At 52.2% G+C, this 115,018-nt stretch overlaps 1 protein-coding gene and 4 long non-coding RNA genes across 12 annotated transcripts; 2 read left to right on the forward strand and 3 right to left on the reverse strand.

The window, feature by feature from the left end:
• Window positions 1-2,540: 2,540 nt before the first annotated feature.
• Window positions 2,541-16,781, reverse strand: Slc22a11 (solute carrier family 22 member 11). 7 transcript variants are annotated; one of them, XM_046445361.2, is made up of 10 exons: window positions 15,834-16,732; window positions 14,848-14,951; window positions 12,346-12,500; window positions 12,098-12,266; window positions 10,625-10,748; window positions 9,078-9,193; window positions 7,091-7,305; window positions 5,908-6,068; window positions 5,103-5,306; window positions 2,541-4,412 (listed from the first exon to the last, which is right to left on the reverse strand). In XM_046445361.2, the coding sequence occupies exons 1-10, from the start codon at window positions 16,224-16,226 to the stop codon at window positions 4,110-4,112; spliced, it is 1,944 nt and encodes a 647-aa protein (XP_046301317.1). In that variant the 5' UTR covers window positions 16,227-16,732; the 3' UTR covers window positions 2,541-4,109. The 7 variants fall into 7 exon arrangements, 5 of the variants coding, with proteins under 5 accessions (XP_046301317.1, XP_046301320.1, XP_046301319.1 ...); XM_046445364.2 differs by lacking the exon at window positions 15,834-16,732 and adding an exon at window positions 15,192-15,510; XM_046445363.2 differs by lacking the exon at window positions 15,834-16,732 and adding an exon at window positions 15,050-15,186.
• An 848-nt stretch (window positions 16,782-17,629) lies between these two features.
• On the forward strand, window positions 17,630-27,237 carry LOC124093132 (uncharacterized). Of its 2 annotated transcripts, XR_006851856.2 has the most exons (4): window positions 17,630-18,071; window positions 23,605-23,765; window positions 23,884-25,160; window positions 25,572-27,209. It is a non-coding gene; the product is annotated as an uncharacterized LOC124093132 (long non-coding RNA). The 2 variants fall into 2 exon arrangements; XR_006851855.2 differs by having other exon boundaries at window positions 23,605-25,160; window positions 25,572-27,237.
• A 15,568-nt stretch (window positions 27,238-42,805) lies between these two features.
• On the forward strand, window positions 42,806-47,283 carry LOC131424199 (uncharacterized). The gene is made up of 2 exons (XR_009226863.1): window positions 42,806-42,903; window positions 43,720-47,283. It is a non-coding gene; the product is annotated as an uncharacterized LOC131424199 (long non-coding RNA).
• On the reverse strand, window positions 43,123-53,782 carry LOC124093133 (uncharacterized). The gene is made up of 3 exons (XR_006851857.2): window positions 49,345-53,782; window positions 46,365-46,536; window positions 43,123-44,407 (listed from the first exon to the last, which is right to left on the reverse strand). It is a non-coding gene; the product is annotated as an uncharacterized LOC124093133 (long non-coding RNA).
• Window positions 53,783-77,686: 23,904 nt separating this feature from the next.
• LOC124093135 (uncharacterized) lies at window positions 77,687-92,986 on the reverse strand. The gene is made up of 5 exons (XR_009226864.1): window positions 90,601-92,986; window positions 89,856-90,003; window positions 89,191-89,523; window positions 87,630-88,917; window positions 77,687-82,239 (listed from the first exon to the last, which is right to left on the reverse strand). It is a non-coding gene; the product is annotated as an uncharacterized LOC124093135 (long non-coding RNA).
• Window positions 92,987-115,018: the final 22,032 nt, after the last annotated feature.

The following is a 115,018-nucleotide window of genomic DNA, read 5'->3' on the forward strand; positions in this document are numbered from 1 at the left end:
AACACTAAACACGCCTCTAACACTGATCGCTGAAGATCAGTTTTCGTTTCACCCAATTGTGTGTGAGCATAAAAACATATGCATAGAATTCCACCCTGTGGATGTGTCCACCTTTGTTTCTCTAGTCACCTGTTGATGGATACCTGTTGCTTCCAGGTCTCAGTCATTGCAAATAAAGTTGCTATGAACATTCAATACAAATTGTTGCTTGGGCCAAGCTCAGTTTATCCTCGTAAATATTCGGGAATGGGAATGACCGGGTCCTCTGCTGGTGAATGTTAAATCTTATTTTTCTTGTGTGCTGGGAATGGAACCAGGGCCTCACGCAGGCGAGGCGAGCCCCCTTCCACCCAGCCACAGCCCTGGAGGTTAAACCTTTAAGAAATGGCCTCTCTTTTTATCCAAGTGGCCATTCTACTTCACGGGGCCACAGTTGTTCCATGTTTTCTCCAATACTCGGTCTTTCCATTTTTCACCAGCTGGGTGGGTGCGAGCCGGTGTTGGCTGTGGTTGGATTTGCATTTTCCTAGCGATGTCGCGTCTTTTCCTGTGCCTATTGGCGGGCGCCCATACATCCTCTTTGGGAGGCATCTGCCCGGGACTTTTGCATGTTATAAAAATGGGATGGTTTTGTTGTTGAATTGGAAGTGTTCCTCCAGCTTCTTGAAGGGAAGTCCTTTGTCACAGAGTGTTCGGATGTGTCCCCCAGCTTGTGGCCTGCCATTTTATTTTTGAAACAATGTCTTTCGAAAAGCAGAGTTTCTACTTTTTAGGGAGTTCCATGGATCATTTTTTCCTCTCATGTTTTTTGTGTTGTATTTAAGAATGTTGGCCAAACCCAAGGTTGCTAAGATTTTCTCCAGTTTTCTTCTAAAAATTTTTATAATTTTAATATTTACACTTAAGTCTATGATAGGGTTAATTTTTTGCTATGGTGTGAATTAGCGCCGAGTCCCCCCTCCCTCCCCCCTTTACCTATGTGGCCACCCAGTGTTTGAGAATCATTTGTTGAAAAGATTATCCTTTCCTCATTTAATTGATTTGGACACAATTGGAAAGTCAGTTCACCATATGTGCATGACTCTGCTTCTGGTCTCTCTCTGTCACATGAATAAACCTTTCTGGTGCTGGGGATCCGACCCAGGGCCTCACCCTCGCTAGGTGAGCTCCATCACTGAGGTTTGTCCACAGCCCTTTCTTTCTTTTTAATTATTTTGGGCTAATCCAGATTCTTTGCATTTACATATAAATGTTAGAATGTGCCTGTCAATAGAAACAAAATAGTCTGCTGTCAATTTCGTTGGGATTTCTTTCTATCTATAAATTTTGGAGAATCGACATTTTGATCACACTGAGATTTTTAGTCCGGCTAGACAACTATGTCACCTGCAAATAAGGACAGTTTTGTCTCCTGTCGGATTTGTATGCCTTTTATTTCCATTTCTTGCCTTGCTGCTTTCACTAGGCCAGTGTTGAGCTGAGGTGGTGAGGTGGGGACTCCCTAGCCTCGTTCCTGATCGCACATTCAGTCTTATGGAAAGAAATATGAGGTTACCAGCTGGGTATGGTGGCCTGTGCCTGGAATTCCAGCTACTTGTGAGGCTGAGACAGGAGGATGGCAAGTTCAAGGCCAGCCTGTGCAACTTAGTGAGACACTGTCCCCCAGAAAAGGTGGACACTGGGATGTGGCTCAGTGGCAGAGCACTTGCCTGGCACATAGGAAGCCCTGGGTTCAATGCCCAGTACTACAAAAAAAAAAAAAAAGTGGTGCTACCTCTAGGGCAGCAGAGTGCCTTCCTTAGGGCCACAGATGTCCTTTCTAAGGGTGAGGAAGTTCCCTCTCATGCCTATTTGCTGAGTGTTGTGTATCAGGAATGGATTTTGAATTTTGTCAAATATTATTACTGCATCTATTGAACCTAAAAAGTTTGTTAGAATTTAATTTGTTAACCTTGATTTTCAAACGTCAAACCCACTTTGCATTCCTGAGTAAAGTCCACGTAGCCATAATGTCCTTTTTGCAGTATATTATTGGAGCCAACTTGCTCACTGTCAAGACATTGTGTGTCTTGGGCTGGAGGCGAGGCTCTGGGGTAGAGTGCTTGCCTTGCACCAGCGAGGTCCTTTCATCCCAGAACTGGAAAAAGAAAGAAAGACGGGGGGGGGGGGGGAGAGGATGACTGTGTCTGTGTCCATGGACGATATTGGTTCGCAGTTTTCTTGTCTTTTTCTGGTTTAGCATTAGGGTGATACAAGGCTAATGGGATGAGTTGGGAAGCGTTACCTCTTTTTCAATTTTCTGGAAGAATTTGTGTCGAGTTACTATTATTATTTTTTAAAAATGTTCTTATAGTTGTAGATGGACACCATGCCTTTATTTTATTTTATTTATTTTTATGTGATGCTGAGAATGAAACCCAGTGTCTCACATGTGCTAGGCAAGCACCCTGCCACTGAGCTACAACCCAGCCCCCAAGTGACTATTATTTTTTGCTGAAATGTTTGACAGAATTCACTAGGAAAAACATCCAGGATGGGAGTTTTTTTCCATGAGAAGGTTTTAATCATAAATGTAATTTCTTTAATAGATTCAGGGGTAACAAGGTTACATATTCCTCTGGAGTGAGTTTGGGGGTGAGTCTTTCAAGAAATCTGTGAGTTTCACTTAAGTGGTTGAATCTATTGGTAGAATATTTCCCATAATAGTCTCTCTTTGTTTTTTTAAATCAACTTGCATGCAAAAGGCCCTGAGTTCAATCCCCAATACCAAAAAATAAAAAATAAAAATAAAATAAAATAAATTCATTGTAATTAGTTGTTCATCACAGTAGAATGCATTTTGACACATTGTATACAAATGGAGCTCAACTTCTTCCTCTGGCTGAACTCGGTGCAGAGTCCCACCAGTGGTGCAATTACACATGTATATAGGGTAATAATAGTCTGTGATTATCATTGTAAAGTCTGTAGGATTTGCTTTCCCTTTTGTTGGTAGTAGACATCTTTTCTATCTCTTTCCTGATGAGCATAGCTAGAAGTTTAAACATTTTATTGATTTTCTCAAAGAGCCAACTTTAGGTTTCATTGACTTTATTATTTTTCTATTTCTCTGATTTCTCCTATTTGTTATTTTGTTTATTCTGCTTAATTTAGGTTGAATCAACTTTTTTTTTTCTTTTTCTAGTTTCTTAAAACTTGTGCTTTCTTCTTTGACTCATGGATTATTTAGAATTGTGTTACATAGTTTGAAGAGACTTTCTGGTCCCAAAACATCTTTCATCTGATTTAAAGTCTTTAAATTATACTGTGTGTGAGATCATGTTGGGGACCTTCAGGGGCTGCCCAAGGAGAGACCTGTTGTGTGTGGGGGGGACAAGTGACCTGCATTCTGAGTCACTGGAGGGTTTTAAGCAGAGAGGGGGTTTGAACTGTGTTTCTAAATAAGCATTGAGGCTACGTATGAGGACGGTGCGGATGTCAGGGACCAGTCGGGACCAGAGGCGATGGAGGCATGGATCAAGGTGGTCGCCACAGAGAAGGAGAAGTAGATGGATTTGGAGTGCGAGGAGGTAAGACTGATTGGTCTGTGTGCGTCGCATGTGAGAGAGGTCCCTCCTTATGCGGGGACCGAGTACTGTTCCTGTCACCTCTACCCCAGTGGGGGTTCCGTTCCCTGCCCACCAGCAAACAGGCCAATCACACCCACTTATAGGAACCAGGAGCAGCCCACCCTCTCCGCACAACAATGCCGGCCTCCCACAGTCCCGGCTGTCCTTGGTGCAGGACCTCTGTGTGCCGTATGGAGTCGTCTTCCCTGGACTGTGAAGGTGCGTGACTAATAAAGTGCTGTCAATCCAACTGACCCGTGTTTGGCCACCCCTGTGATCCCCGATGGATGGGTAAACAGTTCCTTATTCAGAGTGGCACAGCCCCTGTGTGGCAGGCGGCTGGTCCAGGGTGGCTGGGCTGGATTTCAGACCCCACCTGCCTCTTGGCTGGGTGCTGGTGCAGGACGCGACCTGCGCACCTGTCCCTGGCACCTCCTCTAGCAGGCTCATTTAGCCAGCTCCGGCCCATGCTGGGAGGGAGGCCCCAAAATCATTTCCCCTTCACAGATGAGGGCTCTGTAAGTGGTGGGGGTGAGGGTGGAAGCCCGTCTCCAGTCGGGGTGGCTGAGGAGGTGTGTGAAGTGTGGGCGTGGCAGGGAAGGGAGAGGACCCGCGGCGTTCATGGAGCTGACCGAGGCAGCCAGGCTGGGCGAGACCACCTGGCTTCCACCCTCGGATGGGAGAAGAGGCAACTCTGTCCCCCAAAGTTTTTTTACCAAAGGGCTCCACACGGCAGATTTCTAGAGCCAGGTGCTTTCTAGAGTGACCACTTCTTGCTGGTCGCCCCTGGCCACAGCTGATGCCCTAGAATAGAGAGGAGAGTGGGGGTGAAGCAGCCCGGAGGGCGGAGCTGGGGCCGGGTTAGGGAAGGGGAGCCTGCGACTTTAGGGCTTTTCCTGTGCTGTGTCCCCCAACCCAGGACAGTGCTCAAACAATAGGCAAGGGCCATCGCGAAGTAAGTCAAAGAATGAATCAAGGCCCTGCTTCCGTGGGGTGAGCTGCGGCACCTCCACTTGGCTTCTCGGCAGGCCCTGGGGGGGGTCTGGCTACAAGACTGAGTCGGGGAATGTTCCCCTCCTTCTATTCTCGGGAGGAAGGTATGCAGGTGGCAGGATCTGCTCCTGCAGGGTGGGGCAGGGGTGTGGAAAGCACTCACAGTGCGTCCCTCTGGCCTGGCCTTGGTGGGAACAGGGGACCAGGACCAGGGAAGACGCTGTGGGCCTTCTCGGGTGGGTTTTGGTGAGAGGTTCCGGAAGCTGCTTGGGCGCTCGCCCCAGGCTGGCTGGCGGCTGGGCCTGTCCCTAGCCATCGCCTTTCCTGCCTAAGGTGCAGCTGCAGCCGGGCCAGGACCCTGGGCTCCGTCACTTCATCCCTCCCACCTGCCTTTCTGCCCATCAGCGGGAGCAGCCTGTCATCGTCCCCGCAGGGTGGCTGTGGAGCTGAACCCCAGCCCGGCTCCATCCAGTCCCTCCCCGGGTGGCCGCGGGCACTCACTGACTCTCCAGGTCCTGGATGGTGTCGGGGAGGGACAGTCCCTGGGTCTCCGGGAGGGAGAACAGAAGCAGGCTGGACACGATGGGGATGGCGCCGTAGGAGATCGGGGGCAGCAGGGGCAGCGCCTGGTGGGCCATCCTGACCAGCGGGCCCACCATAGCTCCCAGGCGGCCTACCGACTGCAGGAAGCCATCCGCGGTCATCCTGTGGGGAAGGGGGCCCAGGGCCACGTCACGGCTGCCACTGCAGCAGCGGGGTGCCGGGGAAGGGCTGCAGAGTGGCGCTCCTCAAGGCTGCCCGAAATGCTGCCTCCTCCACGGGCCACCTGGATTTTCCCATCTGGCCCTTTAGGAGACTCTGCAGGGTCTGTCATTTCTTTAGGTGACCAGGGCTCACCTCAGCACTCCTGGGAGGCCACTGAGTTCAGGTTTCCCCACGACAGCCACAAACTCAGTAAATATTCATCCAAGCTCAGGAGAGGACGGGCAGACGGGAGAACGGGCGCAGCACAAGTGGCCCCACGAGCTGCTCCCGCCCTCTGCCAGGCGAGTCTGTCACCCCAAGCCTCAGTCTACCCAACTGTCAACCGTGGGCTGGTGCAGGCTCCAGAGGCCGGTCCTGCAGCCTCGGTCTGCCGAGGGGACCCGAGGATGGCAAGCCCCAGGCAGGAGGCCCCAGTCCGCCTGTCCTGGGAGGTCCTTCCCGGCCCTGGCTGTGGATCCCGGGGTCCCTCCCGGGGCCCTCCTGGGGTCCCTCTCTCGCCCTGCCCTAACCCTGACGGCCCTTCCAGGCACGCCCAGCCTACCGCAGCGGGGTTGGGAAGAGCTCCGTCCTGTAGACGGTGAGGCAGGTCAGGCTCATCCCAAAGCATCCTTTCCCCAGCACAGCGAAGGCCACGCGCAGGGTCTGCAGGTCTGCGCAGAGGAAGGGGGCAGTGGGTCTGCACGAGGGGCACCCCGAGAGCTGCTGGCGGAAGCAGGGGGCTGCGTTCTCCTGCCAGCCCCCGGCAGGGCTGATGCAGGGCCAGCCACCAGAGCCAGGTGGGGACAGTGCAGAATGAGGTAACCTGGCCGTGGGCTGGGCCTCTGGGGGCAGCTGGCTGTGTAGGAGAGGCCACCAGGCCCCTGGTAGGTCCTGGGTGTGCCGGGCCCCAGAAGCCATCTCACTGCCTTGGCCTGTCTGCAGGCACCAGGGGGCGGGTGGCACAGGCCTGGCAAGAAGGTCCCGGTCTGGCTCACTCTGCCAAGGGCCTCGACTTCCCCTCCCACCCCTGGTCACGAAGGGCCTCGAGGGCTGGGTGTGGCTCTGTGGCTAGCATGGGTGAGGCCCTGGGTTTGATCCCCAGCGCCTAAGGAAAAAAATAGGAAAATCTTCTAAACTGTCGGTGAGATCCCACGGAAAGGCTTGGTCTTTGGATGTGTTCTCAGTGCAGCCTGTCACTGGGCGCTCGGGCTCCTGCTGGGGCCTGCGGGGTGGGACACCGTCTCCCTCCTCCTCCATCAGACCCTCCTGGCTGCCGCGGGCATCCTCCGCCTCCCTCCCGGTTCTGGGGCTTCACAGCCTCATTCAGAAAGAAGAAAGGAAGACGGGCTCCCCAGATCCCTGCACACGCCTGACGTGCTGTCTAATGAGAGAAGAAATGCATGTGCACACACGCACACGCACGCGCACGGCTCGCACAACGCACACACCCACTGTGCTCGGTGCTCTCTCCGCCTCAGTGTGAGCAACAGCTCTACCCGCCCCCGTCTGTCTCGCTAGCTGAGTGACCTTGGGCACCAGCTTGGCCTCTCTGAACCTCAGGGGCAGGGCTGGCTGGGGGCACTGGATTCCTGAGCCACGGCAACAAAGGCGGCGATGTGTGACCGTCAGAGCTGGCGGACAGTGACTGTGGCCACAAACACGCTCCTCTCTGGGGCTGGGGGAGGGGAGGAGGCCAGATGGCCAGTGCGGTGGGGTGGGCAGGGAAGTGGGTCCCTGGGCCTCACCTTGTGGCACCAGCATGTTGGCCAGGATGGAGACGCCGGCCAGGGCCTGGGACCCCGCCAGCGTTATGCGGCGGCCAAAGAACCTGAGCGAGAGGATGGTGGTGGCCCGGCCCAGGAAGTCCACGGCTCCGAAGAGGGCCTGCAGGAGGAAGATGTCCCTGCCCAGGCTCTGCAGGTCCAGGACCAGCCCGTAGTAGGAGAACAGCAGGGAGAAGCTGCGGGCAGAGCCAGAGGTGGGTCCCGGCCCACAGAGGAGAGGGACCCCAGCCCCCGAGTCACCTCCCACCACCCACGAGGTCTGCCCATCAGAGCTTGCCACGGCCAGAGCGCGAAAAGCTTGTCCAGTGCGGGACGTGTCTCCCAGGGCCAGGCTTGCCCAGAAAGAGGCAGGGAGGCCACGGCCTCCAGTCCACACCCGGGCAGGGTGGCAACGGGCTGGGGCGGTACCTCCGGGGCTCCCTGGCCACTGACCAGCTGGATGACCTGACGCTGTCTTGGTTGGTCCCAAGGCCAGTCTCAGGGTCTCCATGGGTCCAGCTGTGCTGCCCCTTCAGTGCCCCCCAGCCCCTCTGGCTTGGTTTCTAGAAGCTAGTCACACGGACGGGTCTCCAGATGCTACATCCTTGAAGTCTTGAAAGACAGGACACTCACCCGGTGGGTCCCCAGGGGACTGTGCAGCCAAGGCTCCTTCAGGGCAGAGGGCCCGTTTCCCAGCCCTCGGGAGTGCTGTCCTCAGCTGGTGGCCGCGGCCCACAAGAGCCCCAGAGGCTGGAAGAGCCACCCAGCCCCAAGCTCCCCGAGACCCCTGCCTGCCTCCCTCCTCTCCGGTGGGCTCCTGGGGGCAGCCCCAGCCCTGGAGTCCCCAGGCATCTGAACCACAGAACCTGAGTTTCCACCCTCTGGAGGTGGGATTTAGATTTACACTCAGCCCCACGGTGAGGTGAAATTAACCCCAGCCCCTTTTAAAATCTGTCCCCATCCTCTTAGGATGGCCGCTGCCCTCAGCACTGCCTTCTGGCCACGACTACTGCGACCCAAAGCCGGCAGAGCTCAAGGTTTCTATGTAAGTGTCACTTGAGGCCAGCATGAATGGGGCCCAAAGTGGCCAGGACACTCAGGGATCTGGAATCTTCCTCGGTAACAGCTGGATTATCAGCTGAAACCCAAGAGGGTCTCGGCTCGCAGCCTCTGTCTGCATAACGGAGGAAACTGGCCGGAAAGGAGGGAGCCTGGAAGGTTTTCTGAGCAGGGGTGGAGGGGGTGGGGGTGGGGAGTGGCCCTGGATGTTGGCCTCCTCCTAATTTATCAGAAAAAATTAGGCTAAAAATAAAAGAGTTTAAAAAGCATTCGATCCTATTCTTTGTCCGAGGTGGTGAATATTTGCTGGAATAGCCCGTATGTAGTTATATACAGCACAAAATAAACTTTTTCCCTATTTTCAGTCTTATTTCAAAATAAAATTCTAATCAAACCTGATCTTCATTCTTAATAAGCTGTTGGACCTCACTTCAACGGAATTTAAGGGGCTTTTGCAGGTCCCAGGTGGCCCTGGGCCCCAGGCGGGGCCTCCCTGGAGTGGGGCCTGGTGGTGACAGAGCCCATGTGAGGGGAGGCCGCTCAGTTTGGGTTCTAGCGCCAGCTCCATCATCAACACAGGTCCCAATGCCTGTGTTACTGAGCCTGCTGGCCTCCACTTTCCCCCTCCGTGGAGTGGGGTGCCCTGAGGGGAGAGGCGATGCCCGCCCGGTCGCCCTCCGGGGGTGCAGCTGCTGGGATAAGTCTCCAAGGCCCACAGCAGCCTCGGTTGGTCCCTGGCTGCAGCCTGACCAGTGCTGGCTCCACAGCTGGCCAAACCCAAACCAGCCTCTGGGTCCCTTCCACCCTCCCTGCCTGCCAGGCCTCTGGCCTCCTGGGCACTCCTGTGAGGCCTGAGACACCAGCCCATGTCCTGGTCCTGTCTCTGGGAGAAGGGACCAGGACAGCGTACTTCACCATCAGCATGGCACAGGTCCTCCAGCGGAGCATTGGCACACGGAAGAGGTCCAGCACTGACCCATGGTCCTCTGCAGAGGCCATCTCTTCTTCCATGCTGGACATCAGCACCTCCAGGGAGAACAGGACACAGTGGTGTTGGGACAATGGCCCTGCCTGCCTCACGCCTAGAGTGGTGTCCAGGTGTGGGGAGGGGTGGGCAGATGGTCTTGGCTTCTGGACACTGGTGTGCCCAGTGCTAGGGTGCCATGGGGCAGAGAATTTTCCCTCTGGACCCCTGACGTTTCCCAAGGCCACTTTGCCTGAGCGGAGGAGGGGCCTCTGGCCCCTGTCCATCTCCGTCCCCTGGCTGGCTCCAGGGCAGGCTTGCTGTAGCCAAGCCACTCCTCAGTGCTCCCCGAGTGTCCACCCTGTCCTCCTGTGCCTCTGGTCCTGCCCACCCTGTCTTCATCTCAGCCCCACCATGACTTCCTCCTTGGAAGCCTGCTCGGTCCTCCCACCCCCAAGAGCTCAGGGTTCCTCTAGTCTCTGCAGCATGTCCCCATCTGACACCTGCTTTCTGGAAAGAGCTACCTTTAAATAAGCACAACCTGTTCCCCAAATACACTAAGAAGTGCCAGGAGGCAGGTGTGCAGCACATTCGGGCTGGCGGTGGGTGGTGCAGGTGATAATGAGGGTGTTTTGTTTTGGGTGATGATGGTGAGGATAGTGATGACGGTGGTGAAGGTGATGGTGGTGGTGGTAACAGTGGTTGTGATGGGGGTGATGATGATGGTGGTGGTGATGGTGATGTTGGTGTGATGGTGACAATGGTGATGGTAGTGATGGTGATAGTGGTGACAGTGGTGATGGTGGTGACAGTGGTGATGATGGTGATGGTGATGGTGATGGTGGTGATGGCGACAATGATAGTAATGGTGGTGATGATGGTGATGGTGGTGATGGTGACAATGGTGATGTAGTGATTGTAATGGTGGTGACAGTGGTGATGATGGTGATGGTGATGGTGGTGACAATGGTGATGGTGGTGATGGTGATGGTGATGGTGATAGTAATGGTGGTGATGATGGTGATGGTGGTGATGGTGGTGGTGGTGACAGTGGTGATGATGGTGATGGTGATGATGGTGACAATGGTGATGTAGTGATTGTAATGGTGGTGACAGTGGTGATGGTGGTGATGGTGGTGATGATGGTGATTGTGGTGATGATGGTAGTGATGATGATAATGGTGATGGTGGTGGTGATGGTGCTGGTGGTGATGGTGCTGGTGACAGTGGTGATGATGGCGATGGTGGTGATATTCATGGTGACGGTGGTGACGGTGACGGTGGTAATGGTGTTTGCATGGCTGTGGAGATGGGAATATGATGGTGTGGAGGTCGGTGTTTGTAGAGATGCTGACGGCTGTGCTGTTGGTGGAGTGGGTGGAGGCGTTGGGAAATGGTAGTGGGATGGTGCTGATAACACAGGGGGACACCTCAGTGGATGTCCTTTCCCAGGTCAAGTTTCACACTGTGGGTCACAAACAGCAGCATCTCACCTCTATGGTCAGTGTCTTTTTGGCCTCCTTGTGGCCGTTTATCCTGGCCACCTTCTTGAGTTCCTGAAGCGCCTGTTCTGGTTTGCCCCTGATAATCAGCCACCGGGCAGACTCTGGCAGCCACCTGTTGAGGAAGCAGGTGCTTTGGTTGGGACTTGACTGTCCCTGTCCCCACTGGGACTCCCTGGGTCATGGGGGGAGGGGCAGTGGGTGGCCGGGCCTCCAGCTGGATGGTACCAAAGACAGACAGGTTTTTCCTCTTGGGTGCTTCCAGTGCCAGGCCAGGAGGCTCAGAATTGGGTCCCCATGCCTGGCCACCCTCAGATGCCGAGAACCTTCCCACTTGAGCTGTGCGTCTGGCCAGGATGCCTGGGCAGGGGAGGTCCCCAGAGGTGGCCACCTGTCCAGTGATTTGGGGGCCACTTCTCTAATAGAATGGCCACGTGGTACTGAGCTCATTTTTGTTTAAGGCTCATTTAAAACATCCCCAGGCAGAACTGAGCGACTGCCCTTCCCCAACCTCAGGGACAGATGGGCTGGGAGAAGCATTTCCCTAGTGATTTGCCCCGTGCACCGGGGCTCGGGTGCAGGGTAGCTGAGAAGGACTTCTGGAGGAGTCTGACACCGTGGTTTCAAGAGGCAGCTTGCCAGGGTTCCGATCCAATAACTTCATCTTCCTTATTAGAAGACGTGTTGATACGCCCCTGGTGTTGTGAGCCACACCAGGTAGGCACCGGCCCCACGTGACCAAGGTGACCTAATCTGTACAATTATGGGATGGCCGCCTTCCTTCCTGTCAATCCTGTTTACAGAATACAAACTCCATGACAGTGGTGACTTTTTGTCTGTTTTGGTCTGATGTCTGGCCTGGAGCAGGAGCTCAGTAAATATTTGAGGGCGAGTGTCATCCTCTATCCGCCCACAGCAGGCTCATCAGTGCCTGGCTCTGCCGGGCTCCAGCTCAAGAGAACTTACGGTGACACTAATTTGTATTTGTTCTTCTGAGTCCCCTCCCCCAGTCCCCACACAAGCAGGTGTTCCCAGACCTCAGGGATTTCTGCAGCACCAAGAAGCACAGTGACAGGGATGTGTTTTCCTAGCCAATGTCGGTCCTCATGACTTGATGCCAAGTGATTGGAAGGACTGACCTGGTGTTGGGGACTGGTGTGAGCCAAGGAAGTCACGCCACCCGCAGCCCAGCCCAAAGGCAAAGTCTGCTCTGGGACTCTGGCGGGACTCCGAGCCGGTGGCCCCAGATCTTCCCATTTTCAAAAAAAAAGGTAGAAACATTATTTGTCTTTTTTGAAATGTCACCGGAAACTGCCTGGTGAGCAGGGAGGGCCCAGCTCATGTCATCGCCATCTAGGGCTCCCCACAGGTCAGGACCGCAGCTAGCCAGGGCAGTGGAGTGGGAGGAAGGGACTCCCTGCCACCCCGGGTCCCCCTCAGGAGGACACCCCACCCTGCACTGACCAGGATATCAGGGAGATGGCAAAGAAGGGCACGGACACGGCCAGCTGGAGGTCCCTCCAGTCCCGCAGGGCGAAGGCCAGGCCGGCCAGGGCCATCTGGCCCGTGCTGAAGGTGCATCCCAGTATCGTCATGGAAACAGCCCTCTTGTGGGTCGTGGTCCACTCCACCACTGGAAGGCGATGCAGACGCACAAGTGAGGGTGTGCCCTCCCCCCTACCCCAGGGCAGGGGCACCCCCAAGGGACTCACTCAGCGTTGACAACGTCAGGATGATGCCCGCTAGCCCGAAAGCGCTCAGGAACCTGAGGCTGCAGTAGATGAAGAAATTCGGGGAGAAGACGGTGCCGGTGCTGGCCACGGCCACCTGCAGACAGCACCAGCTCAGCATCGGCTTCCGCCCGAACCTGTTGGGGAGACAAGCAAGCAGGGCCTGGAGGACGAGGACGCGTGGCAAAGCGCTTGCCTTTGAGGGCCCCCCGAGGTCAAGGAGACTGGTGCAAAGCCTTCTGGAAGCTTCTGGAGCTGCTGGGAGTGCACACGGAGTACTGGTCTCCATACACCAGGTGCTGTGCCCTCAGGGGCAGTGCGGCCCGTGGTCAAGAACGTGGGCTTTGGTGTCAGATGCGCCTGGCTTTGAGTCCAGCGCTGCCCTTCCTGGGTGACCTGGGCACACACTGGGATGTTCATAATGACATGCCTCATGGGTTTGTTGTGAAAATCAAAACCCAAGCAAGGGAGCTGTAGGAGTAAGGAGGCCAAGTGCACATGGCCCTAGGCAAGCCAGCCCGGTCCTCACCTGCCCACGGGGACAGGAAGTCCCAGGAGACCAGGCCGACCCCCATCCTGGTGCCCGGGCTCACCGTGTCCTCCAGACCAGCCCAGCCCCAGATGCGACTCATTCAGTGCAATTGCAGTGCACACTGAGCAGGTGGAGCTGGGGGCAGACCTTGGCCTTGCGTGTCTGCACAGCACCCAGGAGCGTGGACACCAGGCCCAGACCAGGAGACCCACAGATCAATCCCAGCTTGGCTTCCAGTATAGATGGCCCCCAGGACACAGCAAGTCCTGGGATGGAGTCCCTGAGTGTGGAACCCGGACCACTTGCAGGCTGCCTGGGTCCTGCTGTGGTCAGGACAATATAGCACAGTAATGACAACTCTGCTGGGCTCCTTGGGGACAGGACGGCGCCTTGGTGGGTTGGGGTGTTGGGGGGGATAGTGCCTGAGCTTTTGTGCTGCCTCCTAGACCTCTAGATTCAGGGCCAATTAGGTATGGTCAGCAGTGGGCGCCTGGCCCAGCGGGTGCAGTGGAAGTGGCTGGACTAGCTTTGTGTCCACCTGGGGAGGGATGGATGGGCAGGGACAGGCTGAGCTCCCTGGTAGGTGGGTGGCAAACCAGGAGTGTGGATGTTCTGGAAGCTTAGAGAAGGAAGGTCATCCAGAGAGCTTTCCTCTCAGCCTCAGGTCTGAGCGTAAACGTGAACTGGTCAGAGGAGGCTCCAGTCCATCTGCAAATCTGCCCTGTCCTGGCCGGTTCTTTCCTGCCTGCTCTGTAGCTGCGGTACCTTTCCGTGGTGACTCACTTACTCATCTGTGTCCTGGACAAGCTGAGTGCTCCCCTCCCCGCCTCCTTCCCCACCCATTTCTCCTGGAGACCGAGTGTGTCCCTGTGCCTGGCAGGTGCTTGGCCCACGTGACATGTCCAGGGGAGGCCTTGGGACTGGAGGACCAAGGGGCAGAGGAGAGGCTGGTGGGGAGGTGAGGGCCGCTCGGTGGGGGAGGGGAGCGGCCGTGGGCAGCAGGCCTGTGGCTGGCTGACCTGAGGGTGGGGCAGTGGGACATGGGAGAGGGTTCACTCCGGGGAGCCTGGCCAAGGTCTAAGGGACACCTAGAGCAGCCTCTGGGTTGGAAGGGACGGCCAGGCAGCGGAGGCACTGAGGAGGCAGCAGGAGGAGACCTGGAGGGGCGGGGGTGACGAGCAGCTGTGAGGGACAGGGACCCCCATGCAGAGCTGGCCTCCCACTCACAGGAGCCAGGAGCATGTGGGCCCAGAACTGTCCCCGTGTTGCCTGAGGGAGGAGGGCTGAGGGGACACCCCATCTCAGGACATGCAAGACAATGCCATTGGGGGGTGTGAGGGGCAGGATCTGGTCACTTCAGAGGCAGGAGAGCAGCCCAACCAGGCCTGCAGGTCCCCCGGCTCTGGCCTTTGTCCACCTCTGCAGGCCTGTGTGACACAGGACATGGCCCTGACCACTGGGCAATGCAGCCCTGGACACAACTGATGCCCTCTGGCTTCTTCCTCTCTGTCAGTCTGCCCTGCGGGCCTGTGCTCCATGCCACTTCCTCTGGAAATCCCTCCACCCCCCATCTGAGTCCACCCTGTCCTGTCCCCATGGCCCCTGCCCATATTTCTGTTCCACTGCACGTCATGAGCCCGGAGTTCAGAAAACGAGGAGCCTGTTTCTCTCAGGAGGCCGTTGGCTCCCGGGGGCAGGGCGCACAGCCCCTGGCTCACAGTAGCTGCTCAGGGCAGCTGGGTGCCGCGGCCGAGGGTCGAGTCCCACCGTCCAGGCTACAGCACGGAGGCTCAGATGTCAGGTTCTCGGGAGTCTCTGTCCCTGCAGCTCAGGACACAGGGCAGATCTAGGGGCTCCATCTCCTAGGGAAGAGGGACTCTCATCTGGTACCTCTGTGCCTTTGGCCTCTGTGATTCTGTTTTGAGGGAGGCCAGAGGGGAGGAGAGACTCACCGGTGGGAAAGGAGGCCCCAGAAGAAGAAGCCCACCAGGATCCCAGCCATGTAGACGGACTGGCCCATGGGCTTCAGGCCCCGGGAGCTGCACACCAGGTCCCACTGGAAGAAGAGGAGGAGGCAACTGTCAGCCACCCACCATGGGTCCCTAGCTCCTGGTGGCAGGCCATGGCGTGGGAGACGGGTCTGCTGGCAGTGACCTCAATGCTCCAGGGTCACCCAGCTGCACAGCGGCACGGTCCTCACAGCTTTGCTTGCCAGGTAGAGGCCATCATAGGACCCTCCCCCCACGACCGAGGGGAGGTTGGGACCAGAGACAATCATGGGAACAGTGACTGCCACCTAAAAGCTGCAGCGGGAGGGTCTGCTCTGCCCATGTTCCTGGTTGAAATGCCGACGGGACACCCCCAGGGGCCTCCTCATCCACCAGTGACCCAGCCCAGGTCCAGACGGGGGTCACCACAGGCGGCCAGGAAATACGGATGGAGTGATAAAAATTCTTCGCTTGGCCAAACCTTGGTCATTTTCCTGAACCTTCTCCTAGGCCCACCTGGGAACTTCCTGTACTATCTGATTTTAGCAAAGAACCCGCCAAGTGAGTTTAGCAAGGACATCCCACTCTGAGTATCTGGCGGCTCTTCAGCCTCCTCCGCCCCCTCCAGTGCCGTCTGACGGCCTGGCCTGACTTGGCAGGAATCCTGCAAGGTCGGTTTAGCCACAACCCCCCTCAGCCACTGGTCCCCCCAGTTCCTCGCCTACACATCGCCCATTTATATTTGGACTGAGCCCAATCTCTGACCCTATCACAATGTCCTGGGTAAAGTCTTCCTTCGGGCACTTTAACAAATATCACCGAGTAACTCTTTAACATGAAAGAGTAGCACGTCCTGTATCATCAGCGACACAGGCCACTGGGTCCTCAGCTATGGGTGGGTGGCTGTCACGGGAGGCGAGCCGAGCAGGCTGATGTGGGGAGTCCCTTACCTTGGTCACAATGGTGGAGGTGAAGCTGCTGCGGTCATAGACCCAGCCGTCCACACACGGCTCTGTGGCGGCCTCGCTCCAGTTGGTGGCCGTGGCGTTGGGGTCCAGGAGCTGCCACTGTGGCTGGCGGAAGCGGAGACACTGGTGTGGCTGCTGGTTGGGGCCCCGTGGGATGGAGACAGCCAGGAGGGCTTCAAGGGAGAGGTTTGTGGGGGTCTCGGAGCCATTGTCCAGGGCACGGGCCCAGCAGCGGTGGTCCGGGACGGCAGCGGAGAAGTTCTCCATGAGCAGCTGGGAAGGCATCCAGATGGCCGGGAGCAGCAGGGTCAAGACCTGCAGGGCCTGGAAGAGGCCCATGCCCCCGGTCCCCTCCAGGAGCTGTTCAAATGCCATGGCAGAGCCGACCTTGGTGGTCAGTGGGCAGGTAAGGGCCTGACCTGCTGCTTGGGACCAGTTGCATATGCAAGATCCAGGTCCCTCGCCCTGACTAGGCCGGGGAGGGACAGTAGTCCTGTAACTAGCTGAGCCAGTCCGGAGAGGTCCTGGAATGGCTTTGAGGGAATTCCTCCTTATCCTGTCTCCAGCAGTGACCTCTCGGTTGTCTCAACACTCCACAGAGGGGACATCAGCAGAGATGTCCACAGTTCCCCAGCCACCTGGAACGTCTGCTCCAGCCGCCCAACAAGTCGGGCTCCGGGAGGGCTGAGCCGCCCTCCGGGTTCTCAGGCACCAAGAGGGAAAAGTCAAGTGGATTAATAATAATAATTTCTTTAAAAAGACGCACAGCTGTGGTGTTACTGAATTACAGTTGTGAGGGAATCTCTCCAGACTGCTGCCTCACAGGGTTGGTTAAAGTTTAACCTCAGCGTGGGCTCCAGGCTCCGGTGTGAGGAGAGGGGTGCAGCGTGCCCGCTGGTCGGATGAGCTCATTCTCTCGTCCTGACCCTTCCCGACCTTCTCGGTGGGGCCTCCCAGTCGGGAAATCACTGACCTGACCTGAACCCATCCCCACATCAGTTCAGGTGCTGAAGCCAACCGTGAGCCCAGGAAGCCCGGGCCTCCTGCACTGGGGAGGAGGCACTGGGCACAGGGTTGGCCGCCCAGCTGGCGGGAGGGCTCCGGCCTGGCCCTCTTCCTCTCCGTGTGCACCTCCTACCAGGTGGCACCGGGAGACCAGCTCACAGACGGGCTATTTGGGGAAGCTTCTATTCTGAGGTTCCAGATTGCTGCAGTTAGACTGCAGGTCCCCCCTGGTGGGGACCATACCTACCATTTCCTGGCATCTCTTGGCAGCCCCCTGTGGGCCAGAGCTGAGCAGGCACACGGGGAGGAAGTGACCTGTTGTCCAAAGCTAGCTTCTAGGAGGGTGAAGCTAGCCCTACACCATCGCCCCACCTGGGCTGTGCCTCTTAGTGACAGCCCAAGCAGGCTGTGTGCTCCTGCCTACGGTCCTCAGTCACTCTTTATGATGGCTCAGGAGAGAAATGGTGCTAAGTCCCTCAAGTAAGGAAACTGAGTCCCAGAAAAGACAGGCAACTGGCCCAGTGTCACCTAGCAGAGTCCAAATTCAAAACATTCTCCAAAGCCCAAACTCTCTCTGATGCCCCTGGACAGCCCCTGGGTGCCCTCCAGCCTGTCAAAGGACAAATCCCAGCCGTGAGTTGGAATACAGGATTTGGGTCAAAATTAGGGCCAGCACCCGCCCCCCCGTCACCTCCCAGGGTGTGAGAGGAAGGCAGCTGAGTCAGTTCCGGAGAGGTCTGAGGAGTGCTGAAAGTGTGGGTGGGTGTCTAGGCCCTGGACTTCTGAGAACCTCCCCAGAGGGCCTGGGGAACTCGGCCAAGATGGCGGCCAGCCAGGAAGCCAGGGCGTCCGGATCCTAGGCCTGAATTTCAAAGCCAGGTTCCTTCCTTACTCTGCCTCTCTGGGCTGGATCTCATTCTGAATTTTAAAATAGCAAAGGGAGAGGGAACCAAGTCAAACGAAAGCACAGGAGGTGGCAGGAGCGGAGCTAATTGGGCCTAGCCACCGCCTCGGCCATCCAAAGGCCAGGCCTCCCGTGCAAACACCTGTACTTCAGCCCTGCGTGGGGCAAACTCTGTCCTCGCTGGAGAAGCCTGGACCCTGGACGCAACCTGGGGACGCCTCTCTGCCTTCCGACTTCCTGCAATGGAGGGTGGCTGTGCCGGGGTTTGCACACCTGAGCTCGTATCCAGAACCACAGCCAAACATGCACGGGTGAGGCTGGGCCCAGTTCCATTTAAAAATAAGCCCCAGGGATTGAGCGGCCTGAGAGGTGGGTCTCACTTCCAGAATCTCTGGCCCGGGGGCTGCTGGAGTCAGGAATCCATTTCCCTTTCTCCTTGCTCTTCCATATGCTTTTAGCATTTTTTTCTTCTTTCCTGCCCTTTGCCAGTCACGGACACCCTAGGCTTTGCTTACAGCAGAAGGTCAATCCTCCCGGATTTGCCAGAAGGCTCCCGGAATCTCCAACTGACTTTCCCCTTCCAGGCCAAGGAATTTTTAATTTTTAATTTTTTTTTTTTTTGTCCCTGGGACTGCTGGGGGCAGGGCTTGGTGCAGCTGCTCCGCCACCTGGTGGTCCCACCTGGAACTGCAACATTTGTAAGAACGGGCTCATCCTGCCTGTGGGGCCCATCCCCTAGGGGTACACCTCTTGGGGGAGAAGCAGGCTTGGGGAAGAAGGTGGGTAGCTTCAGATTACAGTCACTAAGCCCCCCAGGTGTCTCATTAGATTAATTTGGGTAAAGTAAGCCCTTGTTACTCAGAACCAGAATTGCCACTGGGGTTGACTTCCTGGCTAAGGACTCCTTCAAATAAACCAAAACCCAGGCCGGCTGCCAAAGGACCTTAGGCAGTTCACTTCCCTTCTCTAGACTCTAGGGTCCTTGTCTCTAAGATGGAGGCCTCTGCTTCACCTAGTAAGATTAAAAAGAAAATGAATGAGACTCACAGTAAATATTAGTTATGAGCCAGGTGGGGTGGCACACACCTGTAATTCCAGAGGCCCAGGAGGCTGAGGCAGGAGGATCACAGGTTTGAAGCCAACCTCAGCAATTTAGTGAGACTGTAGGCAACCCAGTGAGGCCCTGTCTCAAAATATTTAAAAAAAAAAGGGCTGGGGATGTGATTCAGTTGTTAAGAGCCCCTGGGTTCAATCCTTGGTACAAAAAGAGAAAAAAATTAGTCATGATGGCCCACATCACCATCATCATCCTCACCATCATTACCATCTTCATCACCACCATCATCATCACCATCATCACCACCATTACCATCACCATCACCATCACTATCATCATCAACACCATCCCCATCTTACCATCACTACCACCATCACTATCACCACCATCTTCATCACCACCATCATCACCACCATTACCATCACCACAATCATCACCATCATCACCACCACCATCTCTATCACCAACATCTTCATCACCACTACCATCACCACTATCATCATCACCCCATCCTCACTATCACCATCACCACCACCACCATCATCACTACCATGACCACCAGCACCACCAGCACCACAATCATCACCATCATCGTCACCATCACCATCCCCGCCATCCCCACCAGCACCAGCTCCATTGTAATTGACTGATAGTTCTTCCTTTTTTTCTTTCCCAGTTGAAGCTACAATGTTTCAGATCCAACTGGGGTCCTGGGAGCCCTGGGTGGCCACTGGTCAGCAGGGAGGCTCCTCCCTGGGTGCACACTGCGGCTCTCTGGGGCTCAAGTTCCACTGCGTTTCCCAAGGGCCATGTAAAGGTGCCCAATGATCCATCAGAAAATCAAAGAAACAGTGGCCCTAAAATGTCAGATTTCCTTCATGTCTAGAAAGCAGGCTGTAGCCCACTGGTGGGGAGCTACTGAAGGGCCACCATAAGGGCAAGCTCAGGTATTCCCTCTTCAGTCCTCTGCCCCCACCTGAGGGCCACCGCTCTAGGGTTTTCCCAGTGACCAGAGGCCAAGGCCCTGCCTTCTTCCCGCACCACCCAGCCCAGCCCTCTCCTGCCCCAGCATGGACAGAGGAGAAACCACAAGCTCAGCTATAGAAGAGAGGGAGCTACTGCCCTGACCCCAACTGTCCCACTCCCCGGAGGGACCCATGTAAACACTTTTTAAAAAAAGTATTCAGAAATATGTTCACATAATCATTATAATTAGTTATTTTGATTAAGAAGTCGTACGCACACAGCAACAACCCGGTGCTCCGGAAGTGTGTAAACGACGAGTAAGACCCCTTTCCCAACTGCCCCTGGCCTTGCCACCTGGCAGGCATATTCTTCCAGAACAATCTTAATGAATTTTCAAACACAGGCTAAGCTTTTCAAAGTACTGAATAGATAGTAAATTCACACAGACCAAAATAGAAAAAAAGGTGTTCAATGAAAAGTCTGTCCACTCTAGCAGCCAAACTGTCCCCACTTGGCACACCAACCCCCAGGTGGCCATTTTTAGTTCTGTGCGTCCCTTCAGAGTTTCTTTCCAAAACTATGCCCAAGGGTCGATTCGTATTCTCATTTTACTTCTTTTTACACAAAAGGGAGTTTTCCACTCTGCATGTGCTTCCCACGCAATCTCCTAGGTGCTGTCCCAGAGCACCCCCTCTGTATGTTACAGCTGCGTTACTTAATGGGTCTCCTATTGGCGGCCACTTGGACTGTGCTAAAAAGCTTATTGTACAAGGAGGGGCAAACGGATAACTCTGCACTCACGCCATTTCAGATGTACGCTGGTACCTCTGTAGGATAAAGTTCCAGAAGGGGGCTCGTACCCTGGAAGGCTCCCCAGGGACATGTCCTTTAATACTGTCCCCTGCTCCCTACCAACGACCACTGTTACCGCACTTGTAGGGGTTTCCCTGGTATCACAGTTAAAACATGATACCCCAGAGCGGGGCATGGTGGCACATGCCTGTAATCCCAGCAGCTTGGGAGGCTGAGGCAGGAGGATCACCAGTTCGGGGCCAGCCTCAGCAATTTAGTGAGGCCCTGAGCAACTTAGTGAGACCCTGTCTCTAAATAAAATATTTTTAAAAGAGCTGGGGGTGTGGCACAGTGGTTAAGCCCTCTGGGTTCAATCCCCAGTGCCAAAAAGAAATGCTTCAGGGTAGCTTATTTTTGCCTTTGTCTTCAGAGTGGGGCATCTTTTAACATATTTAAGATGCATTTGTGGTTCTTTTCCTATGAACCATTTTTTTTTCACATTCTTTGCCTATTTTTCGCTTGTGACAAGCCCTTTATAGATTGGGGAGGTTGGTTCTCTGCCTGTGACATAAGTTTTAAATGTCTGTTTCCAATTTGTCTTTGACGTCGTGTTGTTGTTATTGTTCGTCTTTGGCATGCAGAATTCTTTTGTAATTGAATTTATCAACTTCTTCCGTTTTGGCTTTTGGATCTCGAGTCATAATTAGAAGGGCCTTCTCCTCCTCCTCCTCCTCCGGCGATGAGGGAATTCTTTCGTGGTTTGTTTTTCTTTAATCAACAATAGTTGTCGAATTTCTCACCTGCCTTTTCACACCTGCAAAGTTGCCGGAGTGACTTTCCTCCCATGGATATGACGGATTTTCTGGACGGATTTCCTGGTGGAGCCGACTTTCATTCCAGGACCGACCCCCCGAGGCCAGCTGTGGATGGCCTAGCTGTGCGGCCGGAACCTGGTCCTTCATGCTTTGTTTAGAGGTTTTCATGGATCTTTGCATCATTAATGTCCACATCTAAGACTGGACTGCAGTTTTCTTTGTTCCTTTCTTGGCAAAATTGTTAACAGTTTTTTGGGGGGCGTCAGAGGGTACCGGGGATTGACCTCAGGGGCACTGGACCACTGAGCCACATCCCCAGCCCTATTTTGTACTTTATTTAGAGACAGGGTCTCCCTGAGTTGCTTACGGTCCAGCTTTGGGGAGGCTGGCCTTGAACCCGCCATCCTCCTGCCTCAGCCTCCCAGCTCAGGGATTCCAGGCCTGCCCCACGGGCCCAGCTCTTATCAGGTTTGGATTTCAGAGTTGCACTCCCCGCCTTGAGGAGCTGGTGCATCTTCTCCTGCTCATTCGAGGTGAGGCAGGGCTTCTCCTCCTTCTCCTCCTGCACCATTGTTATGTGGTCCACTGTGGTGGAGTCCAGCTGGCCTGGTCCTTGATGTGGAAGGAGGCTGAGAACCAAGGCCTCAGGACCTTGGGGACTAGGGAGGAGGGGTGGCAGGGGAGGGGCTGAGCTGCTGTTTAGGAAGTCTGATGCCACACCTGGGCCTTGAGCGGGCACACCTGCCGGGCTCCTGCACGGGGTTTGCTCTTGTTCTGTGGGCTCACGCTGTGAGCCCCTCTGAGCTTTGACCGGATGTAAGAGCCGCAGCGTCTGCACACGGGTGACTTCTGAGCAGCCACAGTGGTGTCCTGCCAGCCACGCGGCTCATCCCGCGCTGGCCCACTCTGGTTGATTTCCCTTGCGTCTGGGGTGGGGGGGCAGCAGCCTTCTCCCTGAGGCCTCCTTCAGCCCGCGGCGGGCACCCCAGGGCTTCCTCTGCTGCAGAAGCTCCAAGGGACTTGGAGCCGACTAAAATGTTGTGGCCTTAATGCCCCCAGAGAGGCCTCTAACCAATGACAGAGGACCTGGTGGATTAACTCCCCGGCTCCCTCACGCCCCCCTCCCCCCGTTGCCCACGATGGGGCTCCCTTCCCTTCCCCGTCCCCCATCCCCCCAGAGCCTCCTGGGATCACTTCCAAAAGAAACTATGTGCCTTCAAATCTTTGTTTCACACAGGCTTTGGGGACCCCAGTCTAAGGCAGTGGGTCCCAACCTTCTTTGTAGGGGTGACTGCTGGTTCATAGTGGCCCCTACAACCGCACACCAGCCCAGGGCTGATCATCAGCATGACTGGGACCTGCTCGGGACAACCGTGGAGGTGGGCCAGCCACTGATGGGACATTGATGCCCAGAGGTGTTAAATGGCTCTCTAAATCTGAAAGGTGACACAACTGGGCGGTGACCAAGACACTCAGCTCCCTCCAGGTGTCTGCGGCCTCTGGGGTCCCCTTTGTGTGCACCAATAAACTCAAGGGACCCCAGGTTGGAGACGCAGACAAAAGGGTCCTGAGAGGTGTCCCCCCCCCCCCATCTTGCTGCAGATGGAAGAGGCTGAGAGGGGGAAGCACCTGCCCTGGGGATGGGGTGGGGGCGGGTGATAGAACAAGGACCAAATCCAGGTGCCAACCCTGGAGACCAGTTCTCTCGATGCTGCCTGTGGTCACCAGAGGATGACCCCACAGTTCAGGGCACTGGGTCACCCCTGGTGCCTGCTGAATGGTGGCCCCCAAATGATCCATGCCCAAACCCTGTGACTGGGACCTTATTTGTAAAAGTGTCCCTGCAGCTGCAGTTAACGGTCTCAAGTGGAGCTCATCCTGGGTCCTCCTGGTAAGATCCAGTGATGCGTGTCCCCATCAGAGACTCACAGCGGAGCAAGGGAGACAAGGGAGACGGTGACAGGAGCCCGAGGTCGGGCAGACGCAGCCACCTGCCAAGAAACCCCGGGATCCACCGGCAACGGGAAGCAGAAAGGCAGCTCCTGGAGCCTGGGGACAGAGCGTGTCTCCGCCACTCCTTGAACTTGGACTTGGGGCCTCCAGGGGTCTGCGGCTGTGAGCCCCCCGGGTGGGGGTGGGCATCTGTCCCAGCAGCCCCAGGACACGACCAGACGCTTCCATTCCACTTAGTTCTTGAACTTGTTTTCTCACCAGTTCCCACCCACTTACCAAGAGCGGCTCCCAGAGGCTGGGAAGGAATCCTCCACGGACACGTGGAGCCAGCCCCATGCGGGACACGGGGGACCCAAGGTGAATGGGCAAGGAGGTTCGTCCAGCGGGTACAATGATGTGAAGTCATCACACACACTCTGACGGTGCGCCATCAGCTGGACCCAACATATAGGGGACAAAGGCGGGAGGCATTACTGGGGGCTCAGGGAGGAGTTGAGAGGGCACAGATGTGATAGAGGGGACATGCGGGTGGTGTTCCAGGCAGATGAAGAGCATGTGCAAAAGTCCTGAGGCTGGGCCAGGAGGCATGGGAGAAGGGGGTCTGAGCACCCGGGGACTCTCAGGACGAAGGGCGACACTGGGATGGACTCCACTAAGGCCTTGGGAGGCCCAGTATCAGGTCAGCTCTGGGCAGACAGTGGGGATGGCCAGGAGACTTTGGGACCCATACATTTTAAAGATTCGAATTACAGGAATTATCCCCCAGGGGAACTCTCTCCAGAGCAGGTTTTTATGGGGTACGACTCTCCTGGGGGCCTCGATGATGATTCAGAATCTCAGGACTTCACAGCCTCTCTCTGGTGAGGGGGCAGAAGCTGACCTCCAGCCCCTCTGGAGTAAGCTTATCCTGGTCACATGTTGGATTAACCTGTAAGCCCGTTAACCACGGTCCCCACCTCTTGGCCACCTCACGCTGTTTTCTTGACCCGGGCCCTGAGAACTCCCTGGTTGGGGAGGATTTTTCCATCTTGGTCTCTAGGTCGGCCCACATCCGCCCTGGCCCCTGGCCAATGTCATAGCCAGTACTGTGTGACGCTCTAGCTGTCTAGGAGCCCTTACCTCAACCCGAAGAGGACCTGGGGGAGCCAGTCACATGGTGGTGAACACTGCTGACTCATTTGGCACCGGAGACCGCTGAGGTTCCAGGGAATCCACTGTGTAGGCTGCATGTAACGGACCCCATTACGAACTCCCAAGTCTGAGGGACAAATGGGCTGCTGCCTGACCTCATCTGACCCAGGCCCCACCTGAGCCAGGCCCCACCTGAGCCGGGCCCTCACCTGAGCCGGGCCCTCACCTGAGCCGGGCCCTCACCTGACCCAGGCCCCACCTGACCCAGGCCCTCACCTGAGCCAGGCCCTCGCCGTCAGCCCTGACATCCTGGAGCGGGGTGTCCCTGTCCAGGCCCACATAACGATGAGCAGAGGACTGTTTGGGTAAACTCAGCCCCAGCCCCTTCCCTTCCTGAGCCCTAGGCAATGGGACCCTGGTGGGAAGCTGCTGGGTTCCTGAGGTTCGCTCCCTGGTCTCCCAGGGGGCACGGGGTGGGCTTGGTGCTCAAGTTCTCATTTCTCTCTCCTCCCTCCCCAAATCCACGTGGACCGAGGGAGGAATTCACGTGGACACTCAACTCAGTGAAGGAAAGCCGGGCAAAGGCAAACCAGGCAAAGAATCTTCACAGGACGCAAAGACCTGAGGTCACAGGGACAGCGAAAGCCACAGACCCGAAGGCCCACGCCCCATGAAAGAGGGGGAAAGTGAGCTCAAAAGCCACGGCCTTTCCTGGGAGAAGGGAGCCCAGGGAGAGGCTGGGGGGGGGTGTGCAGGCCACAGGCACAGGGGTGACTCCTGGAAGGGGCTTGTGCTGATCAGCTGTGTCCCCAAGCTTAGCTCTAAGCTGTGTGTGCCCAGAGGTCAAGGTCCAAGGCCAGTGTAATGCTCTAGAGTCACTAAGTGGAATTTCCCAGCTGGGTGCTGGGGCTGGGGAACCAGGCAGCACCTGCCACGGTGGGACGTGTTCTCCAGAGTTTAGGTGTTAAGTTCACATGGAGACGTGGGGCTTTGGGGAGATAATCAGGGTAAGATGAGGTCATCAGGGTGGGGACCCTGAGGGCATTAGCAGCTTCATAGGAAGAGGCAGAGGGCCCTGAGCTGCAGTCTCCCCACAGGGTGTCCCCGCCATGTCACGAGAGAGCCAGGAGGCCCTCGCCAGAAGCTGGCACCTTGCTACTGGACTTCTTGGCCTCCAAACTGTGAGGAATAAGTTCCCCTTCTTCAAAAATTACCCAGTCTGTGCCATTCTGTTTTAGCAACAATCAAACAAAGGCTCAGACAGTGCCCTGGGCATTTTAAGGGTCCCACAGGGAAGCGGAGCCTTTTACTCAGAAAATCAGACCCACAGATTCCTCCTGGCCACAGGCCTCTTCCCTCAATTACCCTAACCAGGGCTCTCCCAGCCAGAGCCGCCACTCATGACGCTGGGCCTGAGGAACATTCCAGAAATTGAACATTTTGTCTACACCTCCTTCATCTTCAAATATGTATGGACAACCAGAAAACACCCTCCCCCTCCATGAGGAGCTCCAGGGCAGTGAAGGAGAGACCCCCACTCCACTAGCACAAGAACCGCTCAGGGGGGGACACAGTAAGCGGAAGGAAAAGGTCAAACAACCGTAGTTTACATTTCCAGGGAAATCCAATAGGGCATCTGGATTTTAAATAACAGACTCCTGCCATTTAAAATCGCAAACACGACGGACAAAATCTGAAGCCTTCAATCTGTGGGTTGAATAACGAGGTGGATCCAGTGTCCTGGGTGCTCAAGACAAAGAAGGCTCTCAGCACAGCGACAAAGGGCACCCACCGGCCTGTCAAACATCGACCCAGAGCTGCACGACGTGGACATTGGATAGAGGGTTTTCCACATCTAAGTCAGAGAAGGCAGCAGACGTGGGGATTGGAATGACAGAAGAAACAAGAGGAGAAAACCTCTCTTAGGTGGAAGAAGACGGAGATGTTTCATTGAAGGTCCCAGTCACGGCCGAGCAGGGCTGGTGGAGAGTTGACGCATGCCTGGGACATGTCTGGGCTCCTTGAACACAGGCAGGTTTGTATGTTAAGTGTCCATCATGACTCTGGCAATTTTAGTGTGATGTTGGCCTTCTTTTTATATATATATTTAGTTGTCAGTGGACTTTTTTTTTTTTTTAATTGATACCTGGTGCTGAGGATCCAACCCACTGCCTCACACATGCTAGGCAAGCGCTCTGCCACTGAGCCACGCCCCAGTCCCCACGTTGGCCTTCTTTCATCCACCCATTCATGATCTCAGTCGGCAGCCTTTATCGAGGACCTGACCTCACAAAGCACGGTCTAGTGGGAACAGACCAGAGAACAGTCAACCACAGAGCGGCAGCACAGCATGGGGCTCAGAATGGCAACTGTGGAGCTAGGCTGTCCGGCTAGACCCTGGTCACCGTCACCAGGCACGTGTTTCTCTGTACTTCATGTCATTCCACCTAAAACGTAGGAGGGTGGTTTCTCTATCGTAGGTTGTTTAGAAGACGAAGACTTAAGGAAAGCGCTTAGGACAGCAACTGACACACAGGCAGACCTCGGGGACCCGACGGCTCCTTTCCAGGCCTACAATAAAGAGAACGATGGTAATAGCGGGAGTCTCGATGTGGAAGCCGTGTTTCTCCTCGGCTGTGGTCTCTTAAGTGTGCAATAGCATCATGTCTCTAAAAATGTGCAGACCTTAATTAAAAAACACTGAATTGCTAAAAAATGCTAATGGTCATCTGAGCTGTTGGAAAAATGGCGCTCGCAGATCGGCTTGACGCGGAATTGCCACAAAGCTTCAATTTGTAAGAAAAAAAAAACAAAAACGCTGTGTCTGCGAAGCACAATGAGCGAACTGCGGTAAGATTCCTCCGCATGTGCGCATCTGACAAGTCTGGCAAGGCGTGGTGCTGAGGATCCAGGATTCGGGGGTATCATAAGTGCCGGAATGAGGGGCCCTGGGACCTGAAGGTGGGCAGCCGCCAGCCAGGCCTGGGCACCACCCCGTGGAAGAAGCCTCCAGCCCTGCACCAGCACCACCTCCCTGGGCCAGGGCCTTGCTGTCTGCTTGGCTCCTGAGAGGTACATCAGGTTGGTGCCTGGGGCCCTGGGCTTGTCACACCCTGTCTGGGTGACACTGACAGGGCTACAGTGTCCCCAGTGCCTGCAGGAAGTTGCCTGACACTCTAGATATCTCACATTTTATCAGAGAGTCTCACTCATCCATAAGCTGATTTCTTTTCAACACATCACAGGTCCTCAGCCCCCAAGGCCACTAGCCAGGACCAGGGACAACTTGTGGGCAGGGAGGGCCTGGTGGATAAAGGGAATGGGCTGGGGGACTGTTGGGCCCTTCTGGAAGCGTGGCCTTGGGATGGGGACTGGGGACACAGGCCACGGTCCCTCTTCAGAGCCACCCCCAGGGACATGGAATGGGAGGGGCTCCTGGAGGTGGGGGATTTGAGTTTCAGTCTCACAAGGTCCCCAGGAGAACAAAAGCAGGGCTTACTTGACGATTCTCCTCTCAGGGTGAGGAAGGGTCCCACACCCTGGCCTCCTGCTACCTCTAGAATGTTCAGGGCAGAAAACAGGCTCCTCTCAAGGGGCTGGACACAGCCAGGCTCTGAGGGTCCAGCCAGCCAGGCCCAAGCCAGGTGGATCCCACCATGCATGGGATGACCTGCGGTGGCCTGGAGCCCCTGACCCAGCAGCTCCTTGCCCTGGCCTGGCCCCTCTCCTTCTGGCGGTCTGCCGGGGGCCTCCTGCTGCCCACATACCAAGTCTGGACCTGGAGTCCAGGGGCAGCAAGGCCTCCGAGCATCTCAGGAGCTGGGGACAGGACTTTTCACCTCAGGGGGACTCTGGCACCTCTGTGCTTTCTCTGTGGTCACCAGGAGCCCTCTGGACCTTGTCCCTGTGTATGGCATCCCTTTCTCCCCCTGTGACTCTGCTCTCCGTCCTCTGCATCCCGGGTGGTGTGAGGCATGGAGACCCTCAGTGCCAGGGAGAAGAGCCCAGGCTGGCAGTGCTGGGAGGGAGGGAAGCAGCCTCTCCCCCACCGCCATTCTGCAGGGGGAGTGGGCGCATTCTCCAGGAGCCCCCATGCTGGGGAGCCTGGCTGTGCTCATCTCCCACCCCGTGGCCAGCACTCCCTAACTCTGCCCTGGAGGGACAATGACGGCCACACTCTGTGTTACCAGCTTCCCTGCATCTTTGAGGGTCTCTGCCCCAGTCCCCACAGAGCAGGAGCCTTCCCACAGCCACCTGCCGCCCTCTGCGGCTCCGAGGCAGCCAGCCACAGGCAGGTGAGGGCCTGGAGAGAGGCCTGCATCTCTGCTCTGAGATGTGCTTTGGAAAGGCACCTGGGAGCGAAACACAGCGATGTTGACATCGCACTGCTGAGCCAGGCAGCCTAAAGCCTAGCGCTGGTGGGAGCTCATGGCACAAGTCAAAGCCAGGTCTCCCTGGCTCTGCCACCTACTGTGTGGGTGACCCTGGAGCAGTTAGCTAGCTCACGGTGCCTCAGTTTCCTAACCTATAAAATGGGGCTACTGGGCTGATCTCAGAGCATGCAGATGGATATACACTAGGGGTTTCCCAGATTCTCTAGGCCTGGGTTCAAAGCTATGGAAAAGCTCAGGAGCAAGATATGGTAACAAGGTCGTGAGCACCTGGCCCAGCAGAGCGCGGCGGCCTCATCTCAGAGCCACGCTCTGAAAATTTCTGTCCTTCACCTGCCTAGCTGACTTCCCTCATCTCTTCAGGCCACTAGTACTATCCTTAATCCCGTGGCTTTCTTCCAGTCAACTGACTTCTAAATAAAAACCTTCCCTAGAATGTTGATGATAACAATCTGCCGAAGCCGGGAGAACCAATATCCCCCACCACCAATAGAAGGAGACCAAAACCAATTTAAAAATAAAAACCCCACCTCAGCCTGTGGGAACAGGACTGGACATGTGGGAGCCCCCGCCTGCCAAGGGCTCCGGGGGGCAGCTGTTCTTTGGTCTTGCAGTTCTGGGGATGAAGCCAGGGCCTCCACACCTAAGCTCGGCTCTGCCACTGGGCTCCACCCCCAGCCTCTTTCCCTTTGTTTTGAAGAACGGGACACTGGAAGGTCAGGAGGTAGTCCTGCTGGACCCAACCAGGGGGGTGGCAAAGAACGGAAACGGGAATCAACTTTGGGGCGTGAAGGCACATTTAACCCCTTTGGACACCTCTGAGAACCGTCCCTGTCCATCCCCATACCCGAGGCCAGGCAGGGAGAGGTGGGGAGCCTCCTGTCACCCGCTGGCTTGTCTCATTCGAGGTCCTCTGCGGGAGGCAGGTTCCGCCCCCGCTGCCTTGGGCCGAGAGGGCTCCCGGGCTGCGGTCCAGGTGGAGGACTTTGGTAAGCGTGGCGCCGGCCCTGAACCCCTGGGGATGCAGTCCCGCGGGACCCTGCAGGTGACCGGCTCCGCCCCGCCCTCCTCCTCCTGCCGCCCCACGCTCTGCGCTAGGTAGGGGACCCCCTGGGTGCCCAGATGCCCAGGCCTCCTGGAGATTCCTCGCCGCGCCAGCCCTGGTCGCCTCACTACCCGTCCTGCCCCACCGTGCGGAGGGCCCGATGGGTCGGTGCGCGGGATTTGAGAGTCAGCAGGACACCGCCCTCAACCCGCGCAGCCACGACTGAACCCCAACGGGACTCCAAGGTCCTGCGAAACGGAGAGCAGCTCTCAGAGGACGAGGGGCTGAGCCCCGAGAGCAGCAGTAGCTCGCCGCCGGGCACCGGGTGGCCGCAGCGGCCGCGGCGACGCGTGGCCACGCCCCCCGAGCTGCGCCCGCCTCAGGTGCCCGCGGTCCGCGCGATCTGCAGTGGCGGGCGGGGACGCGGGCGGGGACGCTGAGCCCGGTGCGGAGAAAGGCCGGCCCAGTGCGGGGGAGCGGCCTGGGGACACCCCTGGAGCGCCTCAGCACCACGCCCCCGGCAGAAGGGGAGGACCCGCGTGCAAGGCAAGCCCGGGGCTGTGTGGGCTGTAAGAGGGGCAAGGACAAAGGCAGCACCGCACAGGACAACAGAACTGCTCGGCCTGCAGCGACCAGTCCGCCAAGCCGAACCAGAGCCCTGCGGCGGCCAGCACCAGACAACCAGGACGTGACCAGGAACTGCCAGCTTCCCGCATTCTTGCCCCCAGTGTAGGACCAACGAGAGAGCCAAACCGGCTCCCCAACCAATCAGGCGAGGTCCCCGCTTCCCGCTAGCCCGCCCCCTTCAGGGTGGGAGCCGGCCCCCTCACTGCGGAGCTTCTCCCCCAGGCCTGCCTTTGAGTCGCTGCCAAGCCCCAGTGAGAGTGGCCACTCCCCCGCCACAGCCGACTCTGAACAAACAGACTTGGCTGGTCCACATTTGGTGGTCTTTGCTTATTTTTGCAATAGTAAAAATAACTACGAACGTCTTGTATGTGGCAAGAACTTTATAAATAAAGATAACTTCTATTTGGGCTTTTTTCACATGGTGAGTACTTCATGTGCAATATCAAATTAATCCTTCTTTTACACACCAGAAAATGAAGGCTCAGAAAGGGCAGAAATGAAACGAAGGCTGGGCACAGTGGCGCAGGCCTGTAACCCCGGACCCTGGGGAGGCTGAGGCAGGAGGATGGCAAGTTGGAGATGGGTCTCAGCAACCTAGCCAGCCCCTAAGCAACTTAGTGAGACCCTGCTTCAAAACAAAAATTAAAAAGGGCTGGGGATGTGACTCAGTGGTTAAGCACCCTTGGGTTCAATCCCCAGTACCAAAAGAAAGAGACCCGGGAGGGAGGGAGGGAGGGAGGAGGAGGAGGAGGAGGAGGAGGAGGAGGAGGAGGAGGAGGAACTGCTGGAGGAGGAACTGCTTGAGTCCCTCAGCCAATAAATTTGGAGCCAGGACCTGAACCCAGACGGGACCTCGGGACCTGGGGTCTTTGCCTTGAGCCCTGGTTGTACAGGCAGACTGCCTCCTAGCAGTGGTTCCCTGTGAGTGGGAGTTGAAGGAAACTTTTTTTTAAGAGAGAGAGAATTTTTTAATATTTATTTTTTAGTTTTTGGTGGAGACAACATCTTTATTTTATTTTTTATGTGGTGTTGAGGATCGAACCCATCTCCCTGTGCATGCCTGGCAAGCAGGCTACCGCTTGAGCCACATCCCCAGCCCCAAGGAAACTTTTAAAGAGAAACTGGTACATTTACTCACCATGCACTCCCCCAGCAAAGAGTTCTCCCTGAACTTCTTCTTTATTTTTTTGTTTTTAATATTTTTTAGTTGTAAATGGACCTTGATTTTACTTATTTATATACAGTGCTGAGACTCGAACCCAGTGCCTCACACATGCTAAGCAAGCACTCTACTGCTGAGCTGCAACCCCAGCCCTTCCCTGAACTTCTTTTCCTTGGCCACTGTGGCTCAGGAAGGTGCCAGATTGGCTAAGTTCGTAAGGGCCAGGTTTGGGGAAACTGCATTGAGTCCCCATGCCTTAAGCAGTATTTTTGTTCATTTATTTAGGTCTTCTGATTTATTTCACCTGCATTTTTATATCTAACCAGCATGTATTTTGTTACATTTATATCCAAGTATTTTATGTTTTGGAGTTATTGTTAATGGTACTTGAGTTTTTTTTCTTTCAGTTCCCAATTGTTTATTGCTACTTTAGAAATACAGTTGACCTTTATATGTCAACCTGATATCTGTGACCTTGCTAAACTCACTTATTTGTTCCAAAGGGTTGGTTGGTTGGTTTGTTTTTGTCGATTCTTGGCATTTTCTGTGGAGTCAATCCCTTTGGAGGTAGAGACAGTTTTGTTTCTTCTCAATTTTCTTTCCTTTTCTTGCCTTATTGCACTGGCTAGTGCCTCCAGTCCAGTTGAAGGAGGGAGGAAGAATGGGACATCCTTGCCTGTTCCCTGTCTTAAGGGCAAAGCATTCAGTCAGCATCATTAAGTGTGATGTTTACTGTGGAGGCTCTTTAGCAAGATAAAGATGTTTCCTTCTGTCTTTAGTTTTCTGAGAATTTTTATCAGGAATGATATGCAAAGCCTGATAATCAAAGCCTGGTTTGTGATTGGCAGGATCCCAGGGGCAGGTGGGGGATAGAAGGCCCCTCCCTCCTGGCTTACACCACCCCGAATCCCAGAAAACCCCGGATAAAGGACAAGCTGCAGAAGTGGTGGGCGTGGCCTGGTCAGCTCCAGCTCTGTGGGCAGGACACTCTCCTCCTGCTGGTGGCACTGCAGTCCCCGTGGGGGAAGCAGGTGGCAGGAGTCTCGGTGAGCAGAGGTCTCCCAGGGGACCCCAGGTCTGGACCCTGGATGGTGGCCCTGGAGTAGCATCCGTCTTTGTTCTCACCCCTGGAAGCAGGCCAAATGCTTGGGGCTAACCCCTCCCATCCTCCCTCCCCCCCTCCCTCCCTCCCTCCCTTCCTCCCCCCTCCCTCCCTCCCTTCCTTCCAATATTTCCTGAGTTTCCATTGTGGGAGAGCCCTAAGGATAAGACACAAAGTTCCTGCCCCCTGGAGCCTCCGTTCCAGCAGAGGAAGAGAGAAAAGAAATAATAAATACTAAAATATAGAGTCAAGAGTTGAGGATGAAAGGGTAGAGGGGATGGGGAGGGATGGAAGGAGAGTCCTTCAAATCAGCTGCTGTGGACGTTCTCTCTAAAGAGGACATTTGAGCAGAGACTAGCATGAAGAAGACACAAAGCCCCTGGAATACCAGGGACCCTCCTGCAGAGGAGGAGTGGGTGCACAGGTCTGGGGTGTGGGGAGCACTGGGGCAGATGTGTGGAGCCCCCACTTCAGAGCCGGGATGCTCGTTCCCCAGCTGCAGAGCCCCTGATTCAAGGCAGCTCCCAGGCCACCCCAGCTCGGAGCTCCCTTGGGATGGACTGAGGTGTCACTTGCAGATGCATTCGGTTCCGCTGCTCCCTGCCCACCCGCTTCCCTCCCTTCCTCCTGAGTCTCAGTTCCCAGGGTCCTTGGCCCCAGAATCTGTCCGCCCTGGTGCCCCACCCCAGACAACACATCACGCTTTCTCAGCTCTACTCTGCAGAGCACCCGAAATAGCTGGGGGAAAACATCACAAGCTGCAAAAGGTTAATTTTGCAGGAAATTATAAAATCCGTTTGCCTGGATAGACTGTCACCTTTGCTCACTCTTTGTCTTATTCTGGCTTCTAAGTTTCAAGGGCAACTTGATACTTTCCTTACTTTCTTTTTTATTTATTTTTTAGTTTTAAGTGGACACGATATCTTTATTTTATGTTTTTCTAGTGCTGAGGATCAAACTCAGTGCCTCAAGCATGCTAGGCAAGCACTCTGCCACTGAGCCACAACCCCAGTCCCCTTTCCTTAGTTTTAATCAATGTAATTCTATCTGGCCACCTGCATAAGGCGTGTGCGTGTGTGTGTGTGTGTGTGTGTGTGTGCACGTGCTAGTATGTATGTGGTGGAGCTAGGGATGGGCATTGGTCTTTGAAGCAGGATTGAATTTTACCAGTCAAAATTTATTTGGTGCACACCTGTAATCCCAGCAGCTTGGGAGGCTGAGGCAGGAGGATGGTGAGTTGAAAGCCAGCCTTAGCAAAAGCGGGGTCCTAAGCAACTCTGTCTCTAAATAAAAGACAAAATAGGGCTGGGGATGTGGCTCAGTAGTCAAGTGCCCCTGAGTTCAATCCCCGGTACCAAAAAAACAAAAATCTTGTAAAAGACTCAATCAGTGTTTGCTGATAAATGACAAAGACCCCAGACAGGTGAATAACAGATGCACCAGGGTGCCCTTCCCAGGAACCCACAGCTTGGTTCCTGTTCCCACTGCACCTCTGTGGCCATCATCTCTGCAGCTCCTTTTCTGTCCTTCACTTTGTCCCCACCCTCTGCCCTGCCTGTGACAGGCAACCAACTTCGACTCCATCATCCACGGGGTGGAGGGGTAAGGGGGTGCGGGAGTGCGAGGAGGCCAGTAGACAGCGGGTGAGTCACAAAGCACCCCCACTTCCCGAGGATCTGCGGCAGCCTACTTTCTCCCTGGGGACACTCTTGGGGTGACAGTGTCCAGCTTCATTTGCTGAGTTTCAAAATCCTATCACACCCGTCCCCCCAAGGCAGAGAATAACTTCAGACCGCGGCTGGGGCTCAGTCTCCGGAACCGTGACGGTTTGGTCCATTTGTGAATTAACCTCGGGCCCTCTGTCCCCATGGGGCAAGTTAGAACTCCCGACGTCTCCGGCAGCCAAAGACACTGGGTTCCAGTCTCCCTGCCTGCTGGAGGCTCCGGGAGGGAAAAACAAAGTGGTAACAGAAGTGGGCTCCCAAGTTCTTTGTAGATGAGCCTCCTTTGGTCCACCTTCCTGGCTTTTTGCTGAGTTGGGGCACCAGGCCAACTGGGGGTGACCAATTCAGGGTTTCTCTCCTCTGGGGCTGTGTGTCAGCCCTCCGTTCTCCCCCAGTGCTGCAGCCACCTCCTGTTGCCATCCATGGTGGCACCGGAGCCCAAGGTTGCCACCAAGCCCTGGTGGGCCATGCGCTTTGTTACCGAGGCTCCAGGAGGACAGATGAAGGGCAGCAAGCACCAGCCCATGGGGACAGAGCCTGTGAGGCAGTGGGTCGGTCCCTCAGGAGTGGAGTGCGCTGGGGGACCCGCGAAGTGGGCTCAGGCTGAGCCAGCCTGCACGCTGGCTTCGGGCTTCACCGTTCACGCGGGAGGGAGCCCGGCTCAGCTCTGGCAGGAGGCAGCCCGAGTGGACCGCACTACCAGTGTGACACGCTCTGCCTTCTCTGAAGTCTCAGTCTGAGCTCCTGGAAATTGAGATCCCTGTGAGCTGGCTGCTGTGAGGTCCCCTGGGTCTCCTGGACACCGCCCAGTGACAGCCAGCAACCTCGGGGTCTGAGGGGTGGGTAGGGTTTGTCCCCAGCAAGGAAACTGAGGTGGCGAGCAGAATGTCATTCCTTGAGGACCTGGAGCAGCCTCTCTGGAGCCCAGCCTGGCTTTCAGTACATCTGGTCAGCGTTGTTCCCAAAGAAGGCTCTGGTCCCCCCACCCCCTGCACCCACCCTCCCAGGCTTTCTCTATCTATGCACATGGATCGTCTTTTTCTTCCGATTTTTTGCTGTAATCGTAGCTCCTGCCGTTTCTACTAATGTCCACCCTAGGGATGTGAGTGACTTATTTCTGCAGGTGAGTGTCACTGTGGTGGATTCCCAGCTGCCGCAGCCTGTGGCGGTGGGTGGCCAGCCCGCGCTCTTGCTGGCCCCTCCCCCTCATCAACAAAGTGCCCTTGGGTTTGGGCAAACCCGGCGGTTCCAGTGGTTCCAGGTTCCAGCGAGTGGTCCACACGCCGCTCTCCCGAGGGTCCCTGACAGCTGTTTGCAGCTCCTCTCGGTGGTCTCAGCTGCCCGTCCCCCAGTTAGATGGTGGGTCACTTTCTGGTTGGGTTGCACGTTGCTTTTTATATTCTCCTCTGTGACACCGGTAGGACTGCTCTCCCAGCTTGTCACCGGGAGCCAGCTCTTCCACCCTCTCTGCTAGCCTTCTCCCTCTTAAGAAATTCCACGCCGTCCAACGCTGCCCTGGGCTCACAGCCCAGGATCCATAACTGCTTGTCCGTTAGATTAATGATGGAAAAACCTTCTCTGTGCAGTGTCTTTATAAATAAAGATTTTAAAGCATTACCGCCACCATTTTGTCTAGTGATGGATAAACATATACTTTGACCTACTGGAATAGTCGGCCTCTTATCCACAGGTCCACAGTTTGGATGGCCGCAAACTGAAAATATCCAGAAAAACATTGCTTGTGTTTTGAGCATGTGCTGATATTTTTCCTCATCATTCTTTTCTTAACGATACAGTATGACAGTTATTTACATAGAGTTTACATTGTATTAGGTATTATAACTCGTCTAAAGATGATTTTTATATATATGGCAGGATGTGCATAGGTTATATGCAAATACTACACCATTTTATTTCATTTTTTTAATTGCTTTTATTTTTTAAATACATGACAGCGGAATGCATCATAATTCTTATCATACATATAGAATACTACGTCATTTTATATAAGGGACTTGAACATTCTGGGATTTGGGAATCTGTGGGGGATCCTGGAACTAAAACCTCTTAGATATATATATATATATATATATATATATATATATATATATATATATATATATATATATATATTTTATACACACATATATTTATATTCAAGAGCTGGAAATGTAAAAGAAGGAGTTAAAAATAAATATGAAGGGGAGTTTTGATATTTCTTCCCATACCCAATAGATTGCCTTGCAGGGGCCCCAGGACACTGGATGGGGTGCAGGCGTGTGACACACCTGGTTTCCATGACCTTCAGCCTAACTTCTGTGTGAATCCACTTGACCTGTGGGGTTGTGCAGTGTGTGACTGTGTCCCCCAGCCTGACACCAGGTGTGGCTGAGCCATGTGGGAATGCAGACCACACCAGCCAAGGGTACAGGAAGAAAGTGAGGTGGAGATGGCGAGATATAGGGCGCAATGTCCCCGTCTAATAGCTGACAGCCTAGTCTAATAGCTGAGTCTGAGGTGCAGTAGCCCCAGACCCCACCACCATGAGGGCCACCAGTAGTGACGGTTGATGAGGTGACCATGGTGGCCTGGTCTGGTTTACAATCCACTTTACCACTGCAGGAAGCCTGCAGAGCAGGGCGGCACTGGGAGAGGTAGGAAAGAAACCACTCAGGCCGCCCCACTCAGGCCCCAGCCTGTGCCACCTGCACACTCACAGAGGTCCCTGCTAGCCATGGCCACTGCCACCAGGAAGCTTTGTCAACAGCAGCTGCACAGAAATGGCATTGGAGTAACCCTGGGAGCAGACACGAGGCCAGCAGTGGACCTGACCTTGTCACCTGGGACCACGGGCTGTGCACCCCTCCGACACCCAGCAGCTTGCAAACCTCCTACCAGCTGAGGTCAGGGCCTGGGGCAGCTCCTCATCCTGGGCACTCAGGCCGGGCCCCTGATGAACCAGGAGAGCAAGAGTCTTCCCAGATGGGGCCGGAGAGGAGTCAACCTCATCCACCTCCTCTGGTCCCACTCCAAGGATTATTTTGGTGTTCTTGAGGGCAGCTTTTAAGCAGGGAAAGACTTTCTAGTTTGGTTTTAAAGTTCTTCCTTGATTCCCCACCCCCCACTACTTTGTTTTGGTATAATAACACTTCACATGAGATCTGCCCTTTTAACAAAAAAATTTTTTTTCTATGCTGGGGATGGAGCCCAGGGCCTCACACAATCTCTCTACTAGGGCTCAGCCACCCTCCAGCCCTCTTAACAAAAATTTGAGTGTACAGTATGATGTTCTTAGCTGTGGGCGCAGCGGTGAACTGCAGATCTCTAGAACTTATTTGTCTCGTGGAACTGAGACTTTGCACCCACCGTGCTGAAGCTCTTCGTTTTCCCCTCTCCCATTTCTGGAGTGATCAAATGCAACATATTCTATGAATAGATCCAGCAAATTTTAACAATCATGTATAAGGAGAACTTTGATTAATGTTTGTACCATTTACCTACTTAGTTAATTAAACTCCTTTAAACATTTTAAGCGGCAATCAAAATTTATTATATTCAGTTTTCTAAGTTTTTCAATTATCTGACTAACAAATTCCCAAGTCCTTACCTGATTCTTATAAATCAGATACATTAAACGTACAATTATGGTGATATTTAAATATTCAAAAACAGTTTACCAACTGAGTAAGGTTTCGACTCGCAATCACAGGTTGAAATCAGTGACTCAAGAGCCTATTTAAAATCAGAATCACAAGCACCGGGAACACTCAAATATGCCGAACTCTCTTAAACTCTGAACGTTCCTAAAATGCCCGAGATGTATATTTCTGAACTTAGTGCAAAAGTTAACATGCTATGATTTTGATCTACTTCATCATTGCTATACTCAAGTCTAAATTTCTCTGGGTTTCAAATGGTTTCTCAAACAGATCTGGGATTCCCTTCTCGACCACATCTCTGCTCAGCGGGATGAGGTTTCTTAATATTCTGTTTCAAACCCAACTGGAAGATGGCAAATCGTCTCTAACACGGCCACCCGGCGTTACTGCCAGGCTCCACAGGTCTCGTGCTTCTAGACATTATCACCCCCACTACACACACCGGCTGCCAACTCAGAGGGTCCTCGGGCCATCTGCACTTCCAAATGACTGGCTACGAGTTTGGGGGTTCCTATGATCCCCCCTCAGGTTTGGTAATTTGCTAAAACAACTCACAGAACCCAGGAAAGTGTTATCAACCTAAATTAATGACATAGAGAGGCTCTTCCAAAATGATTTTAGGTGGAGTGACAAGGGCTGCAATTTGAAATACGCATGTCACAGAGACAAAAGAAGTCAAGGGCTTTTACAGATAAAACGAGGAAGGTTGCAGAAGTTGTTTTGAAACCATTATCCTTGGCTGCAAGGATCAATAGGAAGGGTTTGTGCCAACCCAAGGTCACACGGGCAATTGCTGAGCAATTGTCCTCGTGGAAATATGCTTTTGTGCAAGGCTGTCGTGGTCTTTCTGCAAGGTTGTGGGTAGACAGCCTCTTGCGTTCCTGTTATCAGGCAGATGCTCAGCGGCTCCCCCTTCAGGGCCTCCTGATTCCATTTTGTCACGATGAGACATAAGTGATTCCATTTGGATTCTGACCACTTGGGCGGGGCTCTGTTTAGGATTCCAGTCTTACTATAAAGGACACAAAGGCAATGAGGAGACACGCAGGGCGAGGTCTGGGGGGTCCAGAACAGAGTGTCCAGGCCGGCTCCCCCGGAGTCAGGGCACCCCACCTTCCTGCACGCCCTTGTTCTCCCCGGGACTTCATTCCGCGGGCTTGATGGACGGAACTGGAACTCCACCTCCAGCCGGCCCCCTCTCAGTAGGTCTCAAAGGCCCAAGCTCTCCTCCCAGGGTTGACTTCAGTGGCCTGGCCAGCCCCATTGGAAGCCTCTAGGATTCCACCTCGAGTCACCTCATTACCAGGAGCTCAGGTGTTGTGGGGGTGTAGGGGACTCCTGTACAACGAAGACCCTCATTACTGGGAGTTACAAAGATTCAGCCTGACCCTCCCAGGAGCCAGGGACCAAGGCTGGTTGAGTTCTTTATTATGCCATATGGAATATCTGGAGGGAGGAGGCTGGCCAGGACAGACGGGGCCGGGCTGCCACCCAGGCCTGGACTCCCCCTTACTAGTTTTTCACAAACGTATCCAGTATAGTACTTTGTAGAAATGTGCAAACAAGGCCTCTGGCCTTGAGCTGGGCTTCACAGAGATGTCTACATTCTTAAGATAAGTTACAGTTGGGCTCCTTGGTAACAGCTGGCAGGGGGAGGAAAGAGAGGGGAGAAGAAGCTCCCCCCTTCTCAGGTGTTGTCCTTGAAGGGTTAACTTGCCCAGAACAGTGAAAGAAAAAGCTGCTTCTATGTGAATTTCCGCAGACAGTGAACTTCTGAGCCCCGCCCCTTACCTGCTGGGTATAAAACTCTGAAACTCCCTGAACTCGGGGTTCAGGGGATTGATTCATAACAACAAAAGCTCTGCCCCCCTGAACCTGGCTGCAGCCAAATAAAACTGTTTCCTGCTGTCTCCCGTGCCTTGCCTCTCTGTCCCCACAACACTAGGAGGGGGTTCCTCTCGCCTCTCTTAGGCTGTCCTTCCACCCATCCAGATGGAGACCCCCCAGTCTGTGGCCCCTTATCCCTCTAAAACAAATGCAGCTTCTGCCCAAAGGTCAGGGGTAGGGACGGGAAGGGAAGGGGCAGGAAGAGTGAGGAAAATCACTGAAAACGTCGAAACCTTGCCTTGCCGTGAGGGACGCTCTCCAAAGGACAGTGTGGCCTCACTCCCCCACTTCTTTCTTTGTTGAATGTAACTCACATCACGAAGGGCTCAAAGTGCAGGTTTCACCCACCTCGTACCCCAGACCCAGAGGGGCCCCTGGGGTCTGTGCTGCTCCCCCCAGGCACCCCTGCCCTTTGCTGCAGCGCACTCTGAGCCCCCGCCCCCCCAGGCAGTCGGCCTGGTTTCCTGCTTCAAGTGCAGGGAACCCGTGGGCTGGGTCCTCGGGCTGGTCCTCCCACCCACCATGTCTGTGCAGGGAGTGGAGAGAAAGGGAGAGCCCCCGGGTCTGCTTGGCGAGGACTTCCAGACCAGGGCCGGTGGGACGCATCTCTGGGCCCTGCAGACCCAGTTCACAGCACAGCTGAAGTGACACCTGAACCCTGGGCCCCAGGATCTTCTGCAAGGTTCCCAGCTCTGCCCTGCACCAGAGCCCGTTCTCCTTCCTGGAGAACCAGCCCGTCATTGGTGATAAGGAGAAACGCTTGGTCCTCATGCCCAGGAACCCTCAAAAAGGAGGATTTTGAGATGGGAGGTGAGTCTGGGTGATGGAGGGGGGCTGGTGTCATGGCGTGTCCCGGGTGATAACGCAGCAGAGGCAGAGGGAGGTGGGGAGATGCGACAGGCTGGCTTCGGAGCTGGAGGGGCAGCCTCTGGAGACTGGAAGACCTGGACAATCGACCAGGTGCCTCCACAAAGAACCAGCCTGGTGGCACCCTGACTGTAACCCCGTGAGATCCACGCTTGACCTCTGACCTCCAGAACTGTAAGATAAATCTGTGTTGCATGTAAGCCACTGTTTTTGTTTGTGGTAATTTGTTACAAGCAGAGAAGGAAATAAATACACCAGAGGGACAGAAGCAGCTGGTTGCCACCCATCGGTGAGAATCGTACCCCAACCCCTCACACCCCGCCCACCGGCTGGGTTCTTTCTGTGGGGTCAGGTGTGGGATGTGGCTTAAATGAATCAGCCAGTCCTGCTGGGAAGGTTGAGTGTATCACACCTCCCACGGCCTGAGCTGGAACACTTGGCCACCCCCAGGAGCTCTGGCTATTGTATTTTTTTAAATTTTCCCTGCATGAGTGTCCCTGGCAATATTCTCAGGAGGCCACTGTGCCACAGTAGCCAACCCCTGACAGTGGTCTACCAGGGCAACTGGAGCCCCCACTTTTATACCCAGCCCAAAGCAATCGGGGTTGTTCTAAGTCACATAGGACAATCTACTTACTCCCTTTCCCAGCTTCTCTTGCAACGGAAAGCAGCAGAACATGACTCAGGGCTGCCCAACAAGGCGGAAGCAAGAGTCTTGGAGTTTTGAGAAACCTCGTGCTTCCTGAAGAAGAGGTGCTGGTGGCCACCAAGGGCCCTTCATTCTTTTTTTGTTCTGAGAGCAGAGATGAAGCCTTGTGCTGTGTTGGCCGTCTAGTGCCCAGGAGTGACAGACATGGTTAAGAGGATAAATGGAAACAGAGAAGATTCTGGTCCCTGGTGGCCCAGTTAGGTAACTGAGCCAACCCCAGAAACATCCATTTTTGGATTAATAGTTACACATGAAAAAGGAGCCCCCATCTGTCTAAAGCAAGGTTTTCGGTTTTTTTGGTTTTTTGTTTTCCTGTTACTTGCAGCCAAACACACTCTCACTGATTCCATGCATAGATTAATGGAATGGAACCACCTACCCAGAACTAATGGGTGCATCACATTCAGTGAACAAGAGCAGATGTGTCTTTAAAAACAGCACCAGGACTATTCACTAGCCATGTGGGAGAGGAAAGATAGATCCCTACCTCACACCATGCCCCACAATAGAGTGCACGAATATTGAACCATAGAAAGTCTAAGGGGAAAACACAAAAATACCCATACACAGAAGCAACAGATCAAGATAAGGCACAAATGGAAAGCAGACTGTGTTGGTGGGAGGACGCAGTAGATCCCCCAAGTCACAGTGGATTTTCACCCCACATAACAATGACCCCTACAGGTATTTACATACGACTCCAAAGTCACAAAATAACCCTCTAAGGCTCTAGGGGTGGGGAGAGGAGAGAAGCCATTTACTTGTTTGAAATGTGCTAGAATAAACCACCGTTTTATTTGCTCTGCAACTGCAAATTATTTTTTATGATAGAAACAAAGAAAACCCCGAGGAGTTCTGCCCTGTGCAGCATCAAGGCTGGAATCAACCACGGCTACAACAGAAGCCACGGGGCACAGCCACGGGGCGCAGCGGCCGGGCGAGCGCGGCGCTGAGGGTTTGCCCAGCGTCCTGAGGCCCTGGGTCCCCTCCCAGCGTGGCAAAATAAAACCAATAAGCAAACACATAAATCAAAACGCAGATAGAATCCAGAAACTTTCTTCTGAATGTCCGGCTGGGCTTATAAGGAAGTGAAAGTATTTCAGGGAACAGAAAGAGGAAGGATCTGAGCAGACATGAAGAGAGGTGGAAACCATGCCCTTTGGTTTCAAGAGCTGCGATGGGAAGGGGGAGCCAGGCCCGGAGCCCACAGGAAAGTGGGGAGTCGGCACCGAGACCACTCGGCACTGCACCCCACGGTAGGTTGAAGAGTACAATACTGGCTGGATGGGGGAGAGTTAACTGATCTGGAGCACCCTCCAGGGTTTCTCACCAGGGTAGGGGCACCTTGAGCTGTCCCTAACACATGGCTGGGCCACCATCTTGAGGGCTGCGCCAATGGCCTACAGCAAATGAGGGAGTGGTGCCAGATGTACTAGTCAGCTTTCCGTTACTATAACACAATACTTGAGACTGGATAGCTTTATAAAGAAAAGAGGTTTATTTGGCTCATTTATTAGGTTTATTTGGTTTATTTGAAGGACCTTGAAAGTCGTGATCCTTTGGTCCAGGATTGTCTTGATCCTTCCTTACGGTCATTTATCAGACAGCTCTGATGCAGAGGAAGGGGAATAGCCAGGACTCTCAGGACTGCTGGGAACAGGGTCAGAGCTGACACCCATACCAGGAGACCCCAAATTCCTGACTCTCCCTGTCAGAAGGGGGTTCACAGAATCCAAGAGAGAAGTGAAGTCCAGCCCAAATCCATCCACAGGAAGTCAGTGAGCCTGGAGAACCGTCCTGGGGACATTTCTTCTGTCCTTGAGTGAGTACTGAGGGTGGACACACTTACGAGATGGAAAACCAGGAGCAACAGCACAGGGGCTGTCAGTCAGAGCTAGTGTCCCCTTTGATCACTTACAGAAGGCAGGGAAGGTGGTCCCCCGTAGCCCTGTGTGATGCACCGCTGGGGCCCTCACAAAACCACCCGAATCATAGCCGATGGGGATGGATCACGGTGAACATGACCCAATGGTAGCCCCAAGCTGCCGTCGTGACATGCATTCTCTCTGCAGTGGAGCAGATCAACACAGCCTCTGGGATTTGGAATGAAGCTGTAGACTGGGTGAGCATGCCCTTTGCAGGCCCCGTGAGGAAGACGTATCAGAAGTGATCTGCAGCTACCTAAGATAAGACAGCAGTTTGCATTTGCAGGGACCTTCATCACGGACACTCCGTAGAGCAGCAGACTGACACAGGACATTGAAGATTTTGTGCTCATCACACCTGATGAGCAGGAAGTGGGACGTCTCCCGGGTCCCTTGTAAGACCTCCCTGCGGTACAGAGGGTGGCAGACGAGCCCTTCGAAGGCTGACATCTGACGCCTCAGTGAGGTTCTTGGAGCCTCAAAGGGGCGGGTCCTTCCGAGACAGATGAGTCACTTTATCCGGCGTCTTCGGCCACCAGGAAAAGGCACAGTGCTTGATCTGCCTCTTTGGACTTTGGAGATGACCCATGAAGGACACCAGGAAGCACTGCTCCAAACCGTTTGTCAGGATACTGGGACAGTGCCACTTCTGTTGGGCCTCGGTGAGGACTCCTCTCCAGGGGGTTCAGGTGCCAGACCCAGTAACTCTGCCCCTGGGCTGTGCCATCTGCATCCAGTGATGTGGGTCCACCATGGTACAGAAGGCCACCGTGGGGAGTCTTTGGAAATCCCGGGCAGGAGATGGACAGCGTGGGCTCCGCAGCCGGGCTCCCACCTGCAGCAGAGAGTCATCAGCCATTTGAAAAGCGGCTCATGGAGAGCCACTGGGCGCTGAGACAGGCTGAGCGTGACCTTGGGGTGGACAGGAGGCCATGCGACGGGGGAGGTTTGGCATCACAGGAACCTCCCACTGATGAGAATGGAACGTGCCTGACAGGTGACCCAGACCCCACAGCTCTCTGGCTCGCGGCCACCCCTCAGCCACTGTCAGCCAGACAACAGCAGGTGGGGAACCCCGGGCGCCACTCAGGCAGGGTTGGCTGGATGAGTCGGGGCAAATAAAAAGGGGCAGCTGCCGCCCTCCAGCCGCTGGACAGCACTGAGGCCTGGGTCCAGTCAGCCAGCTCCAGCCTCGAAGCTGGCCATCCGCTCAGGGGGGACATGCACAGACCCTGGCAGGGGTAGATGGTCAGGCTGGATGGTGAGGGACCCGGAAAGAAGCAGGAGCAGAAAAGTGGCCTGGAAAAGTCGGGGGGTGACGTATGGGGGAGCATGAGAAGGGAGGAGGCGACTTGGACAAGGTGTGAGTGTCCCTCAGACTCGAGTGTGGGGAGCTGGGACCTCCGTGTGGAGGGGGTGGAACCCTTGGGAGGCAGGGCCCCGAGGGAGGAGGGTGGGTGCTGAGGGGAGCGGCTTTTTGGCGGGATTAATGCTGCTCCTGCAGAGTGGGTTAGCACTCATGAGAGCAGGTGGTTACAAAGCAGACCACCCCTTGCACTTGGCCATTCACACATCTTTCCGCTCCTCCACCACGCTGTGACCCAGCCAAGGCGCCCTCACCAGAGCCCGAGCCGGTGGGACAGTCCAGTCACGCATTTTCAGCCTCCCAAACCGTGAGCTAACCAACCTCTCTCCTTTATAAAGTACTCAGTCTCTGATAGTTTGTTATAGCAACAGAAAATGAACTAATAGAGCAGCAACTAGTGTGCTTCTCTTGACATGCGCCTCAGCTAGCACCGCGGCCTGAGGTGGGACAGTGGACAGGGCCAGAGGGCCCGCCATCAACTCCACATACAGCGGAATGTTGGGATGAACTCTTAAAGTGACACCTGAGGTGCCACTTTGGGGAAGACGCCCCGAGGTATTGGGACTCAGAGTTTCAAGAGATGGTCTATGCTTTGGACCAAAGGCCAGGATAGGTGTGGTGTTCCAGGAACCAAAGATGAAGGCCGGGGTGGACCCTGTTATAATAATTCCCAGCGACTCATCAACCTGTGCTTCTAACCAACTTTACAGTCTTCTTGGATTAGAGGCCTCGCTTCCTGTTGGGGAAGGGGAGTCCCCTGGGGCACCGCTGAGCATCCAGTGAACAGCTCCACTGGTTTTCTGGGGTTCTTATGCTGGAAGAAGCAAATAAGGAAGTCTCTGTACTAACAGGGACAATGGACCCGGATCACCCTGAGGAGGGTCACCGCGGTATAGCAGGGGCAGAGAGGAACTTGGAAACCAAAGGACTCGGGTGGCGCCCATAGGCGCTGGGTGTGGGAATGGCTGAACGGGCATTTGCATCAACCATGGGCTCACGAGGGCTCAGAGCCTCAGGATGGACAGCCTGTCGGTCCACCAGGAAGGTCACCACCCTCAGCAGAAATGCTGGCCAAGGTGAGGGGGATCTAGAAGGGCCGGTAGACGACAGAGAGGTGGGTGTCAGCTATGGCCCTGGGGCTCTCCAAGGCAGCAGAGAGTGCGCTTGTCCCCCTCACCATGTTGCAGGTTATTTTTTAGGACTTGTGACAGGCCACTGCCTTGAAGCAGGAGGGTTGGGCCGAAGTGGGCCTGGGTGGTGCCTGAACTCACTGCCCCCAGGGCCTCCTTGACCTGGCCCTCCCTGGGCCTGCTGGTGGCCTCTGCTCACAGGGAGGGGGCTGGAAGGGCTGGACATGAACACCCCGGGAACATGGTCCAGCCAATGAGAAAGGGAGTCGGCCAGAAGATGCCTCCCGCTTCCTTACCCTGGACGGGAGCAGCCTTAGATCACGGGTTCCGCTGCTCAGGATGCAACCACGGACTGTTCCTCTTCTGTCCTGTCTCAACTTCTCCATTCCCCTGGTATTGCTTCCAGAAACGATCCAGATGATCAGCCCTCACCAACGAACTTGCACTGGGGTCAGCTTCTAGGACACACTGATCCAAAACAAAACCCAACGACTTCAGCTGCTGGAATTGATGAATACAGCACTTTAAACCGACCGTATTTACACTGCTTATAGAACCACAAGAGGGGCGGGGTGTAGCTCAGGGATAGAGTGCTCCCTTAGCACATGTGTGGACTGGGTTCGAGCCTCAGAACCACATAAGAATAGAATAAAGGTATTGTTCCATCTACACCTTAAATACATGTCTGAACTAAAAGAGGGAATTGAAAATGTGAGCAAGAGATGAGACTTCAAAGATAAGAAGGCAGTTTTTAAAATCGGATAGAATTCCCAGAAATGAAAGTGTTACATATTATTAAAGTTAAAGGTTCGATGAACATACTAGACAGAGTCGAGAAGAGAATTGGTGAAATGGAAGACTGACACCGTATTATTAAAGGCCGAGCTGCTGTGACAGAAGATTAATTGCAGAATGTATTCCCTTCTCAAGTCCTAAGGCCAGGCAACTCTTCCTCTAAGTTACTAAAATTTAGTAATTTCTACCTCTTCCCTTTGTTCCCTCAACCCTGAGGGTCACAGCTGCTGATCCTCTAATATCATAAATTTTTCATTTTGCAATTAGAGTTACCTAGTTAACAACTGTCTACACATATATTGATTGATAGATTGTGGTAATGGGGATTGAACCCAGGGCCTCACACATGCTAGGCAAGTGCTATCCCACTGAGCTACTCTCTCAGACCCTCATTATTGATATTAAAGTCAGTTCAAACAACTTGGGTGACTTCTGTTTCTTGATTGTACTTTAACTGATTCAGCTTTATAAATTAATAAATTTCTAAGAATTTATAATTTATAATTTGTAGCATATAGACTATGTAGGAAAAGAAAGTACTTAAGAGTATCTGAGTAAACCATGAGTGAATTATTTTATAAGATTGAAGGGGAGAGAGACCTTTCCAGTTGTAATATAAAGTCAAACAAAAAGTGAATAAATTTGATATATAAATTTAAAATGTTCAGGTGGGAAAGATAACTTTAAGGAAAAACAAAGTCACATTGGGGAAATATATGTAATTCATATTATAGTCAAAGCCCAATATGTAAAGAGATTCTATAAATAAATAAGAAACAGACCAACAAGAAAACATGGACAGGGGCTGGGGCTGGGGCTCAGTGGTAGCGCACTTGCCTAGCACAGGTGAGGTACTGGGTTCAATCCACAGCACCACATAAAAATAAATAAATAAGGGTATTGAGTCCATGTACAACTAAAAAAAATTTTTAAAGAAAACATGGACAAAGGGAATGATTAAAATATTTTATAATGAAAGAAATACAAATAACTATTTAAAAATAAAATTTTGTTTTAGAATAATTTTAGATTTATAGAAAAGTTGAAATGATGGTACAGAGAGCTCTTGGATATCCTTCTCCCACTTATGACTAATGCTAAGATCTTAGCTATAGTTGATTTGTCAAAACTAAGACATTAACATTAGTACTTTACTATTTTTAATTTTTTTATTTGTTCTCTTTAGTTTCACATGATTGACATTTCACACAAACCTGGAGTATAACTTCCCATTTTTGTGGTAGTACATGATGTGGGGTTACGCTGGTCCTGTGTTCACATGTGAACATAGGAAAGTGATGTCCAGTTCATTCTACTGTCTTTCCTGTTTCCATCCCCCCTCCCCAGCCTTCATTCCCCTTTGTCTAATACGGTGAACTTCTATTCTTCCCTCCCCCTGCTCATTGTGAGTCAGCATCCACATATCAGAGAACCTTTGGCCTTTGGTTTTTTAGGATTGCTTAATTCACTTAGCATGATAGTCTCTAGTCCATCCATTTACTAGCAAATGCCATAATTCATTCTTCTTTATGGCTGAGTAATATTCCATTGTGTATATGTACCACATGTTCTTTATCTATTCATCGCTTGAAGGACACCCAGGTTGGTTCCATAGCTTAGTTATTGTGAATTGAGCTGCTATCCACATTGATGTGGCCACATCACTATAAAAAACGCTGATTTTAAGTCCTTCGGGGGTATATGCTGAGGAGAGGGGTAACTGGGTCAAATGGTGGTTCCATTCCAAGTTTTCTGTGGAATCTCCGAGTACCTTACTATTAACTGAACCCTCTGTTCCTATTTTTCCAGTTTCCCTCACGGTGTCTCTGTCTGTTCTGGGATGCAGTCCAGGGTGCCACAGTGTCCACGTCTCTTCAGTCTCCTCCGGCCTGCCGTGGTTTCTCCACCTTTCCTTGTCCATCAGTCTTGATGGCTCTCCTTCACCATCATCATCGTCATTATTATTTTGTGGTGCTTTACCACTGAGCTGCACCCCAGCCCTTTGTTATTTCGTATTTTGAGAGAGGGTCTTTCTAAGTTGCCCACACTGGCCTCGAATTTGTGATCCTCCTGCCTCAGCCTCCCGAGTCACAGGGGTTACAGGCGTGTGCCTCTGTGCCCAGCAGGAGCTGGACGTCTCTGAAGAGTAGTTGTCGGATATTCACAGAATGCCCTCAGTTTGGGATTATTTAATTATTTTTCACAATTAGACCAAGATTGGGGAAAAACCAGGGGCGTGACAGCCCCTCCTCATGTCAGGGACCGTGAGGTCATCGGGGACGTCAACCTTCCCACCCGTGACAGGCGCTGTCTCCAGGTTTGGAGTGTCAGTCGCTGTTTCCCTCCCACCCTGTGTCTAGGGGTCACTAAGTCCAGCCGAGCTTGGGGGCACTGAGCCTCCCTCTGGAGGGAAGGACCTCCATGTGTATTTGGGATCTTCTGTCTCGGCTCCTCCTCTTGCTTATTTATGCAATTGTTTACCTGCGACCCGGGGACTTCCGTGGGCCCATTTCCGGGATTGGGCTTAGGCCATCCTAGACTGTCTTCCTGCTCGGGCTGCTCCAGTCAGGCCATCGGGAGCGTTGGCGTTGGCTCCTGCGACCAGTGACCTATGACCTGTGGCCTGTGACCTCGTTGTGGGTTGGTTTTGTCTTGGTTTCAGCGATGCCTCACCTCCGACCCTACAGGATGTTCCGAGCTCATCTTAGATTCTCCCCAGCCCCAACCCAGAAGCGGTCATTCCTCCTGCTATTGGAGAACAGCGATCAGAAGCCACATCTGTATAAAATTACTTCAAAACGTGAAAAGAGGTTGAACTTCACTCGCAATGAGATAAATATCAGTGAAAACTAAAATGGATCATTATTCACTATTAGATCAACAAAGAACCAAAATTTGATAAGACACGCTTTGTGCAGAACGGGGGCCATCCCAACATGCTGCTGGGGGTTCCGGCTGGCACAGCCCCAGGGGAAGGCCTTGGGCTGCCGCTTTTAAAACAAACGAGGAAGCTCTTTATGTAATGGTGTGGAAGGATCTCTACTGAGAACAAACTAAAACACATTTCACAACCAAAGGAACAGGATTTTCCTAGGAAGGAGGAGGGGTACATCTGCCTACTTTGCATACACACACAATATGTTTATACACCTGTGTTAGTTAGGTGTCTGTTACTATAACAAAATACCCAAGATAATCAACTTATAAGAAGGAAAGGTTTATACATTGGCACACATATTTGGAGACTTCAATCCATGAACACTTGACTCTGTGGCTTTGAGCCTGTGGCAAGGCAGGCAGTACATCAGAGGTGGGAGCATGAGTCAGAGCACACTGTTCTCCTCATGCCTGGGATGTGAAAAAGAGAGGAAAAGGAGAACCCGGTGCCCCTCAGCCCCTCCAAAGGCATCTTCCCACTGACCAGAAGAACTCTCACTAAGTCTCACCTCTTAAAGTTTTTCATTACCGGGCTGGGGATGTGGCTCAAGCAGTAGTGCACTCTCCTGGCATGCATGCAGCCCGGGTTCAATCCTCAGTACCACATACAAACAAAGATGTTGTGTCCACAGAAAACTAAAATATTAAAATTATCTCTCTCTCTATCTCTCCTGCTCTCTCTTTAAAAAAAAAAAAAAAGAAGAAGAAGGAGTTTTTCATTACCTCCCAATAACGCCAACCTGGGGGAATTAAGCCCTTAACGCATAAGTCTTTGGAGACATTTAAGATATTCTCTCTCTCTCTCTCTCTCTCTCTCTCTCTCTCTCTCTCTCTCTCAATATATGTACACATAAACTATATATGAAAACTATAATGAATGATATTAGTTGTCTGTGGGAGGCTGGCTACTAGGCAGAGGCAGAAGGAATAGTTTTCCTTGTAGACAGTTTATGCTTTTTGAGTTTGAAACTTTTTGAATGCATTACCTAAATCATCCATGAATCAGCTGAAAACTTTAAAAGTACATACAGAGGCTGGAGTTATGGCTCAGTGGTAGAGCACTTGCCTAGCATGTGTGAGGCACTGGATTCGATTCTTCTCACCACCTACAAGAAATAAAATGAACAACTAAAAACAAATATATATAAAAAAATTTAAAGTACATAGAACTGAATAGTGGTGAAATACTACCTATCAAAATGTGTGGGATGCAGCCAAAGAAACACTTGTAGGAAAATTCATAGCCACAAACGCTGCTATGAGCAAAGAAGAAGGGCTGAGAATGGATGAGAATTCCAAATGAGGTCACCAAAAAGAGCGGTGCCTCAGAGGTGCATCCAATTTTTAAATGCTGATAAATGATGAGCAAGGTTTAATCCTATCTCTAATACCTTAAAGAGCTGGAGGTGTGCCTTGGGTCAACTCGTGACACCCACTCCTTCCCCGGTTGGAGAACCAAGGCCGTAGGAGTCTGAAGACACAGAGTTCTCACCCCTCCTGACCTCTGATGGTCCCACCCCCCCGTCCTGTGCTCAGCTGCACCCCACAGCAGGCAGCGTCAGGGGATGCTCCAGGGAAGGGCTCAAGATGCCCCACACCCAGGGAGACACTGGATGAGGGGCTGCGCGTCTCTGGCTGCAAGGAAACTTTGTCTTCCAAGCACAGTGACTGGAGTTGAGATGGTGAGATTCTGGCAACGGTAAGGAGGCCGCTGGCTGGAGGTCCAGAGGATGATGAGGGCCCCGCGGGAGACCGTGAAGAGCTGCCCTTGGAGGGCTCGAGGTCGTGGCCTGTCACCTGGAATACTCAGGCTGAAGCCAGGGGCTGGCCCAGGGGAGAGAGCACCACATCCGGCCGAGGCAGGTGCTGAGATCAGGGTGCTCAGAGGTGCCAGGTGGAGGCCACTTGGGCATGAGCCCAGGAGAGACACTGGGGGGAAGGATCGAGAGAACGTAGCAGGGACCTGAGACCCCAAATAGGAGTGGGGACAAGAACCATCACGGGTATTACCAGATTATTTTCCCACAGACTGGCAAGGTCTGGGGCAGCAGCCGCCACAGAGACAAGTGCTCACAGGACACACAGCACAGGGAACGGCTTTTATTTGAGCCCCTCTCAGCCCCCCACCAGCGATTCCAATCTCATGCAAACACAGGGCCCTTGAGACCTGCTAAAATAATAGAGAGGAAAAAAACAGTCCGTGATTTACAGCGCAGGCAAGTTCGCACATAAAAGGTTACTTTAGTCCCGATTTTAAAATTTACGCTTGTTCTAAAAAGTACACATTTGCAAGTATTTTCACTTTAGAATATTACAAAAAACAATTTTCCAAAGACTTAAGGATTCCTCTTTTGAATTACAGAAGGTAAAGTGGAAGAAGTTGCTATTCGAAAATTGGAATAAATGTCAGCTGAATGGCGAGCACAGCACAGACATGATTTTATGGGCAAAACAGATTCCTTAAAGCAATATCAAAAGCCCTGAGTCGAGTAGTCACTTTGAATAGCCTAATTTCAAAGAAATTTGCCTCCTCTTTGCTGGAACACTTTGCATTGTTGGAGCACACGGGCACAAAAACACTCCGCAAGCATGTTATTAAGCAAATTTTTTTGGGGGGGGGGTTTGATGCCTATAAATCTGCTGAGCCGACTGCCAGGGAATTGATGGAATGATCTTGCCTGGAACCCGCTGGAGGCCAAAACCGCCGGTCAAAGTGAAGGCAGGGCTGAGACTCCGCAGGGTCTCATTCCTGGGGACGGGGAGGGGATCAGAACACACATCGGAGGGAGCCGCGGGGACCCCACCAGGTCCTGAGAAGACTCTCCAAAGCCAGGGCCACCCAATGGGCAGCCAGGCTCCTCTGCCGACTAGTGTGTGGCCCTTGGGCTCCTGCAACAGAAACAGGGGGCCCCTCCAGAAACACCCCGGCTGAACCATTTTACCCAGGGTTGCAAGAATCCCCAGGAAAGCACTTACCTGTGAACGCAAGACACCGTCAGAGGACGCAGTTCCTGAGCAAGGGAACAAGAGGGTGTCCAGGTTAGGAGTGAATTGAGGATCAGCTCCTTTGCCTCAGGATGAAGCCTGGTAACCGACTGGTGGGATGCAAATCGGTAGCTCAGCCTAGAGAGCAGTTTGGCCACGTCTGGTAAAATAGATGTACATATCATTGTCCCTCAGTCCCCTCCCTTTGTCTGTCTCCTTCGGATAGACACACACACACACACACACACACGAACGCATTCTGTTTTGTATTAGTAAAACAACTGGAAACTGAATGTCATCATGGCAGAATAGATGCATAATGCCTACCGTGGTCAAACCACGGAGAACTATGCAGCCAGGTAAAATGAATAAACAAGAGCTACGCGTTTCAACATGGATAAATCGCAAAAACATAAAGTTAGTGGAAAGAGAACACAGCTCAGGGAGGGGGTTGTGGCTCCGAGGAAGAGCACTGGCCTAGCATGTGTGAGGCACTGGGTCCGATCCCCAGCACCACATGTAAATAAATACAATAAAGCAATATTGTGTATCTCGTGTCCATCTACAACTAAAAAATAAATGTTAAAAAGGAAGAACGCAGCTCAGTGTATAGAATGATGACTTTTCTATAAAAGTTGAAAACGTACCCGGCAATGCCACGTGGGTTTACTAGGAAATCCGTAGGTGACGGAAGTCGCCGTCCTGAGATGGTGACCTTGAGGTGGAGAGCAAACCCCTCGGGAGGAGGGGTGGCAGGTGGAGGGCACCTGGAGCTCTGGGAGGACCCTAACTGCCGGCTGCCTAGGTCGGGGGCAGCAGGGGCCTGTGGAGGGTGAAGGGGCGGCGCCCGGGTGGGGTCGCGTGGAAACGAACCTGAGTTTGGTTCATTCAGGAACAGCGTGGCCCGCAGCTGAGAACCGTGGCCACCAAGAAAGTCTGGGTGCCCCCGGCCCTGCCCACGCGGGGCCTCGGGGAGGTGGAGCAAGAGCGGGGTCCGGGGTGGGGGGCTGGGGTGCGGGGCGGGGGGGGGTGAAGGCCGTGAGCTCTGGGACGGGCCCTAGTGACCCCTCGCTGGCCCTGAGGGGAAAGGGCCGGAGCGATGGGGACGGTGGCTGGGCTGGCAGTGGGGGTCAGGTCAGAGGGGGCCCCAGGTGGCGGCTGGGGAGGACGGAGCGCAGCCCTGGGGCGCCCACCAGGCCCGGGCCAGCCTGTCCCCCAAGCCCCGCAAGAAAGGAGACAGCTGGACACGGGGTGCCCTCAGCCTTCCACCGAGGTGAACCCCGAGACTCCGAGCTCGGAGAAGCAGCCAGACTCAGACACCAAGGGACAGGTGGCTCCCCTAAGTGCCCTGGCTCTCCGGGCAACAGCCTCTCCACGACGCCACGGACTCGCCCCTGGAGGGGTCACTCAGGAGGCAGAGGAGAGCCTGCTGTGGGGCGGGGCAGGTGGCGGGGCGCTCAGCGGGGACAGTTTCCCGGGAAGACCAGGAAGCTGGAGGGAGCTCTGGAGCTGGGCGGTGGCGGTGGCCCCATGGCGGTGAGAAGGAGCCTGTGTCCCCGAGCTGAGTCAGCTCCACCTTGTGTGTAACTCCCCCAAAACCAACCTGAACGCTAAACGGCAGAGTGAGTGGAGTCTCCCCGCGGGGCCTGTGGACTCAGTGGGAAAGGACACTTTGGGGAATGTTTGCTGAAGTTTCCAGAATATCCTCGATGAAACGCTCCAAAAACAGAACAACGCGGGCCTCCAAGGAGCTGTCCCGGGGCCAAGGAGAGCCGTGCGGGCCCCAGGTGACAAACTGCTGTCCCTTTCTGAGCACACAGAGGGGTCTGAGAGGCTCCCTGGCACTGACCTGCGCCTGGCCGGCTGAGCCCTGCTGCAGGGAGTGGGGAGGTGGACTCGCCTGGCGCTGCCCTTGAGGAGGGACACAAAGCAGGTGGGGAAAAAGGGCAGAATGTGTCAGGGACTCACAGAGCCCCCAGGAGACACAGAGGAGAAAACGGGTACCTCCAGGAGGAGGGCTGTGTGCCAGGACGCGAGGGTGATGCTGGTGCCCGCAGGGGACAGCGCAGTCCTGCCAACCAGGCCACATGGCACTGGAGTGGCGGGGGGCAGAATGGCACAGCCAGCTCAGGGAGAGCCAACAGCCAGCTCTGCCCAGGGCAGGGACGGGAGAGAGAGCTGGACAGATGGGTCGGGGACGGGGGACCAAGGAGCCAGCTCCAGGGAAGGCAGAGCCAGCCGGGCAGCGCCATCAGACACCAGGGAGGGAGGCCGAGCTGTCCTGGTTCCCCTGCAAAAGGCTCACCGGGGGACTCCCCAGCCTCCACGACCTTGTGAGCCAAGGCCCCTAATAAAGCCCCACCATCTCATCCACCGTCGTCTGACCCCTGGTTCTGTTCTCTGGAGACCCTGCCGAGGGTGGTGGGAAGGTCCAGGAGCCCCTGAGCTGCAGGGCACCCACATCCGCACCCCGCCTGTCACCACCCTGCAGGGTAAAGAGAGGCCTCCACAGAGGAAGGTCGCGTGGCCCATTTCTGCTGTGAATGACAACCTGGAGGCTGGGCCCGCGCGGTTCTGGGCCCGCGCTGAGGGGCCGCATCTGGCGGTAGCGGTCTTGCTGGCAGTCCAGAGGTGCCCAGGGCCTCACGCGGCCAGAGACAGGGTGCGCGTGAGACCCAGCCAGAGTGGCTTCTTAAATAGTTATTTTGAGATAACCCGTTAACTCGTTAATCCGTCAGTCCTGTGGGTGCATTGATCCACTCTTGAGGGCAGAGCCCGGCCCACCTTGTAAGGTCCCCCCTCTTTACATCTCACGAGAGGCAAACACGGCATCATGGTTGATACCGTGGGCTCTGGCGGCACTCTGCTTGGGTTCAAACCCTGGCACTGACATTCACCTTACTGAATGGTCTTAGGTAAGTTGCTTAGCCTCTCTGTGCCCAGGGTTCTTCATTTGTAAAAGGGGTTTATTTAAACTTTCCTTAGGGGCCCGGGTTGTGGCTCAGCGGTAGAGCACTCGCCTAGCACATGCGAGGCCCTGGGTCTGATCCTCGGCACCACATACAAGTAAATAAAATGAAGGTATTGTGTCCAACTACACAACTGAAAAATAAATATTAAAAAAAAATTTCCTTAAGGGTTGTTGGGAGAATGTACTTAGAACGGCGCTTGACACAAATTAAGTCCTCAATAAATAGTAGCCACTATTAGCCACTCTTTGTTCATTTAATTCATTGAGCAAAAATGTACTGAACATCTGCTCTGTGACGGGCACTGTTCTAGACCAGGAGCACCCACTGAAGGTCGCTAGTGGGACTTACAGCCTCCCGAGGGGGGCGGGCAAGAAGCAATAAATGTAATAAAGAAGCAATTGCCCCGTAAGTTAGAAAGGAGGGAATGCTACAGAACAAAGACAAAATAGGTAAGCCCAGGGGGGACTGGTGCCATTGTAAGCAGGAGAGTTACTCTTGCTCATCAAGAAGGTCGTGTGTGAGTGAAGACCGGGAGGAAAAGGAGTAAGCCGCCCGCGTCTACAAAAATGCTTTCCAAGGACAGAGAAGCCAGTGCAAAGGTCCTGAGGTGGGAGTGTGGCCAACAAACAGCAAGGAGACCGGTGGGAGGGGGTGATGTGGTAGGAGTGTAGGGAGATGACGTCACGGAGTCTGCACTGCAGTGTCAGGCAGATGATGAGATGGACACAAACTCTTTTTGCTTTCTACAGACTTTCAATTTTTTTTTCTTTAAAAGGTATTTTTAAACTGGTTTTTCAATTCTACATTGCAAAACATTGTTAAAACCTGCAGAAGGAAACCCTTGGGCAATAGAAAGTTCTAGAGTTATGGAGAAGGAAGGAGCAAAACTTGCAACATTTCAAATCTTCCTTTCCCTGAGCCTTTTCAGGAATTTACTGTGGGGCCTATGTGGGCCCGTGCAGCACTGGCCTCCCATGTTGGGCCGGCTCCTGTTCCTTCCCTACCACAAGAGCCCAGCCAACCTCCGAGTGCCCTTTGGGAGCCTCACAAAAGATGGTGTCAACCTTCAAGGGTCTCCTTGGGGTCATGTGACCCGAGCCCACCAACCAGAGGGCGGGCCGGGTGCCATCTTGAGTGGGTGATTCCTGTTCCTTTCCGTCTGCAGTGGGGGTGGAGGGATCCGAATTTCGTGGGACGGGGTGCTGATTTGAATGAGGCCTGGTCTAATTCAAACCTGGGGAAGTTCTTTAAATGCTTCAGATCTTCTGTGGTTCGTTTCCATCATGTCACCAAAGGGGAAGTTTCCTTCCAAAAGGCTGCATTTTGCGGGAATTTCAAAACATCTCTGGCAACTAACCAGCTCGTCCTTCTCTTCCTCTGCTTCTGAGCCTCCCCAGCCCAGCTCTCCGCCCCTTCCCGGGGTGTGTGTGTGTGTGTGGCCCCTGTCTGCTGGGGATGGAACCCAGGGCCTCACACAGGCCAGGCGAGCTCCGCAGCAGAGCTTTGCAAAAGGCCGAGTGTCCTTTTCTTCCCCTGAGGACAGTGTCATTATCAGCCCTGAGGGGGAGTACAGCAGGGACCCCCAGAGCCCTCGGCCCCCACTCCCACCCCTGAGAGGAGAGTGGGGCCCTGGGGTGGCTGCCCCATGGCCTTCCCTTCTTAACTCCAAATGACCCCTGCCTCCTTCCGACGCCTCCTCCCCGTGCACAGCCCTCTCTTCCCTGTAATCACGGGCATCGGGGCCTCCACTTACCACCTCCCCAGCCGGCCCTCACCGCGGCTGCGCACTCTGGAAGGGCATCGCCCCCTCATCGGCTCTCCGTGGGATGCCCAGGGCCCAGGTGGACACTCTTCACGGGTGTGTTCTATGAACAAGGACCCACGCCCATCGAACCTGGGGACAGGTGTGCAGGCCACTCTTCTGCTGTGATCAGGCCCTTCCTGGTCTTCCTCTGCGCTCTTCCTTGTAGTGAACAGGGGAGAACCAAGGTCCCTCTTTCTGAGTGCGGCCAAAGCCATCACCAGGGTCCTATTTGAAGGAAAAGACAAGGAGGACTGTTGTTCGACGGCTGCGCCCCACCACACGCCTCTGTATAAAGCCCATGGGGCGGCAAGGCCAGTGGCCTGTGGGCAACGAAGCCCCGGCCAGTACCCGAGACGAGGAGTTTTCAAAAGGGACAGAAGCAGAAGCGGATCTGGAAGCTTCCAGAGGTATTTTGTGCGTGTGCCAAGGCCTGGGTGGGGGGTACTCCTGGCGTCCACCGAGGGGCGTGGGAGGCCTGCCGTGTCCTACTGTGCGCAAGATGGTCCTGCACAGCCCAGGACCAGCCGCCTGCCCACCGCGCTGGGCTTTAAACCGTTCCATAATGACTAGTGTGTAAAACGGGACCGTCTAATAATTCCAAAGTTAAATTTTAAGAACCTGTGCATAGTCATGGGGCACCCAAAACCTAATCGTAATAATTTTACATTTTTATTACTATTTGTAGCAAACACTGAATTTTTTCCAACGTTGCAGCCATCCTGTAAAATGAGAGTGAACTTTTTAAAAGAAATTCTGATTATTTTTACCAATTTCTGAATAGTCTCTCATTCAGAAGCCCAGGTCTTCCAGTGGAGTCGTGCCTGAGCATTTCTCTGCTGAAATACTGAATGTTTTCTTTTAAGTCCTTCTTGGTCAGGGCCGGAGCGTCGTGGGAGTGTGTACTGAGCAGACACAGGCCCTGGTCAGTTCCCCAACACCAAAAAAGAAAAGTCTTTTATTTCTCCCTTATTACTGTCAGCAATTATATGGAGGTTCGAAAACATTCCTCTGAATTTCATTTTGAGACAGTGAAGAGGATGAACAGAATCTTTGTCACTGAACGGGGCCTGGTGGCCACAGTGCTGAGACGGCTCCGGCTTGGTGGACGCCCCCGTCTGGTCCCCAGGGCCCATCCCCAGGCCTTCTCCTGGTCCCACTCACCTTTCCAGGCTGAGTCCCTCCCCTGGTCCCTGTCCCACGGTGCACATTATGTCACCAACATGGTGACTTCCTTTCCTCTGGCCCCGTCTCATTTTTTTCCTGAAATCTGGTTCTTTTACACAAGCCCAGGACTGTGTGCAGTGAAGAGCCACGGAATCTCACCTTCAAAATGAAGACGCCAAGCTGGTTTTGGGGTGGTGACTGGGGTCTGGCTGCCTGAGATAGGGACTGGGTTTCCTGGACCCGCGTGGGCCCAGGCGGAGGAGGCACTTGGCAGTGGCTTCTCAGGGCACTTCCTCCTACCCTTTCTTTGTCCTGCTTGGCATCTGGGGGCCTCTCGATCTAGGTTCATTGTCAAATCCAGAAAAATCTCAGCCATGATCCCTCCCGATGTTGCGCCGGCTCCTCGAACCTCCCTTTCCGAGGCTGTGACCAGAGTGTCTTCTCGGGACACCGTTATGGGCCTGGCCACTTCTCCTTTTTTTTTCAGTTTTTTGATGCTTCACGCTTTGTGAAGTATGTGAGGTCACTGATTATCTCCAAAGCTATGAACAAGAAGCTAATAACCAAATTCCTACTTTAGGAATTAGGAATTGCATTGAATTTCTAATTTTAGTTCAAGAATTGCTGGGCTGGGGATGCGGCTCAGGGGTAAAGCACTTGCCCAGCAAGTGTGAGGCCTGAGTCCAGGCACTGCAGACACTCCGGGGCACACATACACGCACACACTCACACACATGCTCACACACTTGATCGGTTTTGATGCTGATGCCCCTTTTTGCCCCAATTCAAGCACAGCCTGTGAATCCTTCAGCAGAAAGAGCGTCACTCGTTCACAGACCTCCCTCGTTTATGGCACCCTGTATACAGTGTCCCTCTGTAACTGACTGTGCTGGCTCTTGCTCAGAAGCATCATGGACCTTCACGGGTCTCATTTTTTTTTTTGAGTGTGCAGTTGCCATCATATTTTTGAAATTAATTGTTGAGAACTGAAATGATGTAATTCTTCTTTAATGAGGATTTTTTTTTTCATTTTATTTTGCTTTTGTCAGATACCTAAGGAAAATATTGATCTGGAATTACCTACAAGAGTTCAGAGCTGGGGCTGGGGCTGGGGCTCAGTGGTGGAGCACTTGCCTACTAGCATGTGTGAGGCACTGGGTTTGAGTCTCAGCACCACATAAAAAATAAGTAACCAATAAAGATATTGTGTTCATCTACAACTGAAAATATCTTCTAAAAAAACTCAGAGCTTGAGGTTTTCTGGGCTGCCCAGAAGTTTCTAACCCAAAGTGGGATGGGATTTATAGGTTCCCACTCTGACTTCTGTCCCCATAACCTGAAGAGATGATGAAATACAAGGCCCATCTCTTTTTAAAAAATATTTTATTTAGTTGTAGGTGGACACAATATCTTATTTATTTATTTGTTTGTTTATGTGGTGCTGAGGATGGAGCCCAGTGCCTCACACTTGCTAGGCAAGTGCTCTACCACTGAGCCCCATCCCCAGCCCTAAGGCCCATCTCTTTAGCTGCCTCTTCTTAGTGGGAAAATCCCCTCAGGACAGTGGCTCTGAGTCCGTGGGGCCCATGTAGCAACACAATCGTAGATTGATTATCTGGATGAGATAGATCAAATAAGTAAAATTCTAAGAGTAACAGAAGCCATTTTTTTATCACTAACTAAGGAGTATAAATATAGAAAGGAAGAAAACTGGGATAAACCCTATGCTAGATTTTAATTAGAGGAATAAACTACTATTTTTCAATAGTTGTGGACAGATACAGAAATGCACAGCTATAACTGTGTGGATACACACAGCTAGTCCCTAGCTTCATCCTCTGATCAGGTCTAAGGGCAGTAACACCCCACACAATGAGCACACTTACCACCCAGATCTTGGTTTCTAACACCACTCTCCCCTGAAAGGAACCAGGATGTCTCTGGAAGATAATTCTTAAAACCAGTGGTAAAAGTTTGAACATACACGATCATTTACATGATCTCAAAGTCTTCCCCTGAAAACACTTAACAGTTACAAAGCGGGGAAGAATGCCTGTCTGGTGGAGAAGTCTGGCAGATACTGCCTTAACCAAGGACCAAGGTCGTCACCAAACACAGCATCACAGCGCCAGTCCTGGGACAGATGTGGGGGTCGCTCTCCCTGACCGGGGGCCATGAGAACCCAGTACTACTGCTGGACATCCCACCCCAAACACAAAGCCCACGTCTAATCGAAGAACACATCAGAAAAGCCTCCTCCAAGAACATCCTACAAAATAACTCTTCTGGACTCTGAAAGCTTCGAGGCTGAGGAAGTCAAAGGAAGATGGATAAACTGTCATAGACTGAAGGAGGCTAAGGAGCTGTGACAACAATCTACGACTCGTGATCCTGGACTAGATCCCAAAGCTGTAAAGCGCATTATTGGGAAATTGCCAAAACATGAACAGGGTTTCTGTGTACCAGCGATAGCAATGTACAAGTGTTAATTTCCTGATTTTGATGTTGCACTGAGGTTCTGCAGGATAACATCCTTGTTTGTGGGAAATACACTCCAAATTATTTGAGATAATGAGGCATCAGACTGGTAATTTATTCCCAAATGCTTTAGAAGGAAAAAGAGAGAGAGAGAGAGAGAGAGAGAGAAGCAATTGGTACTCCTCTTACAATTTTCTGTAAGTATGAAATCATTTCAAAATTAACTGTAACACCAGAAATTCAGAAGAAGTGATGAGCAAAGAAATTGGTAAAAAAAAAAAAAAAAAAAAAAAAACATTGACAAAACTCAACATTGACCATGAAACAGAATAATAGTGTCTGATTTTAGAAGTTAAAAAAGATGGGGAGCTGGGGGTGAGGCTCAGTGGCAGAGAATCTGCCTGGCATGCACCAGGCCCTGGGTTCCATCCCCAGCACCACACACACACACACACACATACACACACACGTCCAGTGTGGCGGAAATGACCACAGACTGGAGCACTCCTGACCCAAAAGCCGAAGCTCTCCCCAATCCAGACCTCTTTGAGGGCTGACATGATGCCACAACTAGAAACTTCCCCACAGCACGGAACTTGGCTTCACACACAGAGTCATTTTAACTACTGTAGGAAATGACCTTCAGGATGTGTGTATGAGGTATACACGTGGAGCATATGTGAGTTCCATGCTTAGACCTGGGTCCCCTCCTCATGACAGCTCATTATGCATGTGCGAATATCCCACAGTCTGACATGTGAGACACTTTCTGGTTCCAAGCATTTCCCATGAGGCCCCTCAACCTGCACACACAACACAGTGCAATTAACGTATCCATATTTAATAGAAACAGGTCCATATGTCACCTGGATAAAGACGCTCATCTTTTTCATGCCCGTGGAACGTGTTCCTGTGCTCAGCCACAAAGAAAATCTGATAATATTTTAAAATAGGAGTTTTACAGACCATTTCCTCTAAACATAATCCAAAACAACGAGATTTAATAGAGATGACCAAAAGAGTGTTTATGATTTTGAAATTAACAGACACTCCTAGCTTAAGCATAGCTCAAAGAGGGAATTTAAAAACCAATGACATGCTGTCTTTTTGAATTCTTTTTAGTTATGCATGACAGCAGAGTGTATTTTGACATATTGTACACACGTGGAGTAGACCTTTCCATTCTTGTGATTATACATGAGCTGGCGTTCCACTGGGCATGTATTCACATAGGAACAATGGAAAGTCATGTCCGATTCATTCTACTGTCTTTCCTCTTCCCACCAGTCCCCCTCCCTTCCCTTCATTCCTCTCTGTCTAATCCAATGAACTTCTATTCTTCCCTCCCACCCCTGATGGTATGTTAGCGTTCGCATATCAGAGAGAACATTCAGCCTTTGGTTTTGGGGGACTGGCTTATTTTACTTGGCATAATAGTCTCCAGTTCCATCCATTTACCAGCAAATGCCATAATTTCATTCTTCTTAATGACTAAGTAATATTCTATTGTACATATGTACCACATTTCCTTTATCCATTCATATGCTTAAGGGTATATATATATATATATATATATATATATATATATATATATATCTTCAAAAAACAACATTCAGAAGAAATTTTACTTACTTTAAAATGTCTTTGCTATTAAAGTAAAATATGAAGAATTAAAAAAAACTAATGCCTTGTGTTCATCATTTAAAAAATTGGGGAAAGAAAAACAAAATCACTGTGTCAGCTTTTCAAGGTTGTGATCAAAACACCTGACGAGAACAACTTAGAGAAGGAAAAATGTATTTGGGCTCAGGGTTGCAGAGGCTCCATCCATGGTGGGCTGCCTCCGTTGCTCTGGGCCCAAGGTGAGGTAGAACATGGTCGTGATGGAGGGGCGCTTCTCAGTGCATGGTGCCCAGGACGCAGAGATGAACCCTTCCAGGGCACAGCCCAGTGTCCCTGCTCCTCCAGCCCGCCCCACCTGCCCACAGCCACCACCCAGGTAGTCCATTCACACTGGGATGGACTGAGGGAGTTACAGCTCTCCGGGTCCAGTCGTTTCACCTCTCGATATCCTGCATTAACACAAGAGCTCGCGGGGGATACACCCAGCCATGACACGCTCATAAGAAAGTAAGTGGGGACATGACCGTGGTGAGTGACATTTAGGGAGGAGAAGTGAGCAGCCAATCTACCAGGGCTGTGGCTCCTCCTCAGGTGTCTGCCTCCACCCCAGGCACAGAGAAGCCACACGACGGGCCACACCATTCCAGGGCATTTTCTAAAATACCACCAGCCTGGAGGAAGCAGGGGGGTGGAGGAGGGACATAGTGGTTTTCTGAGTCACAATCAAGCAAGTCAGTCCCCGGATGGTGGTGCAGTGGCTGAGCCACAGGATGGCTCACAGATGGATGGTGCCGCCATTTGTAAAGGACATTGCCTGAGAATCAGATTCCATGGGGCTCAGGTGGGACCCTGAATCTGTATTTTTCAACAAAACCCTGCAGATGAGACCCCCAGAGCCACAAATGTCACATAGGCTGTCACTGAGAGGAATACAAATGACGGTAGATAGACATGGGACACATCGGGCAGCAGAATCATAGGAACAGAGACCAGGGCCTTGGCCAAGCAATCTGAGCGTGGTGTGTGTGTGTGTGTGTGTGTGTTTTCAAAGGAGTGCAATGCCCTGTCCAGACTCTACAAAGTTAATCAGAGATTAAACAATCAGAGATCAAGGCTAATTTATGAAAAAAGCACAGTTCTCCAGAGGTATTTGTCCTTTGTCCACAACATGGCTTTCCATATGTCCAGTAACCTGTCAGAAGGAGGCGGGCAGAGGAGGACGAAAACTACCCTCCTGGCCCCCAACCCTGGAAACAGACCACCTGAGTAAAACCCACTGGGAATGTGGTCCCGTGCGTGAGGGGCGCCCCCAAGTGGTCAATCATGGCAAAGGCGCAGGCACGTCCCAGAGACTGAGGGTTACAGAGTCTTCCAAACTGTACTTTCCCTGGGGACCAGCCAGGGGTGCCAGCATGAGTTCCTCAGGCCCGTCCCCTGCCCCACCCTGGCTTCTGGCAGTGAATCATAACATGCATTTGTGAGTCTGTTTCTCCTGCCCGGTCCTGAGACCCTCTACTCTGCTGATCCCGGGGGACTTGGGAAGAGCTAGGCACCGGCCCCCTCCCTCAAGGGTGGGTAGGAAGGACATCAGAGCCTCTAGTTGTTGGAATTTAAAAATTCAACTAGTGATTTAGTGTAGTGTTTTTATGACAAAACAAAAGATGACAGTCTGCAGAGGAGACTGAATTATGTGCAAGACTTTTTAAGGCACAATGGGAGGTTTTCAATAAATTTCACACTTGTGTGGCTCATTTCCATCCTTCTCTGTACCCCCAGGGACTCCCATCACTCTCCTCTGCCTTGGGGATGCTTTGGTGGAACTATTTGACAAGTGTGGCATGGCCTATGGGGTCAAAAATTTAGGGCTTCAACACACAAATCTGGCTGGGGAGGGGCTAGGCGAGGCACCCCGACATCCAGCCCACCGCGTGGCTTAATCTCTCTGAGTTGGTTTCTCATCCACAAGATGGAGACCCTATCTATGTACCCACAAGACAAAGAAAGGTTTGGACTCTCAGGTGGCAGCTGACTCACGTCCTGTCTTTCGCAGAGAGATGTTCCGAGAAGTCACCACTCAGCTGACTTAGAACTCAAGCGGGGGAACGCGGGGTCCCTGCCAGACAGTGATGGTCACAATGTCTCGTCAACCCGTCAGTACTTCACCTTCTCTTCGGTGCGTTCCTGTTTTAAAACATCGCATTTGAAATTTCTGTGGATTCATTATCCTCCAACCCACAAGAGCCACCGAGGACCCTCGCTGAACAAAGCCTGTCCGACACAGGTGTTCTGCAAGAAGCACAGCACGTCCGTCCTCCTCGCTCTTGGGGACACTAGACGGCACTTCAGTGCTGAAGTGGGAGCCATTGAAACAACAAGTCACCCCGTGGAGGCTCCAAGTGCAAAACAGGCAGCACAAAATCGTCTTGGGAAGGACACGAGTTCACAGTCCAAGGGCCAAAGCCAGGAAACAGCGCCTCGCTCCCCCTCCGCTGGGAAAGTGCATTTCAGGGCCAAGGGCTCTGCTGCTCTGCGCATGTCCGCAAATGACCCCCAAAGCGCTCTGGGCGTCAATTTGGGGTTGACAAATAAATTTTAGCGAGTAGGCGAATTTGCAAATCCAGACTCTGCAAACGGTGATGATCAACCTTACCTGCAACGTGGGTTCTCCGTGCCCCCAACACCTGCCGTCTGTTCGCACCTTGGAGCTTCCTGCCGCCGTCGGCTGTTGGGCAAGGGGCTGCCCGGCCTGTGGCAGTGGGCCCCTCTCGGGAGCAGGCTTGCCCTTGGCAGGGCCGTGGCGGAACACCGGGAACTCAATTTTCCTCTTCTCTGAAAAGAGGATGTCTGCACCCGGCTGATCTTCAATCCTGGGTCTTCACCCTTCAGTTTTCTCTCTCATGAGAAAAGCAATAAAAAGAGACCAAAGTTCACCTCTGGAGCCTGCGTCCAAGAGAGAGACCAGGCATGTTGGTCCCCAGTCACCGGCAGCCACGGGTCCCTGAGCCCACCTGCCAGGCCCCATCCCTCCCCACCCCCACCCAGGCTCCCCGCTCACTGCTGTCTGAGGGTGTCTGTGGCCCAGAATCTTCTGAACATCCTTCCTCCTGGGATCCCTCTGCTAATGCCTCAAAGCAGGACCAGCTGCAGAATTTGTGCAATTCAGCCCAAAATGGGAGATGCTGGACCCCAACACGTTTGAGGACTTCCTTCCACCCAAGGGCACCGCAGGACCCCAGGAAGTGTGAGGTCCTCCCTTACTTTGCCTTCCTTGTGAGGAGCTGGCGGGGAGGATTTGGTGACTAGAGACAATAAACAAAGCCAGCAAGGAGAAACTGTCTTTTTGTTGTTTTGTTAGTTGTACCTGACCGTAGAGTGCATTTTGACACATCACACATGCATGGAGCATGACTTCCCATCATGTGGTTGTACATGGTGTGGAGTCACACTGTCCTGTGTTCATACAGGAAAGTGATGTCCGATTCATTCTACTGTCTTTCCTCTTCTCATCCCCTCTCTCTTCCTTCGTTACCCCTTGTCTAATCCAATGGATTTCTATTCTTCCCTCCCCTCCTCTCTTATTGTGGGTTATCATCCACATATCAGAGAGAACATTCAGCCTTTGGTTTGGGGGGTTGGCTTATTTCACTTAGCATGATAGTCTCCAGTTCCATCCACTTACCAGCAAATGTCATAATTCCATTCTTCTTTACAGCTGAGAAATATTCCATTGTGTATGTTTTCTTCCTCCATTCATCTGTTGAAAGGCACCTAGGTTGGTTCCATAGCTTAGCTATTGTGAATTGTGCTGCTATGAACATAGATGTGGCAGTGTCACTGTAGTGTGCTAATTTTAAGACCTTTGGGTATATGGTGAGGAGTGAGATAACTGGGTACCAGAAGCCATCTGTGAAATGTGCATAAACCAAATCAGCATGGAAGCCATTGGGTAGGAAAGTCTGGTATCTGGGACTCCCTGCGGCCCTCCTACTACATGTCACTCCCTACTCAGCTCTGTCAGGTTCGGCACAGCACCAGAGATGGGTGACCTGTTGGAGCCACACAGCCACAGGGCTCTCAGAGACGGGTGTGGCTTGCCAAGATGCCAATCAATCTGTTTGCAGCAAGTCCCCTGCCACACGGAGAAGCAAGGCTCCTCCTTTAACTTTACCCCTACCTTTGATGCACACCCCCTTAAATAAAGGACCAGAGTCAATTTCTAGTTGTTGGGTTCCAGCTCCTGGGTGGATTGAGGACCTATCAGGAGCTCCCCTATTTGAACCTCATTTCTGGCTCTGTCTCTTATTTCTTTACTAATTATTTCAGACTTTCTTTTTCCCAGGTGGCTCATCACCTGGGCAGGAAACCACGCTGGCGGGGTACTGGCCGCTCCGCGATGGCTGGGTCAGATGGGGTTCCATTCCGAGTTTTCTGAGGAGTCTCCATCCTGCTTTCCAGAGTGGTTGCACCACTTTGCAGTCCCACCAGCGATGGATGAGGGTGCCTTTCCCACCTCCTTGGAGAAATTGCCTCGAGCCAAGGGACCTTCCTGAATGGGGATCATGATTGGGAGTTCCCTTTCCCTTCATTCCTCTGAACTGCCCACATTTCCTCCGAGGAATGTTTCAATACAAAGATAATCAGGCTAATGGACGAAAAGAAAATTAAGAGACGTAACAGACAGTGGTGGGAGTTTAAGGAACTGTTTATTACAAAAAGTTAGGGGTCAGGTTGGGCCTCCGGCATGTGTGTTCACCAATGAGAAACCACGCCCCAAACTCTTTGGGGGGACCCCGGGTTCCAGCAAGGCCTAGGGGCATGGGGCCCTAGCCCTGCCTCTGTGACACAGCTCTGTCCCACTGTACCCCCCAGAGTGATCAGAAGTGAGGGCCAAGGAGACCCCAGCCTTGGTCAGGTGCTTTCTGAATACTGAGAATCCGGGATCTATTTCTGCTTTGTTCTTTCGCAGCACATATTTATGGAGCCTCGTAAGCAGCCTTGTCAGAGAGGAGAGCACAGAGGTCCCTAAGGGAGGCCAGGACAGGGACGGGGACCTTCCCAATGTGGGGCGGTGACAGACACCAATGAAATGATAAGCACACCCCACATCGTGACGTCAGGACGGGTGGGACTGCGAGTGGGCAGCCAGGACAGGACTGGACAGCAGGGTCAGAGGCCAGGAGGGACGGGGGACGAAGCCCTGCAGTCAGATACAGCAAACAGTTCGCGCTGGCGGCCACGTGGGTGGTGGGACCCTCTGCGTTCTTTTCTGTTGAACTACTTCTGAGATGGAAGCGCGGATGCGGGGTGCCCAAGGAGAGCGGTGCGGGGGGGCTCTTCTGAGGATCTTGGCTGTGAAATTGGGTTGGGAGCAGAGAGGATGGTCAAGGAAAAGTTTGGTTTTGCTTTTAATTTTAATTTTTTGTCTCTCACTGGACATGACAGCAAGGGTGGGGCGGGCATCGTGGGAGAGGGGACCTAGAAAGGCTCCCTGGGAGGTGGTATAGGGAACCCAGGAAGTGGGTAGGAGGACAGGGTCCATGCTAGTCACAAACTCTTGCCCCCAGGCCCAATGACCCTTTTAAAGTAGTGACCTCAACAGTGGCATTTGGGAATTTGTAGGAGATGTCTGGTTGTTGCAATGACTGGAATTTTGTGGCAGGGCCAAAATCACAGGTGTCACCGTTTCTGGGTGACGAACTCTCCTGCAACATAGCCACGTTTCCAGTGTTCCACAGGACACTCAGTGGGGCACAGCTGTTGGCCAAAGAGCTCTGCCTAGAACCCAACTCTATTTCTCATATCGAGCCAGAGTTTCTTTTGTGCCTAGCCATGGCGAGTAATTCATAGAGATGTCCCCTCAAAACAGTGCACAGTCCTCCTTCACTTTGATTGACAGTTACATTCCTAGAACTCAGCATCGAGTCACCTCTGCCTGCTGGATCTGGTCTGGCCACAAGCATGACCTTGATGTGCCACAGGCATCCGTGAGCACACACCAGATTTAAAAACAAAGAATCAGAATTAAACTTGAATTGTTTTGTTTGCTTTCTGTAAGTTCAGTTAGATCTTCTAATTAAAATCAAATGTGTGTATGAAAAAGAGGGTCTTCCAAAACCTTAGAAAGAATTCCATTTAGGTTTCATGATGATGACATGAGAGCGGGATGCAGGATTTAAGGAGGCACTCAGTCTTTTCCTCCTCCTCCTCCTTCTCCTCCTCCTTCTCCTCCTCCTCCTCCTCCTCCTCCTCCTCCTTCTCCTCTTTCTTCTTTTCCTTTGAAGTCCTGCCCTGCACTTGCGTGGCACCTCTTTTGCCACACCCCACTCCTGGCCCTTCATGCACGTTTGCCTTTGTTTTTCTTGTGAGTACAGTGAGACAGAATGGCTCTGGAGGAATCTTGAAACATTCAATCTTGAAATATGCAATTCTGCCTGGGGTGCTGTGTGTGACTCCATGTGTCCAAGGGTGAGCATAGGATTTAGCTGTTTTGCTAAGAAGTTAATTTAGTGAGATTTCAGGATATTAGCATATCTCAATTGCATATCTCTATTCTAGCAATAACAAATTGGAAATGAAATTTTTGCAAATTTACAATGGCATTGAGAGTGTGAAATACCTAGGGATAAAGTTTAAAAAAAAATGTCAGTGGCTGGGGTTGTGGCTCAGTGGTAGAGGGCTTGCCTAGCATGCATGAGGCACTGGGTCCAATCCCTGGCACCACATAAAAATAAATAAACAAATAAAATAAAGATATTGTGTCCATCTACAAGTATATATATATTTTAAATGTCAGGACCTGTACACTAAAGACTGCAAGCCCTTCTGAAAGAAATTAAAGAAGGGCAAAATAAATAGGTATACCATGTTCATGGACTGGAAATTCAATATTGTTAAGATGATTATTGTACTCATATTGAGCTTAAGTTTAATATAATTCCAATTAGAAGACTAGCAGACTCTCTTGTAAATGTTTATAAGGTGATTCTAAAATGTGTATGGAAACACAAAGGTCCTAGAATAGCAAAAACAATTTTGAACAAGGATAAATTTGAAAATGCATAATAATTAAATTTTGTCATTAACATAAGATTTTAATGATAAGATATGCTATAAACCACAGTGATTAACAGCTGATATTAGCGGGATGGCACAGAATAGAGAAGCCAGAAACGTGACCATACATACATGGTCAGTTGGTGCTTTTGTTAAGATGCCAAAATAATTAAACAATGAGAGAATATTCTGTAAAGTACTGGAACAATTATATATCCATATGGAAATTACTCTTTTTCTCATACTGTACACAAAAATGAATTTGAAGCAAATTGCAGACCATAAAACTTGAAACTAATAACTTCCAAAAGGAAATAGCAGAAAATCTTCACAACTCTGGAGAAAACAAATATTTCTTAAAAAATCAAAACTATGAGCCAATAGAAATTTGATAAATTTAACTTTGAGGAAGTTTTAATTCTCCACTCTTCAAAAGAGTCTGTGAAGAAAACAAAAATGTAAGTCATGGGCCAGGAAAAAAAATATACACAATGCATGTATCTGTTCGAATATCTAGAATACACAAAAAACTTACAAATCATTATGGAGACAATTGACTTTTTAGAAATAGAGGCTATATTCAAACATATTTCACAAAAAGAAGATATACTACAAATGGCCAATAAGTGCATCATTAGCATCAGAGAGATTTAAATTTAAACCCCACTGAGGTATCATGGCACACTGCTAAAATGGTTAAAATTTAAAAGGCTGACAAGTCCAAGTGTTGGTGAAGATGAGAAGCAACTGGAACTCTCATCCATTTCTGGAATAAATGCACACTCTGCAGCCACTTTGGAAAGTAATTGGGCATTTCCTCATAAAGTGAAACATACTTACCCATATGACCCAGCAATTCCACTTCTGGGCACTTACACAAGAGAAATGAGATGCTGTGTCTACCCAAAAAAATACATACTCAGATGTACTTAGTAATTTTATTCCTAATAGTCAAAGTAGAGGTAAATTTTACAGGTTTTACACTAAGCAAATACAAACAAAAACTGCATAAAGTATGATTACATTTATATTAAATTAAAGGGGAAAAACTAATGTATAGTGATAGAAAACGTGGATTAATGGGGACCAGGAGACTGTTGGTCAAGGGAAGGATTTCACAGGCATATGTTGGTCAAAACTCATTGACCCGCACAATTAAAATAGATGTATCTTGGCATCAATAATGTGAAGTACTTAGCGATAAAGTTTTAAAATACGCCAAGACCTATCCACTGAAAACTTCACAGCACTTTGAAAGAAATTAAAGAAAAGCTAAATCAAGTGGCGAGACATACCATGTTCATAGAATCAGAAAATTCAGTATCATTCAGATGATTTTTCTACTCAGATGGAGCTTAGGTTTAATGCAATCCCAAATAAGATCTCTCCAAAGTTTGTTTTATAAGATCTTACATATAACCATTTCTTCTACAATAAGCCCAGGCACAGTGCCTGTCTGGTGCTCACATTCATCAACTCCAAAGTGAGAATTTGGAACTTGGTTGGGTTGCAAACACGGTCAAGATCCACAAGAGTTTGTGTGTTGAAGTCTCGTCCCTGTTGAGAGGCATTGAGAAGATGAAAACTTAATTTGACTGTAGTGTTCAGAGGTGAGACCTTTGGGAGGTGCTTAGAACTAAATAAGGACAGCAGGATGACTGGTGACTTTATACGGAGAGTGAAACCAGAGGAGACACACATGCCCTCTGTCTCTTGCCATGTGATATCCTCTGCTATCATGGGACTCTACCAATATGTGGGTCCTCAACCTTGGACAAGAGCCATGAACCAAAATGAAACTTTTTTCTTTATAAAGTTACCCTGCCTTGAGTATTTGTTATGGTAATGAATAAAGGACTGATATAAGAGGATATGCAGGCAAAACCCTCATGAATTGAATGTGGTGCCCTTACATAAGGCTTTCATGGAGGGAGTCCTTTCTCTCGCCTTGCCACTACAGAGGACGTGGCATTCACCGCCCCCCTCCAGAGGAGGCTGTAACAAGGCACCATTTAATCAGCAGGGAGTAGCCTTTACCCAACACCAACCTGTGACATATGGATCTTACACTTCTCAGCCTACAGAGCTGTGAGAATATCTGGTTTTTATAACCTTGAGTATATTTTATGGCAGCGCAAATGATCTCAAACACACATCAGCAGGAACATTGTTACCTAGAAGTCACTATTAATAACCTCTCTAAGATCTGTTAAGGGAGGAGCTGGGGTTAGTGAATAGCCTGTGGAGGAGGTTGGATCGGAGAGCGGGGAGCTGAGTGAAGAGGAGGGGGCTGAGGAGGGACCCTGTGTCCCCTCACTGAGAGAACCAGAGAGGACATAAAGAAGCCAGGTGCAGAAACTGCTGGCCCCTCGCCCAGAGTCTCTCACGTGGAGAGAACTGCAGTCTGCCAAGAAGGCTCACCTCTGCTGGAAGTGTCTGGGGGTCCCAGCATCCCCAGGTGACAGCCTGAACCCTGGGACACTGATATGAGGAGCAACTCCACCTCCTTGCCTAACTGTGAAGCAGTGCACGTTCCAGAACACCCCGTGGGATCAGGCTGAGGCCCGCGGGGCAGCCGAACCACGCCACTGCTGAGCTTCCTCCTCCCTCCTAGGACTCCTCCTCTTTCCTTCTCCTGAGAGCCCTCTCCAGGAAGCCACTGCTCAACAAGCCCCGTCTCACGATCCCTTTCTAGGGAATCTGACCTAAGACACCAGGACACCACTCCAAAGAGCAGAGGAGAAAACAGGAGAAAGCCAAGGCCTACTGAGGAAGGATGGTTCTTGGCCCCAGAGGCTGCTCTGGGTGTGGAGAAACAAGATGGCGGCTCCGTGGGTTTCAAACCTGCCAGGTCCCTCCCTCCCTGCAGGATAAGCCCTGGAGTTCTTGGTTTTCCTTTTATGGCCTCTCCCAACATTGTGAACCCCTCACTCCTCTCCACATGGACTTTCTCTGAACAACTCCTTCCTCTCTAACCCCATGCAACCTCCAAGGTCACTTCAACCTCCAGGTCCTCCAGGAGGCCTCCCTGATGGCTGTGTCTCACCTCTCACATCTCCTCCAGCTCCCGTCAAGAGAATCCCTGAAGTCCCACCTCCACCTCTAAGCCACACCCCAATCTGAGTCCCACAGGGACAGCCACTAATGTCAAGTCCTGGGCTGGCATGGTGTGGGGACCACTCCCAATTTGGCCTGATACACTAGATCTTGGGCGGTGGAATGAGAGGGAGATGGGGGCCTCAGTACAGGGTGTCGGAGCGGGTGCCCTGGAATCTAAAGGGATCAGGGCAGGTCAGGGGTTTGCAAAAGGATTTCTCCAGCAAGAGCTGGGCGTCTCACCTCTCCCAGGAGAGATAAGGGGAAGGGGTGGAGTCTGCCTGCCGTTTCCCGCCTGGAGGTACTGAGCCTCCCAAACAAATTTTGCAGGATCCTCTGGTTGAGGGAAATGAGGCCGGAGACTGTGGCTGGCCGGCTGTCCTGCTGGCCTGATGTCCCCGAGCAGGCAGGATCCAGCCTGTGGCTCAGAGTTTGATCAGGTGCAGGGAGGTGAGGGCCATGGCTGCCAGAGAGAAGGTGGAGTCCAGAGGGCACCTAGAAGGGCAAACAGCCAGGCAGGCAGGGGCTGTGGTGGACTGCTGGGGTCTGAGGAGGACAAGTACACACCGAGAGTGAGGAACCCCTGCCCTGTGGGTCTTCACATTGCTTAATGCCCATGAGAGGAAGTGACAGCTTTAAAACCAGGCAAACCCCAAAGCCCAGAGCTGTCTTCCTAGACGGTGTCAGCCATGCGGACCCTTCCTGTACCCTGAAGGCTCCTCCTCCTGTGTCCCCCCAGGGAAGTCACTGTGGGTTAGGGTGGGCCCTGCATCCAACCATTGGGGCCAGGGTTTGGATAGTGCCCTCAAAGGCCCAGGGGTTAAAGTCTTGGCCCCTGGGGTGGTATTAAAGGGAGGGATGGAATCTTTATGGGAGGGAATGTGGGCCCCCAACCCCTCCTCAGTCTCTTCCTGGCTTCTTGGCTGTGAAGTGAACAATTCTGTTCTTATCACAACGAGCTGCCTCCCCTCAGGCAATGAGGTCACTCGAACATAGACTGAAACCCCCCAAACTGTGGGCCAGAATAGACCTTTTTTCATTATAAGTTGCCTCAGGTATTTTGTTATGGTAATGGAGAGCTGTCCAACACAACTGGTGTCCTCATATGAGGAGAGAAATTTAGACACAGACACACGTACAGACGGAAGATGGTAGGAGGGCAGAGAGATGGGAACAGGGGGCTGACAAAGCAGGCAGAGATGGAGCAAGGTCTAAAGTCAACGAATGCCAAGGGTTTCCAGCCACCACCCAAAGCTGGGACAGGTGAAGCCAGATTCTCCTGGAGCCTTCAGAGGGAGCCCTGTTGACACTGATTTCAGACGTCTGCCTCTGGGACTGTGAGAGTATAAATAGTGACTGTTTAAGCCACCTAGCTGGTGACACTTCATTACAGCAGCCCTGGGAAATAAGGACACTCACTCAATAAATTCAAATGGGACTACGGGGGACACAGAAGGAAAGCTGCTTGGTGACGCCATCCAGGCGGCTTGTTCTGCAACCCTGCCAGCCCGAGGGGCTCACCCCACCCTCACTACCTCTGAGGCCGCTCTGCAGGGGGGACCCACGCCCGTGCCCATGCCCGTGCCCGTGGTTGCGGGGTCAGAGCCTGGCACAGCAGGCCAGATGCAGAGCCAACCCCTGCGGCGCCACTCTCCTGAGCGGCCTGGCCCCTCGGGGGGCTCATCACCACCTGCATCAAGACTGTGAGACGCTGTGGCCAGGGCCTTGGCTGTCCTGAGGGCCAGTCCCAAATGTCCCACGATGCTGTCCACAGTTCAATGCAATCCATCGGCTGGTACAAATCTAAGTTCCCGAGGCTTAAACAAAAGCCTCTGGATCTAATTAAAATCTCGCCAGCCACAAAGCTGGTGCCACTCCAGGGAAATGTCCCTCTTGGCGTCCCCAGCGCCTTGATCTCCTTCCCCAGCTCAGTGGTCAATGGTCTCTGGATTTTTTCCACTCACCCTTCCCCACGTGGCCCACCTGAGGTGCTCAGCCAGGTGGGATGTGCTTCCCACTCCCTCTGTGGACCCAGGTTCCCCCAGGAAACCCTGGATCTGGCTGGCCAATGTCAGCCATCGCCGGGAGCCTCACAGGCAGCGGCTCAGCGCAGCTCGTTAGAGTCCTGGACACAGCTCCGCCAGCCTGTGCACAGACCCGAGTCTGAAGCCTTCCCGTCACATGATTAGTGCCCAGAGCACGTGAAGATGGATTTGACTCTCACCATCACAGTAGAAGTCACACTTTTCCTGTTTCGATCTGCATTGACTGTTTCCTTCAGAGATGTCAATGATTAAGATTTTTTAAAAAAATATTTTTAGTTGTAGATGGACACGGCACCTTTATTTTATTTATTTTTCTTTATATGGTGCTGAGGATCGAACCCAGGGCCTCACACTCGCAAGGCAAGCGCTCCACCACTGAGCCCCAGCCCAGCCCAATGATTAAGATTCGATGTCTATTTCTTTCCTGTTTTATTTTTATTATTAAAGTTAATAATGTCTTTTTCTCTCCCTTTGCGTGGAACCCGGGGCCTTGTGCGCGCCGGCCACATGCTCCACCACTGAGCTGCACCCCCAGCCCCACGATGCTTTTGGTTTACAGCCAGAAAGAACTTTCCCCATCTCTCGGAGGCTCCCCGGGCCGTCCTCACGTTGTAGACAAGGCTCATACAAGTTCAGACCAAGACCTCCACACACCTCTGGGCCCTCCTCTGGGGTCCAATGGTTCCTCCCACAGCTAATGGATAAAACTTTGTAGGAAAGGCACTTCTAGCACCCGGGTACTGGAATCACTCTGGAAAGTTTGTGGAACCTATGAACCAAAAGGTTCCCCACGTGAATCTCTGATAAAAAGTGGTCCAAGGAAAATCCCTCTACCTTCCCCAAACAGTGGGACTGAGGAGAGACGACCCAGTGCCGTCTTCTACCCATCCCAAACGCATGGACAGAGTCACAGCCTGCATTCTTGATGACTCTCTGGGCATCCTGGTGTGAGATGCCTGTGTTTCTATTCAGTTCCCCAGTCCTGGCTCTCAGGAGAGGTCGGAACTTGAGAAATGTGGGTTTTCTCATTTCTTCTGTTAATGCATTTTGGGGCTGAATTATGTCCCTCCAGAAATCCAGATGTTGAAGCCCCGACTCCCAGCTTCTCAGAATGTGACTGTGTTTGGGGAGACAAGGCCATTAGAGAGGTGATCAAGTCCAATGAGGTCATTAGAGTGAGCCCTGATCCAATCTGACGGGTTCTCATAAGAGGAGGAGCTGTGAACCCACAGAGGCACCACGGAGGGACCAGAGAATGACCGTGTGTGGTGAGAAGGCGGCCATCTGCAAGCCAGAGAGAGGCCGCTAATGAAATCAAGCCCCCTGCCGACTGAGACTTCCAGCCCCCAGAGCTGGGGGAACAAGACCGCCTGCTAAGTGAGCCCCCAGGCTGGGGTCTGCTGCAGTCGCCAGAAGTGACCAGAACCCTCCATCACTGACCCAAGTCTATTGACCTTCCACGACCCCAGGTCTCCCCTATGCCTAGGGACGGGTCCCTTCCCTCTTGACCACACAGGGTCAGTGTTGAGGCTCGTTGACCTTATGGACGTGACAGACCTTTGTAAGTCACCAAGCACTCAACCCCCAGGATTCAGGAAGAAAGTAGATGTGCCCAAGTCACAGGCTGGGGCTGGTGGAAGGCTGGGGTCAGACCCTGCCACAGCATCTGCTGCTGGTGTGAAATGAAGCCCTCAAGCCAGTGAGGCTCCAGGTAGGGGGAGCCACACGGATATGATCTCTCAGAGGCTATTTGTATCAAAATCCTAAAAAAAAAAAAAAAAAAAGCCTTGTGCCCAGTGCCTTGGGCTCAACAATTTCACCTTTGGAAGACCAACAGGCAAGTGGGCTGTCGTGATGGAAAAAGATGCTCCCAGTACTGTTTAAGGAAGGGGGAGAAAAGTCCAATGGGGACTGGTTGAGGAAAATCCTATGATAGAATAATTTTGACCATTACAGAACCATGATGTGGAAACAATTATCCACATGGCAAATGCTCATGGTAGATGGGTAAGGGAGAATAAGCACTCGGCAACAGACCCACATGTAAAGAATACATACTTTCATAACTCTATCTGTAGGAGTCTGAAAATATACATGAAAAAAAGGTCTAATAAAATGTATCAAAATGCTAGCAATGACCAGGTCATTATGGATTCAGGTGTTTTTCTTGAATTTTTCTATATAACAGGTATAAAAACTTTTAAAATGTATTTACTACGATCCAATGTATGCAAAATAGTGTTTTGGGGACAAATAGATGAATAGAGAAATGCATGAAAGGATGTGCTCCAAGCCATTAATGGTGGTAACACCAAGGTAATAGGTTTTACAGGATTTTTACTTTCTTCTTAATATTTTTCCTGTAATGTTTGATAGTTTTACAATAAGCATAAATTTTAATAAAATCACAGAAACATAATAAAGATAAATTATTTTGGAGGAGGGGAACCAACCCTTCCCCTTCCATTCCTCTCTCTCAACAAATACTGTGGGAACTAAGTTCGGAAGTCATGTCCTGGAGCATGACAGGATTGAAGACTTCAGCCTCTCTCCATTCCTCGAGGTCCTACTAGTTCAGGGAAAGCAGAATTTATCTTCCAACTTGCCGCAGTCCGGCTGGCTGCAGCAAAATAACCGGGGGGTGACGAATAACTTGTGTACGTTGATACAGCAGGAGTAGGAGCCGTTTATTGCAGGACAGGAGCGGTATTTATACATTCCACACAGCTTATCTAATTAGCATAAACTAGATACATCAGTCAACCAATAAGAAATCTCCACACATAATGGCTCCCTGGGGTTACTTCACAAACCACTCCCTCTGGCATTTTGCCAGGCGCCATCCAGACTTGTTTATAGACTCTAACACCAACTCAGCTATGCATTAGCTGACTCCTTAGAGCATTTCTGTTTTTCAAAAAATGAATATTATTTTCCTATTGCCTACATGCATTTATGATCTAAGAGAAATTTTTAATGTGAATAAGGGGAGAATCAATAATGCTACGCTTCCTATTCTGAACTGCACCCAGAACCCTCAGTTACACACACCTGAAAACGGAGATCCCACATTTAGCACAGGACAGAAGAGGATCCAGACCCTGTCCCCAGCCTTGGGCACTTGACTGTCAGCCTTTAGCTGAGCGTTGTCCACACCTGCACCAACCAGACGGGCACAGGTCAGACCCCCGCAGCTGCTGGCCCACGCTTAGACCACACTTAGTGGACCTTGGTTTGTCGTCCTTCATGCAAAGGAAAAATTGATACAGGATGGAGGAGCCAGGGAGGAGACAGCGTGAGTGGCAGGCCTGAGGGAAGGACTTACCGAGCATTATGGCAGTGATAGATGGATGCATTTGTTTCCTGAGGCTGCCATAGCAACTACCAGAGACTGAGCGGCTTAAAATAAGCGAGTTTTTTGCTTGGTACCGGGGATTGAACCCACAGGTGCTTAACCATTGAGCAACACGTCCCCAGCCCTTTTTATTTTATATTTTGAGACAGGGTCTCTCTGAGGTGCTTAGGGCCTTGCTAAGTTGCTGAGGCTGGCTTTGAACCTGCTATCCTCTTCCTCAGCCTCCTGAGTCACTGGGATTACAAGCGTGCCCTACTGCATCCAGCTAAAATAACAGAAATGGATGTCTCCCCAGCTGGAGGCCAGAGGTTAGAATCAAGGTGAAGGCAGAGTTGGTTCTTTCTGAGGATGGTGGGTGGGGCCTGCTCCAGGCCTCTCTCCTGGTTGGTGGTGATTCGCTGGCATCTCTGAATTTCTGGGAGTGTAGATGTCATCAACCAGGTCCCCGCCTTCACCTTCGCCTGACATGATCCCTTCACATCTCTGTCCAAATGTCCTCTTTTCATGAGGACAAAGTTATATTGGACCAGCCCCCCCACCCCCCACCTGCCCATGATCCTGTCTCACCTGCCCTACACCTGCAGAGCCCCGGCAGTCGGCCCCCTGTGTCCATGAGTTCCACATCTACCAGTTCAACCGCAGATCAAATGTGTTTGAAAAAATACTACATCTGTGCTGAACGTACGCAGATTTTTTTTCTCATTATTATTCACCAAACAACAGTATAACAACCACGTACGTAGCACTTACATTATATTGGGTATTGTAAGTCGCCTAGAGATAAAGTGTACGAGAGGGTGTGCCTGGGGTGTGTGCCCGGGGTGTGTGCCTAGGGTGTGTGCAAATACTACACCTTTTGATCTAGGGACTGGAGCATCTGTGGATCTTAGTGTCCACGGGGGCTGAAGCCAATCCCCTGTGAATAACAAAAAATCACTATTTCCAAATAAGGTCACATTCACAGGTACTGGGACTGAAGACTTCAATGTGTCCTTTTGAAAGGACAAAGTCACCCATGGCAGATGTCCTTCCTGGCAGTTGCCGCCAGGGAGCACAAGGTGTAGGGACATGAAGCACAGGCACACGTCCCCCAGGACAGCAGGTGAGAGGGGCGTGGCACCAGCCTGGCCAGTCCCTGGAAGCTGCCCACCTTTCACCATGCGGGGCCAGCGTGATGCTCGATATTAAAGTCCCTGCTCAGATGAAAGTGTCATAATGAAGCCGAGTTGCAGGGACCCGGTAAGTTGCTGGCGCACCCTGAGTCCTGAGGACGGGGAACTTCTCCCGCTCTGTTCGCCGGCTCCCTTCGGAGGCAAAGGGAGGGGTCTGGTGTCACCCTCCATTCACTGTGGGCGCACCTGTCATGTGCCCCGGGCCACGTTGACAAGCAGATCCTGATCCTGCTCAGCAGGACCAGGGCCCATCCTCACCCCTGCGGCAGGCAAATGGAAACCTGTGGCACCATTTTACCCAGATGCCAACGGAAGAAGAAATTTTCTGGGCCCACCCTTAGGCTGACAGAGCTGGACGACCTCTCACCGAGGCCCAGGGGCAGAGGGGAAGGACATTCTCCCACAGGGCAGACCAGAGGGGCACAGCGGGTGTCCACTTTGCCAGGAAGGGAGAGAAGGACAGAAACAGATCTCCACCCACTCACAGGCCGACTGCACCCGATGGCCGAGCGGCACCAGCTAGGTAGGTGTCCAGCCACCCAGTGCAACTCCAAGCTGGTATCGGTCCCATGAGCTAAGGGACCAGTCCCACAGGATTGCCCCCACTTCAGAGCCCCGGGCCCTGCATCCTCCTGACCGACTGGCTCTATGAAGCAGTCTTTGGGCCCCGGAACTTGCTAGAAGACTCACAGAACCCAGGATAGTGCTCTGCGTGCTATGACAGGTTGGGTATCCGTCATACAAAATGCTGGGGACCGGAGTGTTTCAGAACCTCATTATTTTTTAACATTTGCACATGCAATCATGTGCTGCATAATGATGTAGCCCTCAGTGATGGATCTGTAACACGGTGTCACTTAGAGAGACCTGGTGGCCCTCTCAGTTTGTGCAAGCCTATTCTGTGATGTTCATGCAATGACAAAACCACCCGACTTCTCGGAACACAACCCTGTGGTTAAGTGAGGCACAGCGGTACCTAACGAGTTATCCCGGGAAGGGACGTTCTGGATGTTTTATGTACACTTCACACCCAAAGCCTGATGACGACTTTGTACGGTATTTTTAGTGCCTGTATTGTGACTGCAGCCCACCACCTGAGGTCACATGTGGAATTTTCCACGTCATATCAGTGCTCAAAAATTTAGAATTTTCTGGGCTGGGGTTGTGACTCGGTGGTAGAGCACTCGCCTAGTACATGCTACTAGGCGATCCTCAGCACCACATAAAAATAAATAAATAAAATAAAGGTATTTAAAAAATTTAGAATTTTGGAGCATATCATTGGGATTCTCAGATTAGGGATGTCTGACCTGTCCTGGTTTATAATAAAGGGGACAACTGAGAGGCAGCCAGATGGAAGGGACGTATAGGGCGAGGTGTGGGGGACAGGGCACACCACCCTCCCTGCACTCCCGCGAGCTCACTACCCCAGAATCCCCCAGTCCCACCACCCAGGGATCCACACACCCAAGCCCTCCCCACTCTCCAGCAGATGCGGGTGAGACTGAATGTTCCAGCTTCATCAAGATTGGTCTTCTGACAACCAGGCTCCACCTTGAAAGCCATCTGGGGATCTGCCAAGCGTCACCAGGTTAGAAAAAAGACTCCCGCCCCAGGGATGCAGGAGCTCCGTGCCAGGAACCAGGGACAAAGACCAACCCACGTTTCTCACTGCACCACGGTAGCAAGTGGCTCTCTTGGTGTGGACGCAGAAGGTGGGGATTCTGTGAGGCCTGTGAATGGTCCCCATCACAGAGCAGCCCTTACTGCCCAGGTGAACAGCGCCCTGCAGGGGGCGCTGAGCGGGCAGCGTCTGCGCAGAGGTGGTCCTCACTGCCCCCAACCAACACTGGAGGCCCTGCTGGTTTCACTTAGGGTGTCCTCTCAATTCGTGGCTTGTGGTGTAACCTGCTACCCATTTGGAAGGAAACAAAGTTCGGTGCCTACCTCACAGCATACACAAAACGTCCTCATCAAGTCAGCCTCTATGTGAGACTTATGCACGTAGGTAACTGTAGCATAAAACACAGGAAGATGAACTTAGAAGTCTGGGGCAAGCAGGGCTCCTAGCATAACCAGAGCCAGAGGCCAAACAGGCAAAGGCCGACATATTTAACCACCTAAAAGGCTTTTTTAACTTCAGTACAGCAAAGATGTTACAATTACAGTTACAACGCAAAACAATAGATGGGAGAAAATATTTGTAGCCTATTTGTTCATTCATCATTCAACCGATATTTAAAGACTGCCTACTGTGTCCTGGCACAGTGCTAGATACTCATAAAATATTTGTAGAATATTCATAAATTTGCATATTTTTCCAATCCTGAGCAAAGGATTTGTATCCAAGATATGTGAACAGATACCCCTAAGGCAAAAAGTCTCAAAAATAAGGATATACCTGATGTTTGTTGGAATTAGTTTGAATAATAGGTAAGACAGTTCCATTATGAACCTGGATTCAGCACAGGATTCTTCTGTCGTGCTATTCCAGTACCTCATAGTATCCTCAAAGCAACCTCTTGTACCAAGGTGGCTGCTGAATTTCCAGCTATCCAACCAACATTCCAGTTATCAGAAAGAATTAAAGGAGACAAAATGAAGGGGTGCTGTCCAACCTGGGTTGACTTGCTTCCAGCAGCCTTTTTGTCACATCTCATGGATTAACATCTAGTTGTGGGACCACACTCTGCTGCCAAAAAAAAAAAAAAAAAATGTTTAATGTAGACTTTAGCCAAGTGCATTTCACCACAAATACAATTTTGGGAAAACTAGTCCTGCCTGGCAACCAGAAGCCCTGCTGCAAAATGGTGACCAAGAGAGAGCTGACCTGGAAACATACTGAAATGAGAATTTATGGCAGGATACATTTTTAGGCATAAATAAATATACAACATAATGATAATGTGAACCATCCTCAAAGTCCCGAAGTTGACAATAACTTCAATGTACACAAAGCAAAAACTGACTCATAGGGCTGGGGCCGTAGCTCAGTAGTAGAGTGCTTGCCTTGCACGTGTGAGGCCCTGGGTTCGATCCCCAACACCTCGTAAAAATAAACAAATAAAAATATAATTATTGTGTCCATTTACAACCAAAAAAAATAACAACAACAACAAAAAAAAAACCTGACTCATATGCAAGGAGAAATAGAAAAACCATGAGGAGGACTTTGATCTACCTGAACGGCATAATTCACAAAGATTAATTTACTTTATGTAGAACCGCATATCCAACAAATAGACAGCACTCGGCATTTTCCAGCACACACTGAATATGTATAGACTGACCATCTGCGAGGTCACAGAGGAACTCCTAAAAAGGTCAAAAGAATCTGTATTTGATGGGCCACAATCTCTCGGCACAACACAGATAAACTATAGATCCACAATTAAAAAAAAATTGACCTCACTCATTATAGTCTATAGATAACTATAGATCATAAAGGAACCGTTATGGTTAGGATGTGAGGTGTCCCCCAAAAGCCCTCGTGTGAGACAGTGCAAGAAGGTTCAGAGGAGAAATGACTGGGTCCAGAGAGTCTGGACCCATCAGCGATCTGATCCCCAGATAGGGATTAACTGAGTGGTAACTGAGGTGGGGGGTGTGGCTGGAGGGGATTGGGCGTGGCTTTGGATATATATTTGCACCCGGGAGTGGGGTCTCTCTCTGGTTCCTGGAGCTGCTTCCCTCTGCCACCCTCTCCCACCCTGGTGATCCCCTCAGCTGAGCCCCAGGAATGGAGCCGGCCTCTATGGACTAAGCCCTCTGAAACTGAAGTCTTCCTCCTCCATAATTGTGCTGGTCGGCCCTTCCCTCACAGCAGCGAAAAGGCCGACTAAAACAGGAGCCTACAAATAAATGACAAGAGACTGAGAACTGCGTGTCTGAAAATGAAGGCTGAGGGCTGGGGATGTAGCTCGGCTGGTAGAGTGCTTGCCTCGCATGCACAAGGCCCTGGGTTCAATCCCCAGCACCAAAAAATGAAAGAGGAAGAGGAAGAAGAAGAAGAAGGCGGCGGCTGGAAACAATGACTAAAGCGACCAACTCAGGAAGCCAGGGAAAGGGTTAAAGAAAAAGTCAAAGGAAGCAGAAGGAATAAAATTAAAAGAAATCCCCAAACAAACAAAGACTAATAAAATAGGAACCTTAGGTGTTGGAGGTCATCAGTGTCCATTTGCTCCTGAGGGTCCCTCCCACTGGGGAGGAATGCCCGCCTCCTCCCCTTCTCCTGCACCGCCCACCGCAGGGGACCTGGGCTCTCTGATTGGACAGAGAAGCTGGGCAAGCAGGGACCCGCCCCCAGCCCCACCCTGGCCTTCTCTCTCCCTTTCCTCACCCCGAGATTCTGACCGCAGAGCAGAGGAGGTATGAAAACCCGTCTCTGAGAGATGCAGTAGGTGGCCGCCCTGCGTGACCGAGTGGACCAGGTTCTGGAGTCCGTCCCTCCTGGGTCTCATCCCCAGCAGGGCTTCTGCCCCGCGTGTTCCACGCCCCTGCGTCGACCTCACCAGCATCGAAGAGGATGGCTAGGCCTCCCACCCGCTTCTAAATTCCACAAGAAAGGAGGACTCTACGTAGCACATTCCCTACCGCCCCCAACAGCTAACGCCACCAAAGCTGAGTCCTTGAAAAGACCAATAAAATAAACTTCTAGAAAGTTCAATCAACGCAAAGGATGAAGGCTTAAACATTAGGAACAGGGACAATGTAACTGTTGACGCAGCAGGGATGTTTAAAATCGTTGGAGAAGACCATGAGCAGCTTTAATATTAAATATTAAACCTCAGGTAAAACTGCATATGAAGTCTTAAAATAATGTTTAAAAAGGCAGATTTTGCTTCTTTTAGGAAGACAGCATTGCTCATATCTCAGTTGAGCAAGGACTTCACAAGAAAACAAGATCATTAAACAATCCCACTTTTAAACATGGATGTAGAAATCCTAAGAGATAAGCCAAACAAATTCTGTGTGCATTTTAAGAATATACACACCATGGCCAGGTTGACATCACCCCAGTTATGAAACAGTCAGTTAAAAAATATTTAGATAGCATTAAGAAGAGAAATGTCTCCACCTCTGTGGATGCAGAAAAACATGTAATAAAATTCCATACTTATCCATGTCACAAACTAAAAATAGAAAGGAATTCTCTTGCTTCATCAAAGATAACTATCAAAAACTGACAGCATGCGGGCCTAGTGCTAAAACATTAAAAAGCATTAGCATTTTAATTCAGGGAAAGTGAGGAAGCTAGCAGCCACTCCTCTGTTTGACATTGTGCTAGAGGTCATAGCCTATTCAGTAAGACAAGAAAAAGAAATAAACAGCACAATTATAGAAAAGAAAGAGCCAACACATTGTGATTCTTTGCTGATGATATGATTGTCTACCTAGAAAAATCAAGAGTGTCTATGAACTTTGAAAAGTAATAAAGTTCCAACTGGGTTGCTGGAGATCCATGTGTATTGTAAATGACCAATAATATTCCTGTGCCCAACAATAACCAACGAGAAAGAATAACATTGTGAAGGAACTGCTTCCATTTGCAATAAAAAAAAAAAAAAAAAAACATTAGGGACTGAAATTAAAAGAGAAAATAAGATGTACAAGACCTTTATGGAGGAAGTTACAAAACACTACCGCAGAGCACAAAACACATGAATAAAATAAAGATATATAGCATGTTCATGAATAGAAAAGCTCAACATCATAAACACGTAACGACCCTTCCTAAATTAATCCATAAAGTTAATGCAATTCAATTCATAGTACGAATGGAGCCTTTCGGGGAACAATAAGATCCTAAAATGCAAAAACAAAGTGCTAAGAACAGCCAGGGCAATTTCAAAGAAGAGCAAGTAAGGGCAGAGATTTTCTCTACCAGAAACCAAGACTTGTGCGGCTGTAATAATTAGAACAATGTGAGAACATTACAGGAGCAGGTAATACGCCCAGAATATGGACCCAGGAATTTTATTTAAGAAACTCAAAAATGGATGGATAAAACAAATGGTGCTGGGGCAACTGGTTGTCCGTCTGGAACACGGTAAGTGTAGGTCCCACAGTGCAGTGGACACCAGGGTGCCTGACCCCTCCCTCTTCACACCCCAACCCAGCACACAAAGGTGTCCTCTGAGCATACCTGTGACCCCTGAGCCCCAAGGGCTGCACTTGCCCTGCAGAAACAACAGCTGGAAGAGCCAGGGTCCCTGCCCCAGGAGGATGTCCAGGAAGTTGTCACTTCCTGGCCCTCAATTGACACAGGGTGGGGCGTGTTCTGTACCATCTCTCCAGGGTCCTGGGCGGGCTGAGTCCCAGTTGCACATGGTGGCGCTTGCTCACCAACACGCCCTTGGACCTCCTTCCCTCCCCTACTCCTGCCCCCAAATCCTTGTCTCAGGACCTGTCCCTGGGAAAACCAAACCTAAGATAACACACCAGAATAAAAATACACAGACGTCCCCAAATGTAAAGCAAAACTTTGAAACGTGTATAAGCAGGAAATATAAGAGACCCAACCATTGGTGATAGGTGTGGGAAAGAGCGTCTTAAATGAGATGTGAAAGGCACGTCATAAGTGACAGGTGGATCACCGCGACTGCTGCGTTAGGTGCGATGTCTCTGCTCAACAGAAGACGCACAAGGTGAGGAAGCAAATGGCAGATTAGGAAAAGACCCTGGATAGAGTCAGGGACCGTGACGGGAGGGCGGGAAGCGCACGGAAATAACGCCAAGAGTCAATAAACGGAGGGCCTTGAATCAAAAAGCCTCTGCACAGCGAAGGAAACCATTAGGAATGTGAAGAGAGGCCACAGAAGGGGAGAGAATCCCTGCTAGCTACTCTTCTGCAGGGGATTAATACCTAGAACACATAAAGAGCTCAAAGACGAGCGGAGAGCAAATGCACGAGAGACGCCTCCCAAAGGAAGAAGTACAAATGGCCAACACATATCCAAAAAAGAAGGTTCAACCTCATTAGCAAATCAGAACCACCTGAGATTTCATCTCGTGTCAGAATGACAGCCATCAAGGATACAAATGACAAGAAATGCTGGGGCTGGGGCCCAGGGGCAGAGCGCTGGCCTAGCCTGTGTGAGGCCCTGGGTCGATTCTCAGCACCGAATAGAAATAAATGAATAAAATAAAAGTCCATCAACATCAACAGCGGAGAAAATGGATGGAACTGAAGACCATTACATTAAACAAAATAAGTCAAACTTGAAGGTCAAGGGTGGCATGTTTTCTCTCACATGCGGAAGCTGAGAGGAGAAAGGAAAAGAAAGGATCTCATGAACATCAGAGAGATGCGTCTACAGAGGAGAGAGACCCAGGTGGGAGGGGGGGGTCGGCCAAGCTGCAGTGCTGCGTGCTGGGCGTGTTCCAACGTGCAGCCACAGAGCCCTCATTATGTGCGACTAGAATGCACCAATCAAAAAAGGTGGGGAAATGTAGGAACATCCTAGAAAGAAAGACAAGACAAGCCTGGGAAATGGACAAAAGATCAAAATAAGAACTCCACAAAAATAAAAAATATACATGACCAAGACACACAGACATGGGCTCTGCCTTGATAGTGCCAGAGAAAATGCAAATTAAAACAGTGCCATTATCATATTTTACCCCCAGCTCAGCAAAATTTTAGAAGGTAGAAACTTGGTGTGGAGAGAAACGCACCCACACTCAAACCCCTTCACTGCAAACAGGAGTCAGTATAACCTTTCAGAAGAAGAATCTGGAATGTCTTAAACATTGAAATGCTTATATCCTGTGACCCAGCCATCTCACTTTTAGAAACGGGCCCTACAAAAATAACAGCGTGAGTATAGTCACCGGTGTGTTTTCTGCATTGTCAGTAACTACAAGAATTGAAAAGGAAAAATAAATGTGTCTCAGAAAAGAATTTTAAAATAAATGAAGTTGTAGTATTCAGCCCAGGACTGGATGTGGTATGTGCAGGTGGCAGAATATTATTAGGCCCTGAAAAAAAGGAAATTCTGACACCTGCTCCAACCGAGGTGAACCTTGAAGATGTGGAGTAAGCCAGTCACAGAAGGACCAATATCCTACGATTCTACTTACCAGGGTTCCGAGAGCAGTCAGATCCAGAGAAGCAGAAAGTAGAACAGTGGTTGTCAGGTTGGGGGAAGGTGACTGGTAACAGTGTTCTAGGGAGACAGAGTCTCAGTGTGGGAAGGTGGAAGAGTTCTGGAGAGGGCCAGTGGTGACGGCTGCACAACAGTGTGAATGATTTCAGCCACTGAGCTGTACATCTAAAAATGGCCTGAGTGGCCAACCGTAGCTTTACGTCCAGTGGGACTCTTCCTGTGTTCCAATGGAAGCCAGGTCCACTTGGGAGGCACCCCAAAGACTAAAGATGTGGGGACAGGAGGCAGGCTTCCCCACATGGTCCTCAGAAACTGCGAGGAGCTGCACCTGTCATGGTTTGGATGTGAGGTGTCCCCCAAAGCTCACCTGTGAGTCGCGAGGCAGGAGGGTTCAGAGGAGGAGTGACTGGGCAGTCAGAGTCTGGACACAACCCTGAATCCATCCCCTGATGAGATTAACTGGGTTGCCTGAGGTGGTGGGTGTGGCTGGAGGGTGGGCATGGGGCGTGGCTTGGGGGTATATATTTGCATCTGGCCAGCGGAGTCTCCCTGCTTCCTGACCATCCTGGGGGCTCATCCCTCTGCCACACTCTCCCTCCACCATGCCCTGCCTCACCTTGAGCCCTGAGGAATGGAGTCAGCCATCTATGCACTGAGACCTCTGAAACCGTGAGCCCTAAACCGTGAGCGCTCCTTCACTGGTTGTGGTTGGTCTTTTAGCCACAGCAGCAAGAAAGCTGACTAATCTCTCTGTCCCTTCTGCTGTGCGGAGGGGAGGGCACCATGCGACTGCTTGGCTTCAAGAGCAGTGTCTCCCCAGGGACAGCGGCAGGTGGAGGGGCCTGTCCCCACAGTGCAAGTCTGCAGTCGGATCGGGGATTCCACGGACCTGTGTCCACAGCCATTCCTCCCGCCCCAGGATCCCCGGGCCAGAGGTGATGTCCTCTCAGATGTCCGCGGGTCTGGTGGGTCGCCGTCCTGGAAGGAAGGGCTGTGGGCGATCCACTCACTAGCGAGGGCTGGCGGTCAACTCGGGGCTGGGAATCACCAGGGAAGGTCAGGGAGGGTCCCGGCTGCACACAGGTCGGGCTTTCGGAGGTGGCAGTAACTATGTCGGCCTCAGTGGGCAGAAGCAGCTCCTGGGCCCATGAGAAGCCGCCCTCTCTGCCCAGTGAGTGCCACCCTTGTTCCACCCGTGAACCCGCTGCCCAGGTCATCTCGTCCACCGGGTTGTTTGATGTCTCTTCTGTCCTGGACGCTCTCTGGTGTTGAAACGAGATGCAGAGATGTCAGGCTTGGGTCCTCCCCATGGGCCAGTGCCCTTCCCAGACCTCCTTGTTCCCAAGCCCCCAATCGTGCCCTTTCTGGACCGACCGACGGACTGAGCACTGCCGCGAGCGCAGTGTATCCTGACTCAGGTCAGTTCTCTCTTCTCACAGAGCAGATGGCAGGTGTCCCACCCAAAGCTCCGCCCACTGGCTTTTAGGACCCCCCACCATGCCCCAGCAAATCGATTTCAGCTCCCGGCAGCTTACCAAGGTGACAGGAGGTACCAACGCTGTCAGCTGGTCACAGGGAAACCCCACGGTGGGGGAAGCTGAGGAGAGGCCTCCCCGTGACAGTGGCCCTTATCTGTTCAGGCCTCTGGCTCACGCCCTTGACCTCTGGGGCCATCCCTGATGTGCTGGTTCCGTCTTGTGACGAGAGCCCGGTCCTGTGATTTGGTGGGTAGCTTATCGGTTCATGATGTGAAGTTGTGGCCACTTGGCCACTCGGTGTCCCCTGGGCTGGTCAGGAGTCCTCTGCTGCAGATGGCATGGCCTTGCTCCAGCACCCTCGGACTCTGCCTGGTGGCTTTCCTGTTGGCGCTTGCCAAAGAGCCACATGGTGACCTTTCAGCTACAGGAACCTCCAACACCATCGGGCCTGGCCGGTCACGTGTCCCAAGCAGTCACTTACATGACTGCGGCTCCACATGAGCGGCCTTCTGTCCTGCCCAGTGAGTGGGCCAAAGCGGGTCCCAGGTGCGGAGAGTGCTGCTGCTCCCCCAAAGACGCCCGCCCCTCAGAAGTGGTGGGTCACACCCCTCTCTCTTTGTGGGAGAAGGGACGAGGGGTGCGACCCACCCTTGTGTTGAAGGGGAGGGTCGGATGTGCCAGGCCACTGGACCCTTCGGGCAGCTGCTGAGCCTCTCCCTTACCTCCCACCTCTGGGCCACAGGGTCTCCGGAAGCTCCCATGTGCCTGCTCCTTCCTGCTCCAGGGGTCTGTACCGCGAGGCTGCGGCCAGAGCCGGCCAGTGCACGGGACCGGACTGACCAGATGGGCTGGATTGTACTTTGGATCATTCTGCGATAGAAAGCAACAAAATCAGCCCAGCCCTGGGGGAAGGCCAGGGATTGCATGTGGCCAGGCCAAGGGCCAGCAGAGAGGCTAACCAGCTCTGGCCCGGACGCCCGGCCCTTCCCAGAAGCCACACCTGGGGCTCCTTGGTTGAGCTCGGGGTGTCCCCTGCCATCTGCCATGATCCACATGGCTTCCACAGGAGTCAGACCAGTGAGGTCAGTAGAGTGAGGATAAAGGCCTTGACCCCGGCATCCCCAAGTCTTTGCAGGTGACACTAGACTGTCACTCCTCCCGAAATTCAACACTGGTTTTCTTTTTAGATAACACGACAGCAGGCTGTATTTGGACACACTATACACAAGCAGAGTAGGACTCCCCGTTCTGTGGTGGACATGATGTGGAGTGTCCCTGGTGGTGGACTCATCTATGAGCCCAGGAAAGTGCTGTCCGACTCCTTCTACTGTCTTTCCCACTCCCGTCCCCTCTCCCTTCCTTCATGCCCTTCGTCTCATCCAGTGGACTTCTGCTCCCCGCCTTGTTGGGCGTCAGCACCCACACATCAGAGAGAACACTCAGCCTTTGGGTTTGGGGTTGGCTTACTTCAGTTAGCACGATAGTCTCCAGTTCCATCCATTCACCAGCAAATGCCACAGTTTCCTTGTCTTTATCAACACTGAGTTTGACTGACCCTCTTAGCAGAGTCAGGACAGCGGGGAGGAGGATGGAGGCAAGGTGACAGTCTCAGGGTCTTCCACTGGCCTTCCCTCACACGACGGCTCTGACTGCGCGCATGTCGAGGAACTGACACAAAGTCCTACTGAGTGCCAAGCACCTGGTTCCGCCTGCGTCCTCAGGAACTGGCAGAAGGACAGCCAGCAAGACCCTGGACACAACAGTCCTATTGTAGGACAGATCTAGGCCAGGACTCCATTGATGACCCAGTCCCCATACATCCTCATTCCACTGTAAGGAATGGCCCCGGGGCCTGGGTATCAGTGTCAATGTGGCCTCTGTAACCAAGGGCCTCAAAAGATCTGGGTGAAGCCATGTGGCAGCTTTGGAGACCTGCCACTCAGCTCCCCCTTCGAGAGAGCGCCTGCCAAGGGGCAGTGGGTGGACAGCCTCCGGGGCGGGCCAGTGTTGAGCCAAGGCCGGACCTCCTGAGCAGCTCCCAGTGGCCCCACACAGCAGGGATGGAGGGGCCCACATTTCCTTCCCAGCGTGGGACTCCTCTGATGGACCATCTTTGCTCTAGAGCCCTCTGTCCCCACCCGCCAGGCTGCCCAAGACTCCCGAAGCCGTGCCCCGGGGAGGCGTTTCCTACCCACCCTCCTTCCTACCCACTCTCCTTTTGCAGAGGGCAGATCCGCTTCAGGCCTGGAATCTTCGCCACCCGTCCCGATCCTTCTCCCCTTTATCTTTCCCAGGTGTAACCCTGATAAATCCCTCCTGAATCCACCTGCCCACTTTCCGGGGGACCTGATCCCACACACACCTTTTCCTGCTGTGGATGACGAGAGCCAGTAGCCGACGCTCCCTGTTCTGGGTTGAATTGTGTGTCCCTGATAGATGTTGAGAGCCTCCCCCCCTCCCCCCTGTACCTGTGAATGTCACCTTCTTTGGGACTACAGTCTTTGGAGATGATAGAGCTCCAATGAGGTCATCAGGGTGGGCTCTAGTCCAACCCGACTGTGCCCTGATACAAAGAGGACATTTGGACAAGCTCACAGGGTGAACGTCTGAGAAGATGAAGGCAGAGGTCAAGGCCATGCCTCCAGGGGTCAAGGGTCACCACAGATTCCAGGCAACTTCCAGCAGCTGCGCGGGAGCCTGGATCAGATCTTCCTCACTGTCCTCAGGAGCCACCCTGGGGACACCTTAATTTTGGACTTCTGGCCTCCAGGGCCGTGAGGCAGTGAATTCCTGCTTAGGCCACCCCACCTGTGGCCCTTTGTGTGGCGCCCCAGGAAACTCACTCGGTCCCTCTCAGGCAGGACGGAGGTTGCTCATGGGACCAGCCCATGTTCAGCTGGTGGGTGCTGAGGCTGAGGTCAGGCTCCAGTTTGGAAACCAGGCGAGAGATCATCCATTCCGTTCGGGTACCTGACCTTGGCTTCCTGCTTATCCATTCCTGACCACTGTCCGTGATCTTGGCCTGGGAGCTGCCACGTCCTGTCAGCCACGGCCATGGAGCTGTATATGTCATGACCCCTGCCTGCAGTCCCCGGCTCATGTCCACTCTGCTCTCTGGCCTCTGCGACTCCAGAGCCCTGTTGTCTCCGTCTGTTTTTTGTTGCTGATAACACAGATCCGCAGGCTGAGTCAGCCTCAGAGAAAAGAGATCTGTTGTGGCTTAGGGTCATGGTCCAGGGGTAAAGGGGCCACATCTGGGGATGGCCTTCTGGTAAGTCCCAAGGCAGCGAAGGGCATCACATGGCGAGAGACAGGGAGACGGAGTGTAAGAGGCACCTAAACAACTGGCTTAAGCAGAACCACTTTCAGGGGGAGGAGAAGTTTGGGGATTGAACCCAGGAGCTTTGCCCCTGAGCTGCATCCCAGGCTTCTTTTTTTTAATTCTAAGACAGACTCTCACTAAGTTGCTGAGGCTGGCCTCAGCCTCCCAGTCAGAGATTACAGGTGTGTGCCGTGGTGCCCGCTCCTGTTTTGTTTCTGATTTTTCTGGACCAGGGATCAAACCCAGAGCTCACTCTGCTGGCCACGCGCTCGGCCACTGAGCTACATCCCCAGCCCCAGCAGATCCACCCTTGAGATAACCCATTAACCCACATGAAGGGTTTAATCCACTTGTGAGGACAGAGCTCTGCTCACCTCTTAAGGGTCGCACTTCCTAACAGCTCATGATGGGGATTAAATTTCAACGTGAGTCTTGAGGGAACAAGCCATATTCGGACCATGGCACCTGTATACCCTGGCTATAAGAGAGCTCAGTTCTATAGCGGGATGGGGTCTCAAGGACCCCACCCTCCCCATCCTCCCTCTGCCAGGCCCTGCCCACCCAAGACAGCCACCCTGGGCTCCTGAACCATGCTGAAGGGTCCCCCAGGGTTCAGCCCTAATGCGTAAAGGCCTCAGTTCCTGGGAGTGGAGGCCTACCTACAAGCAAAGATGCACCCTGGCTAACCTACTTCTCTGAGTCTCTGAGTACCTTCCCCCAGCCATGCTGACCTGTCCACTCCATAGACAGCACACTGGCACTTTTTCCAAGCTTCCAAGAACCCTCCAGCAATGTAGCAGAACCATCTCCCTGGGGCATTTTCAGGTGTCAAATCTGAGTCTTTCCACCCTGATAAATTCTCCACATGCAGCTCCTGTGTCAGCCTCTCTGGATCTGAAACCTTAGGCTGCATGCCTGGGAATAGCCTCCGGGTCCCCACCAGCCCCTGCTGGCCCGCCCTGCAGCTCCTTTGACAGTCAGCTCCTCTCATCCCTTAGCACAAAGCACATCCCTGGTCAGGTCCTGCTGAGAGGGGGTCCTGGCTTTGAGTCTGGCAGCCAAGAGGGGAGAAAGGGACAGATTCTAAGAGAGGAAGCCTTGTCTTAAAAGGCACCTTGCTTATTAGAAGCTTTGCAGTCTTTAAGCAAGATGGGGGAGGTGCTCTCTCAACAGAGGGGAGAGGACCACTCCTGCAAACCAGTGGCTAGAGTCTGGGGGTTCAAGGTCCCCAAGAGCATCTTTCCAGATACCTCTATCTCAGGTCTCAAAGATCCCACCCTCCCTCATCTAGCCCCTCCCCATCTAGACCCTGATTCTGGGGTGGGGGGAGATACTATTAATTGACTATGGTTTAATCCCCCCCCTAGTTTCATGTGTCAGGGCGAGAGACCATCCATTCCACTGGGGCACCTGAATGGTCCCCAGAGTGGTGACGAGAGAGGTGGTGGGACTGTTTAGAGGTGGGGTCTAGTGGGAAGTCCTTAAGTCACTGGGACATGCCTTCAGAAGGGCTTCATTTTTATTATATATTATTATTTTTAAGGGTTTTATTTTTATTATATATTATTATATATTTATTTTCATTTTTATATATTATTTATTTTATTTATCTTTGGGAATGCTGGGAATCGAACCCAGGGCCTCATTCATGCCAGGCAGGAACTCTTTCACCCAGGCTGCTCCTTGGTAATTTTAAAGAAGGGTTCTAATAGCCTGAGCCCACCCAGCTCACTGGCTTCCGTGTGGGATGTGATCAGTTGCTCCCATGCATGATCCTGCCACTGCCTTCCACCAAGAGGTGACACAGCCAAGGGGGTGCCTACCAGAGCCCACACCATGATCTTTGGACTCTCAGCCTCCAGAACTCTTTTGTTGTTGTTGTTGTTGTTTAATGTGTGATGGGGATTGAACCCAGGACCACGTGCATGCTAGCAAGTACTTTACCACTGAGCTCTCTCCCCAGCCCACTGGAACTCTTTTCCTAATAGAGAAAGTTCACATGCTTCAGGTATTTCATTATGGTAACAGAAAACCCACTAATCCAGTACACTTCCCAAGGCTGGGAATTCAATCTTTGCTGAAATGCTGTGTCTTGTACAGGCAAGTCCTACACGTAGTCTTCAATCATCTGCCCCCTGGCTATAGAAAAGAAGGACTTCCTTAAAAGCTGCCAAGGAATCCTGATGTTGCTTTAAGTTGCTGATCTGTGACCTTGAACTTGTCATTTTCTCCCTTCAAAGCAACAGTGGTGTTCAGCAACGACCTTCCCATCCTGCTGTCTTTATAACTGGTTTCCCCAACAGCACTCAAACACAGGGATGTTGCATGAGCCACGGCACCCCTGTCCACCTCAGCCCTGTCTCCAGAGGGGGAGGTCCAAGCAGCTGCTCTGCCATCTCATGCCAGGAACTGCCAGCAATAGGTTCCTCATCACCAGCTGCCAGACAGCAACTCAGAATCCCAGCCTTGGGTCAGCTTCCTGGGACTGCTCTGTTTCCCCCCTCAGGTGGTCAGGAAGCAATAAGGACTTACTAGAGGGGGTGTGGTCCTGACAAGGGAGGGGCCACGGAGCAGAGCAGGGAAAGGAGAGGGTTCAGGAAATACTACGATTGATATATGGCTTGCCCCTTCCAGAACTCATGCTGAAATTTAATCCCCATTATGAGCTATTAAGAGGTGGGACCCTTAAGAGGTGAGAATTAATCCCTTCGTGTGATTAATGGACTCATGGGTTAATGGGTTATCTCAAGAGTGAATCTGCTATAAAAAGCCAGTTTGGCTTTTAGCTCTCAAACACTCCCCGGGTCTTGCTATGTGATGCTCTGTCCACTTCAGGACTTTGCAAGCAAAAAGGCCATCATCAGATGAGGCCCCTTGACCTTGGACTAGAACCATGAGCCAAAAAAAAGAAAAAAAACAACCCTCTTTTCTCTATGGCTTACCAAGTCTGGGGAACTGTATTATTAGCAACAGAAAATGGACAGAGACAGTAAGGACGTGGTCTCAGGGTAAGTGCAGCCCTGGCTAGACCCACAGAAGCTCTGGGACATCAACATACCCTAGATTCACCCCTCTTGAGGTGAGGAGGAAACCTTCTGTACCATGGGCTATGGGTTGTCCCCCCAAATTAGCAAGACACTGCAGCTCTGTCACTCTCAGGCAATTCTCCAGAGAGGGGACAGGATACCAGGAAGGGGGATGTGGTGAGGACGGTGACAGCAGCTGCCAGACGAGGCACGTATGTCCCGAACCACAGCCGTCTCCTCCGCTACCTCGGGCTGATCCACTAATCAATCACCATTCCACTGTCTCTGGTGCGTGTCAGTCACCATCCAGCGCGTCCCCCAAGCTACAGAGACAAAAATCAAGCTCTCGGAGCAGGTCGGTAGATGCCTCTCCCTTATCTTGACATCAAAAGGGTGGGGACACCGCAGACACCTCCCCCTCCCCCTGAAGAGAACCCTGCAAATCCCAGTCCCACCTCTGGCGTCCCTGATAGGCTAGAGGTGGGTGGTCGTCTAGGAGCCCCGAGCCCGGTCCTGATGACCTGGTTTACAAGCCTCGGGTCAAACAGGAGGCAGTGGAGTCTGAGGCGCACAAGACGCGTCTGATCTCGGCGCCCACGCCCTCCTGGGCCCTGCGCCGGGGCCCTGGGTCGGCTCCGCCCCGCGCGGCACAGCTCCGGCCCCGCCCCGCGCGGCCCCGCCCCAGCCAGGAGGGAGGAACAGAGCGCCGACAGCGCCATCTAGCGGGGCCGGGCAAGCCGCTGGAAGGGTCTAGAGGGCCTGACAGCTGGTCCTGCAGGATGCATGACAAGCGAGGACTGGGCACGGTACAAGCAAGGTACAGGGCAGCAAAGGACATGAAAGGAGAACCGGGAAGGCGGAGAGGCCGGGGTGCTCCAGGGAGCCGCCTGGAGTCTCTCCCAAGCCTGCCTCTGCCCACCGTGAGAGGCTGGTGGGGTCACCGGGGATGCATGATGTCCGATCTCTCCACCCTCCTGACTCTTAGGGGGAAGTTCCTGTACCTTCTAAGAAACAGTCACTTAAAATCCATTTGAGTCTGGTGTCTCCGTTATTCAAAGAAAAGGGGTAAGGAAAATTTCAGAGAGGGAAAGAGGTGTGCCCGCCTCCCTAGTGGCTGGGGGCCAGCGACCGTCCCTCTGTCCTTCAGGCTGTGAGGGGGGTTAGTGGGCGCCAGCTCTTACAGCATATTCCCAGAACATGTCTGCAGGAAGCTGCACCCAGCTGGTTCTCACTTCCCAGTTCATACACTTCCCCAAAATGTGGTGGGACCAGGAGTGAACGGCTCTTTCGGTTTTGACCTCTTTTGTGCCTCTTTAAGTTAAAATGCAATCAAGAAAGACTGGGCATGAAGTGCCTCCAAATGGAAGAGCACAGCATTGCTCCTGAAGAGCCATTCCAACACAGCAGGATGCAGCTCAGGGGCCACCACGCAGGGCAATATATTTTTGAACATTTTTTTCTTTGTTCAGTACTGAGATGGAATCCAGGGGAGCTCTGCACTGAGCTACAATCTTGGCCCTTTTAATGTTTTATTTTGAGACAAGGTCTCACTAAGTTGCCCAGCTGGCCTTAAACTTGCCATCCTCCTGCCTCAGCTTCCTGAGTAGCTGGGATGACTGCCGCATGGCCACGCCCAGCTTTTCTGAGCATTTTTGATCTGTGGTTGGTAGAATGCGTGGGTGCAGAACCCGTGGACACAGAGGGCGGACTGTACGCAGTTTAAAAATCCAAACACTGCCACTATGACCTTTTTAATAGATGTTCTCTCTTTTTTAAATTTTTTTTTTCATTTTTAAATGAAATGGTTTACACTGTTTGTTCCTGGTTTGGAGTTTCAGGCACCTCTTTACTGGTTACCAGGGAAAAGGAGTTTTTATTTTCTTACCATCTACTTCTGACACCTGTCACTGCCAGCTCTTTTGTTGTGTGTAGGTCCCCTCGGTTTTTTTATTGGTTGTTGCAGATTATGTGTCAAGGAGACAGCTGGCCTGCTCCCTAGTTTCCTGCAGTCTGGATTTTGCTGGCTGCATCCCCTTGACATTGTTGGACGTGCTCCTCTGTCCCCTGTATTTCCTGTAATTGGTGGTTGGATGGAGAGCAGGGATCAGCAGGCATCTTCTGTAAAGAGCTGACATTAAGCTGGACGCTGTGGTGCAACCTGTTATCCCAGGTGCATCTGACTTGAACATAAACAGACTTTTTCTCACAACAGTGTAACAACTATTTACATTATACTAGGTATTATTAGGAACCTAGAGCTGATTTGGTTGGGGGGGGGGGTACCAGGGATGGAATGCAGGGGCACTCAATCATAGAGCCACATCCCCAGCCCTATTTTATATTTTATTTAGAGACAGGGTCTCACTGAGTTGCTTAAGGCCTCACTTTTGCTGAGGCTGGCTTTGAACTCGCCATCCTCCCACCTCAGCCTCCTGAGCCACTGGGATTACAGGATGTGCCACCACACCAAGCCTAGAGCTGCTTTTTAACTATACAAGAGAATGTGCTAATTTTTGTGCAAATACCGTGACATTTAATATAACGGACTTAAAAAGCTGTGGATTTGGGTCTCTGTACCCCTCCTCCTGCAGATACCCTCCATCACTCCCCCACAGATAGAGAGGGATGATTGTATGTGTTTAAATAGGATATTTAAGTATAAATATTTAAATCAAGTAATAACTTTAAAATGTTTAATTTAATATACAGGAGAACATTCTTATAATCCTGGATTATAGAAGGCCTTTCTGAACATGACCCGAAAGTCAGATATAACAGAACAGTTGATATATTTGGCCACATGAGAATCTAAAACTTCTCTGTAGGAAAGTTGCTATATATAGAAAGAGAGGTTGAAAGAAAAACTGATTTGTAACAGATGACACAAAAAGTTAACAGTAGACTTTTTACTGCAAGCAAGAGAACAGAAACTGACCTTAGTGGATTTAAACCGCCCCCCGCCCGTCCTACTGTCCTATATGTAGGATACCTTTAAAAACTTAAATTGAGAAGTTTTACAGGTGTCCTATAGGCTTTTAAAGGTGTCCTATATGTAGGATGGTGGAACATAATGGGTTAAGCAGAAAAGAGATTGATATGGAGTACCAGGCCGACTTTCAGGAAGGGCTGCAGAACCCCTGCAGATCTCCCAGACAGCAACAGCAACTGTGCTACATCTGGTCCAGAAAAGACCCCACCTGCGCCTCCATGCTGGGTGCTGGGCACTGCCACAGATTGCCTATTGTGGCTTCCATGCTTTCCAGAAGGGCTGCCAGTCGCCGCTGGCTCTGCTCATTGGCATTCCTCATTTGAGGGCCTGCACCCTTGCTGCAAGGGAGGCTGGGAAAGCCACCTCCTAACATTTTCCACTATGCCTCAAACAGGAAGGGGATTCAGGTGCTGGGTAGACAACAATAACGGCAGCTGTACTTTACAATCCCCAACACATTAAAAGACCTTAGAAGTCATTAAACAAAAGATGAAAAACATGACCGATAACCAAGAACACAAAAGCAACCAAGGGAGCAGGTGGAATTAGCCAATAAATATATAAACTTTCCCACTAATAGAACAGCTGTTGGTGGTCGCCCACCCCAGCTCAACTCCTGCCTTCTTCCTTGCTAGCAGAATGCTGACAATTTCTGGATATCATTCCTACCTGCAAAGTACTCAGGGTAAACCGTGCAATTCAATAAATGAGCTGTGGACAGGACAACCAGGCAATTCCTGGAAAGGACTTCTGTGTTAGCATAGGCTAGCTGCTGTAACAAACATGCCCAAATCTCTATAGCCTAATACAAGTTTATCTCTTTATCTTGGGAGTCCAACATATTATTTCTTGGGAGTCCAACATATTATTTCTCTTGCAGACAGTGCCTCCCTTCCATCATGGAGCTCTGCCATCCTCACACGGTACCCCAGACACAGGAGAGTCAGGTAAAAGGCACCGGTTTTCTGCTCTCACCTGATGGGACAAATCAGGTCACATGGTCAGGAGGACCCACCAGCTGCAGGGGAAGCTGGGAAATGTAGTCCAGCTATGTGCCAGAAAGAAAATGAGCCAAATTTAGTGACGACTGGGCACTGCCTTGCCAGAAAGCCCCTCTGGTCTATTCATCCCACACAGAGGACACAGTCCTCGATTGGGTCCTGTTCTGTTAGCAAAATTACTTTTCGTTGCTCCTTTGACCACCAAGCAACGTGGCCACATCTGATGGGTACTGGGGGTCAGACCCTCTCTGGAGTCTGGATGGCATTTCTGCTGTTTTTCTGCTTCCTGTTAAACCTGGGAGTACAAATTGCCCTCCTGAGACCCTCCTGAGGGTCCCAGTCTGGCCAGGTGGGCTTTGTCTTCTGTCCCCTGCAGGCTGAAGCACTCTGACACTGACTTTCCTCTGGGAAGACAGAGAAAAGCAGCAGCCCAGGGGGACCAGGGCCACCTCTGCTTTCAGGGTGAGGGGAGGAGGCCTGTATGACACAGGGCCTGTCCCCTGCAGGGGACACCTGCGACACACAAAAAGAAGGCTTGCAAAAACTCAAACACAGAGACCAAATTTCCAGAATTCAAAATTCCATCGAGGCCCTCCCTGAGAAAAAGGAAAGACACTCTGAGAAGGAAGGCTGCATTCTGGAAGGTCACAGGGGAGAGTGGGCTCAGAGTGAAGAGCGAAACACCAGGAAGAAGGGAAGGGCCCCCTGAAAAGACGAAGGGCTGGGGACCCATCCTAGGGCCCTGCACTGTGGGCAGTCGCTTTCCTAAAGGAGAAGCGGTCATTTAAGAAATATTAGAGTAGCAGAGAGATGTGGATCCCAGGCCTGAAAGGGCTCTGCCCAGGGAGTTGAGACTCAGACACTGCCAGCCTCCGGCCGCCTGCCCTGCCTGGTGGCACTCCAGGAGGAAGACCAAGCCTTGGGAGCTTCCAGAAAGCTCCCTGCCACAACACAGGCAGCTTCTCATTTGCATCCCTGGAAGTGAGAAGGGAGGAAACCAATTTGCAGACTGGAGAGAAGGCAGCGGAGCGAGAAGAGGAACTGAGGGAAACAGACCAGAAAACGCTCTTGCAAGTTGAAGATCAAATTGGAACAGAAGTCTCCGAAGAACAAGAACGGAAGACAGCGAAGAGGAGAGGTTACAGCGACAAAGCTCATTTACAGCTCCATTGTAATGGAGAATACTGCGCGTGAGGAATATGGTGTAATTAGGAGGGATTCTTCAGACTCTACAATCAGATCCTGAGACTGAAACTAACAGCTCTGACTACATCTGCGAGCCTCAGGGGTTGTCGGGGAGCGGCACCCCAGCAACAAAGGGGAAGTCAAAGTGTCTGGACTTCTCTTCTTGGGGAGGTGAAGCAGAAAGTAAGACCTCGGGGGTGGAATATTTTTCATATTTAACTTGGATATGGCAAGAGAGAATCAAAGGCTTAAATAAGGTTCAGAGGCCAACGTTAAGCATCCTTCACCGGTCAAACCATGACTGGGACTTGCAGTCCTAGAGCCCCTGGCCAGGGCAGCTACACTGACCCCTGTGTCCAGCAGGGATGGTGTAGCCCTGGGCCAGTTGCTGGGGTAGGTGGCAGCTGAGTCCTCCACTTCCTGGTTGTGCTAGAAATAGTGGATCCCTTTTGGGTCAGCTCCGTGGGGTGGCTTGGACAGTCACTTCCAAAAGCTCAGCCCAAACCTGCTCCCCCAGCTTCTCTGACAATTTTGTAGGCACTGAACTTCTTGTATAAATTTCTCTATGATTAAACCTGGGTTCTGTTACTTGCAAATGAACCGTAATCAATACAAAGTAAACATAAATAAGATGGAAAGGAGAAAACCAAATACATCATTTGTCACAATAAATGGGAATGAGCTGCTGGGCGTGGTGGCACATGCCTGTAATCCCAGAGGCTCAGGAGGCTGAAGCAGGAGGATCGCGAGTTCAAAGCCAGCCTCAGGGGCTGGGGATATAGCTCAGTTGGTAGAGTGCTGGCCTTGCATCACAACCCTGGGTTCAATCCCTAGCACCACAAAGACAGCAAAAGTGAGGCACTAAGCAACTCAGCAAGACCATGTCTCTTAATAAAATCAAAATAGGGCCTGGGGATATGCCAGTCTAGTGCCACTGAGTTCAATCCCCAGTACCTCCCCCCAAAAAAATGTGAATTCCCCTATTATTTTTGAAGTTTCAATTGAGTGAGAGAGAAGGGGGAAAAAGAAAGAGAGGAAGGGCAGAGGGGAGAGAGAGAGAATCCCATCATATATAATGACTCTGGAAAGCCATTTGGCCCTCTCTAGCCATTAGAGCTAAACATAGGTCCACCCTATGATCCAGTCATTCCACTCCTAGGTAAATACCCAAGCAAAACGAATGTGTATCTCCACCAAAAAACACACTTGAGAACATTCATAGCACACTACTCAATATAGCCCCAAACTAGAAACAACCCCATGCCCATCAACAGTAGAGCAGATAAATGATGGTCTTTTCATGTAATGGATGACTATAGAACCAAGAAATTGTCCCACACTACCACAGAGTCAAGAAATAAAATCAGAATGACTGCTACACACGTGATATGGATGAAGCTCACAGACATACAGGAGAAAAAACTCCAGACCTGAAAGAGCACGTGTGATGGGATTTAATGTATATGATGTCTAAGAACCAACAATGACAATAGGAGTAAGAATAGGGGCTGGGGTTGTGGCTCAGGGGTACAGTGCCCACCTAGCACATGTGAGGCACTGGGTTCAATCCTCAGCACCACATAAAATAAATAAATAAAATGAAGTTATTTAAAAATGTATACCAGTTCTAAAAAAAAAAAAAAAAAAAAAAGTCAGAACACAAGTTCCCAAGGGCCTCCCTGGGGGCACAAGTTGCCCTGTCTTGGCCCGGGTGTGGGTTGCGGGGGCACAAGTGTTCATCAACTGCACCAAGCTGCCCGCTGTAGATTAGTGTGATTTGCATACTATCCCGGATCTTTGCTACCCCGACACAAGTTTTCATCCTTACTATTTATTAAAAATAGATGTTTCTAGGGCTGGGGTTGTGGCTCAGTGGTGGAGCGTTTGCCTAGCACGTGGGAGGCACTGGGTTCGATTCTCAGCAACACATATAAATTAATAAATAAATAAAAGATCCATCAACAACCTAAAAAATATTTTTTTTAAAAAAAGATGTATCTAAAACAAGATGGAAACAAATGCTAAAAACAGATGAACTTGCTCTAGGAAAAAAAAAACTGAAGAAATACATTTTGAGGCCACTGATAGACCCCTTTTGTTTCCAGCTCTTTTGGACAGTACCTGCTGTCTCTTGGGTAACCAGCACTTCCCTAAAAGATGGGGTGTCAAAGCCCCCAGGCCTCCACCCCCAGGCTTCTCCTTGCCTTCCCCAGGAAAAATTTCCTTCCCACACTCTTGGATAGAAGACGATATAAGTTCCTTTATTGAGCACTGAGTAGGCACCTACTGCATGCACCGCACTGCCTTAGTGTGTCCTCTCCTCTCCCCACCCCTCTACACGGAAACGCCAGCCCTAACCCTGGCTAATACACTATACTAGGGCTGCCTGGACCCCTGACCAGTGTCAGCTTTCTGCAGAGTCATTAAGAAAGGTCCTGCCCTGTGAGTCAGCCACTGCAGAGAGGCACTGTGCCAGTCGACAGGGGACTGTGCCATCAGCCAGTTCTCCACCCCTTGCTGCATCCACTCCCTTGCTACTGCCTCCTTGTGAGTGAAGGGTCACTTCCTGCTCTTGACTCTGAAGTTGCCCATGGGATTGGCTTTGGCCAATGGTACCCAGCCAGTGGCTACTTTCTGAATCCCAAGAAGCCTCACACCTCCCCCTCACTCACTGGTATCTCTATCATTGCTGTAAGAGAAATGGGTCTCAATTCACCCACTTGTCCAAGGAGGGTGAGAGCCACATGGAGCTGAGCTGCCCCTGCCACAGATCTGCAGTGAAAGACAAAGCAGCCCAAGCCACTGCAGCCTGCAGCCCTGCCTGGATCAACTGAGCCCCAACCAAGCCACAAAATCATAGAATATATCATTATTCTTCTAAGTCACTGAGTTGTGAGATAATTTGTTACACGGCATCATTGGGCAGTAGCTGACTGATACATCCTACCGCTCAAGAATGTGTCAGGACCACATGAGGAGCACAATAGATCTCTCTCTCAGAGGAGGGAGAGATCCATGTGGACAAATACAAGCCCCCATTGCTCCACAGTAGCAGGAGAATGGAAGGTCCCACCCACTTTTGTATTGGCCTCTGATCTCCCACACCAGTTGCCAAGTTGTATCATTTAGGATACTCTCAAAAAATGGAAAAAATGCAACCAAAAAGCCCAGAGGTGCGTCGTAATCAATGTCACCAAAAGCCCCGCTATTTCTATCTCCCTGCTCTGTCTTGCAAGACATTGACTTCATCCGCCTCTCAGCCCTCTATGGCAACAGCTGGACTGTCAGGCTCCCAATCGTGGTTAGTGGGAGGGGACAGTGGTGCTCTGGAGAGCCAGCTCCCTGGCGGGAGAAAAGCCCTGACGTGCAGCATCTGCCGATCCCTGTGGTGCAGAGTCTCTGATCCCCCTCCAGCTGCCAGTCAGCCTGGTGGCTGGTTCCAGGCTCCCAGCATGCTCAGCTGGAGAAAGATGCACACAGGGACTCTGGAGCCAGCTCCAGAAAACCTCCAGGAGCACCCTCTCCGTGCTGGAAAAATCCCCAGGGAATGAAGGAGGGAGACCTGGATGTTGAGACCAATCAGGGCCCAGACCTGAGCCGGTCAATGCCACAGACCCTTTGGCAGCTGCCCGGCAGGGATGGGAGGAGGAGCCGTCGGAAGGCAGCCATGGAGGGGCGTGGGGCCCCTGCACCCCCCTGGAGCTCCCTTCCCAATGGCCCTTCCCCGCCAGTGTCCTGCGGCTTCCAGCAACAATCCCAGTGCCCGTGTGACCCTAAGAGCAGGTCCCACTTGGAGGGTGAGTGGCCATGGCTCTTGGCTGCTCTGGGAGAAATGAGCCCTGAGCCTGGCAGCCAGGAGGACCTCAGGGGACATCAGGGGCAGCAAAATCCCACATCTCATTAAAAGTCCCAGTGACCAGTCCACAGGCCTTCGGCTCAGCTTGGTGGCAAGAGCCACACCTGGTGCCATCACAGGCAAGGGGGGGCAGACAGGAACTTCCTCCCCAGTCTGCACAAGCCCTGGGTCCCCCGGTCCATCTCTGGATCCCTTGGAGGCAGGAGGCCAAGAGCCGCCCCGTGTTCCTGAGCACCCCTGCCACGCTTCTCATTTTCCTGACAAGCTGAGCCTGCGGCTTTGGGGAGACAGACAGCTTCATAAGACAGGCCACTGGCGCCCAAGTAGGAGGTTCCCGCACCTGCGCTGAGGCCCGTGGCTTTGACAGGCCGCCTCCGCCACCCGCACCCGGCCCAGAGCCACGCGGTGGGCACTGAGACACGCTTCCCGCATCATCTGTGCAGAAAGCCTGCTTCGTTTTGCTGCCAGCAGAGCTAATTGCCCAGTTAATTGGCCATGTGCTGTCAGGTGAGAAAGAGCAAGTTAGAAACCTGCGTGGATTGACATTCTTCTTGAGGAAACGGAAATAGGTGCATAATGATTGGGGGGTCTCTCTGTGAGAATGTCAAGGGACATAGAAGACAAGAAGAGCAGGGGAACTTGCTGGGGACAGTCCCCTCCCCCCAGGGACATTTGGAAACGTCTGGAGACATTTTTGGTTGTTGCATCTGAGGAGGAGCAAGCCACGGGCACCCAGCAGATCAGGGGTGCTGTTGAACACCCTCTGTGGCACGGGACAGCCCCACACCAGACCCTCCCCTGGGCCCAACCTCAGCAGTGTGGGGGCTGAGGACCCTGACTTAAGCAGGGGTCCCAAAGTGGGGTCCTCAAACCAGCAGCAGCAGCAGTATCACCCCAGAAATGCATGAGAAATGTAAATCTTAGCCTCCCCCAACCTGCTGACTCAGACACTCTGGGGGTGGGGCCCGGAAATGTGTCTTGCTAGAGCCACCAGCTAAGAATACCCACGTTCCATCTCTGGATGGGGAGACGGTGACTTTCATGTTTTTCTTCTTCTCTGTTTTCTAAAACCTCTGATTTAACTAGCTGTTACCTCTGTGATCAAAGTGCAATCCAAGGTCTTCATCCACCGGCCAAGGTCACGTTTCCCCACCAGCTGGGAAAAGGTCCTGAGGCTCCCAGACCAGAATGTCAGTCCCGGCTCAGGGTCGGAAACCAGCCGGGTGACCTGCAATGTGAACCCGGACCTGAGCCTCGGCTTCCTTTCCTGTGAAATGGGTGTCACGAGGGTCCCTGTCACTTGAGCCTACTGGGTGATGAAATGAAATCCCAGGGAAAGTTCCCAGACCACGGTGGGCTCAGGGGAGGTGGTCAGTAAGTGCCTCCAGCCTGCGGCAGGAAGAGGGCAGCTCCCAGGCTGCTCACGGGGAGGCTGGGAGCCGGAGGTGGCCCCAGGGCAGCTCTACAGTCCTGCAGGCTGTGACGGAGGCTTGTGTCTGGTGCAGGAAACAGCACATCAAAAGTGGCAGGAAAGGGCCCTGGACCTCCCTCCCCAGGCCTGACCTGGAGCCTGGCTCCCTTTGGAGCTGAGGTGTGCAGCCACCAGCGCTGAGCACCGGGAGCCAGACAGCTCCGCCGCCACCAATGAAGGTCAGAAGAGCTTCCTCCTGGGTTTCCAGTTCCTGGGTCCAGGAAGGAAGCCGGCGCCCTCGGGGGCAGCTGCGATTGGGCTCAAGTTTCCCTGGAACTTCTCTCTTCCTGTCAAAACCCAAAGAAGTTGGGCGGGGGCTGGGGCTCAGGGGTACAGCGCTTGCCTGGCATGCGTGAGGGACGGGGTTCGATCCCCAGCACCAGAAACAGTAAAATAAAATAAAGGTACTATGTCCATGAACAACTAAAAAACATTAAAAAAAAAAAACACCTAAAGGCGTGGGGAGACGGCTGGAGTCCTGGAGGAGAGAGGAGAGGCGCGTAGCTCTGCAACAGGAAAGGAAAGGTCCCCAGAGCCAGAGAAGGGCAGAGTCCCTAGGGCCTCTGGGGAATGAGGTCCCAAAGTCCCTGACCCACCGAACCCAAAGAGGAGCCAGCCATATCTCTAAAGAGGCAGGACTCTGACCCCATGGGAGCCAGGAAACTGCACGGCAAAGGGCATCTCCATGGTGACCATGTAGACCAGAGAATGGTCTAGAATGGTCCCAAAGCTGGGAGCTGTGCCTGTGCCCGCGGACTTGGGAGGAGAGCCCCAGATGACTGGGATCAGTACCCCCTCCCTAGAGTCGGATTTAACTGAACAGCAATTTAAGTTCAGGAAGATAAATGATACCTGTCAGCATCCGAAGTAGGAATTCTTGTCCCCTTTCTACACATGACAAAGCGAACTCACAGAGGCAGGTGCCCTGCCTGAGCTCACACTTCAGACAGAGCAGCCTCCAGCCTCCAGGAGGCTCCACCTGGGGTGAGGCCTCATATTCCTGCCCCTCCCAGCCCTGCTCACCTCAGGAGGCTCTCCCCAACAGCCCCCCCAGGAGGCTCCCCAACAGGCAGCCCAAGGAGGCTCCCCACCAGCCCACCCCAGGAGGCTCCCCACCAGCCCCCCCAGGGGGCTCCCCAACAGGTCCTCAGGAGGCTCCCCACCAGCCCCCTCAGGAGGCTCCCCAACAGCCCCCCAAGGAGGCTCCCCAACAGCCAGCCCCAGGAGGCTCCCCAACAGCCCCCCCAGGAGGCTCCCCACCAGCCAGCCCCAGGAGGCTCCCCAACAGCCCACCCCAGGAGGCTCCCCACCAGCCAGCCCCAGGAGGCTCCCCACCAGCCCCCCCCAGGAGGCTCCCCACCAGCCAGCCCCAGGAGGCTCCCCAACAGCCCCCACAAAAGCTCCACGCAGAGACGCTAAGACACAAAGATGGCTCCATAGGACTGCTCGGCCACACTCAGACTGTGCGTCTCCAGAAGAAAAACAGTGAAGTCAGAAATTTCTGGGCACCAGAAGACATTCATCCACCTGTAAAGGAGAAGGTGGGGAACTAGCAGGACCAACCAGGTAGATCTTCCAAGGGAAGAAGGCACTAGGCAGGCCTAGGACCCCTTGTCCACCCTGTCCACCCCTTGTCCACCAGAAAAGCCCCCACCTAATGCTAACCAGGCCACACACAGACTAGAACTCCCAGGCCACACCGCACTGACCCATTGCCTTCTAAAGAGGGCTCAGACATTGCCAGGGGTAAAGATGCCCCCCCCCACCGGCGTTGGCAAGGGGTTGTTTGCTCAGGCAACACCGTACACATGTTCCCGTGTGTTCCGCCATTTCTTCTGATGAGGGCACATTGTGTTCAGGGGCATTTCCTACATGAGTCCTTTGAGGATTCCATCAGACACTAATCTAGAACTAATGAGACCTGTCCTACACCAGGGGAAACGAGAAGACCCAGCACCACCCCACCACCTGGGCCATTACTGCACCAGCACCTACCTGAGCCTGCACTATGTCAGACCAATCGACCCAAGGCCAGCCCAGCCCAGCAGAGCACGGGAATGCATGTTCCACTGGCCCTCCCACCCAGGGGTCCAATGGAGTCAATGGTGGGTCACAGTTGGAGAGAATGAAAAAGGTCATGTCCATCGCAGCAGGAACAGACGTGGCCAGGACAGGCCTGAATCCCGTCCTATAAGTGGAGAGCAAGGGGTGCCTTGAGTGACCTTGGACAAGTGACTCCAGCCTGCTGGGTTCCGAATCTGTACGATACACACCCAGAGTAAGTGCTCGTTCCTTGCTGGCTCTCAATGGCCCCCACAAAGATCCTGCACTGCGGCCAGTGGAGCTCCAGGGTCACCTCTGATCACTAGACACACAGTCATTTCCTTCTTCAGGACTCGGAGATGCCACCCCTCCATCCCAGTACCTCAATCTTGACATTGTCACAGATGGAGGCCCAGGACAGAACTCCAAGCAAAGATGTCGTCTCAGTCCGTTTTCTGCAACTATGACGCAATACCCCAGATTGGGTAAATGATAAACAATAGAAGCTTATTTGGCTAATGGCTCTAGAGGCTGGGAAGACCAAGATCAAGGGGCCACGTCTGGTGCTGCATCACAACAGGACAGGTGGACAAAAGGCGGACAAGACAGAGAGGAAAACCCGTCCAGACCCCTCACCTTTATCACGAACGCAGCGGTAATCCATTTACGACCTGATCACCTTTCAGAGGCCCCACCTCTTAACACTGTCCCAGGGATGATTAGATTCTGACATGAGCTGGGATGGCACATCCAAACCACAGCAGATGCCCTGTCCCTTAGAGTTCCTGGAAGAAAATTTTGTGTGCCTCTTTTTTCCCAGAACGAGGTGATTCTGGGAGATTTCGGGAGAAGGGAGGCTGACAGGCCTGAGAGAAAGGAAGGGGCCCAGGAAGGAGGGACAGCCACCCCATGGGCTCCCAAGCCTTGTCGCCCTGCTGGCCCAAATCATTCGAGCTGGCTTAGAAGGTGAGAGCATCTGGCTTTTAGCGGGACAAAGAAAGAATGATCCTCAGAGGGCCTGGTGATTGCTGTTTCCTAGGAAACCAAGTTCCCTGCTCACCTCTCCCGGCGTCTTCTCGGCCTCCATCTCCCTCTCTTGCCTTGATCTGGACCCGGGATGCAGATCAAGAAGGGCCAGGTCACTGCTTTAAACGGGGGTGGGGTGTGAGGGGCATCAATGAAAAGGAAAGAAGCCCGCAGTGTCCCTTTCCTGCAGAGACCATATTTCAGAGTAACCAGGAGGGAAAGAAAGTCTGCAAAGAAGTGTGGGAGGAAAGGCAGGATTAGAAGCCACCGTTCAGTCAATGGTTGAAACATTTAGAGGAAAAGTTGATGCATGTCCCAGTTAGTAGCAAGCCCCCCCCCCCGAATGTGGTGACCAGACAATGATTTTGTGTTCTCTCCCCTGTTCAGAGTTGGCTGGGGTCGGCCTGCGGATCTCACTGGGCTCTCTCTTACAGGTGGGGTCTGATGGCAGCTGGGCTTGGAGTCCCCCCTGCAGGAGGGATAGCCTTGGTGGCTCCATCACTCTCCAGGCTCCTGCCTCGCCTGAGATGGCAGGGACAGTGGGCCCAGGCCGGCATCTCAGCACCTCTCCCCGTGTCACACCCACGTGTGGCAGCTTGAGCTTCCTCATAGCATGGAGGCTTCCCGACAGTCCTTACATGTAGCTGACTCCACCCAGAGTAAAGTTCCAAAAGGCAAAGGGGGAAGCCACAGGCTTCTTTGACACAGTCTTGGAGATCACAGAGTCACTCCCACCATGTTCTCATGGTCCAAAGCAAGTCAGACAGCCAGCCCAGCTTCCAGGGCGGCCATCTTTGGAGATTAGTTACCAAGTAAGGAATTTTACCGTGAAAGGGGTCACGCTGTCACCAATCAAACCCACAAAACCATTTTAGCATCACTCAATGAGAGACAAAGTGACCACATGTGCCTCCTTATTGGGTGCAGTTTCCTGCACCCACCACCACCCACCGAGTATTCTCGTGAAAAGTTGAACCTAATTCTAGCTGAACATCCAACGTGTGTGCATCGGCTTTCTGTTACTATACCAAATACCTGAGGCAATCAACTTCTAAAGAGAAAAGGTTTCTTTTGACTCATAGTTTTGGAGATTTTGATCAATGAACAGTTGTCCCTGTCGGTCCGGGCAACAGCATCATGGCAAGAGCACACTGCTGGAGCAAAAACTCTCCCTGGTGGCCGGAAGGTGAAAGAGAAAGAGGAAGGGGCCAGGTCCCATCGTCCACAGGTGTCTTTAACCCTTGGGCCTTTGGGAGACATTTGAAACCCAAACTGTTGCGCGATGCTAACGTCCACTCACAAAAACGCATCAGGGAGAGGAGTCAGTGAGAGTGCGAGGAGGCAAACAGAGGCGCCAACCCAAGGTCCACGGCATCCAGTGTAGAGAGGGGAGCCCAGACTGTAAAGCTCCTAGGGGAGGAGCGACCAGGCTTTTCTGGATCCAGACTCCAGCAAACCAAAGGCAGTTTAAAAAGACACCTGAGATCAGGATCGGGATTGCCGACGGGGCCCGAGATGCTCCCATCAGTCAGCATCCATTTCATCAGGGGCGACGTGGCTGGAGTTGATGTGAGAGGATGGCTTTTTGTAAGAGGGAGAGAAATGCAGAGAGGAGGAGTCCCATGTGCTGAACTTGGGATGATTCAACAGAAAGAAAAATAGAAATGGGGGGACAGGGATGGAGCAAAGGGGACAAGATCCTGCTGGTTCTCGAATCTGGGTGGGGGTGGGGACGAGGCTCCGTGGTGCTCTCCTCTCCCCCGGTGGGTGGAAACCGGGAGGGGACTTTCCAGGGGAGCCTTCCCTCCCCCACCGCTCCTGGCAGCGTGGCCTCGTGCTGGAGTCATTTGTCACAGTGACGCTCAGCTGCCCAGCCATCGTCAGGAACAAACGCAGCCCTGCAAGGTCACCTTTGCTGAAGCCAGAGTCCCGTATCTCCCCAGGGGCCTTCCACGCCTCCTGTCAGCCGTTAGGGACCCAGGGCCTGAGCAGATGGGAGCCGGCAGCCCCAGTGGATCTCAGATGGGCTGACGCAGACCTCCCCTCCCCCGGGAGAAAAGGCGTGAAGAGGGCAGTTCCCTGGTCTGGGAACCGCAGCAGCAGCCCCAGGGGAGTCCCAGCTTCCTGGCCTCGTCTAGGCGCCGGGAGCAGGGACCAGACCTGAGCCAAGGCCCCTACCTCCGAGGTCTGCACACTAAGAAAGGGTGGGAGGAAACTGTGGGCGCCGGTTCACCCAGCGCTCTAGTCGCAGCACCTTGGGGTGCAGGAGTGTCCAGCAGCTGTGTGTCGTCCAATCAGCCCCATTTCCAAGGAGCATCCAGGCCAGGCCAGTGCCCGCCCTGGAGACGCCATCTGAGCCCCAGGGCTCACCCAAGCCCATGAGACTGAGCTGTATAAAGTCACATCAATTGGGTGTGGGACAAGCCTTTGGCTGTGTTCATCTGGGAAGGCCACATGCCCCTCCTGAGATGCTCTCGGCCCCCAAAGAACTCTACAGAGAACGCAGCCCAGGGGAGCCACCATAGCCAACCTGCGTGCTGTTCTTTCCCATGACGAACAAGTCTATAGGATCCTAGTACACCTGTCTACCTTCTGGCTGGGGGACAACATAGGGACATAGAAAATGACTTTTGGTAGGTCCCATCTGCAATAAATCAGATGCCCTGCCCCACCCTCCCCTGCCTAGGCCCCTCTCTAGGGACCCTGCACACTGGTCTCTCATCAGGGAGGAAGGTGAGACACATCCACAAACCAGCCAAGATCTATTATGCTACGAAGTGGCACTAAACATATTGAGTCGCACAACCCAGTGTGTGATACTGGGGACAAAGACCCAAAGGCGCCAGAATATTTTTCCTAGGGTTTGATTTCTTAATTTTTTTTCTTAATTTTTTATGTTTGTTAGTTTGGTCTGATTGGGTTTGGAGATGGGGTCTTGCCATATTGCCCAGACTGGTCTCAAACGAGTAGGCCCAAGAAATACTCCTGCCTCAGCCTCCTGGTGAACCAGTGGACAGAAACCAGGATATTACAACTTAACGTTCTTAGGTCATTTTATTTTTATTTTTTTCCTGGTACCAGGATTGAACCCTGGGACACTTGACCATTGAGCCACATCCCCAGCCCTTTTGATTTTTTGGTTTTGAGACAGGGTTTCACTAAGTTTCTGAGGCTGGCTTTGGACTCGGGATCCTCCTGCCTCAGCTGGGATTATAGGTGAGTAACGCCGCCCTCAGCACTAACCTCAGTTCTTAAAACGTGTTCTTTCCTGGGGAAGTCCTTCGGCGTGGCAGGCCTATGGGAGACTCCGGCTGTTCTTGGGGCCTCTCTGCCGACCCCCTGCCTACCTGTGCTTTCTGTTCCTTTCGCAGTGGCCAAGTCCAGTGGGTTCCAGAGACTTCGGCTCTCAGGTGTTGGGCCAGGTGAACCATTGCTGTGCTTTGGGCTGTTTTGCAATATCCTGGACTCTGTGACATCCCCAAATTTGTGACAATCAAAAATGTCTGCAGACATGGCTGAATCTCACCTGGTGAGTAAAACCATCCCCAGTTGAGAACACCTGGCCCAAAGTATACCTGATAAACCTGAGAACAAAGTTAGAGCTGAAGGGAGACGGAGGAGGGACGGCACTCACGGGTATCCAGGGACACACCTGTCATGCCAGCAACACGGAGGCTGAGGCAGGAGGATGGAAATTCGAGGACAGCCTCAGCAACTTAGTGAGGCTCTAAGCATCTCAGGGAGACCCTTGTCTCAAAAAATAAAAGGGGCTGAGAGGTGGCAAAGCCCTCTTGGGTACCGCCTCTAGTACCAAAAACAAACAAGAAAAAAAAAAAAAAACTACGAACCAGTATCTCCTATGAATACAGATGCAAAAGTCCTCCAGAAAATACTAATGAACCGAATCCAGCAGCATGTAGAGACCAAGCAGGATTTGCTCCAGAAACACTAAGAGGCTTTAACACCCCAAAATCACTTAGTGAGCTGGGCATGGCACACACCAGCAATTCTGGAGGCTAAGGTAGGAGGATCAAAGATTCAAACCAGGGCTGGGGCTGGGGCTTGGTGGTAGAGCACTTGCCTAGCGTGTGTGTGTGAGGCCCTGGGTTCGATTCTCACCATCACATACAAATGAATAAAATAAAGGTCCACTGACAACTAAAAATATAAAAAAAAAAAGGTTCAAAACCAGACTCAAGAAGGAAGGAAGGAAAAAGCAGGGAACAGAACCCCATGTCAATAAAGAGTAACAGGTGGCAATTATCGAGCACCTACTGTGTGCCCAGCACACATATATATCTTTCTTGTAGTCCTATAGCAATCCTAAAAGGTTAGTGCTTTTATAAATCTGCAGACCATCTCCAACAACCTGGGGCCAGATTTACTTCAGAAATCTAATGTCCTCAAATTCTAGAAAGGGAGTGGGCTTCACTCTCCATACACGGTGTGGTGCGACGCCACAGCCTGAAGTCAAACATATTAATATGTCCACCACGAGGTGTGGAAATATTCATGGTGGCTGAAATAATTAAAGACTATAAATAGCCTCCCATTTGGCAGAGCTGAGTGTCTAACAAGGTGGGTCCGCCTTTTTTTTTTTTCTCATGGTGCTGGGGAAACTCAACCACTGAGCCACATCCTCAGCCCTTTTAATTTTTTATGTTGAGTCAGGGACTTGCTAAGTTTCCCAGGCGGGGCTTGAACTCGCGATCCTCCTGCCTCGGCCTCCCGAGTCTGGAATCACAGGCTGCGCCCCCACGCCCAGCTAAGGCGGGTGCTCTGAGGCCTCCGCCCTCGCCCTGACTCACCCCTCCCTACACACTCTCTGGAAACTTCAGCCACACCCACTTCCATTCACAACTTTCCACACAAGCCCCGTCTTCGCTGTGGGCTGCGGCCCCATCCCCTGTCCCTGACCCTGGAGAAGTTGGGAGCGTGGAGTCCATTTGTGACCTCGGAAGTCTTCAAGGTCTGATCAGACCCTGTTCAGGCCAAGCCGGGGACGGAGTGGGCACCCGTGGGGTATTATGAAAAAGGAAAAACCCTCTTTTCACCCACCTCTGGAAAAAGGCTCAGAGTTCCTGCCCCACCCAAAGTTCTACCTCTTCTGGGAAAACAGAGGCCAAACTTGACAGGAAAGGCCCTGCTGTCCATTCAGGACCCGCCGTGGCTCCCCGCTGCCCGTCATCTCTAGCAGTCTCTTCCTCAGACCAGCCTCAAGAGAACTGGCTTCCTCCCAGGGTGCGTCCTCTCTACCTGCCCAGGTACCTCCTCAGAGGTTCCCTAAGTCGTTAAGTTCAGCACCGTGATTGACAACTGCCACAGCAGGAACTCCCCCAGAAAGTCGGATTTCAGCAGTGAATCAGCAGATAAGACCTCTGCCCACGTGAGCTTGCTTTCTGTTTGGGGTGACAATGATGAACAAATAGACACATAATGTGATCTCAGGTGATGAAAATACCACGAAGGATCATTAAACAAGCGAAGGAAACACAGGAACATGGGGGATCCTCTCTTAGGCCGAATATCCCAGATGGCCTTTCTGACGAGGTGACATTTACGTGGTGACCCGAATAAGAGAGCGAGTCATGAAGAGACCTGGAAGACACTGCAGACAGACGGAAAGTCACGCCCGATGCCCTGGGGAGGAAACACGTTTCCATATTGGACAAGGGAGAGAATCTGAGTCACAAATGAGCCACTTGACAGCAAGTTCGGTGTCTGTATCTCCAGGAACCTCGATTGTTAGTTGAAGACGGGCGTTTCCGGGGAGGACTTAGAGGAAAATGGGGAGGAGGGCACTGGAAACTGGAGGCGGGGGGGATCCTGTTATGGTGCCAGAAAGTTGAGCAGAGGGAGGTAAGCATCACCTCACCTGGTTCTTCTTGTCTGTTTTAGCAAAATAAGTTAGGAGAGAGATGCGCTGAAGGAAGGGCTGTTGAACCTAAAAGAGCAAGGTCTTCCTG

Source organism: Marmota monax, unplaced genomic scaffold (genome assembly GCF_021218885.2).
Source record: "Marmota monax isolate L192 unplaced genomic scaffold, Marmota_monax_Labrador192_F-V1.1 WCK01_AAM20220418_F8-fsc00038, whole genome shotgun sequence".
Classification (NCBI taxonomy): domain Eukaryota; kingdom Metazoa; phylum Chordata; class Mammalia; order Rodentia; family Sciuridae; genus Marmota; species Marmota monax.

Excerpts from the sequence above, each read along its gene's own strand:
- Slc22a11 (XM_046445361.2), bottom strand. The coding sequence starts at position 16,226 with ATGGCATTTGAACAGCTCCTGGAGGGGACCGGGGGCATGGGCCTCTTC. Across the intron at positions 12,267-12,345 it reads CCTGACGTTGTCAACGCTGA|TGGTGGAGTGGACCACGACC; the intron begins GTGAGTCCCTTG and ends ATCGCCTTCCAG. Across the intron at positions 6,069-7,090 it reads CAACATGCTGGTGCCACAAG|CAGCTCTCGGGGTGCCCCTC; the intron begins GTGAGGCCCAGG and ends TGCTTCCGCCAG.